Raw genomic sequence first — 143889 nt, 5'->3', positions numbered from 1 at the left:
CAAATCTGGTCTGTGGGAAAATGTCAAACAGTAGAGGTGAATTTACAGCTGCACACTCCCCTCCATGTTTTAGTACTTTTTGGACATTTTGTTGTGGTTTTAGACATGACGTTGTTGGATTTCGGGTATGGGCGGACTGGTCATCTAGCATTTCGGGCAAATGCCAGATGGTCTGGTCCATTTTTACTCTAGTGGGCACCTAATTATTATTATTTATATCATTTTTGCAAAACGATTGTTATCTGGCTTATACTTGGGGCCTCAAGGAAAAACATGGGCCGGTATGGTGTGTTAGAAATGCCAGGACTGATTTCTGGTCCCAGTCCGTGCCTGGTGTGGAGTGGGGTGACGGTGGTGGGTGTTGGGAGTGGGCCTGGAAGTGAGACTTTGTGAGAAAGTTTGTATTAAATTCCCATTTCCACCCATTGTGTGAGGAGCTGGCAGAATTCCATAAACACTGACCCACTCCTGCAAGCTCATGCGAGCCGGGATAGGGATGCAGTGTACACCTCTCTGGCCCCTTGAGACCCCCTACCCCCCTTCCCTCCTCCCCTGTCTGTGGAGGAACCACACCCATGGGACCCCAATCCAGACCCCTGGGGGCTCCAGGGAAACCAGTGATTACATTACAGAGGTGAGTGGAGTGGGTCAGAGGGCAATCAGTGTGATTATCTTATGTTAAACCCCAATATAATGTGTTAACTTCCCCAGAGTTAATGAGGTAAAAACTATGGAAACATGTGTCTGCTCTCAGAGTCAGAACGCTGTCTGTCATCTGTATGGCTGAACAACAAGCCAAGAAGACTTCTAGTGGGGTGTGTGTGTGTATGTGTGTGTGCGTGCATGCGTGCATATCTGTGTGTGTCCTGGTGCTTGGTGACAGCCAGGTCCAGACACTTGTCATCTTGCCCACCTTGTCACCATTCCCTACTCCAGGCGGTCAGTGGAATAAACCGCTCAGTAAATCCCACGCCTGCCACAGCTCTGTGTAATAATAAACAGCATCCACCCGGCCGTCGCCATCATCAGAGATGAAAATGGTGCTGTGTTTAGAGTTAGTCAGATGGGACCACACTGATTGAAGTGATGTGTGACAGTCAGCAGAGGGATATGAGGTCAGGTCAGCAAGTGCCGCTGGATTCTGGGAGGAGGATACAGGGTCATCATAAGAGGAAGTGCATAGTAGCTTGCTAGTATGTAGCACGTCAAGGCCTAAAATCATATGAATTAATTTATGTTGGCTACTATGAGCCCAGAAAACCCCACTTGCATGGATGTAAACACATGTACACACGCACGCACGCACGCACGCACGCACGCACGCACGCACGCACGCACGCACGCACGCACGCACGCACACACACACACACACACATACACACACACACACCATGATCCTGTCAGTGTGACTCTAATACCTTAAAATAAAGTGCAATGATAAAACAGTTAACATTCAATTGAAACACTCCTCATGAATCACACAGCCATTTTATATCTTGTATTGTAATTGGCACTGTACTATGTATAGGACCTAGATATTGTGTGTATGATGATATATAAGCTATGTGTGATGTTTTAAATTGATGTATTTCAGTCCTTGACTAGTAATGCTCTGTACTATGTAATATGTCATCAGAGTAGCTGATGCTTTTGCAGTGGCGGTTGGAGATGCTAATAAATACCAATAAATACCAGAATCAAGTGAAGTCCCCATGGAAAGAATGCTCTGCTGTGTTCCATCCTTCCCATTTCCTCTGTTCCTCAGCAGTGTTCCTGCAGATACAGTCTTCTTCTGGTACGGTCATGGCTAGAATGCATCCTTCCCATTTCCTCTGTTCCTCAGCAGTCTTCTTCTCGCCACACAAATGTATTGAGTCCTGCAGATACAGCTTGGCACACTATCCTATCTGGTACGGTCATGGCTAGAAGGGCTCCTCCAGCTTTCGGTCAAATTAACGTCAGATTTTACTTTTCGGAGCAGGCTAGGAGAATTAACGTAGCAGGTTAGGAGAATTAACATTGCAGGTTAGGAGAATTAGGTTAGGAAAGGGGTTAGGGTTAGCTAAAATGCCAAACAAAATGGACATTCATTTGACAAAAGCTGTATCCCTTCTATGGCCATCTGATACCCAAACCCAGTATTTCCCTGCTGTAGAAACACAAGATGTATTCGTGTTTTTCTTCCGCTTGATTTACTAGACAGCTTGTTAAACTTGTTTCAAATGCTTCCAATGAAGTAATTGGCAGTACATTTACTCCACAACCCATTGCCACCCACACATTAGTAATAATTGATATAATCAATCAATATGAAAGTGTATATCTTCAGTTCAGTGATCTCTAAAAGGACTGACACAGTGCAGTGGATTCATACTGGCTTCTCTCCATAATAAACCATTCTACACCCTCTCCATGTGTGTCAGTTGAGTGGAAATTGGCCCGACAATATTGGTCTATGTGTTTGGAACTGAGTGCCGTGTTTCCAGCCGTACCCTCATTCCCTGATCTGGAAAGACAACATGGTCCTCATAAAGCCTGTGGCAGCCCCCAGCTGCTGCCCCGGTTGAGGGTGAGGCAGAGGGGGAGAATGGTTTGAGGGTAGGTCAGGGGAGATGATTGGATGAGAGTGAGGATGAGGAAGGGGAAGATGGGTAGCCATTGGTCCTGCACCAGCTCTCGAACAGGGTTGACCCATAGTTCCAGGGAAAAAGAGCACCAAACAGGGGCTTCCCTGTGGAGCAGGGCACAGAGTTCGGTTGTTCCTGCTGTACATACCTGAATCTACACAGACCATACACTCATGTCTGCATTGACAACAAAAAAAACAGGAAAATACCAGGATAATAACCTCTCACTCAAACGTCAACAAAACAAAGGAGATTATCGTGGACTTCAGGAAACAGCAGAGGGAGCACCCCCCTATCCACATCGACGGGGACAGCAGTGGAGAAGGTGGAAAGCTTCAAGTTCCTCGGCGTACACATCACTGACAAACTGAAATGGTCCACCCACACAGACAGTGTGGTGAAGAAGGCACAACAGCGCCTCTTCAACCTCAGGAGGCTAATACACGCTCAAAAGCATGTACTTTCAGGAACACGCACAAACTTTCAAAAACATGCAGGCAAAAACACACACCACCCAAAACTCCCCTGTTGACATTATGGGAAATCAACAGATCAAACTATGAAAGTGGAGGTGCAAATAGAAACACAACATTCAACAGTTTCAAAGATTGTACTGAGTTACAGTTCATATAAGGCAATCAGTCAATTTAAATAAATGAATTAGGCCCTAATCTATGGATTTCACATGACTGGGCAGGGGTGCAGCCATTGGTGGGCCTGGGAGGGTAAAGGTCCACTCACGTGGAAGCCAGGCCCAGCCATTTAGAATGAGTTTTAACCTACAAAAGGGCTTTAGTAAAGAACGGAAATAGTCCTCAGCCGTCCCCTTCTGACGGTCCCGCAGGTGAAGAAGCCAGATGTGGAGGTCCTGGGTTGGCATGGTTACACGTGGTCTGCGGTTGTGAGGCCAGTTGGTCATACTGCCAAATTCTCTAAAACTATGTTGTAGGTGGCTTATGGTAGAGAAATCAACATTCAATTCTCTACCAACAGCTCTGGTGAACATTCCTGCAGTCAACATGCACAACATTTGAGAGAAATAAGCTTTTTGTGCGTGTGGAACATTTCTGGAATCTTTTATTTCACCTTACACGTTGCATCTACAGTTGAAGTCCGAAGTTTACATATATGCACTCAGTTCTTCACAATTATTCCTGACATTTAATCCTAGTAAAAATTCCAGGTCTTAGGTCAGTCAGGATCACCACTTTATTTTAAGAATGAGAAATGATATAATAGTAGAGAGAATGATTTATTTCAGATTTTCACATTCCCAGTGGGTCAGAAGTTTACATACATTCAATTAGTATTTGGTAGCATTGCCTTTAAATTGTTTAACTTGGGTCAAACGTTTCAGGTAGCCTTCCACAAGCTTCCCACAATAAGTTGGTTGAATTTTTGGCCCATTCATCCTGACAGAGATGGTGTAACTGAGTCAGGTTTGTAGGCCTCCTTGCTCGCACACGGTTTTTCCGTTCTGCCCACAAATTTTCTATAGGATTGAGGTCAGGGCTTTGTGATGGCCACTACAATACCTTGACTTTGTTGTCCTTAAGCCATTTTGCCACAACTTTGGAAGTATGCTTAGTGTCATTGTTCATTTGGAAGACCCATTTTTGACCAAATTTGAACATCCTGCCTGACTGATGTCTTCCGATGTTGCTTAAATATATCCACATAGAGTAGGTACAGTATATAAATATAGGAGAAGGTACAGTATATAAATATAGGAGGTACTGTATAGATATATAGGAGAAGCTATGGTATATACTGTACATTTAGGAGGAGGTACAGTATATACAATATAGGAGGTGGTAGGGTATATACAACAGCCCAGAGAATAAGACAAAGACAGAGCTTGATTCTTTGGAAGAAAACACAGATGTATTCAAATGGGAGAGAAAAGCATGTCTGATGTTCCCACGAGGGAGGTGAAATGAGCAGCAAGCAAGTGAGAGTGAGAGAGACAAAGCCATGAGCTCTGTTCGTCAGCTTGAGCACAGGAAGTAGTGCTGCTGGAGCTGATATGTGTTCAGGAAGTGGCTGGAGCGTGGGGCAGGAATCACCCAGCGTGCAGCCCAGTCAGGCAGAGGCAGCCTGGAGCAAAGGCATAGACAGGAAAGCCTATGTGTCTCCTGTCTGCCTTCGGGGTGTTTGCTCAGCCCTCTGCCCACGGCCCAGGGAGCAGGGACTATACTTCCCATCAGCCAGTGGGGAAAGCAGCTGGAGCAGGGACTATGTAGTTCTCATCAGCCAGTGGGGGAAAACAGCTGGAGCTGTGGACGGTCGCCACCGACCCAGCATGGAGTGCTTCCAACCAAGCCAGCGATCTAAGGAGAGTGTGCTGTATTAATAGTGATGCATACTGATGCACAGACAGTCCTTGCTCTGGTATCTAATCTAATGTGCAGTTTTCTGCAGAAGCCTGTTTGATGTCCTGATATGCCTTGTGTTTTACTGTTTGACAAGCTACCTAGATGTGTATCATCAGGATGTATGAGGTAGCCCAGGTTCGATTCCCACCGGTTCAAGGGCACACCCCTAAAGTATACCCTTCACCTTGTATATTTACAGTACATGAACACCTGCTGTGGGGTTTACTACAGGGATGCAGATACAGATCTCTTTTCCTATTGTGTAACTATGCAGAAGGGTGATTAAAGCGCTTTTATATCTGAGGGCCAACCAGTCCTATGAAGTGTGAGTCCACTCAATCCTATGTGTGGGTGATTCCCAGTGGGTTTCTACTCTGCATCAGACTATTGTTATAGCCTGCTAGTTCACACACTGGGTGAAGAACCCAAGCCAATCACCGAAGTGATAGAAATAATTTATTAACACATCACTTGGACAAATCACTTTCCTCACAGAGCCCACAGTTTCTGGCGGTTTCCACCTCAAAAAGAAAGTGAATGTTCTTGCAATTGAATACAAATGTCAAAGATCTAAATTTGTCTTTCCAAACTCCAGACTAGCTTTTGGATAATGAAATCAAGCAATTGAAATGTAACAAAACTAGCAGTTATGACCTTAGGTACCTAAAATAAAGAAAATAAAGAACATTATGTGTCTTCACCAATTGTGTAATATGTGGGAGCCAATGTAATATCCAGACAGCAAAACCTGGACGTAGCATGGTAAATTTAAATCAGTCTCACTCCGTTTTGTATGATATGTTACAAATTCAAATTTGTGTGTGAAAATTCAAATTCATTTCAGTGTCCCGGATTTACTTTTACTATGTTACATCTAGTCTATGAGACCAGGCTGAACAGTGAAAAACAGAAGTCCCTTAATGACATTCTAAGTGCCAAAAGAAAAACAGCCCAGACTGTCTGCTGGATTGTTTGTGTTCTAGCCTCTCCCTGTCCCCCTCTCCATTGTAATGTACTGTACTGTACACATGTGTTGTTATTTCCCCTGCTTTACAGAGGCAGTGAGGCCATCACTGCTGTCTTACAGAGGGAGCTTGACCACTGACCTCAACTGCCATACCACTGGGACAAACAGCAGGAGTCCCTGGAGGTACGGGTGGGAAACCCCACAACTCCTTCACTGCTGAGTGGCCAGTTTGCAGGGTCATGTTCCATAGGGCACACAGTAGCAAAAGCAAAAGCAAGCATTTCTTATTAGACCAGTTCAGGTAGTCCCTCCGTTTGGCGCCTAATGAATATGACCCTGCTGTCCTGCCATCTGCCTCCCCTAACGAGCCGAAGCCTCTTAGGAACGTGCTAGAAGCACAAGAGGATTGGAGGCCTGGAGTGCATAGTGCATAGTGCAGGTTCGGCGCAGAGAGCAGGACAGGATGTGGCCCTATTGTTTTCTGGATCCCCCCCTTTTCCTTCCAGGGTTGCAGAAGGCCGCTCTCTCTCCCTCAAGGCCCGAACATCTTAAGTAAACAAAAAACGCTTCACATGTATCTTGTCTGTTTCCCTCTCTCAGATCCAGACGTTTTGAGAGATAGGGTGGTTTTATGAGAACAAAGCAAAATGTGTCTGTGGGGTGCGCTTTGTCTGTGCTATATCATATCCTGACTGTGGATAGACTATGTTTGTGTAAAAGTAAGCTTATGTAATGTGTAAATGTGAATGTGTATTGACGTGTAAATAACATGGGTTCTCAGCTGTGAACCCAGATAACAGGAACAGTGTTCTGTGTGATACTGACTACTAATTGTGTATAAACATTCTGACATATGGGAGGACAAAGCATGTCATTTTATAGCAACCATGTTGTTATTGAATTGACTAGCGACTCTGATCAGGTCTGGTGTAGTACCATTGGATAAAGGCAAAGTAGGAGGGAGAGGCGAGCACACCTATGTAGTTACAAAGTTACTCATTAACTCAAGTCCTTCAGAACACGATTGAGGTGAACACACCCCTTTCAACCTTTGCACAACATGCCTCCATTTTATAGAAAAGGCGTAATACAAACTTACAGTGACAATGCTGCATTAATGTGAGCTATAAGGAAGAGGACATATTGTTACCTGGGTTTCAGGTACATACAGACCAGGCTGACCAGGTAGGACACTTCTAATGAGCGGACTTTCTTTAAATGTTAACCTTTGGGGCTGTTTCCATTTGTCAACACTGAGATCATATGACCTCCCGATTCTCTTATTGATCATTTAGTACTGTGGTTATGGTAATACAGTATGTTGGTATATTTCTATGACATACTAGTATAATAACCAAATGCAAACAACCTTTTGATCAATCTAAACTACAGTATATCAATAATTATGTTTTGACGGCTATTTACGAGATATAATACCATGAAAGTGGATGAATGAGAGAGAAATGGATATAAGGATGCATGTTGCTCAGCCAGGCAGTCGTGCCCACGTGTTGTTACCCAACATTCGCTGTTTTGATCAAATAAGGCTAAACCTTTGACAGCCAACGTCTTGAAACATTGTTCATTCGGGGAGGATGATGTGATGAGGTCTAGTTACATTAACAAGGAGACGCAGTAAGCTAAAGGTCTGTCCAATGCATTACTCTTTGATCCCACTGACCTCTAAAGCTGAAGATATTAGTTTCTGGTGTATTTGTTTCTAGAAGTTGCTTGGCTGTATTGCTGACACTGTGTAGGCTTTTAAACAAATGTTAGAAAGGATTGTGCCTATTGCCAGTTGCTTTGTTTATGACTTGCTGTGGGATTAACAGAGTTGCAGATGTGAAACTCATTAACCCACAACAGTCTAAGCCGGTGGAGGGTTCTACTAAGCTATATGGAATTGTTTTAAGAAGGTCACACCAAGGATCATTAGCTATTTGATTTTGAATTTTAAGACCCCTTGAAGTATAAAAAAATCAAATTAAAACATTATGTGATTAAAATTTTAATTTGGCCTTACTGGTATTAGCCCATACAAACAAATTGAATAACACATTCACCACATGGAAAAACAGATAGTCCCCCAAAGAATCTAAAGGAAGTTTGTTCTGAAGTATCGGTCCTATATCTCTCAGAAACATTTTATTACATTTGTACATGCATTTTAACCCCTTATTTTTTGTCATGAAACAGTCTCCACATATACACTACATGGCCCAAAGTATGTGGACACCTGCTCGTCGAACATTTAATTCCAAAATCATGGGTATAAATATGGAGTTGCTGCTATAACAGCTTTTCACTAGATGTTGGGACATTGCTGCTGGGACTTGCTTCCATTCAGCCACAAGAGCATTAGTAAGGTTGTGCACTGATGTTGGGCGATTAGGCCTGGCTCGCAGTCAGTGTTCCAATTCATCCCAAATGTGTTTGATGGGGTTGAGGTCAGGGCTCTGTGCTGGCCAGTCAAGTTCTTCCACACCAATCTCGATAAACCATTTATGTATGGACCTCGCTTTGTGCACAGGGGCATTGTCATGCTGAAACAGGAAAGGACCTTCCCCAAACTGTTGCCACAAAGTTGGAAGCACAGAATCATATAGAATGTCATTGTATGCTGTAGCGTTAAGATTTACCTTCACTTGAACTAAGGAGCCTAGCACCAACCATGAAAACAGCCCCAGACCATTATTCTTCTTCCACCAAACTTTACAGTAGGCACTACACATTGGGGCATGGTGAAGCGTGATTCATCACTCCAGAGAACGCGTTTCCACTGCTCCAGGGTCCAATGGCGGCAAGATTTACACCACTCCAGCCGACCCTAGGCATTGCGCATGGTGATCTTAGGCATGTGTCCGGCTACTCGGCCATGATTAACCCATTTCAGGAAGCTCCCGAAGAACAGCACTTGTGCTGACATTGCTTTCAGAGACAGTTTGAAACTCAGTAGTGAGTGTTGCAGCCGAGGACAGACAGTTTTTACGTGCTACGCGCTTCAGCACTCAGAGCTCCCGTTCTGTGAGCTGTGTGGCCTACCACTTCGCGGCTGAGCCGTTGTTGCTCCTAGAAGTTTCCATTCCACAGTAACAGCACTTACAGTTGACATGGGAGGCTCTAGCAGGGCAGAAATTTGATGAACTGACTTATTGGTAAGGTGGCATCCTATGACGGTGCCATGTTGAAAGTCCCTGAGCTCTTTAGTACGGGACAATATACTGTCAGTGTTTGTCTATGGAGATTGCATGGCTGTGTGCTCAATTTTATACACCTGTCAGCAACGGGTGGGGCTGACATGGCAGAATCCACTAATTTGAAAGAGTGTCCACATACTTTGTGTACATAGGTGTACTTCCATTAGTTTTTTCAGCTGGTACCGGGGTACCTTCAGCGGAGTCTTGTGAGGCCTGTGGGCGTCCTAGAGCAAAACAACTAACATCTACAGTTGAAGTCGGAAGTATACATACACTTAGGTTGGAGTCATTAAAACTCATTTTTCAACCACTCCACAAATGTCTTGTTAATCTTGTTAACAAACTATAGTTTTGGATAGTCAGTTAGGACATCTACTTCGTGCATGACACAAGTAATTTTTCCAACAATTGTTTACAGACAGATTATTTCAGTTATAATTCACTTATAATTCACTCACAATTCCAGTGGGTCAGAAGTTTACATACACTAAGTTGACTGTGCCTTTAAAAAGCTTGGAAGCCTCCCGGGTGGCGCAGTGGTCTAGGGCCATGCATCTGGGTTCGCGCCCAGGCTCTGTCGCAGCCGGCCAAGACCGGGAGGTCCGTGGGGTGACACACAATTGGCCTAGCGTCGTCCGGGTTAGGGAAGGCTTGGCCGGTAGGGATATCATTGTCTCATCGCGCACTAGTGACTCCTGTGGCGGGCGCAGTGCACGCTAACCAGGTCGCCAGGTGCACAGTGTTTCCTCGACACGTTGGTGCGGCTGGCTTCCGGGTTGGATGGCGCTGTGTTAAGAAGCAGTGCGGCTTGGTTGGGTTGTGTATCGGAGGACGCATGACCTTCAACCTTCGTCTCCCCTGAGCCCGTACGGGAGTTGTAGCGATGAGACAAGATAGTAACTACTAACAATTGGATACCACGAAATTGGGGAGAAAAGGGGGTAAAAAAAATTGTACTTTTTTTTATTTTTAAACAGCTTGGAAAATTCCAGAAAATGATGTCATGGCTTTAAAAGCTTCTGATAGGCTAATTGTGTCACGGTCGTCATATGGAGGAGACCAAGGCGCAGCGTGGTAAGCATAAATACTTATTTAATGAAAGACCCCAAGCATACTTCCAAAGTTGTGGCAAAATGCCTTAAGGACAACAAAGTCAAGGAATTAGAGTTGCCATCGCTAAGCCCTGACCTCAATCCTATAGAAAATTTGTGGGCAGAACTGAAAAAGTGTGTGCGAGCAAAGAGGCCTACAAACCTGACTCAGTTACACCAGCTCTGTCAGGAGGAATGGGCCAAACTTCACCCAACTTATTGTGGGAAGCTTGTGGAAGGCTACCGAAACGTTTGACACAAGTTAAACAATTTAAAGGCAATGCTACCAAATACTAATTGAGTGTATGTAAACTTCTGACCCACTGGGAATGTGATGAAGGAAATCAAATCTGAAATAAATCATCTCTCTACTATTGTATTGTCACATTCTTAAAATAAAGTGGTGATCCTAACTGACCCAAGACCTGGAATTTTTACTAGGATTAAATGTCAGGAATTGTGAAGAACTGAGTTTAAATGTATTTGGCTAAGGTGTATTTAAGCTTCCGACTTCAACTGTACATTTTCGCGAGAGTCTCGCCTTTCCACAGAGGGTGTGTAGCCCAAACCGTTCAGAAGCTACAGACAGAAGTCGGCAGATGGGCTGTACCGATTTCAGTAAAGACTTCCCCATCATGGTGGTGAGACTCTCATCTTCCCATCGAGGGGTCATACTAGTTTGTAGGCCACACCGTTCGGACGCTACAGACGATTTTATGAGAAGACCCATTTTCGGGATGTCTGAAGGCCTGACAAACGCCGCTCTAACTCTGTCACATCAACAGATGTGCTGGATTGAGACGCATCAAAAGCAACAAAACAGATATCTCTAGCTCAAACTGACGGATGTTTATGGTTTTTAAAATTATGATAATTAGATTTCCACGGGAGGCACGGACATCGACTCTAGAGGGTTTAAAAGTAAAGAGCAACTTAGAAAAAATATTTGTGTGTTTTCCACCCTATCCAGAGTAGCAGGTACCCATTGCATGTGTCTAAAACATCTCCCTCAAACAACCTCCATCTCTGCCAGCTGTTTTCAAATCCCTGTATGATCAAACCATATCCTTTATTCTTGACAATCAATGGCATCACTTAGCTCCCGCGCAAAATATTTGATGAAACCAATGGCAAAGATATCTATCTTGAACCATGGATGAGGACTGAGGAGGGGGAAGAAGGCTTGCTCACCTCACCGGCACCACAGGGTGTCACCAGGAGGTCAGATGAAGGACTGCTTTGTGTGTCACTTCCGTATCCAGAGAGGAGAACGAGGAGTGGGGAAGGAGAGGGAAAAGCGGGACAAGACCCGGCAACCCATTATGTGGCATTGGGCTGCAAGGACGGGAATGTGTGGAGGGCTGGTCAAGGAGCCCCTTTCAAAGTGTACCCTTAAACATAAAGTACACACACTCATACAGATGTACGCACGCACACACACATACACACACACACACACAGGGAAAAAAACTGGTTGAATCTACATTGTTTCTATGTAATTTCAACCAAAACATTCAATGTGATGACGTTGAATCAACATGGAAAACTGATTGGATTTGAAAAAGTCATCAACACAAGAGAATTTAGTGTTTTTAACCTAAATCCAATGACATTGTGAAATGTTTTGTTGATTTTATGTTGAATTCACGTTTGCTGACAACTCAACCAAATGTAAATTAAAACAAGACTTTGTACTGACGTCTGTGTCCAGTGGGCTACTACACACATAGTCTCTTGTGGGCTCCTGGACTTCCCATAGCTCCCAGGCGTGGTGTTGTTGTGCCTTTACTGTGCGAGGACAGGAAGAGATTAAGAGATCCCCACTCGAGTCTTTACAGCCAACCGTGCTGAGCTTAATAGCAGAAGGAGGAGAGGAGAAGAAGCCTAATGGCAGAGCGACCAGCCAGTAGGCCCTCTCTGTGAAAAATCTCTTTGGTGCCAGGAGGACTCTACAAACAGGCCGGGATCAGATTTAAAAACAAAGAGAAAAGAAAGATACACAGTCACAGATGTGAGAAGAACAACATAAAAGCAATCTGCAGAACAAAATCTATTGTTAAAGTGTGTGAAAGAGCTCTTCAGTCTTTAACTAAATGCTTTAAATCTACTTTTTATTGTATAGAAAATGTGTACACACCCCTGTATAGAAAATGTGTACACACCCCTGCATAGAAAATGTGGGAACACCCCTGCATAGAAAATGTGGGAACACCCCTGCATAGAAAATGTGGGAACACCCCTGCATAGAACATGTGTACACACCCCTGTATAGAAAATGTGTACACACCCCTGTATAGAAAATGTGTACACACCCCTGCATAGAAAATGTGTACACACCCCTGCATAGAAAATGTGGGAACACCCCTGCATAGAAAATGTGGGAACACCCCTGCATAGAAAATGTGGGAACACCCCTGCACAAATCATGTGGGAACACTAAACTGGTACTCTTGTCTTTGTGAGAACATGCCAATAGACAATCTTCAGAATGTGCAATGAGTCTGCGGATCTGTATATAACATAATGAGTCAACACTGCATGCAAACAAATGTACATTCAGCACATTTGCTTACAGAAGAGTATAAGAGGTCACTGGTTTTAGTTATGTCAAAAAACTGGTCATATTTCAACACGATTCTGGTGTATTTTAGGGCCAGCCATTTTTCCTGGGCAGGTCACATAACTTGTTGTGGGCCTATGTCAGTAAGGTCACAGGCCCTATGAGTCTGGGCACAGTGAATAAAATTGAATTTATTTGGGGTTATAAACATATAAAACAAGATGTAGAATGAATTCCCAGAGGATAAAGTATGAATTAAAACACTTGTCTCAATGCAGTTCTAGTTATCTAGTTATCATTTCTCAATTCAGTTCTGGTTATTATTTCTCAATTCAGTTCAGGTTATTATTTCTCAATTCAGTTCTGGTTATTATTTCTCAATTCAGTTCTGGTTATCTAGTTATTATTTCTCAATTCAGTTCTGGTTATTATTTCTCAATTCAGTTATTGTTATTATTTCTCAATTCAGTTCTGGTTATTATTTATCAATTAAGTTCTGGTTATCTAGTTATTATTTCTCAATTCAGTTCTGGTTATTATTTCTCATTTCAGTTCTGGTTATCTAGTTATTATTTCTCAATTCAGTTCTGGTTATTATTTCTCAATTCAGTTCTGGTTATCTAGTTATTATTTCTCAATTCAGTTATTGTTATTATTTCTCAATTCAGTTATTGTTATTATTTCTCAATTCAGTTCTGGTTATTATTTATCAATTAAGTTCTGGTTATCTAGTTATTATTTCTCAATTCAGTTCTGGTTATTATTTATCAATTAAGTTCTGGTTATCTAGTTATTATTTCTCAATTCAGTTCTGGTTATTATTTCTCACTTCAGTTCTGGTTATCTAGTTATTATTTCTCAATGCAGTTCTGGTTATTAATTTTCAATTCAGTTCTGGTTATTATTTCTCAATTCAGTTCTAGTTATCTGGTTATTATTTTTCAATGCAGTTTTAGTTGTGTCAGTCTGATTAATACTTAGTTGTGACTCATTTGTCAGCCTGATTAATACTTAGTTGTGACTCATTTGTCAGTCTGATTAATACTTAGTTGTGACTCATTTGTCAGTCTGATTAATACTTAGTTGTGACTCATTTGTCAGTCTGATTAATACTTAGTCTTTGTCTGTCCATCTGTGATTCCTACAGGAAGCGGGGGAACCATGGGGTCCTGGGGCCACGGCCTGTGTGTGGTTTTGTGTTTCTGGGGAACAGTTAGCGGGAGCATGCTTCAGAGTCGCACTGTTGGCCCGTGTACTGTCAATACTGGCACGGTAAGAAAGACACACAGCTTTCTTCTTCTCCTCTTTTTCTTCTCCTCTTTTTCTTGCCATTGTTCAGTTCCAAGCAGTCACGTGAGGAAAACACTATGGGGAATTTCCTGTTTGAGACAGTTTCCCTGTTGTTGATCATAAGATAATGTTACATCTGGGAGTGAAGTCTGATTCGTTACAGGATATCAACATAAGAATTATGTCAAGATTGGGGCTCTCTTTGAGCGAATTGATTTGTTGTTCACAACTTTATTTGTTATATATTAGATGTTTTTCTTTATCTTTCGTTTTAAAGTTACATGGAATATTTATTTATCAGCACCAGACAGTTGCAAAGACTCCTAATTAATTAATTAGCACCACATTTTTTTATTCACCCATATAATGGCTTTAGGGAGAAACTTCCAAAAATCATAAAGTTAATTTTACACTTCTTGATTCTTGCTAAATTGCAACCACAACATGGGAAGGGTTGGCTTGACCAATCTTGTCCATCTCTTCCCCAAGGCATCATTTAACTGCAGTTGGAGGAAACTGGCTCATATTCCAACAGAGATATGGGACAATGCAACCACACTGGACCTCTCCCAGAACCACCTCAACTTAACTAACCCTCAACATCTCAGACAACTACAGAGGTTGGATCAGCTGGTTACCCTCAATCTCTCAGGCAACTACCTCCCTCTGCTGGGGAAAGACGACCTCTGCAGCCTCCCCTCCCTGCATACACTAGACCTCAGTGGCTGCCAATTGACTTCCATAGAGGCTGGAGCTCTGCAGGGTTTACCCAGGTTAGGGAAGCTGTTTTTGGGGCACCACAGACTGCAAGTCCCCCTGTCTGTCTCCACTCAAGATATAGTAACTATATCCTTCCTGGATTTCCATGGGAACCAAGAGCTTGAGCGTGGCTCTGATGATTTGTCGACAGGAATTAGAAGACCATCTCATAGAAAACTGTTGGCAAATGACCGTGAACATCCCACCACAACTCCAACGAACACAATGACTACAGCTAATGGTAAGGATCTCATAACAACTTACTTCTGCCTCATATCATCTCATTTATATGTAGTTAAGTCATATCATATAATTATCAGCTGTCAGAGAATTCTTTGATGCTTACTCAATCGGTCTTGGTTGTTATAGCTGTGATGTAATTCATAATAATGATTTGAACAGTAAAACCTATTCCCCTCTTGCCTAACAGGCACAGAGTCGCCTGGTCAGAGCCGCCCCTCCCACAGTTGGCAATATTTGGTGGCAGTCCTTGTGATGGCAATCTCCCTCTCCCTCCTCATTGCCAGCCTGGCCAAATGCCAGCTGGTCCGCCGCTACCTAGCCAGCTATCGCCACACCCGTCTGACCGAGCAGGACACAGCCAGCCAGTGTGACCCCAACAGTCTGGAAGTGGGCTTCTCTATGTACAACCATGGGGGAGAGGCACAGAGCCCCCACCCTGCTGCTGTCCCCCAGGGAGAGATTGTGATAGAGGATGAGGAAGATGATGATGGCTTCATAGAGGATAACTACATACAAGCCAGCGAGAGGGAGAGGGCTAAGAGGGCACTTGAAGTGGAGGAAGAGGAGGAAGAGGATGGGATGGACTTTACCATTGGCTAGGAAGAAAGCGAGAAGGTGGAAAGAGAGGGGAGAGAATGAGAGAGGGAAGAGAGAGAGAGGTCACTAGTCTATTTGGACACTGATTGGGGCCAATGCAGATATTAAACATAAGCATGTCTATTTCCATCATCTTTAGAGGGAAAAAAACAGTCCAGAGACAGATGAATACAAAACTGATAATAGCAATAACTCAATTTAGCTCCGCAATAGGGCACCTTTGCCGGTGTCTTTCAATGGATTTCAAAATTGGACTGACTGTTGGTACAGACTTTGATAGAAATTTGTTCGAAAATTATTATTTAAAGTGGGTCAAATAATCAATCAATCTATTTGTTTTTGAGTTAGATTTTTTAAAGTTTTACCAATGCATTTGATGTTATTTGGGTGTGCCTGCACTCCATTTTGTTACATTTGTAGATAAAATAAAACGTTTTCAAATTCAATAGCGCATCTGTTTTTCTTTCTGTAGAAAAATACATACAATTATCTTGAAACAGTCAGGCATATGCGTCGATCTATGATAATGCAATGCTTTATATAGTACAATAGACAAACACGCCTGATAGTAGCCTATGCATAACTTAAGCAGAATAGAAGAGAATCGATACCATATGTAGACCTAATAATTGATGTAGGATTGGTTTTGCATGCTCTGTTGCGTTGAAAGCTGCTTGACAGGTCTGACGACGAAATACTACCCGGAAAGAGCAGTGGCGTGCATTAGACAACAGCGCGTGAGATGGGAGATGCACTGAATGAAATGTTGTAAGGGATATTCAACGTCAAATATTTATATTTTTTGTGCTATTAGTTTATTAGGATGTCGGCGTCTGCTATATTCATCCTGGACCTTAAAGGAAAGGTAAGTTGAGACTTGACTGTCTACGTGGCACTGGCGGATAAGTTTATAGTTTGACATCGATTAGTCTTGCGTTGCTGTTGCGGTTTTAAGGAAGACTAGTTCGCATCGATCAACAGCGCCTGCATCTGCCAGTGTAGCGCAGAAATCCATGCGTAAAAGCGCACATAAGAAAATGAAAGAGCGGTAGGGCAGGCTATTGTAAAATTACATATTTGTTTATCTTTTCATATTTACAACTAAATGTAATTTGTTTCTCAGAATTCGTCACTAGCTATGTTTCCAATAGCTTGTGCAGTGATTTTTTTGTTGTCGACATTTATGAAAGTTCGCATAGAAAATAGATTCTACAATTGTCTGCGAAGGTGTTTCCATTGAACTATCTTGTGTGGATGAAAACAGCTGGACGTAATGACGTCACACCTAAAAAAAGAAATCGACATAAAATGCAGTGGTTGATGTGTTTTGATTAACACATTTAGGCAAATTGCGCATTAATACATGGGCGACAGCCTGCATGCCCTGCCTATCCGTTTAATGTCTATTCATTCGCGAAAGCCAGAATGGATAGAATACAATAATGGACCATGGTGAAAGTTGCACTCTTTTAGATCTGAAATAATTGGATGGTGAAACTTGCCAACCAACCAGGAAATTGAGGCATAGCAATTCAGGCATTCTTGAAAGTCAGGCCAATCCTTATCCTGCAAATACATGTTTTTTGTTTAAACAAAATATTTAGCAAGCAGTAGAAATGTAGAATTAAATGTGGAGTGGAGCTTATATACTAAACAAAAATATATACACAACATGCAACAATTTCAAATATTTTACTGAGTTACAATTCATATAATGAAATCAGTCAATTGAAATAAATGAATTAGACCCTAATCTATGGATTTCACATGACTGGGAATACAGATATGCATCTGTTGGTCACAGATGCCTTTAAAAAAAAAGTAGGGGTGTGGATCAGAAAACCAGTCAGTGTCTGGTGTGACCACCATTTGCCTCATGCAGCGTGACTCGTCTCCTTTGCATAGAGTTGATCAGGCTGTTGATTGTGGCCTGTGGAATGTTGTCCCACTTCTCTTCAATGGCTGTGTGAAGTTGCTGGATATTGGTGGGAACTGGAACACGATGTCGTACATGTCGTTGTACACGTCAATCCAGAGCATCCCAAACATGCTCAATAGGTGACATGTCTGGTGAGAATGTAGGCCATGGAAGAACTGGGACATTTCATTTTCAGCTTCCAGGAATTGTGTACAGAACCTTGCGACATGGGGCTGTGCTGAAACATGAAGTGATGGCGGCGAATGAATGGCACGACAATGGGCCTCAGGATTTCATCACGGTTTCTCTGTGCATTCAAATTGCCATAGATAAAATGCAATTGTGTCCGTTGTCCATAGCTTATGCCTGCCCATACCATAACCCCACCACCACCATGGGACTCTCTGTTCACAACATTGACATCAGCAAACCGCTCACCCACACGACGCCATAAACACTAGCTGCCGTCTGCCTGGTACAGTTGAAACTGTGATGAATCCGTGAAGTACACTTCTACAGCGTGCCAGTGGCCATCGACGGTGACTATTTACCCACAGCAGTTGGTTACGACGCCGAAATGCAGTCAGGTCAAGTCCTTAGTGAGGACGATGAGCATGCAGACGAGCTTCCCAGAGAAGGTTTCTGACAATTTGTGCAGAAATTCTTTGGTTGTGGAAACCCAGTTTCATTAGCTGTCTGGGTGGCTGGTCTCAAACGATCCCGCAGGTGAAGAAGACAGATGTGGAGGTCCTGGGATGGTCTGCAGTGTGAGGCCAGTTAGACATACTGCCAAATTCTCTAAAACAACTTTATGGTAGGGAAATTAACATTCAATTCTCTGGCATATTCCTGCAGTCAGCATGCCAATTGTACGCACCCTCAAAACTTGAGACATCTGTGGAATTGTGCTGTGTGACAAAACTGCAGATTTTAGAGTTGCCCTTTATTGTCCCCAGCACAAGGTGCACTTACGTAATGACCATGCTTAGTAAGCCTCTTGATATGCCACAACTGTCAGATGGATGGATTATCATGGAGAAGGAGAAACGCTCACTAACAGGGATGTAAACAAATGTGTGCACAAACTTTCAGAGAAATACGTTTTTGTGTTTGTGGACAATTTCTGGGATATTTTATTTCAGCTCATGAAACATGCAACCAACACTTGACACTTTTATATTTTTGTTCAATGACCAAAATCCACCCCATTTCAAACCCAGTTGATCTTTAGAAACATTTTTTCGCGACCTTGCTTTTGTCGAATACACCTGGGAAACCTGCCCTCATACCACAGTAGGCATTGACCACATAGGCATTCCACTTTGTGATTGGATCAATTATATATTTCACGTTTGTTGCCAGAGAAATAGCAATCTACTCCAAGGATCTCTGAACCCCAGATGGTTTATATGTGCCTCTTCTAAAATTGGAAATAATTTATTGTCAAATTATAGCGCATTCACATACAACCATTCACAGAAGACGATGGACTGTTGTCGGGCAGGTTACAGTGTAGCAGCAGTGCAGTCAGTGGTCCGAAAATTTGAGTTTCTATTGGACAAATGTAGGTAGGTCCCTCCCCGTTTCGTTCCATTTGGATCTGTTTGGTTCGTAGTGAAGACATTGCTGAGGTGTATTCATTACGCCGAATTTGTTGCAAAACGTTTCAGTTGGACAAATTCCGGTAGGTAACCTCCTCTTTCGTTTGGAAGACCTAATGAATATGGCTCCGGTGTTGTGAATAGAAACATTCCTGGTCAAACTTGTTCTGCAACACCAAAGTGTACCATGCCTATTCAATATTAGGCTTTACCTGACAGACTGGTCAGGCAACCTTTTCTCTTGTTCTGTGCTCATATTTCTTATTAGACTTACAGAATGTTTACAAAGTTGCTAACTGTGTAATTTACTAACATATATATAATTAACATGCAATAATAGCCTACATTCATTTGTTTGCATACAAACAAACCATTAATAAAGTCTGGAGTACCTGGTCAAATCAAGCCGGCTCAGACAGCAAGGCTGCTTTCAGTACGTTTTTATGTTCTGGAACGTTCATCTGAACGTAAACGGTTGAGTTGTTGGACACAGTCAGCATGGCCACGGCCCTTTAAATAAGTCACTCATTGCTTCAAGCCACACTGCGCCACATCCACCAAATAGGAGAAAACATACCTCAAAGTCTGTTCAAACTTACAAGAATGTTTTGGAGAAACATGTCATTCAGTACAAACCATTCCATAGCGTAGCAAACGTTCAGGCGAACTGAACGCACCTCAGAGTATAGTGTAATCACACCAAACCTGACTTTCCTTATTTGGATGGTCATGTTAATAATTTTGTAGAGAAAGGACAAAAGGCCCCACCAGTGCCTGAAGGTGTCAGGGGGAAAGATTACCATCTCATAGGTCCTTGCCTGCATCCCTGATTGTGCTGATTAAAGCCTTTCTCTCCTTGCCCTGGGAGCAATCCAATACCTCTGACCCAGGCTGGGCTGTAGTGAAAGCCCCAGCTGCTCCCTGGCTGGAGGGCAAACAGACATGCTTCCAATGTAGCTGTTTCATTGGTTGTCCGTCTCTTGGAGACTAGAGTGGCTGTATACAGGCAGTGTATCAACACACTGGTTGTCTGTCTCTTGGAGACTAGAGTGGCTGTATACAGGCAGTGTATCAACACACTGGTTGTCTGTCTCTTGGAGACTAGAGTGGCTGTATACAGGCAGTGTATCACCACACTGGTTTGTAGTAGTGAGATGTTATGAATGTAGCTGTATGCTGTACTGTTCAAGTGAATGTTTCAAAATCTCTGTCTTTGAAATATATTGTTATGCTGATAAATGCCTGCTTTGTTTTGTACTCTGACTTCACTTGAAAGTTAAATGGCCACCAGCACACTGATGAATTCTCCCCAGCTCTTTAATTGAGCACATTTAAACAGCGGGAGCATTCATCAGGGTGCAGTGTCTATTCTTTACTTTGTGTACCCTGCACCTGCAATTCTGGATGAGTGTACACAACTTTTAAAGTGCACATTTTCTGTCTCAATATGTGTGAAACTACACGATGTATAGATACTGTAGATCTTTCAGGATTAAATATTGAGTTGCCATGTGTGCTCGATTGTCAAACCCTGTCCTTCTCAGAGGTAAAAGGCACGTTTTTTGGAGACCCTCTGGGAGCTTGATAGATACTCCATGATTATTACCTCCAAATGACTGAGCTAGTTTTCCCAAACGGCACCCTATTCCTTATGTAGACTCTGGTCAGAAGTAGTGAGTCACATAGGAAGAGTACCCTTTGAGACTGACCCGAAGCGATCGCTAGTCTGTTTATCTTAATTGAGATGTGCCGTCAGCCTCTGAAGAGCATACAGACAGTAGTTCATATCGATGCCTCATTAACAATGACCAGTATCCTGTTACCAAACAATCTTCCCCTGGTAGAATTGTCCTATAGTTAAGGGGATGAGTGTGTGAAGCAGGCCTAAGGGCCCTCATTACAGCCAGTCAGTGTGTTTTACCGTTTGTCAGCCAACAGTGGGACTGAAGGTGAACCAAGCTTGATTTCAGCTTCCCAGATATGTCTCTCGTTCAATCTCAAACGGTAACAGCATCACTGCAGCAGTCTCTCAGATCTGTTTCACTGTAGCAGGAGGCACTGCCTAACTCTTAAGAGTTGCTGTGTGTCTGTAGGTTCACATTTAAAGTTAGCAGAATAGTCTCACGCCACCAGACCAACATCCTATAATGGCTGGAGTCTAGGCTAGCATAACACAAATGTAATGTTTCAGAGAAACTGTGCAAAGGGGATTTTCAGGGGAATAAAAGAGGTCACATATATAGTCAATCTGGTTTAATTACAAGTTGCAACAGGGAGAATGATCTGTAAACACCAGCCCGAGAAGATAGGAAGACTACAGAATCATAGCTACATTAGTGTGGCGTCAAACTTTAACCACGTAAGTCAACACTGGCAGACATTTGATACTGGCAGTTAAACAGATACTGGCAGTAGAACATCAGTACTTAGTTACAGTAAATCAAATCTGAAAGGAAATGATCAAACAATTCCCCATTAAAGTGGTTTAATGAAAAACAAAAAGGTGTCTGGAGTGAGGTTTGCTAGTTCATGATGACTGCAGAAAGTGTCTGGAGTGAGGTTTGCTAGTTCATGATGACTGCAGAAAGTGTCTGGAGTGAGGTTTGCTAGCTCATGATGACTGCAGAAAGTGTCTGGAGTGAGGTTTGCTAGTTCATGATGACTGCAGAAAGTGACTGGAGTGAGGTTTGCTAGTTCATGATGACTGCAGAAAGTGTCTGGAGTGAGGTTTGCTAGTTCATGATGACTGCAGAAAGTGTCTGGAGTGAGGTTTGCTAGTTCATGATGACTGCAGAAAGTGTCTGGGGATTTAAACATGGAATGAGGAACTTGCCATGGCATGTTCTGGTACATGCGCTTGATTAACACAGAGGGGGAGGTGTTGATGAAGGGACAGTGACAATGGGTTTGAACAATATTTGTACTTTTTCATTTCCTTGAACCTTCATGGCAGTTTACTGTACATTTTAATCAGAAGCCAAACATGTTATTTTTAATTCTCAAAATGGTATTAGTTGAACACTGACATTTACCTCTACATTCTTAACAGTCAGGTAGCTTTGGAGTTTCCTTGCATGTGCGTCAAGACTCCTCTTTAAATGCAACAAGCTTTGAACTGTCTGTCGGTCTGTCTGGGATTCCACCATCCTTTTATAGCTAAAGAAAGAGGAAGAGCCTGTCCACATCCTTTCACTGTGTGAGGAGTATCCTGTGTGACAGAGGGCCCTCTTCAGTGCAAACCTGGGAAGAACATTGTATTTAATATGAAAATACCAACTTTTCAAATACTCAAGGAACTAAAAAGGCAACTATTTTCTTTGATATTCAAATACAGAAAAACATAATATTTGAAAAGGTATTTGAATATATGCAAGTTATTTGAAAACCCCAAAATATGTATTGATTGCTGCCAAATATTTGAAGAATCAAAAACTACACCTGTTGAGTTAGTTCAAATATATGATCATAAGCACATGGTTTGGAGGGCTCTTAGATATGAATCTTAATATAGCCCAGAATTTAATGAGGGTTATGTAATCACCTCAACATTAGAGTAGAACACTTTTGAAACTTCAAAACAGTAACAGAATACAGCTAATAAGTGTCAAAAGGAAACTAAATATCCCAAAACTGCCTTCTTGAAATCAACTACAGCCAAGGTAGATGGAAAATAATGGTTTATTCAGAATACAAACTATCCCTTTATAGATTGTATAGTGTTTGTTTGAAACAAGAACACTTACCCTCAGATCGACAAGGAGGTTTGAAGTTGTTTTTGCTAAGCATCCAACTTGCTATTTGCAAATTAATTTGTTCAAATATAAAATATCTGCAGTATTTTCAAGTATCATAAAATGAATTGCAGCTTTTTCTACCTTTCCAGTGGCATGTTGAAAGATTCATACAGTAGTTGAGCATCACAACTTGTTTGTAAAAAATATAATTGGTTTGAATTGATTATGTACACCTGGAGCAAAATGTTCAGATAGAAATGTATTGTGTAGATCAAATATGACTTTCAGATAGATTGGAATAGTATAGTAGATTGTGTGTGCTCTATTCATTCTGTTTCTATCTTCAACATGCAGTTCCAGAAACAGCCCTGCTAAAAATGGAAGGCAACCAATCCAATAGTTTCTGAAAAGTAGTCACTTCCTAACATCTGTATTCACATATTTGTTTCAAGTCCTTGCTTTCTCAGATCTGTATTCAAATAGTTTAAACGTATAAACTCAGAAAAAAAACAAAAGTCCTCTCACTGTCAACTGCGTTTATTTTCAGCAAATTTACGTGTAAATATTTGTATGAACATAACAAGATTCAACAACTGAGACATAAACTGAACAAGTTCCACAGACATGTGACTAACAGAAATGGAATAATGTGTCCCTGAACAAAGGGTTTGTCAAAATCAAGAGTAACAGTCAGTATCTGGTGTGGCCACCAGTTGCATTAAGTACTGCAGTGCATCTCCTCCTCATGGACTGCATCATATTTGCCAGTTCTTGCTGTGAGATGTTACCCCACTCTTCCACCAAGGCACCTGCAAGTTTCCAGACATTTCTGGGGGGAATGGCCCTAGCCCTCACCCTCCGATCCAACAGGTCCCAGACGTGCTCAATGGGATTGAGATCCGGGCTCTTCGCTGGCCATGGCAGAACACTGACATTCCTGTCTTGCAGGAAATCACGCACAGAATGAGCAGTATGGCTGGTGGCATTGTCATGATTTTTAAATATTTTTTATTTATTTGACCTTTATTTAACTAGGCAAGTCAGTTAAGAACAAATTCTTATTTTCAATGACGGCCTAGGAACAGTGTTCAGGGGCAGAACGACAGATTTGTACCTTGTCAGCTCGGGGGTTTAACCTTCCGGTTAGTCCAACGCTCTAACCACTAGGCTACCCTGCCGCCCCAAATGATGGAGGGTCATGTCAGGATGAGCCTGCAGGAAGGCTACCACATGAGGGAGGAGGATGTCTTCCCTGTAACACACAGCGTTGAGATTGCCTGCAATGACAACTATCTCAGTCCGATGATGCTGTGACACACCGCCCCAGAACATGACGGAGCCTCCACCTCCAACTCGATCCCGTTCCAGAGTACAGGCCTCAGTGTAACGCTTATTCCTTCGACGATAAACGTGAATCCGACCATCACCCCTGGTGAGACAAATCCGTGACTCGTCAGTGAAGAGCACTTTTTGCCAGTCCTATCTGATCCAGCGACGGTGGGTTTGTGCCCAAAGGGGACGTTGTTGCCGGTGATGTCTGGTGAGGACCTGCCTTACGACAGCCTACAAGCCCTCAGTCCAGCCTCTCTCAACCTATTGCGGATAATCTGAGCACTGATGGAGGGATTGTGCGTTCCTGGTGTAACTCGGGCAGTTGTTGTTACCATCCTGTACCTGTCCCGCAGGTGTGATGTTCGGATGTACCGATCCTGTGCAGGTGTTGTTACACGTGGTCTGCCACTGCGAGGACGATCAGCTGTCCGTCCTGTCTCCCTGTAGTGCTGTCTTAGGCGTCTCACAGTACGGACCTTGCAATTTATTGCCCTGGCCACATCTACAGTTCTCATGCCTCCTTGCAGCATGCCTAAGGCACGTTCACGCAGATGAGCAGGGACCCTGGGCATCTTTCTTTTGGTGTTTTTCAGAGTCAGTAGAAAGGCCTCTTTAGTGTCCTAAGTTTTCATAACTGTGACCTTAATTGCCTACCGTCTGTAAGCTGTTCCACAGGTGCATGTTCATTAATTGTTTATGGTTCATTGAACAAGCATGGGACATAGTGTTAAACCCTTTACAATGAAGATCTGTGAAGTTATTTGGATTTTTTACGAATGATCTTTGAAAGACAGGGTCCTGAAAAAGGGACATTTATTTTTTGCTGAGTTTAGTTGCTTTCTCCGATCTGTATTCAAATAGTTTTTTAAAATAAGTTGTTTCTTGGGATCTGTATTCAAATAGTTCTGGTCACATCTTTTGTTTCTCCAGAAAAGCATAGCTAAAACTAGTTTATCCCAGGTCTGCTTCAGTGTGTGAGATCCTTCAAGCATATGCTTTGATCTATCAGAGTGTGAGGGCTCCAGCCCAGCGACTCTCAATGCTGACTCATCTTGTTATTGGTGTTGAAATGAAAGGGTGTGTGCGAGTGTGTGAGTGAGAGTTCCCTCCGGTCACTCCAGTGTATCTTGTGGTGTGTGAGAGAGAGATATTTTTTTACACAATGCTGTCATTGGGCATTGTGATCCCAGATTAGTTGTCAGTTATTTTATGTTTCTAAACAGAGGCTGTTGCTCCTTACATTTACTGTACGTCTTCCACAGCTTACTGCTGAGCCTTCACAACAAGGGGAAGGGCATATGCTCCATGTTTGATCTTTTTGAATTTCTTCTGTTGCATAACTGCCTCTATGGACTCCCTGGATAACAGTGAGAATTGCTGCCGACAGTGCCGAGTGAACTATCCTATCTAAATAAAGATGAACCGAATTGAATTGAAAATGAATTTCATTAATGTGTTACAGTGCCCTCTGTGTCGTGTGGTTTCAGGTGTTGATATGCCATAACTATATGTGTGTGCAACACTTTACCCTATTTACACATCTTCACCCTGTTATGTGTTTTCCCTGTAGGTGTTGATCAGTCGTAACTACATGGGAAACATGGACATGAATGAGGTCGACCACTTCATGCCCATTATGATGAGGATGGAGGAGGACGCAGACTCATCGCCCCTGGTGACACACGGCTCCGCCCACTTCCTGTGGATCAAACACAGAAACCTCTACTGTATCCTGTCCACAGGAATTCCTGTTACTGCTCAGTCAGGCCTTCTTGGTTACCAAGCTTCTGTCTCTCTTACCATGCTCAGGACGACTGCTTGGTTACCAAGCTTCTGTCTCTCTTACCATGCTCAGGACGACTGCTTGGTTACCAAGCTTCTGTCTCTCTTACCATGCTCAGGACGACTGCTTGGCTTACCTTGGTTAAGCTTCTGTCTCTCTTACCATGCTCAGGACAACTGCTTGGTTACCAACCATGCTCAGGACGACTCTGTCTCTCTTACCATGCTCAGGACGACTGCTTGGTTACCAAGCTTCTGTCTCTCTTACCATGCTCAGGACGACTGCTTGGTTCTGTCTCTCTTACCATGCTCAGGACTGCTTGGTTACTGTCTGTCTCTCTTACCATGCTCAGGACGACTGCTTGGTTACCAAGCTTCTGTCTCTCTTACCATGCTCAGGACGACTGCTTGGTTACCAAGCTTCTGTCTCTCTTACCATGCTCAGGACGACTGCTTGGTTACCAAGCTTCTGTCTCTCTTACCATGCTCAGGACGACTGCTTGGTTACCAAGCTTCTGTCTCTCTTACCATGCTCAGGACGACTGCTTGGTTACCAAGCTTCTGTCTCTCTTACCATGCTCAGGACGACTGCTTGGTTACCAAGCTTCTGTCTCTCTTACCATGCTCAGGACGACTGCTTGGTTACCAAGCTCAGGACTTCTGTCTTCTCTTACCATGCTCAGGACGACTGCTTGGTTACCAAGCTTCTGTCTCTCTTACCATGCTCAGGACGACTGCTTGGTTACTAAGCTTCTGTCTCTCTTACCATGCTCAGGACGACTGCTTGGTTACCAAGCTTCTGTCTCTCTTACCATGCTCAGGACGACTGCTTGGTTACTAAGCTTCTGTCTCTCTTACCATGCTCAGGACGACTGCTTGGTTACTTCTGTCTCTCTTAAGCTGCTTGGTTACTGTCTCTCTTACCATGCTCAGGACGACTGCTTGGTTACCTTCTGTCTCTCTTACCATGCTCAGGACGACTGTCTCTCTTACCATGCTCAGGACGACTGCTTGGTTACTGCTTGGTTACAAGTCTTCTGTCAGGACGACTGCTTGGTTACTCTTACCATGCTCAGGACGTCTCTCTTACTGCTCAGGACGACTGCTTGGTTACTAAGCTTCTGTCTCTCTTACCATGCTCAGGACGACTGCTTGGTTACTAAGCTTCTGTCTCTCTTACCATGCTCAGGAACTGCTTGGTTACTAAGCTTGGTCTACCATGCTCAGGACGACTTCTGTCTCTCTTACCATGCTCAGGACGACTGCTTGGTTACCAAGCTTCTGTCTCTCCTACCATGCTCAGGACGACTGCTTGGTTACCAAGCTTCTGTCTCTCTTACCATGCTCAGGACGAATGCTTGGTTACCAAGCTTCTGTCTCTCTTACCATGCTCAGGACGCTTTGGACGACTTCTGTCTCTGCTTGCTGACACATCACCATGCTCAGGACGACTGCTTGTTCACACCTCACTGCATGTCATTTATCTTCTGTCTCTCTTACATCTCAGGACGACTGTTATTCTGAACTGGAGGGAAATGCTGTGAACAAATAATCTTATGAGTCAACCATCTCAGTGGTTGTAAAAGTTCCATGTGAAAAATATTTTAAAACAGCAGTGGCCCCGTTACTTTTCTGTTCAACAGTTTTAGTACATTCTTAAGTTATTCTTCAGTGGTGGCAATGACCAAGAAGAATGCCAATGCAGCCCTGGTCTACTCCTTCCTCTACAAAATGGTGGAGGTGAGTGTGTGCTTTACTGATATACAGTCGTGGCCAAAAGTTTTGAGAATGACACAAATATGAATTTTCACAAAGTGCTGCCTCAGTTTGTATGATGGCAATTTGCATATACTCCAGGATGTTATGAAGAGTGAACAGATTAATTGCAATTAATTGCAAAGTCCCTCTTTGCCATGCAAATGAACTGAATCCCCAAAAACACTTCCACTGCATTTCAGCCCTGCCACAAAAGCTGACATCATGTCAGTGAATCTCTCGTTAACACAGGTGTGAGTGTTGACGAGGACAAGGCTGGAGATCACTCTGTCATGCTGATTGAGTTTGAATAAAAGACTGAAAGCTTCAAAAGGAAGGTGGTGCTTGGAATCATTGTTCTTCCTCTGTCAATCATGGTTACCTGCAAGGAAACACGTGCCGTCATCATTGCTTTGCACAAAAAGGGCTTCACAGGCAAGGATATTGCTGCCAGTAAGATTGCACCTAAATCAAACTATTTATCGGATCATCAAGAACTTCAAGGAGAGCGGTTCAATTGTTGCGAAGAAGGTGTTGAAGATAAGTAGTTTCTTGGGATCTGTATTCAAATAGTTCACGACGCCCAAGAAAGTCCAGCAAGCGCCAGGACCGTATCCTAAAGTTGATTCAGCTGCGGGATCGGGAACCACCCGTACAGAGCTTGCTCAGGAATGGCAGCAGGCAGGTGTGAGTGCATCTGCACGCACAGTTAGGCGAAGACTTTTGGAGGATGGCCTGGTGTCAAGAAGGGCAGCAAAGAAGCCACTTCTCTCCAGGAAAAACATCAGGGACAGACTGATATTCTGCAAAAGGTACAGGGATTGGACTGCTGAGGACTGGGGTAAAGTCATTTTCTCTGATGAATCCCCTTTCCGATTGTTTGGGGCATCCGGAAAAAAGCTTGTCCGGAGAAGACAAGGTGAGCGCTACCATCAGTCCTGTGTCATGCCAACAGTAAAGCATCCTGAGACCATTCATGTGTGGGGTTGCTTCTCAGCCAAGGGAGTGGGCTCACTCACAATTTTGCCTAAGAACACAGCCATGAATAAAGAATGGTACCAACACATCCTCCGAGAGCAACTTCTCCCAACCATCCAGGAACAGTTTGGTGATAAAAATGGCCTTTTACAGCATGATGGAGCACCTTTCCGTAAGGCAAAAGGGATAACTAAGTGACTCGGGGAACAAAACATCAATATTTTGGGTCCATGGCCAGGAAACTCCCCAGGCCTTAATCCCATTGAGAACCTGTGGTCAATCCTCAAGAGGCGGGTGGACAAACAAAAACCCACAAATTTTGACAAACTCCAAGCATTGATTATGCAAGAATGGGCTGCCATCAGTCAAGATGTGGCCCAGAAGTTAATTGACAGCATGCCAGGGCGGATTGCAGAGGTCTTGAAAAAGAAGGGTCAACACTGCAAATATTGACTCCTCGTATCAACTTCATGTAATTGTCAATAAAAGCCTTTGACACTTATGAAAAGCTTGTAATTATACTTCAGTATTCCATAGTAACATCTGACAAAAATATCTAAAGACAATGAAGCAGCAAACTTTGTGGAAATTAATATTTGTGTAATTCTTAAAACTTTTGGCCACGACTGTACAGTACAGTTGAAGTCGGAAATTTACATACACTTAGGTTGGAGTCATTAAAGTAGTTTTTCAACCACTCCACAAATTTCTTGTTAACAAACTATAGTTTTGGCAAATCGGTTAGGACAACTACTTTGTGCATGACACCAAATAATTTTTCCAACAATTGTTAACAGACAGATTATTTTAATTAGAATTCACTGTATCACAATTCCAGTGTGTCAGAAGTGTACATACACTAAGTTGACTGTGCCTTTAAACAGCTTGGAAAATTCCAGAAAATTATGTCATGGCTTTAGAAACTTCTGATAGGCTAATTGACATCATTTGAGTCAATTGGAGGTGTACCTGTTGATGTATTTCAAGGCCTACCTTCAAACTCAGTGCCTCTTTGCTTGACATCATGGAAAATCTAAAGAAATCAGCCAAGACCTCAGAAAAAATATTGTAGACCTCCACAAGTCTGGTTCATCCTTGGGAGCAATTTCCAAACGCCTGAAGGTACCACGTTCATCTGTACAAACAATAGTACGCAAGTATGAACACCATGGGACCACACAGCCGTCATACCGCTCAGGAAAGAGACGCGTTCTGTCTCCTAGAGATGAACGTACTTTGGTGTGAAAAGTGCAAATCAATCCCAGAAAAACAGCAAAGGACCTTGTGAATATGCTGGAGGAAAAAGGTACAAACGTATCTATACCCACAGTAAAACGAGTCCTATATCGACATAACCTGAAAGGTCGCTCAGCAAGGAAGAAGCCACTGCTCCAAAACCGCCATAAAAAAGCCAGACTATGGTTTGCAACTGCACATGGGGACAAAGATCGTTATTTTTGGAGAAATGTCCTCTGGTCTCATGAAACAAAAATTGAACTGTTTGGCCATAATGACCATTATGTTTGCATGAAAGAGGGGGAGGCTTGCAAGCCGAAGAACACCATCCCAACCGTGAAGCACGAGGGTGGCAACATCATGTTGTGGGGGTGCTTTGCTGCAGGAGGGACTGGTGCACTTCACAAAATAGATGGCATCATGAGAGGGGAAAATTGTTTGGATATATTGAAGCAACATCTTAAGACATCAGTCAGGAAGTTAAAGCTTGGTCCAAATGGACAATGACCCCAAGCATACTTCCAAAGTTGTGGGAAATGGCTTAAGGGAAACAAAGTCAAGGTATTGGAGTGGCCCTCACAAAGCCCTGACCTCATCCTATAGAATATTTGTGGGCAGATCTGAAAAAGCGTGTGCAAGCAAGGAGGCTTACAAACCTGACTCAGTTACACCAGCTCTGTCAGGAGGAATGGGCCAAAATTCACCCAACTTATTGTGGGAAGCTTGTGGAAGGCTACCTGAAACGTTTGACCCAAGTTAAACAATTTGAAGGCAATTGAGTGTATGTAAACTTCTGACCCACTGGGAATAGGATGAAAGACACAAAAGCTGAAATAAATCGTTCTCTCTACTATTATTCTGACATTTCACATTCTTAAAATAAAGTGGTGATCCTTTAAACTGAGTTTAAATGTATTTGGCTAAGGTGTATGTAAACTTCCGACTTCAACTGTACCTACTGGAGTACACTGCTTGTATCCAACCAATTGAATGCAATCCTATTGTATTGATCCTGTATTAAGTTGTCTGTCTGTGTGCCCATCTGTAGGTGTTTAAGGAGTACTTTAAGGAGCTGGAGGAGGAGAGTATCCGTGACAACTTTGTGACGGTGTATGAGCTGATGGACGAGGTCATGGACTTTGGCTTCCCTCAGACCACAGACAGCAAGATCCTGCAAGAGTGAGTATTGGACTGAGTACCAGTCAATCAATACTGCAGTCTGTCTTGGAAGGCTTGGCTTGACATTTCAGACTGTAATACAGGGGCAGTACTAAAACATACTACCAAACTGACTGATATTCAACAGACTGATATCCTGCAGACTGATATCCAACAGACTGATATCCAACAGATTACCATACTTACTGGTATCCAACAGACTACCAAACTTACTGATATTCAACAGACTGATATCCAACATAGTACCAAACTGACTGATGTCCAGCTGACTGATATCCAACAGACTGATATACAACATACTACCAAACAGACTGATGTCCAACAGACTGATATCCAACATAGTACCAAACTGACTGATATCCAGCTGACTGATATCTAACAGACTACCACAGTGCTATGTAAACTACAGTATGTAGGATCCAAACGCTTTAGCTTGTTAACAATACTTTATTTTTGTGTTTTCTACAACATACTACCAAACTGACTGATTTCCAGCTGACTTATTTCTAGCTGACTGATTTCCAGCTGACTGATATCCAACAGACTGATATCCAACATAGTACCAAACTTACTGATATCCAACAGAATGATATGCAACAGACTGATATGCAACAGACTGATATCCAACAGACTGATATCCAACAGACTGATATCCAACAGAATGATATCCAACAGACTGATATCCAACAGACTGATATCCAACAGAATGATATGCAACAGAATGATATGCATCAGACTGATATCCAACAGAATGATATGCAACAGACTGATATCCAACAGACTGATATCCAACAGACTGATATCCAACAGAATGATATCCAACAGAAGGATATGCAACAGACTGATATCCAACAGAATGATATGCAACAGAATGATATGCAACAGACTGATATCCAACAGACTGATATCCAACAGAATGATATGCAACAGACTGATATCCAACAGACTGATATCCAACAGAATGATATGCAACAGAATGATATGCAACAGACTGATATCCAACTGAATGATATGCAACAGACTGATATCCAACAGACTGATATCCAACAGACTGATATCCAACAGAATGATATGCAACAGAATGATATGCAACAGACTGATATCCAACAGACTGATATCCAACAGCCTAATATGCAACAGAATGATATGCAACAGACTGATATCCAACAGACTGATATCCAACAGACTGATATCCAAATGATATGCAGAGACTGATATCCAACAGAATGATATGCAGAATGATATGCAACAGACTGATATCCAACAGACTGATATCCAACAGACTGATATCAACATAATGATATGATATATCCAACAGACTGATATCCAACAGAATGATATGCAACAGACTGATATCCAACAGACTGATATCCAACAGACTGATATCCAACAGACTGATATCCAACAGACTGATATCCAACATAATGATATGCAACAGACTGATATCCAACAGACTGATATCCAACAGACTGATATCCAACAGACTGATATCCAACAGAATGATATGCAACAGACTGATATGCAACAGACTGATATCCAACAGACTGATATCCAACAGACTGATATCCAACAGAATGATATGCAACAGAATGATATGCAACAGAATGATATGCAACAGACTACCGCAGTGCTATGTAAACTACAGAATATAGGGTCCACATGCTTTAGCTTGTTAAAAATACTTTATTTTGGGGTTTTCTTCTCTGCTAAAGAGTGAGGGAGTCAGTTAGTCCACCCCTCTGTCTGCACACCTTTGAACTAGATGGCTTGCCAGCATACTTGCATCCAGGCTAGTGACAGTATACAATAGCCTACAGGATTCAAAGGGTTTAGTTCTTTAAAAGGAATTTGTTTTCCTGTTTTGCTCCTGGGAAAGGTGCCATGTTCTGACAGAAGGTTCAGCATTCACTTAATTAGGGCCAGGCTACCACGGCAACGGGCTAAATATGTCTCCTTAATTACATCTTCTTACACTTACAATTGAAAGCCTGCTTGTAACATCATACTATACTTTAGTATTTTATAATTGCTCAAGCAAACTGTTTACTGTGATAACATGGTGACTGTCTGGTGTAGACATGTGAAGATTTTGCCCTGAGGTTTGATGAGGCCTTTATCAGTGTGATGTCTATGTTGTCTGTGTCCATGGGCCTGAATAGGGCTGATCATCGCTAGACTTTCTTCCATTGAGACACACACACACACACACACACACACACACACACACACACACACACAATACCGCCGTCAGCTGGCTGCACTCGACACTCCAGACAGACGAGCTCTGTTCCGATCATCGTTTTGCCAAGGAGACACCCCACCCCACCTCATCCCGGCGTACTTCCATCCTCACCCTCTTCTCCCCCAAATAGGCTTTTCCACCCCCCTTAAAACACTACCCACCTGACCTGCCAACCATTCCCTTGTCTTCCCCTGTGTGTGTATGTGAGACAATGAGTGTGTTTGTGTGTGTTGTTTCGTAGTATGACTGACATGACATTCTTATGCTAATCTGTCGATTTACCGCCAACTCTGCTCTCGGATAGACTCATTAGCATTTCTGAGAAGAATCAGGACCAAACCAAACAAGCCCGCTTGTCTTTCATCTCTTTCCACTCTCTGTGAGTCGTGATGAGGTGTTGAGATGAAATGATCTCCCTGCTTGAGGTGGGTTATCGTAAAACACAGTGCAGTGGTGAAATCAAACCAGTGTTTTGTCATTTCTTGGTCAATTTTGGGGGTCATCTTTCGGTGCCTGTGCAGTGTGCAGACACACATTTTGAGCCATGCTAGCGTCTTCTAATCTGAGTGATAGGGGGTTTCTCAGACGAGCCCGGGGAAGGTTTAGTAGAGGACGGGGTTTCTCAGACGAGCCCGGGGAAGGTTTAGTGGTGGACGGGGTTTCTCAGACGAGCCCAGAGAAGGTTTAGTGGAGGAGAGAAATTCGGCAAGCATCAGAAGGTTCCATGATGGAGAATGGATCAATCTGTCTCATTACCCCAGGGGGAGCTTGGAGAGATGCAGGCAGAAGAGATCTATCAGGGGGGATTACAGGTGTGTGTGTGTGTGTGTGTGTGTGTGTGTGTGTGTGTGTGTGTATTTGAGGAAGTAGATGGTGTTGCTGTCTGTCACCTGGTTGTTTGTCAGTGAGATATAAAGAGAGGCAAAGGCAGGTGTCCCACAGATGGTAACGTTTGCATACTGGAGGTACATCATCTCCCTCCTACCCACACCCCATCTCATCACATCATCCCTTCAGACACCCAGTCCTCCCTGGAGGACAACAAGCCTCTCTCAGAACAGTATATCTCTGCCTGTTGTACAACTCAGCACTGCAGCATACGTTACTGATAGTACAGCCAGTAGGAGACGATAGTCATACAAGGTCTGCTGTGTTTAAAGGCACAATGGGATCGGGCTAGTGACATGTAACCACTCTCGCGGAGCTATGGGTGCAAGGCCTGACAGTCTATGAGGTCAACTTGATTGTTTTTAGCAATTGTAGATTGTACCAATTTAATGAGCACACAAGATGTACTTCCGGTACAAAATAATGATTTGAGCTCAGAGTTTAGTTTAGCACAGTCTGAGTCTTTTCGTTACAATTACAATGTAAACCCCCTTGTTCCAATTACAACCATGGTTACCGAGCTCACAACCCAAGACTAATCCTTTCAATAATCTATCTACTCCAGTCAAGAGGTTTATTAAAAGTAACTTTCTATTCAGGGGTATCATAAGCTCTTTCATCAATAATGAATAAATACAAGGTATGAAATCACCTAGAAAACAAATATCTTCATAAAATAGCTTCCGCTGTCCTTCCAAGAGTTTCTTTTCATGTTGTGCTTGCTCCTCTGTTCTTGCACCTAAGTGGAAAGTGAGGTAGCGATGCCTGTATTAGTCCCCCTCTGAACAAGCCTAAATGGTATCTGTCCTCTCTCCAATCTCCTCTCTCCTATCTCCTCTCCCGCTCTCTTCTGTCCCCTCTCTCCTCTCTCCTCTCTCCTATCTCCTCTCCTGTCCCCTCTCTCCTCTCTCCTCTCCTCTCCCATCTCTCCTCTCCTGTCCTCTCTCTGCAGGTACATCACCCAACAGGGTCACAAACTGGATGTGGGCGCCCCTCGCCCCCCCGCCACCGTCACCAACGCTGTGTCCTGGAGGTCGGAGGGCATCAAGTACAGGAAGAACGAGGTGTTCATGGACGTCATCGAGTCCGTCAACCTACTGGTGAGAAGCCTCTTTAATGGGATCTCGTTTGGTTACTATTCTACCTGTTGACTGTGAAGATAAAGTCATGGCAACTCTAAAGTAAGAAACTGCTCAATAGAAAAACAGGGGACACCTCTAGTAAACAATAATTATTAAAGAACACTAGCCAAGCCATAAGATTCCACACATCTTTTAACCCTCTGAATGTGTGATGTATCTGTATAGAGTACAGACTGTACACTATACTGTATATGGCTTGTACTCAGCAATAACCTGCTGATGACGGGTGACAGTGACTAGTTGGGACAGTAGTATGATTATAAAACAGCTGGTCTGGCTTTGTGTGGCGTAACTGATTTGTGTGTAGGGTAAGACGAACAGACAATAGATTAAAGGCCCAGTGCAGTCAAAAACTAGAATTACCTGTGTTTTATATACACTACCGTTCAAAAGTTTGGGGTCACTTAGAAATGTCCTTGTTTTTGAAAGAAAAGCACTTTTTTTTTTGTCCATTAAAATAACATTGTATTAATCAGAAATACAGTGTAGACATTTAATGTTGTAGATGACTATTGCAGCTGTAAACGGCAGATTTTTTTAATGGAATATCTACATAGGTGTACAGGGCCCATTATCAGCAACCATCACTCCTGTATTCCAATGGCACGTTGTGTTAGCTAATCCAAGTTTATCATTTTAAGGCTAATTGATCATTAGAAAACCCTTTTGCAATTATGTTAGCACAGCTGAAAACTGTTGTCCTGATTTAAAGAAGCAATAAAACTGGCCTTTTTTAGACTAGATGAGTATCTGGAGCATCAGCATTTGTGGGTTCGATTACAGGCTCAAAATGGCCAGAAACAAATAACTTTCTTCTGAAACTCGTCAGTCTATTCTTGTTCTGAGAAATGAAAGCTATTCCATGTGAGAAATTGGCAAGAAACTGAAGATCTCGTACAATGCTGTGTACTACTCCCTTCACAGAACAGCGCAAACTGGCTCTAACCAGAATAGAAAGCGGAGTGGGAGGCCCCGGTGCACAACTGAGCAAGAGGACAAGTACATTAGAGTGTCTAGTTTGAGAAACAGATGCCTCACAAGTCCTTCTTTTAAAAACAAGGACATTTCTAAGTTACCCCAAACTTTTGAAAGGTAGTGTATATTTCCACACTATGAGGTTGGAATGAAAATGATGAGAATGTCCTTTAGTGGAAGAGCTCTTTGAAAAGACCGCCTTCATTTTCAGCCTGTTTTGGAGGGATGCAGCTTTGGCCTGCCTGGTGACATCACCAGGCGGTAAATTAGTAAATAGACTATTAACAAATAGTTCCAAAACTCTCTGCCAATAACAGCTAGTTTAGAGTTTAAAAATATATTATTGTCACGTACATCTGATAGGTGAATTGCCATAGTACGGCACCCCTGGAGCAAATTAGGGTTAAGTGCCTTGCTCAAGGGCACATCAACAGGTTATTCACCTTGTCGGACTCTGGTATTTGAATCAGCAACCTTTTGGTTACTGCCCCAATGCTCTAACGCAAGGCCACCTGTTGCGCTTCCCCCCTCCCCACTCACACCACTCGCAGACAGCCCTAGCATAAAATGTTGCTTGAGAAATTGCTCTTTGTTAAGAAGCACTTTTTTCTCTCGTTTTGACCATTTTAAATTAAAACAATCCCAGTAAGGTACTTAATTGTTACCCAGAAATTATATTCAGATCAAAATGGCTGCATTGGGCCTTTAACCTAAACCAGGAAATTGTTTGAGTAAAGGTAAACATTCCCAGGTAAAGAGTACATAGTCATACACTTTACTGTACACACCGTTTACTGTATACCAATGATAGGAAACTTTGGAGGTGGGGGCCACAAAGAAACGTATCTCATCATGAGGGGCCGCAGTGGGTCTGCGTACTCGGGATAGATACATTTTTGTTCAAATTTGATTTCTAATAGTTGGATATATTTAGAGTGATCATTATTTAGAATGGACAGGCCAAGAAACAAGGTCAGGTTTACAGTAAGCTGTATGAGAAGGTTCTTCCAGACACCGTTTCTCCACTTCCTTGAATCGAAAATGTGAGGGAATGATTTCCGATTTCCTGTCTTACAACAATCCTCCGTTTTTTGTGCTAACGTTGTTACACCGGGACACCCATGTGGCCACAACCTTTTGGTTTGGCACGTAACCAGCCCCCTGAGCCCCTGATGTATCCCAGGGGTCACAGACAGAGACATGGCTGATAACTGATTGTAAGGAAGAGCAGGTCTGATGGGCCTCTATTGCCACATTATCATTAAACTGGACAGCTAGATCTCTGAGCTCCCTTTTTGTGACAAGCCACTTTATCATCTTCAGTCTTCAAACACCTTCCTTAACCTCATATAAACCTGCCATCCTTGGTTCCTCCTTGTCAAAATCAGAGTTTTTGTGATTAATATTTTTTGCCCCTCCCTGTAGGTGAGTGCTACTGGCAGTGTCCTGCGTAGTGAGATCGTGGGCAGCATCAAGCTCAAGGTGGTCCTGTCTGGGATGCCTGAACTCAGACTGGGCCTCAACGACAAAGTGCTCTTTGAAATCACAGGACGTGAGTATAAACACCTACAGTATAATGTCTATACACCATAGCTGTGGGAAGTAGGGGTGCTGAGGTGCCCCCCCCACAATACATTTAAATAATGTTTCCAAAATTGAATAATTACTCCTGTCTGAACACTGACTGAATCTGGGCACACATTTATCTTGTATTTTATTTAACATTTATTTAACTAGGCAAGTCAGTTACCAAAAGACCAAAGGCCTCCTGTGGGGATGGGGCCTGGGATTAAAAATGTAAATAAATACAATATAAATATAGGACAAAACACATCACAACAAGAGAGACAACACTACATAAAGAGAGACATAAGACAACAACATAACAAGGCAGCAACACATGACAACACAGCATGGTAGCAACACAACATAACAACAACATGGTAGCAACACAGCATGGTAGTAGCACAAAACAGGGTACAAACATTATTGGGCACAGACAACAGCACAAAGGGCAAGAAGGTAGAGACAACAATACATCACGCAAAGCAGCCACAACTGTCAGTAAGAGTGTCCATGATTGAGTCTGATTCCAAATAAACAGTTTGTTGCATTTTCGCCATAGAAATAGAATCCATGGAACCCAGCTAGCACATAACGTTCTGAAAACGTTCTGTTTCTTACAGCTTGGTGAGAGCGTGGTTGTCCAATGGTTATTTTGCATACAACCTTCCCATAATGTTTCCTACAGGTTTCGTCATGGTTTGTTTTAAAGTAATATTCTCAAATTGTTCAGAGAACGTTAAGAAACAACGTTCTTCTGTTGGAATTTCAGTATTTCAGCATAACATTTTCTGCCCGGTTTCTTCACGATTCAATTTAAAGTCGTGTTCTCAGAACATTAAGAAAACGTTAGTCAAATTCAAAGAACCTTCTAAGAATGCTATTTAAAAACATATACAGTCCATTTCGTTCTCAGCATCAACAAAACTCTCTCTATCCTCAATCTTGTTACGTGTGTTCAGGTGTGTTGGCCACACCTGATCTTAATGAGTGCTTGTTTCCTTTGAAATGGGGTCTGTTTTGAATAGACAAAAATGAACAGCTATGTAATGAGTTCAGAAAACATGGCAGGCTAGCTCCATGCTAGTGGCACAGTGGACTAATTCCATGTATAGAGAGCAGAAGATAAAAAAAGAGATGTGTTTGCATAATTAATGTGTCCTATCTGTGCTTGGAGTTAAACAACGTTAAACTAAGCTAGCAGTGTTATCAAAAGTCTCATTGAAACATACTCAGAATGTTATTTAATTACCTTCAAATAACCTAGCCTTTTTGTTCTTGGGACTTTAATAAAACCACCAAAGAACATTTTAAGGGCACCATAGAATTGTTTTCTCAGAACCTCCCTGCAACCTAAAAATGTACATTCCCAAAACAGGCTACATTTTCACTTCTATTCAACGTTTAAGAAAAAGTTCAGTTTTAACTTACAGAAAACATATGGCTTCATTCCCAGAACCAATGGGAAACCAAAAATGTACATTCCCACTTCCAAGGAACCAAATGTGCTAGCTTGGAAGGGTTTTGGAATCTCACTCTGGTCATTTTTATTTATTTATTTATTTAATTAATTTTACCCCCTTTTTCTCCCCAAATTCGTGGTATCCAATTGTTAGTAGTTACTATCTTGTCTTATCGCTACAGCTCCTGTACGGGCTCGGGAGAGACGAAGGTTGAAAGTCATGCGTTCTCCGATACACAACCCAACCAAACCGCACTGCTTCTTAACACAGTGTGCATCCAACACGGAAGCCAGCCGCACCAATGTGTCGGAGGAAACACCGTGCACCTGGCAACCTTGGTTAGCGCGCACTGCACCCGGCCCGCCACAGGAGTCGCTGGTGCGCGATGAGACAAGGATATCCCTACCGGCCAAATCCTCCCTAACCCGGACGACGCTAGGCCAATTGTGCGTCGCCCCACGGACCTCCCGGTCGCGGCCAGTTACGGCACAGCTGGCGCTGCAGTACAGCACCCTTAACCACTGCGCCACCCAGGAGGCTCACTCTGGAAATTTGACTGGTAAACTCATGGGTATGCTCAAAATGGCTGTCAGTTCTAACTTGAATGGGCACTTCATGCATTCTATTTCTCTACTCCGTCAATGAATAGTTAAAGGACTTTCACAAATGTCTAAATACAATTGCAGGAAGTATGTTTAGAAAGCGAATGGCTACTGCTGAAAAGAGAAGATTAGTTTGTCAGTAGAAGCTACCAGTTTTTTTTCTTCTCAACAACTCAGACGAACAGCACTGTTTTTCAAAGTGGCTCTGGCCTCTCTTGAGACCATCACCGGTACGGTGAGAAGCCTAGGTTATGCACATTCATGCTATCTTCATCATTGGGTGAGTCTGTGCCACTGGACAGTTGATTCAGTAGCTTACTGTAGCCTATAATATTGATATATTGTTTCCCTTATTTTTATTGGCCCTGAGCCAGGTCAAGACCAAGGCCCGGTTTCTCAAAAGCATCTTAAAACTAAATTCATTTTAGAACCATAGAATCCCAGAATGACATGAAATGCGTTTATAAAAGACCATATTTTCCAGACCCTCCTAAAAATGCTTCTTCTTAACTAGGCAAATACGATAATAGAATACGTTATTATAAAGGGATTTTTATACACCCAACTCAATATCTTCCCGTGGCTATGCTGTACACAGTATACACACAGACTGACTCACAAGTACACAGACACACACCAAAAGGTAAGGACAATCATAGCCGGGACAAGATCCCCAACCCAAATAATTGGACTCTTCATCTCTGGAGAGATGTGGTCACAGATAATATGGACAATTACCTTCCATGCCCAAATCCTCACCCTTCAATATCTTAGTTTGTTCCCAATCCTGCCCAACTAACTCCATACCCCCTGCCTCCCATCCCTACCTACACCCCTCTGCCTCCACCGTCCCTGGTCTCCCCCCATGTGCCCTGGTTGTGGGGCATCTGGTGGATGACTCTTCCCTGGTCTAGCCCCGGTGCTAATCCCTCCCCCAGGCTACTGCTGCTGTCGGCAGATGAAAGATGGACGGCTCCTCACATGCAGCCTACGGCCTGGAAGTGAAGTGGCATGTCTGGAATAGAAAAAGAAAAGTACTCCTACAAATAATGGATAGATAAACAAGAGAATGCAAAATGGGCTTCTGCACTCTCCCTATTGGGGCGGCAGGTAGCGTAGTGGTTACAGCGTTGGAAAGTTGCAAGATCGAATCCCCGAGCTGACAAGGTACAAATCTGTCATTCTGCCCCTGAACAAGGCAGTTAACCCACTCTTCCTAGGCCGTCATTGAATATAATAATTTGTTCTTAACTGACTTGCCTAGTTAAATAAAGAAAAAATGTATCAAATTGCAGCAGGTAGCTTATGTTGTTGGGCCAGTAACCCGCAGGTTGCTGGATTGAATCCTCGAGCTGACAAGGTAAAACATCTGTCATTCTCCCCCTGAGGAAGGCAGTTAACCCACTGTTCCCCAGGCATCATAGGTGTGTTTTAAGGCTGCCCCCCCCCTGCACCTCTCTGATCCACAGGGGTTGGGTTAAATGCAGAAGACACATTTCAGTTGAATACATTCAGTTGGACAACTGACTAAGTATCCCCCTTTCTCTTTCCCATAATCAGAGAAAGAAGTGACATTAATTATTCTCCCAAAATGTATATTGCACTTTGTTTTTGCATAACATGCATATGTATGTATGCCCTCGAGGGATCCTACTAAAATCCTGAATTTGGGACGAGTAATTTTGAACCATAAAGGTGTGTTTTGATTACGAAGTCATCTTTATTAATGTCTGTCCTGGCTTGCTACATTGTAAACAGCCTTGTGTGGGTGAAACAGCACCCTCTTCTGGTCAAAGTATGTTAATGTCACTCCACATGAAGAAGATACTGTTGGAGAGTCAGGGCTGTCAAGTCTGGGTATAGGGAAATCATGCTAATGATACATACAGGAAAGAAAATCACATGAGCTTACAGGGAGAGTTTTGAAGTAGGCTTTGAGAGATATGAGAGCTGAAACAGATCAAATTGTGAAAACGAATAAAACACGGGATTCATTTCTGTGATATGGACACATGACCGTTCTGTTGCCTTGTTAGGGAGATAGTGAACCACAGGGGACAGTGTGATAACCTAAACCCTTCTACGTCTGGCATCTCTCTCTCCCTCCACCCCCTTAGAGCCTGAACATGACTGTGCCTCCTTTTTGACCGTTCCACAATCTCTCAGTAATGATGCTACTAGGGGGACCATACTTACAGTATATTGGGGAGAGTAGCTCTTCAAAGGGCTAACCTGCTGGGATGTCATGATCTGATAGGCCTGCTAGGTCTCTGATCTCCAAAGACTAGACGCTAGCTCTCCCTGGAGGATGGGGCTTTACATTGAAATGTCGCACACACACACACACACACACTCGGTCAAACTCAGTCACCTTGGTGTGGACAGGGTTCATTCTACCTGGGTTCATGTGGGGCCCAGAGTCATTAAGAACTTTTGACAGCAGCTCTGCTGGGCCTTTTTCTATGTGTTCAGGAAAGCAACGGGAACATTAGGCTTGCTCACCACAGTACACAGCCACATTGCCAGGTCATTGTTTTCTAACCCACTCCTGAAGTGGATGTTCTTCCAAAACTTTCTCTTACAACAGCTATGATCGATTGAACTCTTTATAAAGTACCCACGAAGAAGAACCCGTGGTGTGTTTTCTGATCAGGAAGGATGACAATGGAACCTACAGGATACTTTTTATTTAGTATCTGAGGCATATAAGACTGTACAGTATTTGAACTGAGCCTGGAAAACTTCTATGGACTCCTATGGATATTTCGCACTGATCCAATGTGCACCTGTCAGGCGCTGTGTATTAGGACATAGCCGTACAATAACCCCTCCCCCTTACCTGTCCTGTCAGGAGAGAAAAGTAAGACGGTAGAGCTGGAGGATGTCAAGTTCCATCAATGTGTCCGTCTGTCCCGTTTCGAGAACGACCGCACCATCTCCTTCATCCCCCCCGACGGAGAGTCCGAACTCATGTCCTACCGCCTCAACACCACGGTCAGCAGAACACACACACACACGTGCACACATCTCCTCCTTTGCTCCATGTTAACCTTCTCTCCTCTCCTCTGTCTGCCAGGTGAAGCCTCTGATATGGATTGAGAGTGTGATTGAGAAGTTCTCCCACAGCCGAGTGGAGATCAAGGTTAAGGTAAAGGATGTCCACCATCATCCGCTGTGTTTTAGCATGGCTCCAACATTGGCTTTCCTATGAACCCTGGCTGCAATGTGGGACAATGTTTGGGTTGGGACTGTTTCCTCAACCTTTAACTTTAGATGCTATGAATTAATCATTAAGCAAGGAAGTCTTCATACAATAACCTCTGTGTTTCTTCTTGATGACTGTATCCTTTCTTTCCATCACTAGCATTGCACGTCTCTGCTGGTAACCCTGTGACCGTTTGACCTTTCACCTCCACCCTACAGGCCAGGAGTCAGTTTAAGAGTCGCTCCACTGCCAACAATGTGGCCATCATGGTACCTGTGCCCAGCGATGCAGACTCGCCCAAATTCAAGACGAGCACAGGCAGCTGCAAGTATCTTCCCGAGAAGAGCGAGGTGCAGTGGAACATCAAGTCCTTCCCTGTAAGTAGCTAACGTCACTGAGATGAACTAAACATTACTACACTGAACAAAAATGTAAAGTGTTGGTCTCATGTTTCATGAGCTGAAGTAAAACATCCCAGAAATGTGTCATTCCCACAAAAAGCTAATTTCTCTCATATTTTGTGCACAAATTTGTTTACATCCCTGTTAGTGAGAATTTCTCCTTTGCCAAGATAATACATCCACCTGATATTTGTGGTATATCAAGAAGCTGATTAAACAGCATGATCATTACAGAGGTGCACCTTGTGCTGGGGACAATAAAAGGCCACTCTAAAAGGTGCAGTTTTGTCACACAACACAATGACATAGCTGTCTCAAGTTGTGAGGGAGGTGCAATTTGCATGGTGACTGCAGGAATGTCCACCAGAACTGTTGCCAGAGAATGTAATGTTCATTTCTCTACCATAAGCTGCCACCAACTGAGGCCCATTGTGAGGCCCATTTATTTTTTAAGGTATCTGTGACCAACCGATGCATATCTGTATTCCCAGTCATGTGAAATCCATAGATTATGGTCTAATGAATATATTTCAATTAACTGATTTCCTCATATGAACTGTAACTCAGTCAAAATCAATTGCTGCATGTTGCGTTTGTATATTTTTGTTCAGTATAATAATAACATATTGTAGATGGCAGTTAAGTCAATGCCTCCCTGTTAGTGGGTCATCTGCTACAGGATGGTAATATTACCATAGCATAGGTCCTGTGTGGCTTAGTCGGTAGAGCGTGGTGCTTGAAATACAAAGGGTTGTGGGTTCAATTCCTGCTGGGACCACCTATACATAGAATGTATGCATCTGCTATATTATTGTAACAGTAGCCATGTGTTTAAGATACTACTTTGTTCAATCCACCCTCACACAGTTGTACTCTTCAAAACCATACTATGGGTAATTATTGACCAGGGACAGCTGGTGGGAGGAGCTATTGGAGGACAGGCTCATTTGAATGGCTGGAATGGAGTGAATGGAACGAGTCAAACGCGGTTTCTATATGCCGTTCCATTGATTCCATTCCAGGCATTACAATGAGCCCGTCTTCCTCCTATAGCTCCTCACACCAGCCTTCTCTGTTATTGGCTAAATAGTAACTAAATGGTAAACATGCGGTCTTATCCATTAACAGATTCTGAAGGCTACAGTATTCTCACAGGAAGCAGCACATTTTCTAATAACATGTTTTTACACAGCCACCAGAAGAATCATGGGGAGGTTAGACAAGTTATGTCTGATAACAGCTAGAGGAAACACTTCACATTGATAAAGACTGACAAGGATACTTTACTCAACCCCATGGCCTAACTATTACATTCAGCATGACTCTGTCGACTCTCTCTGCTGCTGTAAACCCACATCCTTCCTGCCTCTGAGAAACAAGAGAGCCGCATGGACAGTTTAAACAAATAACTGTGTGTGGAGGTGGTATTGGTGATGTGTCGCAGGAGACTGTGTTTATTAAAAACAAAAAACAATGTTTTAAGTGAGAAGTAAGCATTGGTCTGAAGCTGAAAAAGAAAGGAAATTCACATGAGCACCACAATGACTATTCCACCCATGCTCTACCAAGGTTTTCCAGCACACAGCTTTGACCTAGTACAGTAGCTATGTTGGTATTGTACTTCAAACTATGTGTTGGCAGGTTGCTTGTGATTCAAACCTTCTCAAACAGCCTAATTCATACTCTTAGAGGAGGTGCTTCCACAATAGTGTGATTTGTACCGCCATCCAGGTCCTCTTGTAGTTGTTTACCTAACAAGGAAGTCCTGTGCACTGTTGATGTATCCTGCACCAGTACAGATGTGAGTGTTTTAATATGACTGCATGGCCTAGCTAGCTTCATTGTGATACGATCAGGTAGGGAGGGGTTTGGCTTCAACAGGCCATTTGTTTGGTTTACAGTGCTATAAAGTACACTATATATACAAAAGTATGTGGACACTCCTTCAAATTAGTGGACTCCGCTACTTCAGGCACACTTGTTGCTAACAGGTGTATAAAATCGAGCACACAGCCATGCAATTTCCACAGACAAACATTTGGCAGTAGAATGGCCTTACTGAAGAGCTCAGTGACTTTCAATGTGGCACCGTCATAGGATGAAACCTTTCCAACAAGTCAGTTTGTCAAATGTCTGCCCTGCTAGAGCTGCCCCGGTCAGTGCTGTTATTGTGAAGTGGAAATGTCTAGGAGCAACAACAGCTCAGACGCGAAGTGGTAGGCCTCACAAGCTCACAGAACGGGACCGCTGAAGCAACACTCGCTACCGAGTTCCAAACTGCCACCGGAAGTAACGTCAGCACAAGAACTGTTCGTCGGGAGCTTCATGAAATGGGTTTCCATGGCCGAGCAGCCGCACACAAGCCTAAAATCACCATGCGTCGGCTGGAGTGGTGCAAAGCTCGCCGCCATTGGACTCTGGAGTAGTGGAAATGCATTTTCTGGATTGTTGATTCACGCTTCCTCATCTGGCAGTCTGACAGTCGAATCTGGGTTTGGCGGATGCCAGGAGGACACTACCTGGCTGAATGCACAGTGCCAACTGTAATGTTTGGTGGAGGAAGAATAATGGTCTGGGTTGTTTATCATGGTTCGGGCCCCTTAGTTCCAGTGAAGGGAAATCTTAACGCTACAGCATACAGTAACATTCTACACGATTCTGTGCTTCCAACTTTGTGCAACAGTTTGGAGAAGGCCCGTTCCCGTTTCAGCATGACAATGCCCCCATGCACAAAGCGAGGTCCATATAGAAATGTTTTGTTGAGATCGGTGTGGAAGAACTTGACTGGCCTGCACAGAGCCCTGACCTCAACCCCATCAAATACCTTTGGGATGAATTGGAACGCCGACTGCGAGTCAGGCCTAATTGCCTGACCTCACTAATGCTCTTGTGGCTGAATGGAAACAAGTCCCCGCAGCAATGTTACAACATCTAGTGGAAAGCCTTCCCAGAAGAGTGGAGGCTGTTATAGCAGGAAAGTGGGGGACCAACTCCATATTAATGCCCATGATTTCGGAATGAGGTGTTAGATGAGCAGGTGTCCACATACTTTTGGTCATGTAGTGTAGATCACAACATAACAAAGAACCTTAACTTCTTATGGCTGCAGGGGCAGTATTGAGTAGCTTGGATGAAAGGTGCCCAGAGGTGCCCAGAGTAAACGGCCTGCTCCTCAGTCCCAGTTGCTAATATATGCATATTATTAGTAGTATTGGATAGAAAACACTCTGAAGTTTCTAAAACTGTTTGAATGATGTCTGTGAATATAACAGAACTCGTATGGCAGGCAAAAACCTGAGAAGAAATCCAAACAGGAAGTGAGAAATCTGAGGCTGGTCGATTTTCAACCCAGGCCCAATTGAATTCACAGTGGGATATGGCTGAAGTTGCACTTCCTAGGGCTTCCACTAGATGTCAACCGTCTTTAGAAACTTGAATGAGGCTTCTATTGTGTTGTGGGGCTGAATAAGAGCTGAGTCGGTTTACTGGCAGAGAGCCATCTCCTGGTCACGTGCATTTCGCATGATATCGACCTGCGTTCCATGGCTTCTCTAGACACAAAGGAATTCTCCTGTTGGAACTTTATTGAAGATTTATGATAACACCCTAAAGATTGATTCTATAATTAGTTTGAAATGTTTCTTCGACCTGTAATATAACTTTTTGCCCGAAGTTATGCTGGACCTGCACGAGCGTTTGGATATGTGTACCTAACGCCCTAACAAAAGTAGCTACTTGGACATAAATAATGGACATTATCGAACAAATCAAGCATTTATTGTTAAACTAGGATTCCTGGGAGTGCATTCTGATGAAGATCATCAGAGGTAAGGGAATATTTATCATGTGATTTCTGGTTTCTGTTGACTCCAACATGGCGGAAAATTGTATTTATTTTCAGAGCGCCATCTCAGATTATTGCATGGTTTGCTTTTTCCGTAAAGTTTTTTTGAAATCTGACACAGCGGTTGCATTAAGGAGAGGTATATCTATAATGCCATGTGTATAACTTGATGATGAGTATTTCTGTTTGATGTGGCTATGCAAAATCACCGGATGTTTTTGGAACTAGTGAAAGTAACGCACCAATGTAAACTCAGATTTTTTTTATATAAATATGAACTTTATCAAACAAAACATACATGTATTGTGTAACATGAAGTCCTATGAGTGTCATCTGATGAAGATCATCAAAGGTTAATGATTCATTTGATCTCTATTTGTGCTTTTTGTGACTCCTCTCTTTGGCTGGAAAAAGGGCTGTGTTTTTCTGTGGCTTGGTGGTGACCTAACATAATCGTTTGTGGTGCTTTCGCTGTAAAGCCTATTTGAAATCGGACACTGTGGTGGGATTAACAACAAGATTACCTTTAAAACAGTATAAGATACATGTATGTTTGAGGAATTTTAATTATGAGATTTCTGTTGTTTTGAATTTGGCGCCCTGCACTTTCTCTGGCTGTTGTCATATCATCCCGTTAACGGGATCGCAGCCCTAAGAAGTTTTAACGAAGAGAAATGCTCCAGTTTTCCAATAAACCTCATACCTGTGTGGTTCTATGTTTGAACAGGGGGGGAAAGAGTACATGATGAGGGCTCACTTTGGTCTGCCTAGTGTGGAGAGTACTGAGTTGGAGGGGAGAAGGCCCATCACTGTCAACTTTGAGATCCCCTATTTCACTGTATCTGGTATCCAGGTAAGCTAACAGATCCCTTAAATCTATGTTTATCAAAGTGGACCCTTGTAGAGCCAGGTATGAGTTCCATCATAGTGCATACAGGCTGGAAGGAGCTGACTCACGTGTGCGTGTGTGTGAGTGCGTGTGCCAGAGCGTGCCCCAGAACGAATCAGTTGGACGGGCCTTTGATTTCCATAGACAGGCATGTTTTTTTTTCACGGGAACCCCTGTGTGCGCGCACTTGCATTTCACAATTTTCTCAAGGGGTGTAATAGCAAATGCAATAGGCAGCTTGTGAGTTTAAAGTTTGGGGAAGCTTACAATTTATCCTAACATTTTTATGGGTGCCAGTTGTGATTATTTTTATATATGCACATTTTCATTTTCAAGAATAAAGTTATTGTTTCTTAATATCATACTCACGTGGTAAATCATAAAAATCTGAAGTAAAATGATTTCAAATTCAACTATGGCGAGAGCACTAGCCTCTGCCATATGGGCACATTTAATATACTGTGATCAATTGGCGGATAAAGAAATGAGAGCATAGAACTCAGAGATAGCTTATTGGCAAATGCAGCAGTAGGCCTTTAACGTCCATCGGCAACTTAGTAAAATGCATAGGCCTAAAGCTGACAAATAAAAACAGTAGAAAATATCCTGATGAAAGAACCTGAATTTTCAATCACGTTGATCTCTACCTCCCTTTCTATCTGTCTCGACTTGAGCTATTGCTAGTGAACTGAAACATGTTATCAAATTATCACTGGGTCCGGTAACTTGCAACATTGTATCAACTAGCCAATTCCAGGTCCTCAGTGTTTCCTGCCCCAGTGAGCTCGGGACCGACAGCTGTTGTTTTTATTTTTATTACATTTCCACTGGATATATGGCATCATCAGATCATGATAATTTGTTCTTTCACACCGAGTCTTGGCAATTATCGGTGTTGGAAAGATTTTTCAAATACTGAGGAACTATCATTGCAATGGATGTAAAAAATACAACTGACTTCGTTGACTGAGGCAAAGAAAAAATCACTTAGAACTCGGCTTGTTAGTGGTGTATTGTCACTTAAGACAATCAGAAAATCAACATAGCCAAATGTGCATTTTCCTACATATGCATGTATTATGGAGAGAGAAGCTCCATATCTTTGCCTCACATCCATCCACTTCTTTTACATTTGTTTAAGTTAACCTTTATTTAACTAGGCAAGTCAGTTAAGAACACATTCTTATTTACAATGAAGGCCTAACCCGGATGACGCTGGGCAAATTGTGCGCTGCCTTATGTGACTCCCAATCACAGCATGTTGTGATACAGCCTGGAATCGAACCAGGGTCTGTAGTGACGCCTCTAGCACTGAGATGCAGTGCCTTTGACCGCTGCGCCAATTGATGCAACATTTTTTATTATACTCAAGACACATTATTTTCACATATATATTTTAGACCCTTTTCACTGACAGCCGCAACTCAATCAGCTCAATCTATTGTTACGTTCACTACCCATATTGCGGGCTTCCCAAACACACTGGTGATTTTAAAACGATCCACAGCTATTTTTCTAAAATAAGCTAATGACCCTCTGTGACTAAGTCATGCTCCCCGGTGAAGTATTTTGGATGCTTTTATTTACAGGAGTAAATATATAATTTTGGCAAAACATCAATTTACTTTAGGACGATCCAGCATCCTAACAGGGCACTATGCACCCACCCAACTTTCCTTTCCAATTCACAAGAGGCTGAAACCTGAGATCTGTATATATTGAGGAGATGCTGATGTCTCCACCCTAACAATGGGAGTATTTGTCCTAAAAGCTTAGGTCTGCATCACAGGAGGTTGGTTGGGACCTTAATTAGGGAGAACGGGCTCGTGGTAATGGCTGGAGTATCAAATGAGACGTGAGAATGCCAACAGGTGTGGTTCCCGTGGTCGAAATATTCTATTGGGGAAAGGTTCCCGTGGGGGTTGCCATGGAAGCCAAGAAGGGATGTGTGTGTGTGTGCTCAAACACACATGCATGTGGGGGTCTGGGAGAGGAAGTGTGTCCATCTGATGAATGGGCATGTGCGTGAACTCAATTTTATACACTAATTGTAGTCTCACCAATTAATTTCTAATGACCGGTCATTTTTGACCGGGAACACCACAGGTATACAAAAGTTAAATAAAACACCCAAAATGTAATGAAAATCATCAAAATGTATTTTGTGTATCCAGATGCCCTGTGTGGACAAAGTCATGGAACCTTATGACAATTAGATTAAATTAACTAAAGAAAACTTTCTATTGGTGTGGGTCTCGTTCAAATAAATGATCAATATTTTATTTGGACAGGCAAGGCGGTACGGTAGGGCGGGCCAGGGCCCCTAAGGCCTGCCCATAACGTTGTCCCTGGTGTGTGTATGTGCTGAAACTGTTCTTTGCTCCTCCTCAGGTACGCTATCTGAAGATCATTGAGAAAAGTGGCTATGAGGCCTTACCATGGGTACGCTATATAACACAGAGTGGAGGTGAGACACACACACCATTCGGCCCGGCAGTGAACACAGCTATTACCTCTCTCCTGAAGCTGGGGCAAGAGGGATTTGAATGATGCCTTACTTCCATTAGGTTCTCTGTGACACTGCTCTGCATGCCAAGGTGGCTATCACCTTTTCATTGTGATCAGCAGAGGTAGGGTGAGAGGGGGATGGAGGGAGAGAACAAGAGAGAGTGAACAGAAGAGAAATAGAGAGTGAGAGAGCAGTGTTGACTTATTGATAAGGGAGTTGTAAGTAGTTATTGTAAGGCCATAATAACTACTACCCTGAACCCTTATGTGTATCTCAGTCACCCAGAGCCCCAATGCTAATTTGAATGTTAATGTGACGCCACAGTACAGGGGTAATGTGATGATGGTTAGAAGAGTGTTAATGTATTACTGTTACGTCTTCACTTCTTGGCAGATTATCAACTCCGGACAAACTAAGGGCGAGCCTGCTGCTAGACTAATAGATCGTCACTCTCTCCCTCTCTCTGGGAGTGAGGGACAACAGAGGACAAGGAAAGGGGAACAACTTTCACCACTGTCAATTCTCAAAGGACCATGTAGTCATCTTGCAGACATGAGGACCTTCAAGACTCAATTTCCCTTCAGAACTCGACTGTTGTCACCTTCGACCTTTGCTGTGTTACATCATCTGGAGAAACATGTTTTATCTTTTTAGAATAATGAACCTAGTGGTTTTCTTACTAGTCACATTGTAAACATTTGTATAGTTGTATTTTCTTCTTAAAGCTGGAAGAATTCAGGACATTTATGATCTCTGAAGTGTGAACGTTGAAACCTGTGTACAGCACTGATATGAAATGATATCTGGTTGGTGTGGATGCTAGCGGTTAATGTTATCTTGGGGCCAGCTGTAAGCATATAATCCCCACTGTGTCCAATGAGATAATGAATAGGCCTGCATAATATCAGCAGCTGTGTATTACCATATTGTCGTCACAGTTCCTAGACATGTGCTTGTACTCAGCTGACGACTACGAGGAAAAGGCTGAAGGAATTCTCTGTGTGCAAATTACAATTATGTAGTGTTTCTAACAGTCTTGTGATACAGACACATTTAACGCCTCGAGGAAAAGCCATGATCAAAATAAGTAAACCGATAATACAGGTGGTCCGATATGAAGAGAATGTTGTTTAGATAGATATGTTCACTTTGTTTCCTATGTCAATGTGTCCCCACCAAACATACACCCAACTTTTCCAAAGCAGGTATTGGTTGGTATGGTTACAGTAGTATGTTGTGCGTGCAATGCACCACCCCTCATATCAGTTCTGGTTCTCTATGCCAGGGAAATAGCTCTGATTCTCTCTACCAGGGGAATAGCTCTGGTTTGCTGTGTGTAGGCCTACTGTATGAAATCCAGACCTGGTTTCAAATACATGTTTATTTGAGTATTTGTTATTTAAATACTAATTTTCTGTATATTTGAGTATTTTCAAATGTGGTGAATCAACTTTTTTTCAAAATACTATTTTCAAATACCTGGGATAGATGCATGGGAGTATATTTGAGACAGTCTATTTGAATATTTTGAAATACTTTCCAAGTGTATTTCCAAATATATTCCAATATTCAACTACTTGTTTTTCCAAATAAAAAAGAAATACTTACTTCCAAATGTCTTTGAAAGTAATTGCCTAAATAGTATGTGAACCCAGGTCTGATAATCTCATATTAAACCATCCATATAAAATGGCTGATTATGAGGAACAGGACAAATATGACTACACTCGTCCAGATATTCTCTCCAGTGGGGTTTTAATGATTGAAAACCACAATCTATTAATATCTTATTTATTAACCTCTATGTCAAAGGGATCTAGAAATAAATCAATTACTTTGTACCTTACTATCTTTACTGGTTATCTCTCACTTCTCTCTCTCTCTATTCAATTCAATAGACTTTATTGACTTTGCAAGATTAATGACTTACATTGTCAAAGTATACATATAGCAAAAATTGTGGGACCAACAGCAATAATAGTAGTAGTAGTGGAAATGGGATTACCATTAACAGCAACTACAACAACAATATTAATGAGAATAACAATACATAAAAGCAATGGTAGTAGACCAGTGTCAACATGACTGAGAAGACACATGACCTGGTAGAAGACCAGTCTCAACATGACTGAGAAGACACATGACCTGGTAGTAGATCAGTCTCAACCTGACTGAGAAGACACATGACCTGGTAGTAGATCAGTCTCAACATGACTGAGAAGACACATGACCTGGTAGTAGATCAGTCTCAACATGACTGAGAAGACACATGACCTGGTAGAAGACCAGTCTCAACCTGACTGAGAAGACACATGACCTGGTAGTAGACCAGTCTCAACATGACTGAGAAGACACATGACCTGGTAGTAGACCAGTCTCAACATGACTGAGAAGACACATGACCTGGTAGTAGATCAGTCTCAACATGACTGAGAAGACACATGACCTGGTAGTAGATCAGTCTCAACATGACTGAGAAGCCACATGACATGGTATGAAAACCAAAACAAAACTAAATGGGAAATTACATTGCACTTTTCACTGGTTGTCCTTCAGGTTGTGGCAGGACACATATTTGGCTGCCAAAACTGCACATTTTGGCTTTTCACCCAATAAATATTAGATTTTTTCTTCATCTTTTACAGTTTCAAATTCTTTGTACTGAATGCTAATTTTGGGAAAGAAAAATTCTCTTAGGTCTGAGTATTTGTTAAAATAGTCTGCCTACCATGGAGCAGAGTGAGCACAGCATGTCCTCTCTGGGCAGTCCTGTTTAGCCAGACTGTGCTCAAGTCTGTATAGTCAATGTTTTCCTCAGTTTTCCGAAGTAGTTACCATTAGATTTTTTAGCATTGGTTTTTGTGTGTCTTTCCAATAGGTGATATATTTTTCTTTTTGCTTTGTGATGATTTGGTTGGGCCAGATTTTCTGAGTGATCTTCAGGCTCTATGGGGTTGGTTTGGGTTAGTGAACTGAGCCTCAGAACCAGCTGGCTGAGGGGACTCTTCTCTTGTTTCATCTCTTGACATTGTAGAGCTGTGTGATGGAATAGTTGTCAAATTTGATGGCTCTTTATCTATTTGAGCAAGGAGTTTTTTTTTTGCCCAATTCTGCTCTACATGTGTTATTTGGAGGTTTTCTTTACACTTGCGATACATTCTTGCAAAACTCAGCGTGCAGTATTTCGATTAGATGTTTGTCCCATTTAGTAAATTCATTATTAGACAGCAGAACCCATACTTCGCTGCCATATAGAATATACAATTGGTTCTATAACTGATTGGAACATTTTGAGCCAGATTCTAATTGGAATTTCGATTTTAATGTTTCTTTCAATGGCATAGGATGCTCTTCTTGCTTTGTCTCTCAGCTCATTCACAGCCATGTGAAAGCTACCTGTGTTGCTGATATTTAGTTCTAGATATGTGTAGTTTTTGGTGTGTTCTAATAGAACTGTGTCCAAATTGGATTTATATTTGTCATCCTGATTTCCAGATCTTTTTTGGAATATCATTATATTAGTTATTTTTTAGATTAACGGTCAGAGCCCAGGTCTGACAGAACCTGTGCATATGATCTAGATGCTGCTGTAACCCCTCTTTAGTGGGAGACAGTAGCACCAGGTCATCTGCGTACAGCAGACCCTCCTTAGTGGGAGACAGCAGCACCAGGTCATCTGCGTATAGCAGACCCTCCTTAGTGGGAGACAGTAGCACCAGGTCATCTGCGTATAGCAGACCCTCCTTAGTGGGAGACAGTAGCACCAGGTCATCTGCGTATAGCAGACCCTCTTTAGTGGGAGACAGTAGCACCAGGTCATCTGCGTACAGCAGACCCTCTTTAGTGGGAGACAGTAGCACCAGGTCATCTGCGTACAGCAGACCCTCTTTAGTGGGAGACAGTAGCACCAGGTCATCTGCGTACAGCAGACCCTCCTTAGTGGGAGACAGTAGCACCAGGTCATCTGCGTACAGCAGACCCTCCTTAGTGGGATACAGCAGCTCCAGGTCATCTGCGTATAGCAGACCCTCCTTAGTGGGAGACAGTAGCACCAGGTCATCTGCGTACAGCAGACCCTCCTTAGTGGGATACAGCAGCTCCAGGTCATCTGCGTATAGCAGACCCTCCTTAGTGGGAGACAGTAGCACCAGGTCATCTGCGTATAGCAGACCCTCTTTAGTGGGAGACAGTAGCACCAGGTCATCTGCGTACAGCAGACCCTCCTTAGTGGGAGACAGCAGCACCAGGTCATCTGCGTACAGCAGACCCTCCTTAGTGGGAGACAGCAGCACCAGGTCATCTGCGTACAGCAGACCCTCTTTAGTGGGAGACAGTAGCTCCAGGTCATCTGCGTACAACAGACCCTCCTTAGTGGGAGACAGCAGCACCAGGTCATCTGCGTACAGCAGACCCTCTTTAGTGGGAGACAGTAGCACCAGGTCATCTGCGTATAGCAGACCCTCCTTAGTGGGAGACAGTAGCACCAGGTCATCTGCGTACACCAGACCCTCTTTAGTGGGAGACAGTAGCACCAGGTCATCTGCGTACAGCAGACCCTCCTTAGTGGGAGACAGTAGCACCAGGTCATCTGCGTACAGCAGACCCTCTTTAGTGGGAGACAGTAGCACCAGGTCATCTGCGTACAGCAGACCCTCTTTAGTGGGAGACAGTAGCACCAGGTCATCTGCGTATAGCAGACCCTCTTTAGTGGGAGACAGTAGCACCAGGTCATCTGCGTACAGTAGACACTTGATTTCAGTGTTGTAGAGGGTGAGACCAGGTGCTGCCGATTCTTCTAATGTTTTTGCCAATTCATTAATGTAGATGTTAAATAGTGTTGGACTTATTGGGCAGCCCTGTTTCACTCCACGTCCATGAGATAAGAAGTCTGTTTGCTTATTGCCAATTTTTAACCGCACATTTGTTTTTAGTGTACATTGATTTAATAACATCATGTTTTCCCTCCAATAACACTTTCTATTAGTTTATAAAAAAGACCTTCCTGCCAAACTGAATCAAATGCTTTCTTGAAGTCTACAAAACAAGTAAATTTAGCCTTTGTTTAGGTTTACTTGTTTGTCTATTAGTGTGGAGGGTGTAAATGTGGTCTGTTGTACAATTGTACGAAATTATGTAGTCTGCTATTTATGATACTGCAGAAAATTTTCCCCAAGTTGCTGTTAACTCACTATAGGTATTTTCCCCGATATTTCAAACCAAGATCACACCAATCTATAAAAATTGAGACAAATTTGACCCAAATAATGAGTATAGCAATTTGAATTTGTGGTCTGTATTATTTGATCATTTCATTTAAATTACTGTCAACTCCACAGGCCTTTTGGGGTTGGAGAGTGCATCGTTTTCCCCAAAAATGTCTTCTGTCATTGGGGTATCCACAGGATTCTGATAGTCTGACTGCTGATTCAAGGATTTGTAATTTTTCTTGTATATATTTTGTTCTGGCCACATATCCCCATTTTGGCAGTTCCTCATGATGAGGTTTGTTTAATTTATTCCAATTCTCCCACAAGTAGTTTGATTCTATGGATTCCTCAATTACATCCAGCTGATTTCTAATGTGCTGTTCCTTTTTTGTTCTTAGGGTGCGTTTGTATTGGTTCAGTGTTTCCCCATATTGACGGCAAACATTTTTGTTGTCTGGTTCTCTGTGTTAAAAAAAAAAAAACTTTCTGAGATTTCTCCAATCATTATCAACCAATTTTCATAATCTGTTATTTCTGGTTTGCTCTTATGTTTCTTTAGATTAGCCAAGGAGGCTAATTCGTCAAATCTAAAGTTTATGTTCCAAACGGCCAAATGTACACCTTCATTGCTGTAGGAGAATGTTAAGGCTAAAAGATTGTCCAGGAGAGATTGTATTTTTTGGCTAATAATTGCTTTTTGGTAGATGTCTGTACTGTTTGCACTTCATCTATAGGCCTGTTTAGGACCATGTACTTTATTGCTTCATGGTTGGGTTCCGCTCTTCTCAGATACACTGTGATTTTACTGTGGTCTGAGAGAGGTGTTAGTGGGCTGACTGTGAAGGCTCTGAGAGGCTCTGGGTTTAGGTCGGTGAGGAAGTAGTCTACAGTGCTGTTGCCAAGGGATGAGCTGTAGGTGTACCTACCAAAAGAGTCCCCTCTCAGCCTACAATTGACTATGTACAGACCCAGTGTTCGACAGAGCTGTAGGTGTACCTACCAAAAGAGTCCCCTCTCAGCCTACCATTGACTATGTACAGACCCAGTGTTCGACAGAGCTGTAGGTGTACCTACCAAAAGAGTCCCCTCTCAGCCTACCATTGACTATGTACAGACCCAGTGTTCGACAGAGCTGTAGGTGTACCTACCAAAGAGTCCCCTCTCAGCCTACCATTGACTATGTACAGACCCAGTGTTCGACAGAGCTGTAGGTGTACCTACCAAAGAGCTAACTATGTACAGACCCAGTGTTCGACAGAGCTGTAGGTGTACCTACCAAAAGAGTCCCCTCTCAGCCTACCATTGACTATGTACAGACCCAGTGTTCGACAGAGCTTCAGGGGCTGTACTCCGTTTTTGTTTTTCACTTTGTCATAGTTGTTTCTGTGGGGGTATGTTGGGAGGGAAAGGTTGTTGCTTCCTGGTAGGTGTTTGTCCCCATGACTGTTAATAGTTCTTCTGCTGTTCTAGCATTCAGGTCTCCACAGACCAGTACGTTGCCTTGGGCCTGAAAGTGACTAGTCTCCCCCTCTAAAATGGAGAAACTCTCTTCATTGAAGTAAGGTGACTGAGGGGGAAATGTATGACGCACAGAGGAAGATGTTTTTATCTGTTAAGATAGCCTCTTTGTTGATTTTTAACCAGATAAGAATTCTCCTGTTTTGATTTATACCATATTAGCATTCCCCCTGAGTCTCTGCCCTGTCTGATTCCTTTTAAGTTGGTGGATGGTACAATTATCTCCCTATAACCTAGTGGACAGCCGGTGGAAACATCCCCTCTGCACCATGTTTGTGTAGTACTACAATATCAACATCATCAATTTATTTCAGGTAATCTGTGTTTCTGCTCTTTAGCCCAAAAGCAGAGGAATTCAAGCCTTGTAAATTCCAACATGCAACGTAAAAAGATTTCACAACTATTTTTTCTTTACCTTCAAAATGATATACACTCACAATCCAACAAGAACTATTAAAATAGGATTTTTCAATTAACGTAAACTCTTATTATGCAAATGTGATTTGTTTATAATTGAATTAAGATAGCATTTATGTCATGCGACTTGCGTGGATGTAGTGTGAGGATGGTGGAGTTCTTGTGCTCATCTTACCATGACCCTCGGTCTATCACATGTGAGCATCCATGACCCTCGGTCTATCACGTGAGCATAAAATACTCATTTGTTTAATGTCACTCATTTGATTGGTGGAGGCTGGGCCAGTTGCTCCTCTCACAGACTGTGCATAGCTCTGTCTGCAGGGTTTTGGCTCCTCCAGGTGTGGGTCTGCGGTGGGGGGTGGTAGGCCTCATCTGGTTGGGTCTGAAGCTGGTGTGGTCTGTGCCGCACCTGGCTGTGGTGGGCATTGAGGTTGGTGGTGCTGTGGCCGTGGCTGGGGGGGGTCCAGAGTTCTGGTCCGGGGTGTTATCTCAGTGGGGTGGAGATTGCTCCGCTGTTCCTGGTTTGAGAGATCGGGTTGCGGTTTAAAGCAACATCCTTGAGAGAGTCTTGGCAAGGATGGGGACTGTCTCCCTGTACAGGTGAACATGGTCATAGAGACAGTCCAGACCGAGGGTGGGATGATGGGCCAGGTGTACATTGGGTTGCAAGGCACAGTCCCGGGAGAGGCTGGCGTTTATTCTTTAGATTGTGGAAGGGTGGAAGTCCTTCCTCTGTGGAAGGGTTGACACCAAGATTCCTTGAGTTGGGGAAGATTGCTCCTCTGCTATGTGAGGGCAAGGTTGGGGAGGCCTGGCTGGTTGAGGTGGGCTCCTCTGCTGTGTGAGGGCAGGGTTGGGGAGGCCTGGCTGGTTGAGGTGGGCTCCTCTGCTGTGTGAGGGCAGGGTTGGGGAGGCCTGGCTGGTTGAGGTGGGCTCCTCTGCTGTGTGAGGGCAGGGTTGGGGAGGCCTGGCTGGTTGAGGTGGGCTCCTCTGCTGTGTGAGGGCAGGGTTGGGGAGGCCTGGCTGGTTGAGGTGGGCTCCTCTGCTGTGTGAGGGCAGGGTTGGGGAGGCCTGGCTGGTTGAGGTGGGCTCCTCTGCTGTGTGAGAGGCAGGGTTGGGGAGGCCTGGCTGGTTGAGGTGGGCTCCTCTGCTGTGTGAGGGCAGGGTTGGGGAGGCCTGGCTGGTTGAGGTGGGCTCCTCTGCTGTGTGAGGGCAGGGTTGGGGAGGCCTGGCTGGTTGAGGTGGGCTCCTCTGCTGTGTGAGGGCAGGGTTGGGGAGGCCTGGCTGGTTGAGGTGGGCTCCTCTGCTGTGTGAGGGCAGGGTTGGGGAGGCCTGGCTGGTTGAGGTGGGCTCCTCTGCTGTGTGAGGGCAGGGTTGGGGAGGCCTGGCTGGTTGAGGTGGGCTCCTCTGCTGTGTGAGGGCAGGGTTGGGGAGGCCTGGCTGGTTGAGGTGGGCTCCTCTGCTGTGTGAGGGCAGGGTTGGGGAGGCCTGGCTGGTTGAGGTGGGCTCCTCTGCTGTGTGAGGGCAGGGTTGGGGAGGCCTGGCTGGTTGAGGTGGGCTCCTCTGCTGTGTGAGGGCAGGGTTGGGGAGGCCTGGCTGGTTGAGGTGGGCTCCTCTGCTGTGTGGCTGGTTGAGGGCAGGGTTGGGGAGGCCTGGCTGGTTGAGGTGGGCTCCTCTGCTGTGTGAGGGCAGGGTTGGGGAGGCCTGGCTGGTTGAGGTGGGCTGGGCCTCTGCTGTGTGAGGGCAGGGTTGGGGAGGCCTGGCTGGTTGAGGTGGGCTCCTCTGCTGTGTGAGGGCAGGGTTGGGGAGGCCTGGCTGGTTGAGGTGGGCTCCTCTGCTGCTGTGTGAGGGCAGGGTTGGGTTGGGGAGGCCTGGCTGGTTGAGGTGGGCTCCTGCTCTGGGTTGGGGAGGCTGTGTGAGGGGCAGGGTTGGGGAGGCCTGGCTGGTTGAGGTGGGCTCCTCTGCTGTGTGAGGGCAGGGTTGGGGAGGCCTGGCTGGTTGAGGTGGGCTCCTCTGCTGTGTGAGGGCAGGGTTGGGGAGGCCTGGCTGGTTGAGGTGGGCTCCTCTGCTGTGTGAGGGCAGGGTTGGGGAGGCCTGGCTGGTTGAGGGCTCTCTGCTGTGTGAGGGGGGTTGGGGAGGCCTGGCTGGTTGAGGTGGGCTCCTCTGCTGTGTGAGGGCAGGGTTGGGGAGGCCTGGCTGGTTGAGGTGGGCTCCTGTGTGAGGGCAGGGTGGGGAGGCCTGGCTGGTTGAGGTGGGCTCCTCTGCTGTGTGAGGGCAGGGTTGGGGAGGCCTGGCTGGTTGAGGTGGGCTCCTCTGCTGTGTGAGGGCAGGGTTGGGGAGGCCTGGCTGGTTGAGGTGGGCTCCTCTGCTGTGTGAGGGCAGGGTTGGGGAGGCCTGGCTGGTTGAGGTGGGCTCCTCTGCTGTGTGAGGGCAGGGTTGGGGAGGCCTGGCTGGTTGAGGTGGGCTCCTCTGCTGTGTGAGGGCAGGGTTGGGGAGGCCTGGCTGGTTGAGGTGGGCTGGGCTGCTGTGTGAGGGCAGGGTTGGGGAGGCTGGCTGTGAGGTGGGCTCCTCTGCTGTGTGAGGGCAGGGTTGGGGAGGCCTGGCTGGTTGAGGTGGGCTCCTCTGCTGTGTGAGGGCAGGGTTGGGGAGGCCTGGCTGGTTGAGGTGGGCTCCTCTGCTGTGTGAGGGCAGGGTTGGGGAGGCCTGGCTGGTTGAGGTGGGCTCCTCTGCTGTGTGAGGGCAGGGTTGGGGAGGCCTGGCTGGTTGAGGTGGGCTCCTCTGCTGTGTGAGGGCAGGGTTGGGGAGGCCTGGCTGGTTGAGGGGGCTTGGGAGGGCCTGGGGAGGCCTGGCTGGTTGAGGTGGGCTCCTCTGCTGTGTGAGAGGCAGGGTTGGGGAGGCCTGGCTGGTTGAGGTGGGCTCCTCTGCTGTGTGAGGGCAGGGTTGGGGAGGCCTGGCTGGTTGAGGTGGGCTCCTCTGCTGTGTGAGAGGCAGGGTTGGGGAGGCCTGGCTGGTTGAGGTGGGCTCCTCTGCTGTGTGAGAGGCAGGGTTGGGGAGGCCTGGCTGGTTGAGTTGGGCTCCTCTGCTGTGTGAGGGCTGGTCATAGAGTGGTGATATAACTGCTCCTGCAGCCTGTCCTCCTGTCCTCTTTCTCTCCTGCAGCCTGTCCTCCTGTCCTCTTTCTCTCCTGCAGCCTGTCCTCTTTCTCTTCTGCAGCATGTCCTCTTTCTCTCCTGCAGCCTGTCCTCTTTCTCTCCTGCAGCCTGTCCTCTTTCTCTCCTGCAGCCTGTCCTCCTGTCCTCTTTCTCTCCTGCAGCCTGTCCTCTTTCTCTCCTGCAGCCTGTCCTCCTGTCCTCTTTCTCTCCTGCAGCCTGTCCTTTTTCTCTCCTGCAGCCTGTCCTCCTGTCCTCTTTCTCTCCTGCAGCCTGTCCTCTTTCTCTCCTGCAGCCTGTCCTCTTCTCTCCTGCAGCCTGTCCTCCTCTCCTCTTTCTCTCCTGCAGCCTGCCCTCCTGTCCTCTTTCTCTCCTGCAGCCTGTCCTCTTTCTCTCCTGCAGCCTGTCCTCTTTCTCTCCTGCAGCCTGCCCTCTTTCTCTTCTGCAGCCTGTCCTCTTGCTCTCTTGCAGCCTGTCCCCCTGTCCTCTTTCTCTCCTGCAGCCTGTCCTCTTTCTCTCCTGCAGCCTGTCCTCCTGTCCTCTTTCTCTCCTGCAGCCTGTCCTCTTTCTCTCCTGCAGCCTGTCCTCCTGTCCTCTTTCTCTCCTGCAGCCTGTCCTCTTTCTCTCCTGCAGCCTGTCCTCCTGTCCTCTTTCTCTCCTGCAGCCTGTCCTCTTTCTCTCCTGCAGCCTGTCCTCCTGTCCTCTTTCTCTCCTGCAGCCTGTCCTCTTTCTCTCCTGCAGCCTGTCCTCTTTCTCTCCTGCAGCCTGTCCTCTTTCTCTCCTGCAGCCTGTCCTCCTCTCCTCTTTCTCTCCTGCAGCCTGCCCTCTTTCTCTCCTGCAGCCTGCCCTCTTTCTCTCCTGCAGCCTGTCCTCTTTCTCTCCTTCAGCCTGTCCTCTTTCTCTCCTGCAGCCTGTCCTCTTTCTCTCCTGCAGCCTGTCCTCTTTCTCTCCTGCAGCCTGTTCTCTTTCTCTCCTGGAGCCTGTCCTCTTTCTCTCCTGCAGCCTGTCCTCTTTCTCTCCTGCAGCCTGTCCTCTTTCTCTCCTGCAGCCTGTCCTCTTTCTCTCCTGCAGCCTGTCCTCCTGTCCTCTTTCTCTCCTGCAGCCTGTCCTCTTTCTCTCCTGCAGCCTGTCCTCCTGTCCTCTTTCTCTCCTGCAGCCTGTCCTCTTTCTCTCCTGCAGCCTGTCCTCCTCTCCTCTTTCTCTCCTGCAGCCTGCCCTCTTTCTCTCCTGCAGCCTGCCCTCTTTCTCTTCTGCAGCCTGTCCTCTTTCTCTCCTGCAGCCTGTCCTCTTTCTCTCCTGCAGCCTGTCCTCTGTTCTCTTTCTCTCCTGCAGCCTGTCCTCTTTCTCTCCTGCAGCCTGTCCTCTTTCTCTCCTGCAGCCTGTCCTCTTTCTCTCCTGCAGCCTGTTCTCTTTCTCTCCTGCAGCCTGTCCTCTTTCTCTCCTGCAGCCTGTCCTCTTTCTCTCCTGCAGCCTGTCCTCTTTCTCTCCTGCAGCCTGTCCTCTTTCTCTCCTGCAGCCTGTCCTCTGTCCTCTTTCTCTCCTGCAGCCTGTCCTCTGTTCTCTTTCTCTCCTGCAGCCTGTCCTCTTTCTCTCCTGCAGCCTGTCCTCTGTTCTCTTTCTCTCCTGCAGCCTGTCCTCTTTCTCTCCTGCAGCTCCTCTCTTGGTGTGGTCAGATTGTACTGCTCTGCCTGTCTTTTTGGAGCTCTCTCACCTCCTTTGTTAGATCAGCCAGTTCTCTCTTGTGTCAGTCTCTCTCTTGCTGAACCTCTTTCAGCTGTCCTGCAAAGCTGCTGTCCTGCTCTGTCCTCACCTTGGTTAGGAGCTCTTCTAAGGTGTGGATGTCTGGCTACTGTTTGCTCACGCTCACCCTGAGCAGGACAACCTCCCCCTCCAGTTTGGTGAACTCACCCCTCATGGCAGCCATGGTGGTGAGGAGGGCCTGAGCCTGCTCTGCACTGAAGGGGTCGCTCTCCTCCTTGGGTGTGTCCTCCACTATGATGGGAAGAGAGTTGCTGGATGTGCCTTTTTGGGTGGGGAGAGTGGGGGTGATGGTGGTGGAGTTTCTCTCTCTGCTCTCTCCTTAATGGTCTGGAAGTTTGTTTCAAACAGCCTAAGGTTACTTTGCCCCAGTCTTGTAGAGGTTAATTGTTATCATGGCGCTGTCAGGGTCATCTGTCTATTTGACTTTCAGCTTCCACCCATTACAGATTCCTTCTTTCTTTATGGATGGGTAGTGAGAGCAGACTGCTGACTGCCATGCATTTGGTTGGTCAGGGAGAAATATGACATTACTCACATTATTGTTTTTGTAGAGGTCTGTGAAAAAGATTTCTGGCCTCCCCTTTAGTAGTTTAAAAAAAAGCTTTCATCCTTGTGTCAATTTTGGCCTCTGGAGAGTAGAGAATGGGGGGGAGTGGGGACATGGTGCTTGTGGGCTCTGCTACTACTGCTGCACCGTTGCCTTGGCAACCGGTTTTGTTTGTCTGCTGCTGTTGCTAGCTAGCTCTAATTTAGCTCAGAAACCGGAAAAAAAGTGAAAAATCTTCACACCAAAAAAACAGAATATGTTTAAAGTTAGAGTCCGCGCTCCTTTTTGTTTGATCGTTTGATGTAGTTGTATTAACTCCCCTTGCTAGGTTTGTTCTAGCTAAATATTTCTGGCTAGCATGTTAGCCTGCTGGCTAGGTTTTTGTGGTGTAGCTAGCTAGCGAGTCAAGACTTCTTCATTTGAGGCACAAAGTGACTTTTTTCTATTCTGATTGAATATTGAGTTGTTGTTCATCACTTCTTGTCTTGAATTATTTTTTAGATTTGTGTGTCTCATTCTAAAAACAAAAAAAATGAAATAAATCAGGAGCTCACGTTGAACATCTCTGTAGCACTTTCTCATCACTGTTTGTGGCTGTCGTCTCTCGATCATACGTACACAAACATACCTGGCACCACCTAGAAGGCATGTCCATAGCAGTGCACAGCAGAGACCAAGAACAGTCCCTTGTCAATTAGGGATTGCACGCTGTACTGGCTCACTGCACAGTCACTGCCGATGCTGTGTGTGTGTGAGAGAGAGAGGGTGGTAAGGGTGAGCCGTACTGGGCGATGCTGTGTGTGTGTGAGAGAGAGGTGGTAAGGGTGAGCCGTACTGGGCGATGCTGTGTGTGTGAGAGAGAGGGTGGTAAGGGTGAGCCGTACTGGGCGATGCTGTGTGTGTGTGAGAGAGAGAGGGTGGTAAGGGTGAGCCGTACTGAGAGAGCTGTGGTGAGAGAGAGGGGGTGGTAAGGGTGAGCCGTACTGGGCGATGCTGTGTGTGTGTGAGAGAGAGGGTGGAGAGAGGGTGGTAAGGGTGAGCCGTACTGGGCGATGCTGTGTGTGTGTGAGAGAGAGAGGGTGGTAAGGGTGAGCCGTACTGGGCGATGCTGTGTGTGTGTGAGAGAGAGAGGGTGGTAAGGGTGAGCCGTACTGGGCGATGCTGTGTGTGTGGTGGTAGAGAGAGCTGTGTGTGTGAGAGAGGGGGTGGTAAGGGTGAGCCGTACTGGGCGATGCTGTGTGTGTGAGAGAGAGAGGGTGGTAAGGGTGAGCCGTACTGGGCGATGCTGTGTGTGTGTGTGAGAGAGGGTGGTAAGGGTGAGCCGTACTGGGCGATGCTGTGTGTGTGTGTGAGAGAGAGGGTGGTAAGGGTGAGCCGTACTGGGCGATGCTGTGTGTGTGTGAGAGAGAGAGGGTGGTAAGGGTGAGCCGTACTGGGCGATGCTGTGTGTGTGTGAGAGAGAGAGGGTGGTAAGGGTGAGCCGTACTGGGCGATGCTGTGTGTGTGTGTGAGAGAGAGAGGGTGGTAAGGGTGAGCCGTACTGGGCGATGCTGTGTGTGAGAGAGAGAGGGTGGTAAGGGTGAGCCGAGTGTGTGAGAGAGAGGGTGGTAAGGGTGAGCCGTACTGGGCGATGCTGTGTGTGAGAGAGAGAGGGTGGTAAGGGTGAGCCGTACTGGGCGATGCTGTGTGTGAGAGAGAGAGGGTGGTAAGGGTGAGCCGTACTGGGCGATGCTGTGTGTGTGTGAGAGAGAGAGGGTGGTAAGGGTGAGCCGTACTGGGCGATACTGTGTGTGTGTGAGAGAGAGAGGGTGGTAAGGGTGAGCCGTACTGGGCGATGCCAGCCCTTTTACGATCCACAGTCTGTCCATTGTCCGAGTGCCCAACCATCAGTACAACAACAATGGCCGCCTCAGTGACCCCTATTGTCTCTGAGCAACAGGCCGCTCACATGCACTGCCTGATAAGGAGGTGCGAGGGCCAGACACACACAGCAACTTAAATCCAAGAACAGCATCCAAGCACATAGACGCTTTGTTTAATGAAACCACATTGTACCCTTTAACCATGGCAACAATGCAGGACGTTCTCCTTAGATTCTTGGTAAGCGTTGCAAAGCAAAGTGAGTGATGACACAGCTTGCTTATGGAGGTCTTTGCCCACCCAACACTGCTGTAAACCTGTGACATGAAAAGGTGACTAAATGTGTCATTGATCACTTTGATTAAGTTTGGAGATGCTGGGTACATTATTCTATAATATGATTATTCCTTACAGCAGCTTTTTCACCTGCTGCTTTGTAGTGGGTGATATTATTATTATTACATTGGACACATTCTGAATCATTATCTCTGCACCGTGTTCAGTGTCCGGTGTCTGTGCAGTGTCACTGGGATTCTCTTCATTCCACATCATAGAAAGGTGCTCTGCTGGGCTCATAAAATGGCCCATGCTTGAACCGTAAAAATATAATGTGTTGACACAGCTCTGTATTCCTCATGGTATTTCATGTTCCTGCAACATTCCATTGTTTTAAGAACCACAGGGGTGCTGTGGTAATCAACAACTCAATGAACATATAGTATCTTTCCAAGATGGCCATTATGCTAAAATGCCATTTTCAAATGTGATGTCCATTGGTCCCTCCCTGACAGCAAGGTGGATGTGGCCCACATTCAGAACAAACGTGGCCCAGAAACTACAAGGCCACATACCTCAAACCAGAGCTGGCCAATAAGCTCCAACCCTCCCCCAGTGCGCATCTCCCACAGATCAGATCTGGTCCATATGAGTGTCGCAGTCATCTCCTGTCTGGGCTACCTGTCCCATCCCATGTCTCTGGTGGTCAGATGAGGTTAGCCAGGCTAGAGGTGGTCTCCCTCCTACCCTGGTCCATGTGTCGTCCAGAGATAGTGAACAGCCCCACAGCCCTGTCCCTAAACCTCCGGCCCGGCCTGGTCCTCTCCAGCAGCATCACCACCCCTGTGTACACCCCTACCCCCACTACCGCTGCCCCCCTCCAGCTAACAACACCACCCCAGAGATGTACATATCATTCAGGGCCACGCCCGGCTGGGGCATGTGGTGCTCCAAAGCCAGCTTCAGCAGCACAGCCCCACAGACCACCAGACACAGCCCCGTGATGAGCACTACTAACAGATCCGACAGCCCTCCGCTCTTAAGGATATCGATCCGCCTGCGACTGCGCACACAGTTCATGTCCTGCACGGCCGAGCTCAGGAGCTGTTTGAGGAGGACGGCCAGGGCTAAGAGACACAGGGCCATGCCCGCTCCCATGCGCCAGTCACTGGAGAAACTGGTGGTGGTGGAGAGGAGAAGCACGCCACCCAGGCCGCAGCCCAGGATGAGGAGGACCGCCACACAGTAGCACAGCAGAGACTTGGCCGGGTCCCGGAACCACCACAGCTCCACCTGTTCATCCAGAACACTGCGCTGGATCTGAGCAGGGTCGGGGCCGGCCGGCTGGCCACCCCGCGACGGAGGGAAGTCCTCCAGCTCTGGCATCCTGATCCTCCCAGCCTGACAGACACGCTCACCAGAGAACTCTACCTACCTAGAACTCTCTAACTCTACAAGCTGGATCACTGGAACTCTCAGTGGAACACCGTTCTTTCTCTCTGGAAATATTGAGTGGATCTCAATAGAGTCCTCAGTGAATCACAGCAGATGGATCACTGGACACCTCACCGGATCACAGTTCCTTCTCACTTGATTACAGGTCCTCTTGGTGGATCAGAGGGTCCATCAGGTAGTCCACTGCACTCTGAGAGGATGTCCTGTCACTGAACCCTCAGAGCTCAGGGACCAAATGCAACCTGATGGATACCTGGGGAGAGGAGAGACAAGGGACATTAGAGCCACCTGACATGCACGCACGCACACACACACACACACACGTTTCTGAATATGCAATCTTTAAAGCAGGGCTCTAAACATTAGAGATCCTGCCATATAACAGAGGTATCCTGCAGAGAGAGGTGTTTGAACGGACTGAAAACATAATGCTGAATATGCAACCTGAAAACCCCTCTCCCTTCTTAGACGTGTGTGTGTGTGTTGTTTATTAGATTAGCAGCTGATAGAGGCCTAGCATCTTTATGGTGTACTCCTGTATGTAGATCAGCACCCCATAGGCTAGTTTAGCCACCCCGTAGGCTAGTTTAGCCACCCCGTAGGCTAGTTTAGCCACCCCTCGTAGGCTAGTTTAGCCACCCCTCGTAGGCTAGTTTAGCCACCCCTCGTAGGCTAGTTTAGCCACCCCTCGTCGGCTAGTTTAGCCACCCCTCGTCGGCTAGTTTAGTAGTTTAGCCACCCCTCGTCGGCTAGTTTAGCCACCCCCGTCGGCTAGTTTAGCCACCCCGTAGGCTAGTTTAGCCACCAACTAGCCACCCCGTAGGCTAGTTTAGCCACCCCGTAGGCTAGTTTAGCCACCCCTCGTAGGCTAGTTTAGCCACCCCTCGTAGGCTAGTTTAGCCACCCCTCGTAGGCTAGTTTAGCCACCCCGTAGGCTAGTTTAGCCACCCCGTAGGCTAGTTTAGCCACCCCTCGTCGGCTAGTTTAGCCACCCCCGTAGGCTAGTTTAGCCACCCCCGTAGGCTAGTTTAGCCACCCCCGTAGGCTAGTTTGCCACCTCGTAGGCTAGTTTAGCCACCCCGTAGGCTAGTTTAGCCACCCCTCGTAGGCTAGTTTAACCACCCCTCGTAGGCTAGTTTAACCACCCCTCGTAGGCTAGTTTAACCACCCCTCGTAGGCTAGTTTAACCACCCCTCGTAGGCTAGTTTAACCACCCCTCGTAGGCTAGTTTAACCACCCCTCGTAGGCTAGTTTAGCCACCCCTCGTAGGCTAGTTTAGCCACCCCTCGTAGGCTAGTTTAGCCACTCCTCGTAGGCTAGTTTAGCCACCCCTCGTAGGCTAGTTTAGCCACCCCTCGTAGGCTAGTTTAGCCACCCCTCTAAGGCTAGTTTAGCCACCCCGTAGGCTAGTTTAGCCACCTCGTAGGCTAGTTTAACCATCCCGTAGGCTAGTTTAACCACCCCGTAGGCTAGTTTAACCACCCCGTAGGCTAGTTTAGCCACCCCGTAGGCTAGTTTAGCCACCCAGCTCTCGTCCGGTGTTGTGTCCCACCTCCTGTTTATTCCCCTGCGAGGTGATATTTCTAAGATGGCAGCGCAACGCTGACTACAGCACCCCTCACAACAGGGCTCAAGTATGACTCCTTTTATCAATGGTCTGTCCCTATAGTCCCAGCGATTCTCAAGGTCAGGGCACAGACAGCTTGTCTTTAAAAGTCTGACAGCCCCTTTCCTATCAAAGTCAATAGCGCGAGCCGAGGCACTGAGCGAGGCGAGCACAGAGCAGCAGCAGCTCTCTGACAGGAATTACAACTGTCCTCTAACAGACCTGGTCTAGTCTGCTGACACAAACAGAACACTACTAGTCTGTCTGAGCCTCCAAGCAGCAGGTTGAGCTGAGTCCTCATCAACACACAGGGATCATCACACTGAGATATGACACACAGTACAGCTGAGTCACAAGGTGTTCACATTAGGTGTGAAGTGAAGGGATACTAAATAACAGAGCGCATTGCGTTTCTTGGACTCCCGCTTCTCCACGCCATTTCAGTTCATAATTATGAGGTGGATGTGTATACGAGGTGTACAGTGTGTGTATGTGGGGGGTACAGTGTGTGTGTTGTTGAGTCACTAATTAAATCCCAGCAGGTTTGGACCTGATGCCACTGACAGGTATAACAGGAATAGAAGGCAGTAATTGAGGTGACATATGAGCTGGATGAAAACAATAAAAACACACACACATATATAATTGGCTTTTCTCTCTCATACCAAAACACACATTTTCTCTCTCACACACACACACACACACACTGAGCGATTAACAAAAACATTTTCTGATTATTAAACAACTATTTGATTGACGTTGGTTCAATTACTTGAATTCCCCAACGTAATCCAAACCAAGTCCACTTAGTTTGGTTTTCTTGTGAGCTCAACGTGCCATTTCTCTAGTGAGAAATCCTATCAAGCACGAGAGACATCAAAATCAAGAACGAACTGTGAGATGCTGTAGGGAGTTTTCGAAGGCAAATATCCAAACTAGTTCAGCGCAGAAAACGTGGTAATTACCTACCGGAGTTGGGGAAGCTACTCTGAAAATATAGTTTGCCAAGCTACCAATTACTTCACACTGAAAGACATTAAGCTACACTTAAGAAAAATATAGTTCACTTAACTAGAGTTACTTTTAAAAAGTAGTTCACTACATCCAAACTACACTACATGGCTAAAAGTATGTGGACACCCCTTCAAATTAGTGGATTTGGCTATTTCAGCCACACCCGCTGCTGACAGGTGTATACAATTGAGCACACAGCCATGCAATCTCCATAGACAAACACTGGCAGTAAAATTGCCCATACTGAAGAGCTTAGTGACTTTCAATGTGGCACCGTCATAGGATGCCACCTTTCCAACAAGTCAGTTCGTCAAATTTCTGCCCTGCTAAAAGCTGCCCCTGTCAACTGTAAGTGCTGTTATTGTGAAGTGGAAACTTCTAGGAGCAACAACAACCAGCGAAGTGGTAGGCCACACAAGCTCACAGAACAAGACCGGCAGGTGCTGAAGCGAGCAGAGTGTAAAAATAATTTTGTCCTCGGTTGCAACACTCACTACCGAGTTCCAAACTGCTTCTAGAAACAACGTTAGCACAATAACTTTTAGTCGGAAGCTTCATGAAATGGATTTCCATGGCCGAGCAGCCGCACACAAGCCTAAGATCACCATGCGCAATGCCAAGCAACGGCTGGAGTGGTGTAAAGCTTGCCGCCATTGGACTCTGGAGTAGTGGAAACGTGTTCTCTGGAGTGATGAATCACCCTTCACCATCTGGCAGTGTGATGGATGAATCTGGGTTTGGTTGATGCCAGGAGAACGATACCTGCCCCAATGCTGTAAAGTTTGGTGGAGGAGGAATAATGGTCTGGGGCTGTTTTTCATGGTTCGGGCTAGGCCCCTTAGTTCCAGTGAAGGGAAATCTCAATGCTACAGCATACAATGACATTCTACACGATTCTGTGCTTCCAACTTTGTGCAACAGTTTGGGGAAGGCCCTTTCCTGTTCAGTATGACAATGACCCTGTGCACAAAGCGAGGTCCATACGAAATGGTTTGTCGAGATAGGTGTGGAATAACTTGACTGGCCTGCACAGAGCTCTGACCTCAACCCCATCGAATGCCTTTGGGATGAATTGGAATGCCGACTGCGAGCCAAGCCAAATCGCCCAACATCAGTGCCCAACCTCACTAACGCTCTCATTGATGAATGGTAGCAAGTCCCCACAGCAATGTTCCAACATCTAGCGGAAAGCCTTCAGAGAAGAGTGGAGGCTGTTATAGCAGGAAAAGGGGGACCAACTCCATATTAATGTCCATCATTTTGGAATGAGACGTTCAACGAGTAGGTGTCCACATACTTTTGGTCATGTAGTATATACAGCTCTGGGAAAAAATGAAGAGACCACTGCAAAAGTATCAGTTCTCTGGTTTTACTATTTATAGATGTGTTTGGGTAAAATGAACATTTTGTTTTCAATGAACTACCTACAACATTTCTTCCAAATTCCAAATAAAAATAGTCATTTAGAGCATATATTTGCAAAAAATTGCAACTGGTTAAAATAACAAAAAATATGCAGTGTTGTCAGACCTCGAATAACGCAAAGAAAATATGTTTTATATTAATTTATAAACAACACAATACTAATTGTTTTAACTTAGGAAGAGTTCAGAAATCAATATTTGGTAGAATAACCCTGATTTTCAATCACAGCTTTTATGTGTCTTGGCATGCTCTCCACCAGTCTTTCACATTGATGTTGGGTGACTTTATGCCACTCCTGGTGCAGAAATTCAAGCAGCTCTGCTTTGTTAAATGGCTTGTGACCATCCATCTTCCTCCTGATCACATTCCAGAGGCTTTCAATGGGGTTCAGGTCTGGAGATTGGGCTGGCCATGACAGGGTCTTGATCTGGTGGTCCTTCATCCACACCTTGATTGACCTGGCTGTGTGGCATGGAGCATTGTCCTGCTGGAAAAACCAATCCTCAGAGTTGGGGAACATTGTCAGAGCAGAAGGAAGCAAGTTCTTCCAGGACAACCATGTATGTGGCTTGATGCCAAAGGTGATTCAACAAAGAACAGAGTAAACGGTCTGAATACTTATGTAGATGTTATATTTCTGTTTTTTTATTTTTTATTTATTTATTTATTTAAATTAAAAAATGTGAAAAAATAAAATAATAATTGCTTTGTCATTATGGGGTATTGTGTGTAGATTGAGGGGAAAAAAACAATTTAATCAATTTTAGAATAAGGTTGTAACATAAAAAAATTAGAAAAAGTCAAGGGGTCTGAATACTTTCTGAATGCTCTGTGTATATAAATAAATAAATTGCATCTATGATTGTTGAAGATGTATTCAATGATCACACCAATGATATAAATTGTGGAAATGTAATTCAGTACATTTTGATGGGTAGTGCAAGTGTATAGCCCACAACAGTGTAATGTACTGTAAATTACAAGCTTCTGTTTTTCTAGTCCTTCCGGTTCTGACCTTTTGCCTGCCCTGACACTGAGCCCTTCTGCCTGCCTGACCATTCTGCCTGCCCTGACACTGAGCCCGCCTGCCTGACCATTCTGCCTGCCCTGACACTGAGCCCGCCTGCCTGACCATTCTGCCTGCCTGACCATTCTGCCTGCCCTGACCATTCTGCCTGCCCTGACACTGAGCCATTCTGCCTGCCCTGACCATTCTGCCTGCCCTGACACTGAGCCCGCCTGCCTGACCATTCTGCCTGCCCTGACACTGAGCCCGCCTGCCTGACCATTCTGCCTGCCTTGACACTGAGCCCGCCTGCCTGACCATTCTGCCTGCCCCCGACCTCGAGCCTGCCAGCCGCCCTATACCGTTTGAACCTGATTATGAACTCTTGCCTGTCCTCACCCTGCCTCTTGCCTTTCCCTCGCTATTAAATAAATATCAGAGACTCTAATCTTCCACCTGTGTCTGCATCTGAATCTCGCCTTGTGTCATTATATACTCATTATATTTCACAGTAACCTTATATTCGGGATCAATGGTTGTGTGGTGAAAGATGTCTACAAACAAAATGAATGCACAAAGTTACAACTGTGACTAATTTGGCATTTTGTACAAAAAATGTATCAAATTCACCACAAGCTTGTGAAAATAGTACCAAAGCGATTAAAACAAACTGTAACCGAATGTGCAATTTAGCTATTAAACACAACTATATTTCAAGTGAGAATTAGGCAGGTCTGATGACAAAAATTAAAAGAAATTCTTGCTTAGTTCACTCATATTTTATTTTTGCATAAAAAGAAGGGTGTAGTTTGTTGTTAGCGACACCGCAAAAACATTTATTAACTACTCAAAACACTACCAAGATTTTGAATTTAGCTCAACCACCACCAGGCTACTGCAAAATTACTAATTGAACTAAATGTAGTTCACTACTCCCCAACCCTGTTAACCACAATGACCAGAATCTATTTAGCCTATTCTTCCTGGAGCTGCACACAGACCGCATGAGAGAGGAATGTACAACACAGCAACAACAGAGATAGACAGACAGTTTGGGACATATAGCTTTACTAACCGATTGACAGTTGTAGCAGACAGCTCTGCAGCATGGGCAGCTGTGGCAACCCAATGATCAGGGGCTACCCTTTTTCGCTAGCTAAGACTGGGGAGCTTAGCTCGTTGGGGAGCACAGGGATAATGCTAGATGGTTGTCTGGCTGCTACTGCCTGAGCAGAGATGAGATGACGACATAAAGAAATGAAAAAATTAGATCATTAAATAAAAAATGTAGTAATATATTAAAGAAATGTGAATTCATTATTGTTAATAAGTGCTAAGCAGTAATTGGCAGTCACATCATGGGGCTCATTCATTGCTTTATTCTGTGTTAGAGACAATTGAATGTTCTAAATATATTTGGCTTTGGAATTTAAATTCAAAAGCTCTAAAATTATTTCAAGCTCATATTTCATAATTAATTTAAAAAACGAATATTTTATATTTATCGAAACCAAAATTGAAAAACGTGATTATTTGTTTTAAACCAAACCGACCTCAAAAAGCACTAATCGCTCAGCACTAACCCACACACACTCTCTCTCTCCTCATTCTCCTCTCTTGTTTAGAGGCTTTCTGCCTGCTCTCTTATCAGAGCTGATAGGACCTCTCCTTCACATCACAGATACCAGAGGCCTCATCATAAAAACCTTCATCATCTGCTCCTCTGTGTGAGCTATTCTCTAGTCTGTCTCTTCTGTATTTCGCACAGGCACAGAGGCAGACAATGACTTCCCTCAAACGTCTGCAGCACCTAGCAAGGTTGATGACGGTTATATGCAGAGCAGCATATTTCAGTTAATGCAAATTTGCTCTGTGATAATGATGATGAAAACCCTCAGATAATCGTAAAACCTTGAGAATCAGTTAGTAAGACCTCTTTTCGGTTCAGTTTTTTAAAAGGTCTGAAGGTTGGTCTGTTGGTCAACTCGACAGAGGAGCTATGCTTTATGGACACTGTATTCCCTATGTTATTTGGCCCTGCTGAATTCATCCCACCAAGTCATTAGTGTCTCATTTTATGTTGAAGTTCTGTTCTTTTAAAATAGGAATTTGCCATTATAATCAATCTGTAGATCAATTATTCATGGGTTCACATAAGAACAAAATAAACAAAATGGTAGTTGTTTTACTTCTGACAGGAGGAGATGAGAGCCAAGGGAGCCAGACAGTTGCAGAAGCTTTGCTTTGATCTGCAGTCAAACGGCTGAAACTGCTTGTCCCTACTTCCTCTCTGCAGGGTTTGAACCGACACACCACTCCCGCCGATCAGCAGGTGTTTAAAGAGGCCTTTAGAGCTACCAGCAGTACTGAGGGGTCCCTTTAATAATTAATCCAGGCCTGAGAGCCCAGGCCAGCCAGCAGGGAAAGAGGAGCAGTCCCCGACAGGATGGAGTTTCATTGGCTTTCAGTAAACTGATGTCACGTTCCTGCACTGGTCCTGGTCCATCAGCACATTCTCATACAGTCCAAGCAGGCATGGAATTGGACGCCTACAGAAAAAAAGTCTGGTCGTGTTGAAGTCTCACAGGCAATGAGTTGGCTGACTATGACACAAACGGGGTCCTCGCCTTGGTCCTGTTGTGTGAATGTGTTTACCTGAGGCCCTTGGAGAGGATGTGTGGCCAGGAGTTGCCGTGGCAACAGTGCCTCCTCCTCTTCCTGTTCCTGTCCATCGGTGACGAGAGGGGTCAGGATTGGCACCATCTGTTTTTGCGCTGGGCATCAGTGCCAAGCTCCATGGGGGCCGGGAGCCTGGAGCTGCTTGGGGCTGGAGGCAGGCAGGCGTCTGGGGATGAGGCTAGGCAGGGCTGGATGGAGGAGTGGCGGGTGGAGAGAGAGAGGTTCTGAATGGTTCATTATTCAGGCGGTGTCTATGTTCCTGTCACAGTCCAGCCAGTCAGGGGCCTCGGGACCCTCTCTGTGGCCAGGCACGGTGAGGGGACAATTGGCAGACACACCAACTCAGTTGGGCTTAATGCTATTTTAATTGTGGACTGTGTGCTTGATAGCAAATACTAATACAACTAACAGCACAAGGAAACACTTGTCTCCCCCGCTGTTCTCCCCCCTGGTCCTGTACCTGATGTTGTTTTCAATCTCTCTTCAGCAGGACCTAGTGATGTTACTACCCCTCTCAGCTTGCACTGACTCCCTGCCGAGACCTCAGCCACCTGGCTCTACAGTAGCTTGCCTGCATCAGTCACAAACTGGATGGAAAGAAGAATAGAATATAGATAAGAACAGAATTGGGAAAAAAACAGAACACCAACACAACATAATCTAAAGCGAGTCTGACATTTTTTTGCACTTGACTTTTCATTTGCATACAGTATTTTCCTCCCTTGAATGCAGACTGTTTCCTGTCCTTGATGTGGTTTTGCTGATAGTTTCTCCTATAGCTGCCCACTCGGATGTACACTCTCCTCTCTGTAGTGGCCAGCCTGAGCCTGCCTGCCTTCATTGAGCACAGCTCCAATATTAAAACCCTAATCAAATCACCAATTAACATGCACTCGCGTCCCCCTTGCCTCGCTCCATTCTGCTGACGACAATAAACATGTTTACCTTTTGTTGTCCGCCATTATTTTTTTTTTATTGTATGGGTTCGGAGGCGGCCTTCAACATATTCAAACATCCCTGCTCTATGAGAAACAGGAGCCTGGGTTCCAGATAGAACCTGATCCTCACGGGGCTGGATTCCAGATAGAACCTGATCCTCACGGGGCTGGGTTCCACACTCTCGCTCTCTCACCTTCTGTCTCTCTCTCACACTCACCCTCTCTCCTGCACTCTCTCAAATACATCAAACACATGGTTTCCTGGCATTATTATGAGCCATCCTCCCCTCACCAGCCTCCGCTGGCACACACATGCATGCGCTTAGTCACACACTCACTCCATCCCTCGTTCCCTCACTCGCCTTTTAGTTTATTGGTGAGACTATGTTATGTATATTGATCATGAGATAGCAGGGAACGACAATGGAGAGGTCACTCCTAGGTATAGTTATTTACTGTTACACAAGTATATGCTAGATGGATTTTTCACAACATCACTGACTTGTGTTTTGTATGGTATATACAAGTGGAAATAGCTACAACAGTGTTTAGAGGCCAACACTAACACTTGGGTTCAAAACTTAAGGTGTGATATTGGCAGGAACTAGTTACAGTATAGGAAATCCTGGTTGGCCTGAATAAATAAATAAAACTGGACAGTTCAGTCCTCCACAAAAGCTGTTACACCCATTCTGTCTGGCAATAAAAGGTTCATATTTATTCAGCTATTTCAGTCTTTACAGCTTCACAAAAATGTGTCTGAAAATAGATTCAACTATAATTGTGTTATTTGCATGATGGTTGTAAGAATAGTCAGGAGTATGTTTTGGTTTTTAAATACATTACTGGTTTTTTTTATGCAATGTTTAATATCTCTTATGGTCAAGGGTCAAGTCAGGCTCGAAAATATGAATGAAAACTTCAGTCAAACAGCCAATAACCATGATCAAACTTCTGGAAATGAATTCCTTCATGGGGGGGTGGACCAAGTATGTGACCAATTTCCCACTAAATGTTGACAAATTCTAAAATTACGAGCTTCACTGTCCTTTCATGGGAGATATCTATCAGAAAATATGCTTAGAGGCTTTAAGAAAATACAAAAGGGCTATTTGTATTCAATGTGGCAACTGCAGTGAGCTAAACTCTCCAATGTAGCCTACTCTGGCTCTATGGGATGATTGTCTCAACAGTATGGTGACATGGTTACAACAAACATACAGCAACACATTACCTATGGCTGTCATACGTAACACTGTCATAATGCTATATGACACTGTCATATGATGACAGATGACAGATCACGACACGTTATGACAGTAAACTAGGCTATTTATATTCAGCTCAAATGATCTTGCTTGATAATTCAAATAAGTAGCTAGCCTAGAACCGAACTATAAAAGGTGGAACAATGTCAAGAAAGTTATTTAGCCTAGTCACCTTCAGGTGGCTCGGCTTCATCATATCGAGTGTGTGATCCATGCACTGTCTAGCATTTGTATTCTGTCTATATGCTGTTTACCTGTGCGTGGTGCTGGCACATTCCCAGTCGCTATTCATCCTCGAAACGGAACGACTCCACAAATCTCCGTTCCTGCGCCGGGAGGTATTTCCAAATCTAAACCATATGCCGCGCGTTTGGTGCGTGAAAGGACGGTTTGAAACAGTATAGTCTCAATAATCAACATAATTCTGACTAGACTGACTACCTTTCTCCGATGTGGAGCCTCCGATGGTGATTGTGTGTGCCTCTCGCGCTCACTGAACCGTGCGCAGGTCTAGCGGACTTTCCCGGTTGCAGGTGTGGTCACCGCACGCAGAGGCGACGCTGGTAGGGAGGGGAAAGCGCATCAGTAGGCTACAGAGCAGCGCGCGACCTTTCGCTGGCGTCCCATGGGGAAAGCCCGCGCGCCAGCCTTAAATTATAAACACTTCTCATGAAGGGGATGTGCGCCGTTGGGATAGCACCTAGCAGACAGACAAAATAGATTTGCCCAGTACTTTTTAAAAAGTCTAGAGAATGATAGGCTTACCGTTTTTGCCACTTCCTATTATTATGGTGATAATACGAAGGAATATCCTAGCAGTTGACAAACAGGTCCCGTAAAAACGCACGCACACGCATTAATAAAACACAAATATGCTAGCCTACTGACAAGCCATTAGGAGTAGACTGTTTAGCATGCACAACAATGTCAATTGTTCTTGTTAATTAATAGTTTGTCATAAAAAAATAATAATTTCCAGTCTGACAATGCTTTGATTTGACCCTGCCAATAACACCCTCCATTCACTTTTGGAAATCCCAATCTCATTTAAAATATATATATATTTTATGTTATATTAACCCTCAAATATGAATTGTTTTCCTTTTTATTTACAAGTCCCTTCAATTGATTTGGATGGAGGGGTTGGGGGGGTTATAAATTGGTTTGGATGGAGGGGTTGGGGGGGGTTATAAATTGGTTTGGATGGAGGGGTTGGGGGAGGTTATAAATTGATTTGGATGGAGGGGTTGGGGGGTTATAAATTGATTTGGATAGAGGGGATGGTTATAAATTGATTTGGATGGAGGGGTTGGGGGGGTTATAAATAGATTTGGATGGAGGGGTTGGGGGGTTATAAATGTATTTGGATGGAGGGGTTGGGGGTTATAAATGTATTTGGATGGAGGGGTTGGGGGGGTTATAAATTGATTTGGATGGAGGGGTTGGGGGTTATAAATAGATTTGGATGGAGGGGTTGGGGGTTATAAATTGGTTTGGATGGAGGGGTTGGGGGGTTATAAATTGGTTTGGATGGAGGGGTTGGGGGGGGGGTATAAATTGATTTGGATGGAGGGGTTGGGGGGGTTATAAATTGATTTGGATGGAGGGGTTGGGGGGTTATAAATTGGTTTGGATGGAGGGGTTGGGGGGTTATAAATAGATTTGGATGGAGGGGTTGGGGGGGTTATAAATTGGTTTGGATGGAGGGGTTGGGGGGTTATAAATTGATTTGGATGGAGGGGTTGGGGGGTTATAAATTGATTTGGATGGAGGGGTTGGGGGTTATAAATGTATTTGGATGGAGGGGTTGGGGGGTTATAAATTGATTTGGATGGAGGGGTTGGGGGGTTATAAATAGATTTGGATGGAGGGGTTGGGCGGGGTTATAAATTGGTTTGGATGGAGGGGTTGGGGGGGGTTATAAATTGATTTGGATGGAGGGGTTGGGGGGTTATAAATTGATTTGGATGGAGGGGTTGGGGGGTTATAAATTGATTTGGATGGAGGGGTTGGGGGGTTATAAATTGATTTGGATGGAGGGGTTGGGGGGTTATAAATTGGTTTGGATGGAGGGGTTGGGGTGGGGGTTATAAATAGATTTGGGGGGTTATAAATGTATTTGGATGGAGGGGTTGGGGGGTTATAAATGTATTTGGATGGAGGGGTTGGGGGTTATAAATTGGTTTGGATGGAGGGGTTGGGGGGTTATAAATAGATTTGGATGGAGGGGTTGGGGGGGGGTTATAAATTGATTTGGAGGAGGGGTTGGGGGTGGTTATAAATTGGATTGGATGGAGGGGTTGAGGGGGTTATAAATTGGTTTGGATGGAGGGGTTGGGGGGTTATAAATTGATTTGTAGGGAGGGGTTGGGGGTGGTTATAAATTGATTTGGATGGAGGGGATGGGGGTGGTTATAAATTGATTTGGATGGAGGGGTTGGGGGTGGTTATAAATTGATTTGGAGGGAGGGGTTGGGGATGGTTATAAATTGATTTGGATGGAGGGGTTGGGGGTGGTTATAAATTGATTTGGATGGAGGGGGTGGTTATAAATTGGTTTGGAGGGAGGGGTTGGGGGGGTTATAAATTGGTTTGGATGGAGGGGTTGGGGGTTATAAAATGATTTGGATGGAGGGGATGGTTATAAATTGATTTGGATGGAGGGGTTGGGGGTGGTTATAAATTGATTTGGATGGAGGGGTTGGGGGTGGTTATAAATTGATTTGGATGGAGGGGTTGGGGGGTTATAAATTGATTTGGATGGAGGGGTTGGGGGTTATAAATTGGTTTGGATGGAGGGGTTGGGGGGGTTATAAATTGATTTGGAGGGAGGGGTTGGGGGTGGTTATAAATTGGTTTGGATGGAGGGGTTGGGGGAGGATTATAAATTGGTTTGGATGGAGGGGTTGGGGGTTATAAATTGATTTGGAGGGAGGGGTTGGGGGTGGTTATGAATTGATTTGGATGGAGGGGATGGTTATACATTGATTTGGATGGAGGGGATGGTTATAAATTGGTTTGGATGGAGGGGTTGGGGGGGTTATAAATTGATTTGGATGGAGGGGTTGGGGGTGGTTATAAATTGATTTGGATGGAGGGGATGGTTATAAATTGATTTGGACGGAGGGGATGGTTATAAATTGGTTTGGATGGAGGGGATGGGGGTTATAAATTGATTTGGATGGAGGGGTTGGGGGTGGTTATAAATTGATTTGGATGGAGGGGTTGGGGGGTTATAAATTGATTTGGAGGGAGGGGTTGGGGGTGGTTATAAATTGGATTGGATGGAGGGGTTGAGGGGGTTATAAATTGGTTTGGATGGAGGGGTTGGGGGGTTATAAATTGATTTGGATGGAGGGTTGGGGGGTTATAAATTGATTTGGAGGGAGGGTTGGGGGTGGTTATAAATTGGATTGGATGGAGGGGTTGAGGGGTTATAAATTGGTTTGGATGGAGGGGTGGTTATAAATTGGTTTGGAGGGAGGGGTTGGGGGGGTTATAAATTGGTTTGGATGGAGGGGTTGGGGGTTATAAAATGATTTGGATGGAGGGGATGGTTATAAATTGATTTGGATGGAGGGGTTTGGGGGTATAAATTGATTTGGATGGAGGGGTTGGGGGTGGTTATAAATTGATTTGGATGGAGGGGTTGGGGGTTATAAATTGATTTGTAGGGAGGGGTTGGGGGTGGTTATAAATTGATTTGGATGGAGGGGATGGGGTGGTTATAAATTGATTTGGATGGAGGGGTTGGGGGTGGTTATAAATTGATTTGGAGGGAGGGGTTGGGGATGGTTATAAATTGATTTGGATGGAGGGGTTGGGGGTGGTTATAAATTGATTTGGATGGAGGGGGTGGTTATAAATTGGTTTGGAGGGAGGGGTTGGGGGGTTATAAATTGGTTTGGATGGAGGGGTTGGGGGTTATAAAATGATTTGGATGGAGGGGATGGTTATAAATTGATTTGGATGGAGGGGTTTGGGGGGTATAAATTGATTTGGATGGAGGGGTTGGGGGTGGTTATAAATTGATTTGGATGGAGGGGTTGGGGGGTTATAAATTGATTTGGATGGAGGGGTTGGGGGTTATAAATTGGTTTGGATGGAGGGGTTGGGGGGTTATAAATTGATTTGGAGGGAGGGGTTGGGGGTGGTTATAAATTGGTTTGGATGGAGGGGTTGGGGGAGGATTATAAATTGGTTTGGATGGAGGGGTTGGGGGTTATAAATTGATTTGGATGGAGGGGTTGATGGTTATAAATTGGTTTGGATGGAAGGGATGGTTATAATTGATTTGGATGGAGGGGATGGTTATAAATTGGTTTGGATGGAGGGGTTGGATGGTTATAAATTGATTTGGATGGAGGGGTTGGGGGTGGTTATAAATTGATTTGGATGGAAGGGATGGTTATAAATTGATTTGGATGGAGGGGTTGGTTATAAATTGGTTTGGATGGAGGGGATGGGGGGTTATAAATTGATTTGGATGGAGGGGTTGGGGTGGTTATAAATTGATTTGGATGGAGGGGATGGTTATAAATTGGTTTGGATGGAGGGGATGGTTATAAATTGGTTTGGATGGAAGGGATGGTTATAAATTGATTTGGATGGAGGGGATGGTTATAAATTGGTTTGGATGGAGGGGATGGTTATAAATTGATTTGGATGGATGGTTATAAATTGGTTTGGATGGAAGGGATGGTTATAAATTGGTTTGGATGGAGGGGTTGGGGGTTATAAATTGATTTGGATAGAGGGGATGGTTTATAAATTGGTTTGGATGGAGGGGTTGGGGTGGTTATAAATTGGTTTGGATGGAGGGATGGGATGGAGGGGATGGTTATAAATGGATTTGGATGGAGGGGATGGTTATAAATTGATTTGGATGGAGGGGATGGTTATAAATTCATTTGGATGGAGGGGTTGGGGTGGTTATAAATTGATTTGGATGGAGGGTGGTTATAAATTGGTTTGGAGGGAGGGGTTGGGGGGTTATACATTGGTTTGGATGGAGGGGTTGGGGGTTATAAAATGATTTGGATGGAGGGGATGGTTATAAATTGATTTGGATGGAGGGGTTGGGGGTGGTTATAAATTGATTTGGATGGAGGGGTTGGGGGTTATAAATTGATTTGGATGGAGGGGTTGGGGGGGTTATAAATTGGTTTGGATGGAGGGGTTGGGGGGGGTTATAAATTGATTTGGAGGAGGGTTGGGGGGTTATAAATTGGTTTGGATGGAGGGGTTGGGGGAGGATTATAAATTGGTTTGGATGGAGGGGTTGGGGGGTTATAAATTGATTTGGAGGGAGGGGTTGGGGGTGGTTATGAATTGATTTGGATGGAGGGGATGGTTATACATTGATTTGGATGGAGGGGATGGTTATAAATTGGTTTGGATGGAGGGGTTGGGGGGTTATAAATTGATTTGGATGGAGGGGTTGGGGGTGGTTATAAATTGATTTGGATGGAGGGGATGGTTATAAATTGATTTGGATGGAGGGATGGTTATAAATTGGTTTGGATGGAGGGGATGGGGGTTATAAATTGATTTGGATGGAGGGGTTGGGGGTGGTTATAAATTGATTTGGATGGAGGGGATGGTTATAAATTGGTTTGGATGGAGGGGATGGTTATAAATTGGTTTGGATGGAAGGGATGGTTATAAATTGATTTGGATGGAGGGGTTGGGGGTGGTTATAAATTGGTTTGGATGGAGGGGTTGGGGTGGTTATAAATTGGTTTGGATGGAGTGGATGGTTATAAATTAATTTGGATGGAGGGGTTGGGGGGGTTATAAATTGATTTGGATGGAAGGGATGGTTATAAATTGATTTGGATGGAGGGGTTGGGGTGGTTATAAATTGATTTGGATGGAGGGGATGGTTATAAATTGGTTTGGATGGAGGGGTTGGGGGGGGGTTATAAATGGATTTGGATGGAGGGGATGGTTATAAATTGATTTGGATGGAGGGGATGGTTATAAATTGGTTTGGATGGAGGGGATGGTTATAAATTGGTTTGGATGGTTATAAATTGGTTTGGATGGAAGGGATGGTTATAAATTGATTTGGATGGAGGGGTTGGGGGTGGTTATAAATTGGTTTGAATAGATTGGAGGATGGTTATAAATTGGTTTGGATGGGGGTTGGGGGGTTATAAATTGGTTTGGATGGAGGGGATGGTAATACATTGATTTGGATGGAGGGGATGGTTATAAATTAATTTGGATGGAGGGGATGGTTATAAATTGATTTGGATGGAGGGGATGGTTATAAATTGATTTGGATGGAGGGGATGGTTATAAATTGATTTGGATGGAGGGGATGGGGGTTATAAATTGATTTGGATGGAGGGGTTGGGGGTGGTTATAAATTGATTTGGATGGAGGGGATGGTTATAAATTGATTTGGACGGAGGGGATGGTTATAAATTGGTTTGGATGGAGGGGATGGGGGGGTTATAAATTGATTTGGATGGAGGGGTTGGGGGTGGTTATAAATTGATTTGGATGGAGGGGATGGTTATAAATTGATTTGGATGGAGGGATGGTTATAAATTGGTTTGGATGGAGGGGATGGGGGTTATAAATTGATTTGGATGGAGGGGTTGGGGGTGGTTATAAATTGATTTGGATGGAGGGGATGGTTATAAATTGGTTTGGATGGAGGGGATGGTTATAAATTGGTTTGGATGGAAGGGATGGTTATAAATTGATTTGGATGGAGGGGTTGGGGGTGGTTATAAATTGGTTTGGATGGAGGGGTTGGGGTGGTTATAAATTGGTTTGGATGGAGTGGATGGTTATAAATTAATTTGGATGGAGGGGTTGGTTATAAATTGATTTGGATGGAAGGGATGGTTATAAATTGGTTTGGATGGAGGGGGTTATAAATTGATTTGGATAGAGGGGATGGTTATAAATTGATTTGGATGGAGGGGTTGGGGGGTTATAAATGGATTTGGATGGAGGGATGGTTATAAATTTATTTGGATGGAGGGATGGTTATAAATTGGTTTGGATGGAGGATGGTTATAAATTGGTTTGGATGGAGGGGATGGTTATAAATTGGTTTGGATGGAGGGGATGGTTATAAATTGGTTTGGATGGTTATAAATTGGTTTGGATGGAAGGGATGGTTATAAATTGATTTGGATGGAGGGGTTGGGGGTGGTTATAAATTGGTTTGAATAGAGGGTTGGGGTGGTTATAAATTGGTTTGGATAGAGGGGTTGGGGTGGTTATAAATTGGTTTGGATGGAGGGGATGGTAATAAATTGATTTGGATGGAGGGGATGGTTATAAATTAATTTGGATGGAGGGATGGTTATAAATTGATTTGGATGGAGGGGTGGGGGTGGTTATAAATTGATTTGGATGGAGGGGTGGTTATAAATTGGTTTGGAGGAGGGGTTGGGGGTTATAAATTGGTTTGGATAGAGGGGTTGGGGTGGTTATAAATTGGTTTGGATGGAGGGGATGGTAATACATTGATTTGGATGGAGGGGATGGTTATAAATTAATTTGGATGGAGGGGATGGGGAGGGTTATAAATGGATTTGGATGGAGGGGATGGTTATAAATTGATTTGGATGGAGGGGTGGGGGTTTATAAATTGATTTGGATGGAGGGGATGGTTATAAATTGATTTGGATGGAGGGGATGGTTATAAATTGATTTGGATGGAGGGGATGGTTATAAATTAATTTGGATGGAGGGGATGGGGGGGTTATAAATTGATTTGGATGGAGGGGATGGTTATAAATTGATTTGGATGGAGGGGTGGGGGTGGTTATAAATTGATTTGGATGGAGGGGATGGTTATAAATTGATTTGGATGGAGGGGATGGTTATAAATTGATTTGGATGGAGGGGGTGGGGGTGGTTATAAATTGATTTGGATGGAGGGGTGGTTATAAATTGGTTTGGAGGAGGGGTTGGGGGGTTATAAATTGGTTTGGATGGAGGGGTTGGGGGTTATAAAATGATTTGGATGGAGGGGATGGTTATAAATTGATTTGGATGGAGGGGTTTGGGGGTATAAATTGATTTGGATGGAGGGTTGGGGTGGTTATAAATTGATTTGGATGGAGGGGTTGGGGGGTTATAAATTGATTTGGATGGAGGGGTTGGGGGGTTATAAATTGGTTTGGATGGAGGGGTTGGGGGGTTATAAATTGATTTGGATGGAGGGGGTTGGGGTATAAATTGGTTTGGATGGAGGGGTTGGGGGAGGATTATAAATTGGTTTGGATGGAGGGGTTGGGGGGTTATAAATTGATTTGGAGGGAGGGGTTGGGGTGGTTATGAATTGATTTGGATGGAGGGGATGGTTATACATTGATTTGGATGGAGGGGATGGTTATAAATTGGTTTGGATGGAGGGGTTGGGGGGGGGGTTATAAATTGATTTGGATGGAGGGGTTGGGGGTGGTTATAAATTGATTTGGATGGAGGGGATGGTTATACATTGATTTGGATGGAGGGGATGGTTATAAATTGGTTTGGATGGAGGGGTTGGGGGGTTATAAATTGATTTGGATGGAGGGGTTGGGGTGGTTATAAATTGATTTGGATGGAGGGGATGGTTATAAATTGATTTGGATGGAGGATGGTTATAAATTGGTTTGGATGGAGGGGATGGTTATAAATTGATTTGGATGGAGGGGTTGGGGGTGGTTATAAATTGATTTGGATGGAGGGGATTTATAAATTGGTTTGGATGGAGGATGGTTATAAATTGGTTTGGATGGAAGGGATGGTTATAAATTGATTTGGATGGAGGGGTTGGGGGTGGTTATAAATTGGTTTGGATGGAAGGGATGGTTATAAATTGGTTTGGATGGAGGGGTTGGGGGGTTATAAATTGGTTTGGATGGGGGGGTTGGGGGGGTTATAAATTGGTTTGGATGGGGGGTTGGGGGGTTATAAATTGGTTTGGATGGAAGGATGGTTATAAATTGGTTTGGATGGGGGGTTGGGGGGGTTATAAATTGGTTTGGATGGGGGGGGGGTTATAAATTGGTTTGGATGGAGGGTTGGGGGGTTATAAATTGGTTTGGATGGGGGGTTGGGGGGTTATAAATTGGTTTGGATGGGGGTTGGGGGGATTATAAATGGATTTGGATGGAGGGGATGGTTATAAATTGATTTGGATGGAGGGGATGGTTATAAATTGATTTGGATGGAGGGGATGGTTATAAATTGATTTGGATGGAAGGGATGGTTATAAATTGGTTTGGATGGAGGGGTTGGGGGGTTATAAATTGATTTGGATGGAGGGGATGGTTATAAATTGATTTGGATGGAGGGTTGGGGGTGGTTATAAATTGATTTGGATGGAGGGGATGGTTATAAATTAATTTGGATGGAGGGGTGGGGGTGGTTATAAATTGATTTGGATGGAGGGGATGGTTATAAATTGATTTGGAGGGAGGGGTTGGGGGTTATAAATTGGTTTGGATAGAGGGGTTGGGGTGGTTATAAATGGTTTGGATGGAGGGGATGGTTATAAATTGGTTTGGATAGAGGGTTGGGGGTTATAAATTGGTTTGGATAGAGGGGTTGGGGGGTTATAAATTGGTTTGGATGGAGGGGTTGGGGTGGTTATAAATTGATTTGGATGGAGGGGTTGGGGTGGTTATAAATTGGTTTGGATGGAGGGGATGGTAATAAATTGATTTGGATGGAGGGGATGGTTATAAATTAATTTGGATGGAGGGGATGGGGGAGGGTTATAAATGGATTTGGATGGAGGGGATGGTTATAAATTGATTTGGATGGAGGGGATGGTTATAAATTGATTTGGATGGAGGGGGTGGGGGTGGTTATAAATTGATTTGGATGGAGGGGATGGTTATAAATTGATTTGGATGGAGGGGATGGTTATAAATTGATTTGGATGGAGGGGGTGGGGGTGGTTATAAATTGATTTGGATGGAGGGGTGGTTATAAATTGGTTTGGAGGGAGGGGTTGGGGGGTTATAAATTGGTTTGGATGGAGGGGTTGGGGGTTATAAAATGATTTGGATGGAGGGGATGGTTATAAATTGATTTGGATGGAGGGGTTTGGGGGTATAAATTGATTTGGATGGAGGGGTTGGGGGTGGTTATAAATTGATTTGGATGGAGGGGTTGGGGGGTTATAAATTGATTTGGATGGAGGGGTTGGGGGGTTATAAATTGGTTTGGATGGAGGGGTTGGGGGGGGTTATAAATTGATTTGGAGGGAGGGGTTGGGGGTGGTTATAAATTGGTTTGGATGGAGGGGTTGGGGGAGGATTATAAATTGGTTTGGATGGAGGGGTTGGGGGGTTATAAATTGATTTGGAGGAGGGGTTGGGGTGGTTATGAATTGATTTGGATGGAGGGGATGGTTATACATTGATTTGGATGGAGGGGATGGTTATAAATTGGTTTGGATGGAGGGGTTGGGGGGGTTATAAATTGATTTGGATGGAGGGGTTGGGGGTGGTTATAAATTGATTTGGATGGAGGGGATGGTTATAAATTGATTTGGATGGAGGGGATGGTTATAAATTGGTTTGGATGGAGGGGTTGGGGGTTATAAATTGATTTGGATGGAGGGGTTGGGGGTGGTTATAAATTGATTTGGATGGAGGGGATGGTTATAAATTGATTTGGATGGAGGGGATGGTTATAAATTGGTTTGGATGGAGGGGATGGTTATAAATTGATTTGGATGGAGGGGTTTATAAATTGGGGATGGAGGGATGGTTATAAATTGGATTTGGATGGAGGGTTGGTTATAAATTGATTTGGATGGAGGATGGTTATAAATTGGTTTGGATGGAGGATGGTTATAAATTGGTTTGGATGGGTTTGGATGGAAGGGATGGTTATAAATTGATTTGGATGGAGGGGTTGGGGGTGGTTATAAATTGGTTTGGATGGGGGGTTGGGGGGGATTTATAAATTGGTTTGGATGGAGGGGTTGGGGGGTTTATAAATTGGTTTGGATGGGGGGTTGGGGGGTTATAAATTGGTTTGGATGGGGGGTTGGGGGGTTATAAATGGTTTGGATGGGGGGTTGGGGGTTATAAATTGGTTTGGATGGGGGTTGGGGGGTTATAAATTGGTTTGGATGGGGGGTTGGGGGGTTATAAATTGGTTTGGATGGGGGTTGGGGGGTTATAAATTGGTTTGGATGGGGGGTTGGGGGGTTATAAATTGGTTTGGATGGGGGGTTGGGGGGTTATAAATTGGTTTGGATGGGGGGTTGGGGGGATTATAAATGGATTTGGATGGAGGGGATGGTTATAAATTGATTTGGAGGAGGGGATGGTTATAAATTGATTTGGATGGAGGATGGTTATAAATTGATTTGGATGGAAGGGATGGTTATAAATTGGTTTGGATGGAGGGGTTGGGGGGTTATAAATTGATTTGGATAGAGGGGATGGTTATAAATTGATTTGGATGGAGGGGTTGGGGGTGGTTATAAATTGATTTGGATGGAGGGGATGGTTATAAATTAATTTGGATGGAGGGGGTGGGGTGGTTATAAATTGATTTGGATGGAGGGGATGGTTATAAATTGATTTGGAGGGAGGGGTTGGGGGGTTATAAATTGGTTTGGATAGAGGGGTTGGGGTGGTTATAAATTGATTTGGATAGAGGGGTTGGGGTGGTTATAAATTGGTTTGGATAGAGGGTTGGGGGTTATAAATTGGTTTGGATAGAGGGGTTGGGGGGTTATAAATTGGTTTGGATAGGGGGTTGGGGTGGTTATAAATTGGTTTGGATAGAGGGTTGGGGTGGTTATAAATTGGTTTGGATGGAGGGGATGGTAATACATTGATTTGGATGGAGGGGATGGTTATAAATTAATTTGGATGGAGGGGATGGGGAGGGTTATAAATGGATTTGGATGGAGGGGATGGTTATAAATTGATTTGGATGGAGGGGATGGTTATAAATTGATTTGGATGGAGGGGTGGGGGTGGTTATAAATTGATTTGGATGGAGGATGGTTATAAATTGATTTGGATGGAGGATGGTTATAAATTGATTTGGATGGAGGGGGTGGGGGTGGTTATAAATTGATTTGGATGGAGGGTGGTTATAAATTGGTTTGGAGGGAGGGGTTGGGGGTTATAAATTGGTTTGGATGGAGGGGTTGGGGGTTATAAAATGATTTGGATGGAGGATGGTTATAAATTGATTTGGATGGAGGGGGTTTGGGGGTATAAATTGATTTGGATGGAGGGGTTGGGGGTGGTTATAAATTGATTTGGATGGAGGGGTTGGGGGGTTATAAATTGATTTGGATGGAGGGGTTGGGGGTTATAAATTGGTTTGGATGGAGGGGTTGGGGGGTTATAAATTGATTTGGAGGGAGGGGTTGGGGGTGGTTATAAATTGGTTTGGATGGAGGGGTTGGGGGAGGATTATAAATTGGTTTGGATGGAGGGGTTGGGGGTTATAAATTGATTTGGAGGGAGGGGTTGGGGGTGGTTATGGATTTGGATGGAGGGGATGGTTATACATTGATTTGGATGGAGGATGGTTATAAATTGGTTTGGATGGAGGGGTTGGGGGGTTATAAATTGATTTGGATGGAGGGGTTGGGGGTGGTTATAAATTGATTTGGATGGAGGGGATGGTTATAAATTGATTTGGACGGAGGGGATGGTTATAAATTGGTTTGGATGGAGGGGATGGGGGTTATAAATTGATTTGGATGGAGGGGTTGGGGGTGGTTATAAATTGATTTGGATGGAGGGATGGTTATAAATTGGTTTGGATGGAGGGGATGGTTATAAATTGGTTTGGATGGAAGGGATGGTTATAAATTGATTTGGATGGAGGGGTTGGGGGTGGTTATAAATTGGTTTGGATGGGGGTTGGGGGGATTATAAATGGATTTGGATGGAGGGGATGGTTATAAATTGATTTGGATGGAGGGGATGGTTATAAATTGATTTGGATGGAAGGGATGGTTATAAATTGGTTTGGATGGAGGGGTTGGGGGTTATAAATTGATTTGGATGGAGGGGATGGTTATAAATTGATTTGGATGGAGGGGTTGGGGGTGGTTATAAATTGATTTGGATGGAGGGGATGGTTATAAATTAATTTGGATGGAGGGGATGGGGGTGGTTATAAATTGATTTGGATGGAGGGATGGTTATAAATTGATTTGGATGGAGGGGATGGTTATAAATTGATTTGGATGGAGGGGGGGGTGGTTATAAATTGATTTGGATGGAGGGGGTGGTTATAAATTGGTTTGGAGGGAGGGGTTGGGGGTGGTTATAAATTGATTTGGATGGAGGGGATGGTTATGAATTGATTTGGATGGAGGGGATGGTTATAAATTGATTTGGATGGAGGGGTGGGGGTGGTTATAAATTGATTTGGATGGAGGGGGTGGTTATAAATTGGTTTGGAGGGAGGGGTTGGGGGGTTATAAATTGGTTTGGATGGAGGGGTTGGGGGTTATAAAATGATTTGGATGGAGGGGATGGTTATAAATTGATTTGGATGGAGGGGTTTGGGGGTATAAATTGATTTGGATGGAGGGGTTGGGGGTGGTTATAAATTGATTTGGATGGAGGGGTTGGGGGGTTATAAATTGATTTGGATGGAGGGGTTGGGGGGTTATAAATTGGTTTGGATGGAGGGGTTGGGGGGTTATAAATTGATTTGGAGGAGGGGTTGGGGTGGTTATAAATTGGTTTGGATGGAGGGGTTGGGGGAGGATTATAAATTGGTTTGGATGGAGGAGTTGGGGGGTTATAAATTGATTTGGAGGGAGGGGTTGGGGGTGGTTATGAATTGATTTGGATGGAGGGGATGGTTATACATTGATTTGGATGGAGGGGATGGTTATAAATTGGTTTGGATGGAGGGGTTGGGGGGTTATAAATTGATTTGGATGGAGGGGTTGGGGGTGGTTATAAATTGATTTGGATGGAGGGGATGGTTATAAATTGATTTGGACGGAGGGGATGGTTATAAATTGGTTTGGATGGAGGGGATGGGGGTTATAAATTGATTTGGATGGAGGGGTTGGGGGTGGTTATAAATTGATTTGGATGGAGGGGATGGTTATAAATTGGTTTGGATGGAGGGGATGGTTATAAATTGGTTTGGATGGAAGGATGGTTATAAATTGATTTGGATGGAGGGGTTGGGGGTGGTTATAAATTGGTTTGGATGGGGGTTGGGGGTTATAAATTGATTTGGATGGAGGGATGGTTATAAATGGATTTGGATGGAGGGGATGGTTATAAATTGATTTGGATGGAAGGGATGGTTATAAATTGGTTTGGATGGAGGGGTTGGGGGGTTATAAATTGATTTGGATAGAGGGGATGGTTATAAATTGATTTGGATGGAGGGGTTGGGGGATGGAGGGGATATAAATTAATTTGGATGGAGGGGTTGGGGGTTATAAATGGATTTGGATGGAGGGGATGGTTATAAATTTATTTGGATGGAGGGGATGGTTATAAATTGGTTTGGATGGTTATAAATTGGTTTGGATGGAAGGGATGGTTATAAATTGATTTGGATGGAGGGGTTGGGGTGGTTATAAATTGGTTTGAATAGAGGGGTTGGGGGTGGTTATAAATTGGTTTGGATAGAGGGTTGGGGTGGTTATAAATTGGTTTGGATGGAGGGATGGTAATACATTGATTTGGATGGAGGGATGGTTATAAATTAATTTGGATGGAGGGGTTGGGGGAGGGTTATAAATGGATTTGGATGGAGGGGATGGTTATAAATTGATTTGGATGGAGGGGATGGTTATAAATTGATTTGGATGGAGGGGTTGGGGGGGTTATAAATTGATTTGGATGGAGGGGATGGTTATAAATTGGTTTGGATGGAAGGGATGGTTATAAATTGATTTGGATGGAAGGGATGGTTATAAATTGATTTGGATGGAGGGGATGGTTATAAATTAATTTGGATGGAGGGGATGGTTATAAATTGATTTGGATGGAGGGGATGGTTATACATTGATTTGGATGGAAGGGATGGTTATAAATTGGTTTGGATGGAGGGGTTGGGGGGGTTATAAATTGATTTGGATGGAGGGGATGGTTATAAATTAATTTGGATGGAGGGGATGGTTATAAATTGATTTGGATGGAGGATGGTTATTGATTTTTGGATGGAAGGGATGGTTATAAATTGGTTTGGATGGAGGGGTTGGGGGTTATAAATTGATTTGGATGGAGGGGTTGGGGGTGGTTATAAATTGGTTTGGATGGAGGGGATGGTTATAAATTGGTTTGGATGGAAGAGATGGTTATAAATTGATTTGGATGGAGGGGTTGGGGGTGGTTATAAATTGGTTTGAATAGAGGGGTTGGGGTGGTTATAAATTGATTTGGATGGAGGGGATGGTTATAAATTGGTTTGGATGGAGGGGATGGTTATACATTGATTTGGATGGAGGGGTTGGGGGTTATAAATTGATTTGGATGGAGGGGTTGGGGGTGGTTATAAATTGATTTGGATGGAGGGGATGGTTATAAATTGGTTTGGATGGAGGGATGGTTCTAAATTGGTTTGGATGGAAGAGATGGTTATAAATTGATTTGGAGGGAGGGGTTGGGGGGTTATAAATTGATTTGGAGGGAGGGGTTGGGTGGTTATAAATTGGTTTGGATGGAGGGGTTGGGGGGTTATAAATTGATTTGGAGGAGGGGTTGAGGGTGGTTATAAATTGGTTTGGATGGAGGGGTTGGGGGTTATAAATTGGTTTGGATGGAGGGGTTGGGGGTTATAAATTGATTTGGATGGAGGGGTTGGGGATGGTTATAAATTGGTTTGGATGGAGGGGATGGTTATAAATTGGTTTGGATGGAAGAGATGGTTATAAATTGATTTGGAGGGAGGGGTTGCGGGGGTTATAAATTGATTTGGAGGGAGGGGTTGGGTGGTTATAAATTGGTTTGGATGGAGGGGTTGGGGGGTTATAAATTGATTTGGAGGTAGGGGTTGGGGGTGGTTATAAATTGGTTTGGATGGAGGGTAGCTTGGCGGTGGAAGGGGGTCTGAAAGGGGTTATAAATTGATTTGGATAGAGGGTTGGGGTGGTTATAAATTGGTTTGGATGGAGGGGTTGGGGGGTTATAAATTGTTTTGGATGGAGGGGTTGGGGGGTTATAAATTGGTTTAGAGGAGGGTTGGGGGGTTATACATTGGTTTGGAGGGAGGGGTTGGGGGTTATAAATTGGTTTGGAGGGTGGGGTTGGGGGGTTATAAATTGATTTGGATGGAGGGGTTGGGGGTGGTTATAAATTGATTTGGATGGAGGGGATGGTTATACATTGGTTTGGATGGAGGGGATGGTTATAAATTGGTTTGGATGGAAGAGATGGTTATAAATTGATTTGGATGGAGGGGTTGGGGGTGGTTATAAATTGGTTTGAATAGAGGGGTTGGGGGTGGGTATAAATTGGTTTGGATGGAGGGGTTGGGTTGGTTATAAATTGGTTTGGATGGAGGGGATGGTTATAAATTGATTTGGATGGAGGGGATGGTTATAAATTGATTTGGATGGAGGGGATGGTTATAAATTGATTTGGATGGAGGGGATGGTTATAAATTGATTTGGATGGAAGGGATGGTTATAAATTGGTTTGGATGGAGGGGTTGGGGGGGGTATAAATTGATTTGGATGGAGGGGATGGTTATAAATTGATTTGGATGGAGGGGGATGGTTATAAATTGGTTTGGATGGAGGGGATGGTTATACATTGATTTGGATGGAGGGGTTGGGGGGTTATAAATTGATTTGGATGGAGGGGTTTATAAATTGGTTTGGGTGGTTATAAATTGATTTGGATGGATGGGATGGTTTATAAATTGATTTGGATGGAGGGATGGTTATAAATTGATTTGGATGGAGGGGATGGTTATAAATTGATTTGGATGGATTTATGGATGGAGGGGGGGGGTTATAAATTGATTTGGATGGTGGTTATAAATTGTTTGGATGGAGGGGATGGTTATAAATTAATTTGGATGGAGGGGATGGTTATAAATTGATTTGGATAGAGGGGATGGTTATAAATTGATTTGGATGGAGTGGATGGTTATAAATTGGTTTGGATGGAGGGGATGGTTATAAATTGGTTTGGATGGAAGGGATGGTTATAAATTGGTTTGGATGGAAGGGATGGTTATAAATTGATTTGGATGGAGGGGTTGGGGGTGGTTATAAATTGGTTTGGATAGAGGGGTTGGGGTGGTTATAAATTGGTTTGGATGGAGGGGATGGTAATACATTGATTTGGATGGAGGGGATGGTTATAAATTAATTTGGATGGAGGGGTTGGGGGAGGGTTATAAATGGATTTGGATGGAGGGGATGGTTATAAATTGATTTGGATGGAAGGGATGGTTATAAATTGGTTTGGATGGAAGGGATGGTTATAAATTGATTTGGATGGAAGGGATGGTTATAAATTGGTTTGGATGGAGGGGTTGGGGGGGGTTATAAATTGATTTGGATAGAGGGGATGGTTATAAATTGATTTGGATGGAGGGGATGGTTATAAATTGGTTTGGATGGAGGGGATGGTTATAAATTGATTTGGATGGAGGGGTTGGGGGGGGGTTATAAATTGATTTGGATGGAGGGGTTGGGGGTGGTTATAAATTGATTTGGATGGAGGGGATGGTTATAAATTGGTTTGGATGGAGGGGATGGTTATAAATTGGTTTGGATGGAAGAGATGGTTATAAATTGATTTGGATGGAGGGGATGGTTATAAAGTGGTTTGGATGGAGGGGATGGTTATAAATTGGTTTGGATGGAAGGGTTGGGGGTGGTTATAAATTGGTTTGAATAGAGGGGTTGGGGGTGGGTATAAATTGGTTTGGATGGAGGGGTTGGGTTGGTTATAAATTGGTTTGGATGGAGGGGATGGTAATAAATTGATTTGGATGGAGGGGATGGTTATAAATTGATTTGGATGGAGGGGATGGTTATAAATTGATTTGGATGGAAGGGATGGTTATAAATTGATTTGGATGGAGGGGATGGTTATAAATTGATTTGGATGGAAGGGATGGTTATAAATTGGTTTGGATGGAGGGGATGGTTATAAATTGATTTGGATGGAGGGGATGGTTATAAATTGATTTGGATGGAAGGGATGGTTATAAATTGGTTTGGATGGAGGGGTTGGGGGTATAAATTGATTTGGGGGGTTATAAATTGATTTGGATGGATGGGATAAATTAATTTGGATAAATTGATTTGGATGGATTTGGATGGGATGGTTATAAATTAATTTGGATGGAGGGGTTATAAATTGGTTTGGATGGAGGGGATGGTTATAAATTGATTTGGATGGAGGGGATGGTTATAAATTGATTTGGATGGAGGGGATGGTTATAAATTGGTTTGGATGGAGGATGGTTATAATTGATTTGGATGGAGGGGTTGGTTATAAATTGGTTTGGATGGAGGGTTGGGGATGGAGGTTATAAATTGATTTGGATGGAGGGGGGGGTGGTTATAAATTGATTTGGATGGATGGGATGGTTATAAATTGATTTGGATGGAGGGGATGGTTATAAATTGATTTGGATGGAGGGGATGGTTATAAATTGGTTTGGATGGAGGGGATGGGGGGGTTATAAATTGATTTGGATGGAGGGGATGGTTATAAATTGATTTGGATGGTTATAAATTGATTTGGGATGGAGGGGGTTGGGATTTATAAATTGGTTTGGATGGAGGGGATGGTTATAAATTGTTTGGATGGAAGGGATGGTTATAAATTGATTTGGATGGAGGGGTTGGGGGGGTTATAAATTGGTTTTGGGTTATAAATTGGAGGAGGGATGGTTATAAATTGATTTGGATGGAGGGGATGGTTATAAATTGGTTGGTTTGGATGGAGGGGATGGTTATAAATTGATTTGGATGGAGGGATGGTTATAAATTGGTTTGGATGGAAGGGATGGTTATAAATTGATTTGGATGGAAGGGATGGTTATAAATTGGTTTGGATGGAGGGGTTGGGGGGTTATAAATTGATTTGGATGGAGGGGATGGTTATAAATTGATTTGGATGGAGGGGATGGTTATAAATTGGTTTGGATGGAGGGGATGGTTATAAATTGATTTGGATGGAGGGGATGGTTATAAATTGATTTGGATGGAATAAATTGGGATGGTTATAAATTGGTTTGGATGGAGGGGATGGGTTTGGATGGAAGAGGGGTTTGGGGAGGATGGTTATAAAGTGGTTTGGATTATAAATTGATTTGGATGGAAGGGTTGGGGGTGGATAGAGGGGTTTGGATGGTGGTTATAAATTGGTTTGGATGGAGGGGATGGTTATAAATTGGTTTGGATGGAGGGGATGGTTATAAATTGATTTGGATGGAGGGGATGGTTATAAATTGGGGGATTGGGATGGGGATTTATAAATTGATTTGGATGGAGGGGATGGTTATAAATTGATTTGGATGGAGGGGATGGTTATAAATTGATTTGGATGGAGGGATGGTTATAAATTGGTTTGGATGGAGGGTGGTATAAATTGGATTTGGATGGAGGGGATGGTTATAAATTGGTTTGGATGGAGGGGATGGTTATAAATTGATTTGGATGGAGGGGTTATAAATTGGGATGGTGGTTATAAATTGGTTTGGATGGAGGGGTTGGGGGAGGGTTATAAATGGATTTGGATGGAGGGGTTATGGTTATAAATTGATTTGGATGGAGGGGGATGGTTATAAATTGGTTTGGATGGAGGGGATGGTTTAAATTGATTTGGATGGAGGGGGTTATAAATTGTGGATGGATGGGGGTTATAAATTGATTTGGATGGAGGGGATGGTTATAAATTGATTTGGATGGAGGGGATGGTTATAAATTGATTTGGATGGAAGGGATGGTTATAAATTGATTTGGATGGAAGGGATGGTTATAAATTGGTTTGGATGGAAGGGGGGTTATAAATTGGTTTGGATGGAGGGTTGGGATGGTTATAAATTGATTTGGATGGAGGGGATGGTTATAAATTGATTTGGATGGAGGGATGGTTATAAATTGGTTTGGATGGAGGGGATGGTTATAATTTTGGATGGAAGGGATGGATTTGGATGGAAGGGATGGTTATAAATTGGTTTGGATGGAGGGGTTGGGGGGTTATAAATTGATTTGGATGGAGGGATGGTTATAAATTGATTTGGATGGAGGATGGTTATAAATTGGTTTGGATGGAGGGGGTTTATAAATTTTGTTTGGATGGAGGGGATGGGGGTTATAAATTGATTTGGATGGAGGGGTTGGGGGTGGTTATAAATTGGTTTGGATAGGGGAGGGTTGGGGTGGTTATAAATTGGTTTGGATGGAGGGGATGGTTATAAATTGATTTGGATGGATGGTTATACATTGGATGGAGGGTTGGGGGGTTATAAATTGGTTTGGATGGAGGGGATTTGGTTATAAATTTTGGATTTTATAAATTGGATGGAGGGATGGTTTGGATTTGGATAAATAAATGATTTGGATGGAGGGGTTATAAATTGGGGATGGAGGGGATGGTTATAAATTGATTTGGATGGAGGGGATATAAATTGATTTGGATGGAGGGGTTATAAATTGGTTTGGATGGTTATAAATTGATTTGGATGGAGGGGATGGTTATAAATTGATTTGGATGGAAGAGATGGTTATAAATTGATTTGGATGGAGGATGGTTATAAAGTGGTTTGGATGGAGGGGATGGTTATAAATTGGTTTGGATGGAAGGGTTGGGGTGGTTATAAATTGGTTTGAATAGAGGGGTTGGGGGTGGTTATAAATTGGTTTGGATGGAGGGGTTGGGGTGGTTATAAATTGATTTGGATGGAGGGGTTGGGGTGGTAATAAATTGATTTGGATGGAGGGGATGGTTATAAATTGGTTTGGATGGAGGGGATGGTTATAAATTGGTTTGGATGGAGGGGATGGTTATAAATTAATTTGGATGGAGGGGTTGGGGGGGGTTATAAATGGATTTGGATGGAGGGGATGGTTATAAATTGATTTGGATGGAAGGGATAGGGGGTTATAAATTGGTTTGGATGGAGGGTAGCTTGGCGGTGGAAGGGGGTCTGAAAGGGGGTTATAAATTGATTTGGATAGAGGGGTTGGGGTGGTTATAAATTGGTTTGGATGGAGGGGTTGGGGGGTTATAAATTGGTTTGGATGGAGGGGTTGGGGGGTTTATAAATTGATTTGGATGGAGGGGTTGGGGGGTTATAAATTGGTTTGGAGGGAGGGGTTGGGGGGTTATACATTGGTTTGGAGGAGGGGTTGGGGGTTATAAATTGGTTTGGAGGGTGGGGTTGGGCGGTTATAAATTGGTTTGGATGGAGGGGTTATAAATTGGTTTGGAGGGAGGGGTTGGGGGTGGTTATAAATTGGTTTGGAGGGAGGGGTTGGGGGTTATAAATTGATTTGGATGGAGGGGTTGGGGGGGTTATAAATTGGTTTGGAGAGAGGGGTTGGGGGGTTATAAATTGGTTTGGAGGGAGGGGTTGGGGGTTATAAATTGATTTGGATGGAGGGGTTGGGGGTTATAAATTGATTTGGAGGGAGGGGTTGGGGGTTATAAATTGATTTGGAGGGAGGGGTTGGGGGGTTATAAAATGATTTGGAGGAGGGGTTGGGGGGATTATAAATTGATTTGGAGGGAGGGGTTGGGGGTTATAAATTGATTTGGAGGAGGGGTTGGGGGTTATAAATTGATTTGGAGGGAGGGGTTGGGGGGTTATAAATTGATTTGGAGGGAGGGGTTGGGGGGATTATAAATTGATTTGGAGGGAGGGGTTGGGGGTTATAAATTGATTTGGAGGGAGGGGTTGGGGGTTATAAATTGATTTGGAGGGAGGGGTTGGGGGTTATAAATTGGTTTGGATGGAGGGGTTGGGGGGTTATAAATTGGTTTGGATGGAGGGGTTGGGGGGTTATAAATTGATTTGGAGGGAGAGGTTGGGGGTGGTTATAAATTGGTTTGGATGGAGGGGTTGGGGGTTATAAATTGGTTTGGATGGAGGGGTTGGGGGGTTATAAATTGATTTGGAGGTAGGGGTTGGGGTGGTTATAAATTGGTTTGGATGGAGGGTAGCTTGGCGGTGGAAGGGGGTCTGAAAGGGGTTATAAATTGATTTGGAGGGAGGGTAGCTTGGCGGTGGAGGGGGTCTGAAGGGGTTATGAGTTGATTTGGAGGAGGGTAGCTTGGCAGTGGAGGGGGTCTGAAGGGGTTATAAATTGATTTGGAGGGAGGGTAGCTTGGCAGTGGAGGGGGTCTGAAGGGGGTTATAAATTGATTTGGAGGGAGGGTAGCTTGGCGGTGGAGGGGGTCTGAAGGGGTTATAAGTTGATTTGGAGGGAGGGTAGCTTGGCGGTGGAGGGGGTCTGAAGGGGGTTATAAGTTGATTTGGAGGGAGGGTAGCTTGGCGGTGGAGGGGGTCTGAAGGGGTTATAAGTTGATTTGGAGGGAGGGTAGCTTGGCGGTGGAGGGGGTCTGAAGGGGTTATAAATTGATTTGGAGGGAGAGGTTGGGGGTGGTTATAAATTGGTTTGGATGGAGGGGTTGGGGGTTATAAATTGGTTTGGATGGAGGGGTTGGGGGGTTATAAATTGATTTGGAGGTAGGGGTTGGGGTGGTTATAAATTGGTTTGGATGGAGGGTAGCTTAAGGTGGAAGGGGGTCTGAAAGGGGGTTATAAATTGATTTGGAGGGAGGGTAGCTTGGCGGTGGAGGGGGTCTGAAGGGGGTTATGAGTTGATTTGGAGGGAGGGTAGCTTGGCAGTGGAGGGGGTCTGAAGGGGTTATAAATTGATTTGGAGGGAGGGTAGCTTGGCAGTGGAGGGGGTCTGAAGGGGGTTATAAATTGATTTGGAGGGAGGGTAGCTTGGCGGTGGAGGGGGGTCTGAAGGGGGTTATAAGTTGATTTGGAGGGAGGGTAGCTTGGCGGTGGAGGGGGGTCTGAAGGGGGTTATAAGTTGATTTGGAGGGAGGGTAGCTTGGCGGTGGAGGGGGGTCTGAAGGGGGTTATAAGTTGATTTGGAGGGAGGGTAGCTTGGCAGTGGAGGGGGTTCTATAAGGGTATATCTTCATCAGGACCTGGATCTCCTCCCTGAGCCTGTGAATCTCCAGGCGCTGCAGCTGAACGATACGGTCCCCCTCCTGGTTCAGACGGACCACCATGTTACTGGGGTTGGCCCTGGGAGACAGCAGCAGAGACAAAAAGTCAGCTCACTGAGCAGCTACTTTAGATGTGGATAACTTAAAAATAGGATTTTTTCAAGTGACTTAACTAGGAAAAAAACAACTTAGCGATGAAACAGAGAACCTCAAGCACCTCTATGAATATAAACTCCAGGAAGTGAGGTGGTTTCCCCACATGGTAAAAGTTATCCTGCAGACTCTTTCCAATGAAAGCTGCAATCAGTCGTCTTTACTGTAAATCAGTCCAGATAAGAGAGAAACAGGTCACCTTTGAGAGTGTTGGTCTGCTTCTTGCCCTGTTTTCTCATCAGACTCTTGTAGTCGTGGACCTGGGAACGCACCAGACGCAACTCCTTTCTCAGGTCGTTGATCTCTCTGATCAGAGTTGCATTCTCCTGTAGCAATCAATGAATGAATCAACCAATCAGTTAGTCAAAGAATAGTACAGAACAAACAGCCTATAGATTTGGGGTGTATAATAAAGTTGTGGTCACTAATTTTATGACTATTGTGTGCGGCACTCCAACAGTCCTTTATGAAAAGTCTTGTCTCTGTCACCTGCATGATCTTGACGTTGTCTGCATGGTGGACCACGCCGTCTTTGGCCAGTTTCCTCTTCAGGGACGCCACGTTCCTCTCCAGGTGCTCTCTGTGCCGGGCGTACTCCCTCTGGACTTCTGCGTCCACGCCAACTATATCCACCTGAGAGACATGAAGAGCAGCCATCTTTGATTACAATGAATACACAGTAGCCAACTTACTTATCCATGACGAGTTGCATTCTTTAACTTCTGGGTACATTTTTGCTCAGGGAGAAATTTTAGACCAGCACTGTAGCCATTACAAGGTTACAACCCAATTCACTCTACCAGCTTGCATGAAAGAGGATAAAAGCAGCACAAACAGGCAGAGTGAGCTCTAGTGAGCCTATAACAATGCTGCTCTTGCTCTCTGTCAATTCAATTCAAGGGGCTTTATTGGCATGGGAAACATATGTTTACATTGCCAAAGCAAGTGAAGTAGATATACAAAAGTAAAATAAATAATACAAATGAACTCTCTCTCTCTCTCCGTCTCCCTCTTTCATCCTGTTTCTCTCACCACATCACTCTTCTGTACATAGCGGTCGTAAAGGTCTGTGATGCTGTCCTTTAACCTCTTAGGCTCCTGGGTGAATCCCACACAGTTATGGAGGTCCGTCTTGAACCTACGTACCAGGGCCTCCACATCCCTTACCTGGGGAAGAGGGGTTGGTCATATGCAAAGATAAAAACCCAAATATAAACACCTGCCATGCACTCAAGGTAAAATGGTATCCCTCTCCCTCACACACTACATACCTTCTGCAGTCCCTTGTGCATCTCCTTGTCGGTGGTGGTGAGTTCAGCTCAGCGATGTCCAGTTCCTGTTGAGCGTTCTTCTTGTGGAAGGTATCCAGCTCCTGCTCCATCTACAGAGTACAGGAAGCCCATAGCATGGATCTCTATATACTCCCTCATACAGCTGATCTATAGCACTCATCTAAACCCTGATCCACTCTTATCTATATGGACACAGTCATCATTTCCATCTACATGAAGAGAGGGCTAAAAGTTGGCAGGCGGTTTAAATAAGTATCAATGATGAAAAAACTAAGAACTAAAGTAGGAAAAGCCTCCCCATTTTTCCTCCAAACATAACGATGGTCATTATGGCCACAGTTCTATTCTTGTTTCATCAGACCAGAGGACATTTCTCCAAAAAGTACGATCTTTGTCCCCATGTGCAGTTGCAAACTGTAGTCTGGCTTTTTTATGGAGGTTTTGGAGCAGTAGCTTCCTCCTTGCTGAGCGGCCTTTCAGGTTATGTCGATATAGTGGGGAGAACAAGTATATGATACACTGCCGATTTTGCAGGTTTTCCTACTTAAAAAGCATGTAGAGGTGTGTAATTTTTTATCATAGGTACACTACAACTGTGAGAGACGGAATCTAAAACAAAAATCCAGAAAATCACATATGATTTTTAAGTAATTCATTTGCATTTTATTGCATGACATAAGTATTTGATACATCAGAAAAGCAGAACTTAATATCTGGTACAGAAACCTTTGTTTGCAATTACAGAGATCATATGTTTCCTGTAGTTCTTGACCAGGTTTGCACACACTGCAGCAGGGATTTTGGCCCACTCCTCCATACAAACCCTCTCCAGATCCTTCAGGTTTCAGGGTTGTCGCTGGGCAATACGGACTTTCAGCTCCCTCCAAAGATTTTCTATTGGGTTCAGGTCTGGAGACTGGCTAGGCCACTCCAGGACCTTGAGATGCTTCTTACGGAGCCACTCCTTAGTTGCCCTGGCTGTGTGTTTCGGGTCGTTGTCATGCTGGAAGACCCAGCCACGACCCATCTTCAATGCTCTTACTGAGGGAAGGAGGTTGTTGGCCAAGATCTCACGATACATGGCCCCATCCATCCTCCCCTCAATCAAAATCAAAACAAATCAAATTTATTTATATAGCCCTTCGTACATCAGCTGATATCTCAAAGTGCTGTACAGAAACCCAGCCTAAAACCCCAAACAGCAAGCAATGCAGGTGTAGAAGCACGGTGCAGTTGTCCTGTCCCCTTTGCAGAAAAGCATCCCCAAAGAATGATGTTTCCACCTCCATGCTTCACGGTTGGGATGGTGTTCTTGGGGTTGTACTCATCCTTCTTCTTCCTCCAAACACGGCGGGTGGAGTTTAGACCAAAAAGCTCTATTTTTGTCTCATCAGACCACATTACCTTCTCCCATTCCTCCTCTGGATCATCCAGATGGTCATTGGCAAACTTCGGACGGGCCTGGACATACGCTTGCTTGAGCAGGGGGACCTTGCGTGCGCTGCAGGATTTTAATCCATGACGGCGTAGTGTGTTACTAATGGTTTTCTTTGAGACTGTGGTCCCAGCTCTCTTCAGGTCAGGTTAGAGTCTGTTTGATTGAGTGTGTGGACAGGTGTCTTTTATACAGCTAACGAGTTCAAACAGGTGCAGTTAATACAGGTAATGAGTGGAGAACAGGAGGGCTTCTTAAGAAAAACTAACAGGTCTGTGAGAGCTGGAATTCTTACTGGTTGGTAGGTGATCAAATACTTATGTCATGCAATAAAATGCAAATTAATAACTTAAAAATCATACAATGCGATACTTTTGAACCCGTTTCCTCCAGCATCTTCACAAGGTCCTTTGCTGTTGTTCCGGGATTGACTAAAGTGCGTTCATCTCTAGGAGACAGAAAACATCTCCTTCCTGAGCGGTATGACGGCTACGTGGTCCCATGGTGTTTATACTTGTGTACTATTGTTTGTACAGATGAACGCAGTACCTTCAGGCATTTGGAAATTGCTCCCAAGGATGAACCAGACTTATGGAGGTCTACAATTCTTTTTCTGAGGTCTTGGCTGATTTCTTTTGATTTTCCCATAATGTCAAGCATAGAGGCACTGAGTTTGAAGGTAGGCCGTGAAATACATGTAACGGCTCTCGTTGGTGGTAGGAAGAGTAGACCAAAGCGCAGCGTGGAAAGTGTTGATGATTATTTTATTCAAAAAACACTCAAACAAAATAACAAAAGCACACCATTCTGTCAGGCTAAGACACTAAACAGAAAACAAGATCCCACAACCTAATGTTGGAAAAAAGGGCTGCCTAAGTATGATCCCCAATCAGAGACAACGATAGACAGCTGCCTCTGATTGGGAACCACACTCAGCCAAAAACAAAGAAACAGAAGACATAGAATTTCCCACCCGAGTCACACCCTGACCTAACCAAACATAGAGAATAAGGATCTCTAAGGTCAGGGCTTGACAACACATCCACAGGTACACCTCCAACTGACCCAAATAATGTAAATTAACCTATCAGAAGCTTCTAAAGCCATGACATAATTTTCGGGAATTTTCTAAGCTGTTTAAAGGCACAGTCAACTTAGTGTATGTAAACTTCTGACCCACTGGAACTGTGATACAGTGAATTATAAGTGAAATAATCTGTCTGTAAACAATTGTTGGAAAAATGACTTCTGTCATGCACAAAGTAGATGTCCTAACCGACTTGCCAAAACTGCAGTTTGTTAACAAGAAATTTGTGGAGTGGTTGAAAAACGAGTTTTACTGACTCCAACCTAAGTGTATGTAAACTTCCGACTTCAACTGTACCTACTCAAGAGACATTTCAGCAATGGTTAACGAATTCAACAATGACAGTTAACCAGTTAAAGAACTGATACAGGAGGAGGAAGTTATACCTCATGGGTCTGCTCTTTCATCTCCTTGATGTCGTTCTCTCTGGGCTCAATCTGTTTCTTCAGTTCTTTGATCTTGTAGTCCAGAACAAACTTAAATTTCCCCAGCTCCTGGTTCTTCTTTTTCAGGTCATATATGCATTTCTCCTACACAGGGATAAAGGACAAGACAAGACAAACAGGCCTCAGATCAGATCATGGATGTATTTCTCTTACAAAGGATCAGGGACAAGACCCTAGCCTGCTGATCACAGATATGTTGTGCTGTCTTGCCAACCCATGTGGTCTTTGTCACGCAACAACCATAGGAGTTGGCAAGACAAGACAAACAGGCCTCAGATCAAAAAATCCGATCATATTTTATTAGTCACATACGCCGAATACAACACCTTACAGTGAAATGCTTACTTAGAGCCCCTAACCAACAATGCAGATGAAAAAAATAGGGATAAGAATAAGAAATAAAAGTACCAAGTAATTAAAGAGCAGCAGTAAAATAACAATAGTGAGACTATATACAGGGTACAGGTACAGAGTCAATGTGCGGGGGCACCGGTTAGTTGAGGTAATTGAGGTAATATGTACATGTAGGTGGAGTTATTAAAGTGACTATGCATAGGTGATAACAACAGAGAGTAGCAGTGGTGTAAAAGAGGGGGGAGGCAATGCATATAGTCTGGGTAGCCATCTGATTAGGTGTTCAGGAGTCTTATGACTTGGGGCTAGGAACCGTTTAGAAGCCTCTTGGACCTAGACTTGGTGCTCCGGTACCGCTTGCCGTGCAGTAGCAGAGAGAACAGTCTATGACTGGGGTGGCTGGAGTCTTTGACACTTTTTAGGGCCTTCCTCTGACACCGCCTGGTGTAGAGGTCCTGGATGGCAGGAAGCTTTGCCCCACTTCACACTAACTGACTAGACAATCATTTAACTGCCATGTAATTGTAACGGATGTGAAACAGCTAGCTTAGTTAGCGGTGCTGCGCGCTAAATAGCGTTTCAATCGGTGACGTCACTTGCTCTGAGACCTTGAAGTAGTGGTTGCCCCTGCAAGGGCCGCGGGTTTTGTGGAGCGATGACTGTTGTTGATGTGTGCAGAGGGTCCCTGGTTCGTGCCCGGGTATGGGCGAGGGGACAGTCTAAAGTTATACTGTTACATAATAACTCATAGAATATAACATGGCATGATGCAATGTTGCCATGTAACAGGTTTGTTAGGTGTTTAAATAAGCCATGAAATCAACCCATTCTCTTTATAGTCTTTGACTTGAGTTATTTGTCCAGTTCAATTACATTCATAATCCTCTTCCAACATTAATATCCCATGAAATTGAATATAAAATGTCACTTCCATAGTTCAACAATACAAGCTAGTTAGTGAACCAAATCTAATGTTCAAGCGTAACTTCTGGGAGGCATCTTTAATGTTCAAATGTATCATCGTTAGTGACGACGAGTGTTAGAACAACAGTTGCCACGGCTACTCTGCTGAGTGTGAATCTTTATTCATGAAGAGAAAGGATAGGAGGATGGATCTGTGTTTGAACTGAACTGGGGCCTCCTCTTTTAATGCAGGGCCATTTTGTTATAATTTACTCTCTGTCCAATTAGCTATTTGAAAGCGTTTCATCTTGAGGGCAGGTGGTGTGTGTGAGTGTAGAGGAAGGGGGGGGGGGGGTGTAATCTTTTCATAGACAGCATCTGTGACATTTACACATTAAAGACAGTTATCAATTATTGTCTCTATTCAGTCTGTGTCGCTGAAGCGTTACAGAGAGCAGGGTAGAAATGTAAAGGTCATTTCCTATTGAGACGACATCTGCAGCGTTACAGAGAGCAGGGTAGAAATGTAAAGGTCATTTCCTATTGAGACGACATCTGCAGCGTTACAGAGAGCAGGGTAGAAATGTAAAGGTCATTTCCTATTGAGACGACATCTGAAGCGTTACAGAGAGCAGGGTAGAAATGTAAAGGTCATTTCCTATTGAGACGACATCTGCAGCGTTACAGAGAGCAGGGTAGAAATGTAAAGCACATTTCCTATTGAGACGACATCTGAAGCGTTACAGAGAGCAGGGTAGAAATGTAAAGGTCATTTCCTATTGAGACGACATCTGCAGTGTTACAGAGAGCAGGGTAGAAATGTAAAGGTCATTTCCTATTGAGACGACATCTGAAGCGTTACAGAGAGCAGGGTAGAAATGTAAAGGTCATTTCCTATTGAGACGACATCTGCAGCGTTACAGAGAGCAGGGTAGAAATGTAAAGGTCATTTCCTATTGAGACGACATCTTAAGCGTTACAGGGAGCAGGGTAGAAATGTAAAGGTCATTTCCTATTGAGACGACATCTGCAGCGTTACAGAGAGCAGGGTAGAAATGTAAAGGTCATTTCCTATTGAGACGACATCTGCAGCGTTACAGAGAGCAGGGTAGAAATGTAAAGGTCATTTCCTATTGAGACGACATCTGAAGCGTTACAGAGAGCAGGGTAGAAATGTAAAGGTCATTTCCTATTGAGACGACATCTGCAGCGTTACAGAGAGCAGGGTAGAAATGTAAAGGTCATTTCCTATTGAGACGACATCTGAAGCGTTACAGAGAGCAGGGTAGAAATGTAAAGGTCATTTCCTATTGAGACGACATCTGCAGCGTTACAGAGAGCAGGGTAGAAATGTAAAGGTAATTTCCTATTGAGACGACATCTGAAGCGTTACAGAGAGCAGGGTAGAAATGTAAAGGTCATTTCCTATTGAGACGACATCTGCAGCGTTACAGAGAGCAGGGTAGAAATGTAAGGTCATTTCCTATTGAGACGACATCTTAAAGCGTTACAGGGAGCAGGGTAGAAATGTAAAGGTCATTTCCTATTGAGACGACATCTGCAGCGTTACAGAGAGCAGGGTAGAAATGTAAAGGTCATTTCCTATTGAGACGACATCTGCAGCGTTACAGAGAGCAGGGTAGAAATGTAAAGGTCATTTCCTATTGAGACGACATCTGAAGCGTTACAGGGAGCAGGGTAGAAATGTAAAGGTCATTTCCTATTGAGACGACATCTGCAGCGTTACAGAGAGCAGGGTAGAAATGTAAAGGTCATTTCCTATTGAGACGACATCTGCAGCTTTTACCATGAAGTAGTCTCTGCTGACGTGGGAACATTGCCTTTACATTTCAATAACGCTGTAGCGCTGAGTTTCCACGATCCGGATTGAATAGTTCCCCAAGTGTCCCTCTGCACACTAAGGCTGTGGCCCAAACACTTTATTTAATTGTATTTATTTCACCTTTGTTTAACCAGGTAGGCCAGTTGAGAACAAGTTCTCATTTACAACTGCGTCCTGGCCAAGATAAAGCAAAGCAGTGCAACACAAACAACAACACAGAGTTACACATGGAATAAACAAACGTAGTCAATAACTCAATAGAAAAAGTCTATATACAGTGTGTGCACAGTTTCATTTAAAAGACACATCACATCCCCTCAGCCCTCAAATTAAGTGGACACTTCTGATGGCGTATCATGATGTCTGACGAGTTTACACTTGCAGGGCGAGGGAGGAAGGATGGAATGATTTTTAAATGGACCACCTTCCCCGGAAATTCGTCGATAGTTCATCCCGCGATGATTGTGTTTTCAGCCACCGGTAGCTTGTGGTTGCTTTATATATACTAGTCAATTATGAGTGCATGTCTACTTATATTAAATATATAATTATTCATATACGCCTACTGTATGATAGCTAGCAAATGAATTATCTAACTAACATTACCCTGCCTAGCTGGAACTTCTGAAGAAGGAAAATGTTTTATTTCTACAATTTCCAAAAGATGACCAAACAAAAACATAATTACTTTTTATAGGACGTGTTTGTGCTTATGTACATTCGTTTTTACTTACACTTTGTATGTTGACTTCTCCATTAATGTTGTTTTAAGTTTTTGCTGACTTTTCTTAGTGGATGTACAATCGTCGCGAATTGAATTATGGGGAGTTTCAGGCCTCGGAGTGAACATAATTGTACACTCACAAAGCCGACAAACACGAGGGCTGAGGGGCTTACGTCACAAACTTCCCTCGCTTGGCTAATCATTTGGACCGCCCTCCAAGATGGCGACAGGGATTCCTCCAAGGGCATAAGTGGATGAGGGTGTGTCTTTTAAGTGTTTGGACCGCACATAAGAGACAGAGTTAGAAGAGGAAGAAAATGGTTGTCTCCTCCCTCAGAACACTGATGTTAAAATATGGACATGCTCTTTGGAGGGGTATAACATCGCAAATCAATTACGCTAACAGCCCCATTCTTTGTTCATGCTTTGTTTACGCAGGGACACAACATGTCAACATGTAACCTTATGCGAAAAAAGAGAGGGGGATAGTTTATTTAAAAAATATATTTGACCCTTATTTTACCAGGTAAGTTGACTGAGAACACATTCTCATTTACAGCAACGACCAGATTGGACATTTTTACCAGGACACCGGGGTTAATACCCCTACTCTAAAGAGAGGACTTTTTTGCCATGGGATCTTTAGTGACCACAGAGAGTCGCAATGAGATATATAAAAAAATTGTTTAGACCAGAGGAAAGAGTGCCTCCTACTGGCCCTCCAACACCACTTCCAGCAGCATCTGGTCTCTCATCCAGGACCAACCCTGATTAGCTTCAGAGACAAGTCAGCAGTGGGATGCAGGGTGGTATGCGTACGTGAGTTTGTGTTCGCAGAGCAAGTGTCTGAGTCGGTGCCTGAAACGGTGGCCTGCTCCACCACATGCTGATGCAGTGGGATTATTCATTATTGGACCTTCACACTCTGGTTCAGTGCTGTGAGAAGGGGAGGAGTCTCACAGTCTCAAAGTCACCTTGTCTGGTGTGATGCATGGGACTGGGACTGGGACTCAGGATAATAGATGTATGGGACTGGGACTGGGACTCAGGATAATAGATGTATGGGACTGGGACTGGGACTCAGGATAATAGATGCATGGGACTGGGACTGGGACTCAGGATAATAGATGTATGGGACTGGGACTGGGACTCAGGATAATAGATGTATGGGACTGGGACTGGGACTCAGGATAATAGATGCATGGGACTGGGACTCAGGATAATAGATGTATGGGACTGGGACTGGGACTCAGGATAATAGATGCATGGGACTGGGACTGGGACTCAGGATAATAGATGTATGGGACTGGGACTGGGACTCAGGATAATAGATGTATGGGACTGGGACTGGGACTCAGGATAATAGATGTATGGGACTGGGACTGGGACTCAGGATAATAGATGTATGGGACTGGGACTGGGACTCAGGATAATAGATGTATGGGACTGGGACTGGGACTCAGGATAATAGATGTATGGGACTGGGACTCAGGATAATAGATGTATGGGACTGGGACTCAGGATAATAGATGTATGGGACTGGGACTGGGACTCAGGATAATAGATACATGGGACTGGGACTGGGACTCAGGATAATAGATGCATGGGACTGGGACTGGGACTCAGGATAATAGATGTATGGGACTGGGACTGGGACTCAGGATAATAGATGTATGGGACTGGGACTGGGACTCAGGATAATAGATGTATGGGACTGGGACTGGGACTCAGGATAATAGATGCATGGGACTGGGACTCAGGATAATAGATGTATGGGACTGGGACTGGGACTCAGGATAATAGATGTATGGGACTGGGACTGGGACTCAGGATAATAGATGTATGGGACTGGGACTGGGACTCAGGATAATAGATGCATGGGACTGGGACTGGGACTCAGGATAATAGATGTATGGGGGAGAACAACTTTTATGGACAATATATAATAGCGCATAAGTTGATTGTGTTCGATTATGAGAGAAGAACATTTGAACAAAGTCAACTACAATCATAAACAGTAGAGGTCCATCAATAAAACTGATTATTTTCCTTCCTCTTTCCTTCCGTTTCAATGGCATCCAGTCAAGGAACCGTCCATGTTTATGCATACCTTGGAGGCAAACCTAACCCTCTCCATGCCATGGCACCTGTCTGTACCCCCTCAGCCCAGCAGCAGCCCTCTCACCTTATCCTGGATGGTGTCATCCCTCTCCTGGATCTCTTTCTTCAGGGCCAGGATGTCTCTCTCCAGACACTTCTGATGTGCCAGTAGCTTCTGTTGCTCTGTCTTCATCTTCTCTTTCTCCATGCTCCTGTCATCTATATTCTTCTGTAGGCTGCTGAACTGCAGTGTGTGTGCGTGGGTGTGTGTGTGAGGGAGGGAGGGGAGGACAGGGGGGGCAGGGGGTAGACGTGGCAGGGAGAGGAGGAAAATGTCATCAGTCACCGTTGTCATAACTCATTGGGACTTACACAATGGTCATATTCTTTATAGCTTCCCATAACCAACAATAAAGCCTCCACATGCAGTTCCATATTGGATAGTAAAAACAGCCTAACCTTATATAGGGAGAAAGGCAAGAACAGACAGCAGACAGACAGAATGGGGCCATAGGACTGCAGAATCTACACACAGGATCTGACTTAACATTCTCCCTGTGATATTGAGTGAGCAAGCGGAGGGAGCACATTAGAGCCTAACTATGGACACATGGACAGGCCCTGCTCGCCATCAGCAGGCCGTATGCTGCGTCTGATTGGCTGTAATTATGATGTACCACTGTGATGAGAGGGCAGGCAGGGTCTAGGTGGGAGAGGGTTGGGGAGGGAGTGTGTGAAGGATGGGAGTTGGAGGGAGACTAGTGGGGAATCTTGCATCCTCTCCTCTGTCCTCTCCTACCAGTCCTCTCCTCTCCCCCCGTCCCTCTCCCCCCGTCCTCTCCCTCCCGTCCTCTCTCCCCCGTCCTCTCTCCCCCGTCCTCTCCCCCGTCCCTCCCCCCGTCCTCTCTCCCCCGTCCTCTCCCTCCCGTCCTCTCCCTCCCGTCCTCTCCCCCCGTCCCTCTCCCCCGTCCTCTCTCCCCCATCCTCTCCCTCCCGTCCCACTCCCCCCGTCCCTCTCCCCCCGTCCTCTCCCTCCCGTCCTCTCTCCCCGTCCTCTCCCCCCCTCTCCCTCCCGTCCTCTCCCTCCCGTCCCTCTCCCCCCTCTCTCTCCCATCCTCTCTCCCCCATCCTCTCTCCCCCATCCTCTCCCTCCCGTCCTCTCCCCTGTCCTCTCCCTCCCGTCCTCTTCTCTCCATCCTCTTCACACTTCCATATCAAAATGTCTGAGGAAAATGAGGAGAGCATTGGAGAAGATCTGAGGAGAGGAACCTCTGATCTTCTCCTCGTATCCCTCTTATGTTCTGAGAAGAAGGCAGGGAGAGGACAAAAGGAATCAAGGAAACTTTTGAGAGCTTGTGATGGTGGAGGGAGGTGTGGGGGTGAGAAGATGATGTCTCTACCTTCTTCTTCATGATGCCGGTGTCTCCCTTCATGCGCATGTTGGTCTCCCTCTCGTCCTTCAACCACCTCTCATAGCGGATCCTGATGTCCTGGATCTCCCTGTCTCCATCTGCTTCCTGCTCTCCTCAAACTCCCTCCCCTTGATACGAGACTCCTCCTGACACAGAGGGGGGTGTGGGGGGTTGTCAAGACAGAGTTTAAAGTTGGAGAGATACAGAAAGAAGGAGGGAGAGGGGGAGGAGAAGAGAAGAGATACAGAAAGAAGGAGGGAGAGAGGAGGAGAAGAGGGGAGGAGGGAGAGAGGAGGAGAAGAGATACAGAAAGAAGGAGGGAGAGGGGGAGGAGAAGAGATACAGAAAGTAGGAGGGAGAGGGGAGGAGAAGAGACAAAAAGAAGGAGGGAGAGGGGGAGGAGAAGAGACACAGAAAGTAGGAGGGAGAGGGGAGGAGAAGAGACAAAAAGAAGGAGGGAGAGGGGGAGGAGAAGAGATACAGAAAGTTGGAGGGATCGGGGAGGAGAAGAGACAAAAAGAAGGAGGGAGAGGGGAGGAGAAGAGACAGAAAGAAGGAGGGAGATGGGAGGAGAAGAGACAGAAAGAAGGAGGGAGAGGGTAGGAGAAGAGACAGAAAGAAGGAGGGAGAGGGGGAGGAGAAGACACAGAAAGAAGGAGGGAGAGGGGGAGGAGAAGAGACACAGAAAGAAGGAGGGAGAGGGGAGGAGAAGAGACAAAAAGAAGGAGGGAGAGGGGGAGGAGAAGAGACACAGAAAGTAGGAGGGAGAGGGGAGGAGAAGAGACAAAAAGAAGGAGGGAGAGGGGGAGGAGAAGAGATACAGAAAGTTAGAGGGATCGGGGAGGAGAAGAGACAAAAAGAAGGAGGGAGAGGGGAGGAGAAGAGACAGAAAGAAGGAGGGAGAGAGGAGGAGAAGAGACAGAAAGAAGGAGGGAGAGGGTAGGAGAAGAGACAGAAAGAAGGAGGGAGAGGGGAGGAGAAGACACAGAAAGAAGGAGGGAGAGGGGGAGGAGAAGAGACACAGAAAGAAGGAGGGAGAGGGGAGGAGAAGAGACAGAAAGAAGGAGGGAGAGGGGGAGGAGAAGAGACAGAAAGAAGGAGGGAGAGGGGAGGAGAAGAGACAGAAAGAAGGAGGGAGAGGGGGAGGAGAAGACACAGAAAGAAGGAGGGAGAGGGGGAGGAGAAGAGACACAGAAAGAAGGAGGGAGAGGGGAGGAGAAGAGACAGAAAGAAGGAGGGAGAGGGGGAGGAGAAGAGACAGAAAGAAGGAGGGAGAGGGGAGGAGAAGAGACAGAAAGAAGGAGGGAGAGGGGAGGAGAAGAGACACAGAAAGAAGGAGGGAGAGGGTAGGAGAAGAGACAGAAAGAAGGAGGGAGAGGGGGAGGAGAAGAGACAGAAAGAAGGAGGGAGAGGGTAGGAGAAGAGACAGAAAGAAGGAGGGAGAGGGGAGGAGAAGAGGTGAAGAGGGGGACGCAGGCCCTGCGTTGCCCCTGCGTTGCCCCTGCGTTGTCCCTGCGTTGCCCCTGCGTTGTCCCTGCGTTGTTGCCCCTGCGTTGTCCCTGCGTTGCCCCTGCGTTGCCCATGCGTTGCCCCTGCGTTGTCCCTGCGTTGTTGCCCCTGCGTTGCCCCTGCGTTGTCCCTGCGTTGTTGCCCCTGCGTTGTCCCTGCGTTGCCCCTGCTTTGCCCCTGCGTTGTTGCCCCTGCGTTGTCCCTGCGTTGCCCCTGCGTTGTCCCTGCGTTGTCCCTGCGTTGCCCCTGCGTTGTCCCTGCGTTGCCCCTGCGTTGCCCCTGCGTTGTCCCTGCGTTGTCCCTGCGTTGTTGCCCCTGCGTTGTCCCTGCGTTGCCCCTGCGTTGCCCCTGCGTTGTCCCTGCGTTGCCCCTGCGTTGTCCCTGCGTTGCCCCTGCGTTGTCCCTGCGTTGTCCCTGCGTTGTTGCCCCTGCGTTGCCCCTGCGTTGTCCCTGCGTTGCCCCTGCGTTGTTGCCCCTGCGTTGTTGCCCCTGCGTTGCCCCTGCGTTGTTGCCCCTGCGTTGTTGCCCCTGCGTTGCCCCTGCGTTGTCCCTGCGTTGTTGCCCCTGCGTTGCCCCTGCGTTGTCCCTGCGTTGTCCCTGCGTTGTTGCCCCTGCGTTGCCCCTGCGTTGTCCCTGCGTTGTTGCCCCTGCGTTGTCCCTGCGTTGCCCCTGCGTTGTCCCTGCGTTGCCCCTGCGTTGTTGCCCCTGCGTTGCCCCTGCGTTGCCCCTGCGTTGTCCCTGCGTTGTCCCTGCGTTGCCCCTGCGTTGTTGCCCCTGCGTTGTCCCTGCGTTGTCCCTGCGTTGCCCCTGCGTTTCCCCTGCGTTGTCCCTGCGTTGTCCCTGCGTTGCCCCTGCGTTGTCCCTGCGTTGCCCCTGCGTTGCCCCTGCGTTGTCCCTGCGTTGCCCCTGCGTTGTCCCTGCGTTTCCCCTGCGTTGTCCCTGCGTTGTCCCTGCGTTGCCCCTGCGTTGTCCCTGCGTTGCCCCTGCGTTGTCCCTGCGTTGCCCCTGCGTTGTCCCTGCGTTGTCCCTGCGTTGCCCCTGCGTTGTCCCTGCGTTGCCCCTGCGTTGCCCCTGCGTTGCCCCTGCGTTGTCCCTGCGTTGCCCCTGCGTTGCCCCGCGTCTCACACCTCCTTTAGCGGTGATGGGAGTTGACGTCACATTTCCTTAAAGATTCTGCGGAAGTCCGCCACGGAGCACCTGCCACTCCCAGATTAATTTGCCCCTTCACTTCCAATCAGTGTCACAGCAGGGAGGGAGGGAGAGGAGAGGAGAGAGGAGAGGAGAGAGGGAGGCAAGAGGATAGGGAGGAGAGAGGATAGGGAGGAGAGAGGGGAGGAGGATAGAGGAGAGAGGAGAGGAGAGGGGAGAGGAGAGAGGGAGGCAAGAGGATAGGGAGGAGAGAGGGGAGGAGGATAGAGGAGAGAGGAGAGAGGGGAGAGGAGAGGATAGGGAGGAGAGAAGAGCGGGAGTTGAGGAGAGAGGGAGGGAAAGAGAGGAAAGAGGCAGGTAAGGAAGGGAGGTGAGTGTGAATGGAGAGAGGGAGAGAGAGAAGGGAGGAAGGGGGGAGAAGGGAGGAAGGGGAGTGTGAAGGGAGGGAGGCCAGGAGTTGTTCCTGACCACATGCCCTGACTAGGGAAAACTCAGGGTCCTAACACAAAGAACTGGTCAGGGAAAACTCAGGGTCCCAACACGAAGAAGTGGTCAGGGGAAAACTCAGGGTCCTAACAGAAAGAACTGGTCAGGGGAAAACTCAGGGTCCTAAGGAAGGTTTTCGTGGGGAAAAAACAGGACCCTAGCTGTAAGGACTCTCTATATAAAGCCCCAAATCCCACGTAAAAACAGCCCCTAACAAGCCCTTTGACGTTATATCTCCTACCTGCTCCAACACCAGCAGCCTCTCATGCAGCTTCCCCTCATAGTGGAGGGTGAGATCCTCCAGGGCAGCAGCCTTGCTCTCTTCCATCCGCTGCAGCTGTTCCTCGTAGTCCTGCTGCATCTGCTGAGACTTGAGCTGCAGCTCCTGGTACTTCTCATACTCCAGCATCAGCTTCTGCCTGTTGGCTGACTCTGGGGGGGGGAGCAGCAAAAGTTAGAGAGGATATGAGGAGGACTCTGGATCTCAATAATATCAGATGCTGCTGTCAATGTACACACTGAAATGGGAGTCATTCAAGTCTCATAGCTCTAAACTTAGAGGCAACTTTTCCGATAGATGGACAAGAAGTGAGAATAGAATAAACAGAATAGAATGGAATAGATAAAATAGAACAGAATATAATCGATCAAAATAGAATAGAACAGAATAAAACAGAATAGAACAGAACTCACCCAGATCCTGCAGCTCTTTGGAGTGTTTCTCCATCACCTCGAACATGGCTTCCTGATTGGCTGACACCATCTTGCCTCGTTCCGTCTTCAAGATCTGACAGGAGAGATGAAGAGAGGTGAAGCGAGAGGGGTGTATCTACATATGATCCTCATTGAGGTGTTCACCTTAAGACAGCCCAGCCAGTGCCACTTTCAATTTTCATTTCCATGTATCGATCTAGCAGTGGCTCTTATCAAGGCCGGCTTTTACAAGGCAAAGTAAGTCAGTGCATACCATTATGAGAGCTAAACAAAAAGTTAAAACGTGTTAAAAGTATTACAGCGTACATACTGAACAAAAATATAAAACGTAACATGCAACAATTTCAAAGATTTTACTGAGTTACTGAGTTATAAGGAAATCAGTCAATTGAAATAAATTCATTAGACCCTAATCACATGACTGAGAATACAGATATGCATCTGTTGGTCACAGATACCGTAAAGGAAAGACTTCCGCCGAGGTCGGTCCCTCTCCTTGTTCGGGCGGCGTTCGGTGGTCGACGTCACCAGCCATCGTCGATCCACCTTTCATTTTCCATTTGTTTTGTCTTGTTTTCCCGCACACCTGGTTTGCATTCCCTCATTACTCATCTTGCATATAACCCCCCATGTCTGTGTGTGGAATTGTTATATGTAAATGTATGTGTACTCCAGGCTGGTTTGCATTCCCTCATTACTCGTCTTGCATATAACCCCCCCATGTCTGTGTGTGGAATTGTTATATGTAAATGTATGTGTACTCCAGGCTGGTTTGCGCCGGGTTATTGTAACCCGTGTGTGTTTAGTTTTCTGAGTGCTGTGTTTTGTTCGCCTCAATAAAGGGCTCCGTTTGCTCCCCATTTCTGCTCTCCTGCGCCTGACTTCTCTGCAGCCAGTTATGCACTCCTTTACACTAGTGTGGATCAGACCACCAGTCCGTATCTGGTGTGACCACCATTTGTCCTTCGAATAGAGTTGATCAGGCTGTTGATTGATCAGGTTTTTGAATGTTGTCCCACTACTCTCCAATGGAAGGTGCGAAGTTGCTGGATATTGGCGGGAACTGGAACACGCCGTTTTACACATCGATCCAGAGCATCCCAAACATGTTCAATGGGTGACATGTCTGGTGAGTATGCAGGCCATGGATGAACTGGGACATGTTCAGCTTCCAGGAATTGTGTACAGATCTTTGCAACATGGGGTTGGGCTTTATCATGCTGAAACATGAGGTGATAAAATGGAATTGTGTTCGTTGTCCGTAGTTAATGCCTTCCAATACCATAACCCCCACCGCCACTATGGGGCACTCTGTTTACAACATTGATATCAGCAAACCACTCGCCCACAAGACGCCATACATGCTGTCTGCCATCTGCCCGGTACAGTTGAAGAGAACACTTTCCAGCGTTCCAGAGGCCATCGAAGGTAAGCATTTGCCCATTGAAGTTGGTTACGAGCCGGAACTGCAGTCAGGTCAAGACTTCGGTGAGGACGACGAGCATGCAGATGAGCTTCCCTGAGACGGTTTCTGACAGTTTGTGCAGAAATTCTTCTGTTGTGCAAACCCACAGTTTCATCAGTTGTCCGGGTGGATGGTCTCAGACGATCCCTGCATGTTAGGCTGCTGTTGTTCCATGCGTATTATGGGCAGTGTGCATCACGGCTGGATAGGCTGCGTTTCCGCTGTCAATATTCATGCCATAACCAACTATGTTACCACTGAAACAAGCTTTTGGTTGGTCTTAAGTATCCCTACCAACGCTGCCTGAAATTAACACTTTGGATCATGTTTTTAAGGACACGCAAATATTTATAACCCTCCCATCAGAGAGCAAGTGAGATGATATAAGACAGGAATATTCCCGAACCTGGCGTTAGGGCTGGAAAATGACAACGTGCGTTTGACACTAGCACCGCCCTTAACGCCAGCCAAAAATATAGTCCTCTGAGTTATTTGGGACAAGGGAAACATAAGTATTTCATCAGATTAATAATTTTTTATAATTTACTGTTTTAATCTGTTTATCTCAGAGCCTATTTACCATCTAAATGTATCTTCATTGCTCTGATTCACTCAGGTAATTATATCATATGTACTTGTACTTTCTTTAGTTAACTTAATTAAGGTGGGTAACTGATTATGTTTGAAGCCTCGTCTGACCTGTCTCCTGGTCTTGAGCGACTCTATCTGCTCGACAAACTTAGCCGACATCTCTTTGATGTCCTCGTTGTAGTTCATGTCCTTCAGACGGAGCTGGTACTCATTCTCCATCTTCAGCTCCTCCACACGCATCTTCAGCTCCAGCATAACCTAGTTCTGTTATGGAGGAAAGGAGGGATGGGGAGGGAGAGAAAGAGAGATGGTAGAGAGAGAGAGAAGAAGAGGAGAGTATCTTAAGTGAAGAGAGTGGGAGAAGAGAGAAAGGGAGGCATAAGGAGAGGAAGAGAAAGGACAGGGAGAATGTGAATAATCAGGTTTCAGGATGAGCAACTGCATGGCCCTTGCAAACCTACCACAGGAGGCTACTGAGGGGAGAACGGCTCATAATAATGTCCGGAACGGAGCTAATGGAATGGCAGTAAACACCTGGAAACCATGGAAACCATGTGTTTAATGTATTTGATACCGTTCCATTGATTCCGCTCCAGTCATTACCATGAGCCTGTTCTCCCCAATTAAGGTGCCACCAACCTCCTGTGCAACCTACAATAAGGTAACCACCCCCACCCCATGTATCAAGTCAGTGTAACGCTACAACAGTTCCCATGGGGGTCCTACAGATGTAGGATCTTCATTTGATCACGGTGTTGAAGGAAAACTTAACTGCAACGAAGGACATTTTTTATTTGAGGTTTAAAAGGGTTCTGAATTTAGTCATTTCCACTTTGAAATTTCAGACTTGATTTTCCCCTATGAAAAATGTATCAACCCCTACAAAAATGTACATTTATTATATCCACGTAATAACTCACATTTTCTGTTCATTATTTTCCTGCTATAGCAAACTGGCTCAAATGAAGATCCTACATCTCTGTACCTTCTCCTCCAGGTCTGACTTGGTGATGAGGATCTCCTCAGCGTAGGTGATGTCTTTGTCTCTCTTCAGGCCGCAGCCCTCCTTGTCTATGATCTTCCAGATGAGCAGGCAGCAGTCCTCAGACACCGTCAGCAGGAACTAGTCATCAAATGTGATCACCATCTGAACACAGAAAGGACATAGTTTACGCACCTCTGTTCAGGATACATCCACTCAAATCAATGGCCTTTGCACTGATTTGTGTGTGGTCCATTACACTGCAATGGCTCAAACTTTGCTGCGTTGTATTGCGTTGCAATGCATAGTATGTTCCTGTTTTGTGGAGGCATTGCATTGTCGTACGTACTTTGGTGACAGGTGAAGAGTGGGCCTGATACTCGATCCAGTCCTTCTGGATAGACAGGGGGTACTTGATGGCCCTGATGGTCCAGATTAAGGTCCCGGTGAAGAGCGTGCGTCCGGACCGGGACATGGTGATGGTGGTGTATGCCACGTTTTCAGAAGGCACCTCACGCAGGATCTGACAAAGAGAGGGAATTGATGTGAATATAAAGGCTACTATCAAGGGATGGCAAGAAACAATTGCAGCAGAGGTAAAGTGTTGTTGTCATTCATGCATAACATTAAAGCTAATGTGCCAGCCTCATCCAGGGACTCATTTATTGAAGTGGATATTAAAGATCTTAATTTGATCACTCTTTTCTTACTGAGAATTGTCCAGTGAATTTTCCAGAAAATGCAGATAGCCTTTGTGATTTACATAAATTTACTGAAAATCCAAACTAACACACAGTTATATTAACAGTATTCCACTTTTCATGTAGCCTCATGTTGACCAGCCTAACCACCGACCCAGCAACATTATGGACTAAACGTTCAAATCCTATTGCTGCAGGATTATTTTGCTGAGACGATACTGGTCAAATGAAGATCCTACATCTGTGTGTCAGTGAAAGTTTTGTTAAAATGTGTGATTGTTAGAGTTTCTTTCAAAGCTCCAGCATCTGACAATAACTCAAGGGGCCTTTATCGTCTCTCCTGACTGGTTTCACAGACTGTCAGAAAGATGACCGTCACTCAGGATGAGGAGAACTAACAGCAGAGTGTGAATTTAATGGGCTCTGGTCATTATGACAGAGATGGGAAACTCTATTTACACTGAACATAAATATAAACGTAACATGTAAAGTGTTGGTCCCATGTTTCATGAGCTGAAATAAAACATCCCAGAAATGTTACAGATGTACAAAAAGCTTATTTCTCTCAAATTTTGTGCACAAATTTGTTTATATCCCTGTTAGTGAGCATTTCTCCTTTGCCAAGATAATACATCCACCTAACAGGTGTGGCATATTAAGAAGCTGATGAAACAGCATGATCATTACAGTGGTGCACCTTCTGCTGGGGACAATAAAAGGCCACTCTAAAATGTGCAGTTTTGTCACACAACACAATGCCACAGATGTCTCAGGTTTTGAAGGAGCGTTCAATTGACTGCAGGAATGTCCACCAGAGCCGTTGCCAGATAATTGAATGTTCATTTATCTACCCTAAGCCTCCTCCAACATGGTGTTACAAAATTTGGCAGTACGTCCAACCGGCCTCACAACCATAGACCATGTGTAACCACGCCAGCCCAGGACCTCCACATCTGGCGGGATCGTCTGAGATCAACCACCTAGACAGCTGATGAAACTGTGGGTTTGCACAACCGAAGAATTTCTGCACAAACTGTCAGAAACCTTCTCAGGGAAGCTTATCTGCATGCTCCTCATGATGTCCTCCTCACCAGGGTCTTGACCTGACTACAATTTGACATTGTAACAGACTTTAGTGGGCAAATGCTCACCTTCTATGGCCACTGGCACGCTGGAAAAGTGTGCTCTTCACGGATTAATTCAGTTTTCAACTATACCGGGCAGATGGGCGAGCGGTTTGCTGATGTCAATGTTGTGAACAGAGAGTCCCATGGTGGTGGTGGTGGGGTTATGGTATGGGCAGGCATAAGCTACAGACAATGAACACAATTGCATTTTATCAATGGCAATTTGAATGCACAGAGATATCGTGACGAGATCCTGAGGCCCATTGTCGTGCCATTCATCCGCCTCCATCACCCGTGCATGATAATGCACGGCCTCATGTTGCAAGAATCTGCACACAATTCCTGGAAGCTGAAAATGTCCCAGTTCTTCCATGGCCTGCATACTCACTAGACATGTCCCAGTTCATCCATGGCCTGCATACTCACTAGACATGTCCCAGTTCATCCATGGCCTGCATACTCACTAGACATGTCCCAGTTCATCCATGGCCTGCATACTCACTAGACATGTCCCAGTTCATCCATAGCCTGCATACTCACTAGACATGTCACCCATTGAACATGTTTGGGATGCTCTTGATCGACGTGTACGACAGCGTGTTCCAGTTCCCGTCAATATCCAGCAACTTCGCACAGCCATTGAGGAGAAGTGGGACAACATTCTACATATCACTATCAACAGCCTGATCAATCAACAGCCTGATCAATCAACAGCCTGATCAACTCTATGCGAAGGAGATGTGACGACCATTTGCCTCATGCAGCGCGACACACCAGATACTGACTGGTTTTCTGATCAACGCACCTACCTTATTTTTAAAGGTATCTATCACCAACAGATGCATATCTGTATTCCCAGTCATGTGAAATCCATAGATTAGGGCCTAATGAATTTATTGTAATTGACTGATTTCCTTACATGACCTGCAACTCAGTAAAATCTTTGAAATTGTTCCATTCTTATTTTTGTTCAGTGTACTTTCCCTTTCAGAACTTCATATAACACAGCTGGAAACTGACTCCAGCAAAAAAATATGAAATGAAGATTTTTTAAATAAAATATTCCCTCAAAACCATCAGCACCACTTTCAAGGAAAACGTATGCATAGTGAGAATAAGGAAAGCTGGCAAATAAGATCTAACTGCTCCCCTCAATTATTAAAACTATATTATCGCTATCAGGAAGAAAGTCCTCATAGAAGTTTATACCAACATTTAACTGACTATATTTCAAAACTAATACACAGTTGTCAGAGCATGTAACATTTCAAACAAATGTTTAATATTTTTCAAACAAATGTTAATACTTTTTGTACATCAGCAATTAACCAAAAAGACCAAGCAGAAACAGAAGAACATTGGCCAGAAACATCTTTCTAAAAGGAAGAATCATTTCTTATGCTACTGTTTTCAGGTCTCACTTGACAGTCCTAAGACTGATAGTCTTGGCGTCGGGGGAGATGGGGACACCGGTGTAGCTGCAGGACTTGAGGACGCTCTCCGACTCCCGCTTGCCGGTCAGGGTGTTCCACTCGTACACAGCCCCCTCCATCCCGCACGACACCAGCCTGCTGTCGTCACCACTCCAGACTATGGAGTGCACCTGTAGATGGAGACACATAACGTAGGACTCTAACATACAACCCCCGCAGTCACCTCTGTTATCTCTGCCACCTTGACTTTTTCGAGATAGGTAAATTAACAACAGAATGAACAAGGAAAAAGCTATAACTATGGCCAAAGGTTTTCCTGGCCAGCTCACATGGCCTAGAACTGTTGGCCTGAGGCGAGGCTTACTGGAAGTGTTGGCAGTCAATATGAATAGCCTGACTCTGATGATAAATCATGCAGTAAACCATCAGCGCCCCTCACCTTCCCATTGTGTCCCTTGAGGTTGAGGACGTTCTCGAAGGTGGTGCTGGAGTAGATATGAATGACATTTCCATTCACTGCAGCAAACAGGTTTCCTCCGTGACTGAAAGCACACTGAAAGGCAAAGCATACAGTACACTGTGGGAGCAGGAATAGCTAGAAATGAATGTTTGAATGCCAGTGATGATCAGCTATCTACAATGAGCTATCTACAATTCTTAATTCTGACCTCTCTACAGCATCGGACATTGAACTCCTTGAAGGTCCTGACGTCGTCTATGAGCAGGTTCATGAGCCTCAGCTTGTCAGAGAATCCCACCAGGACAAACAGGCCAGAGGGGTGCAGGGCAATGCTGAACGCCTCCTCCTGGAACTCCTTATACAGCTCCAGGGTGCTGATGGGAAGGGAGAGAGAGATGGCCTGATAAAAGGCTAGGGGGGAAGGGAGAGAGAGATAGACCTGATAAAAGGCTAAAGGGGAAGGGAGAGGGAGATAGACCTGATAGAAGGCTAAAGGGGAAGGGAGAGGGAGACAGATCTGATAAAAGGCCAAGGGGGAAGGGAGAGGGAGATAGACCTGATAAAAGGCTAAAGGGGAAGGGAGAGGGAGACAGATCTGATAAAAGGCTAAAGGGGAAGGGAGAGGGAGACAGATCTGATAAAAGGCTAAAGGGGAAGGGAGAGGGAGACAGATCTGATAAAAGGCTAAAGGGGAAGGGAGAGGGAGACAGATCTGATAAAAGGCTAAAGGGGAAGGGAGAGGGAGACAGATCTGATAAAAGGCTAAAGGGGAAGGGAGAGGGAGACAGATCTGATAAAAGGCCAAGGGGGAAGGGAGAGGGAGACGGACCTGATAAAAGGCTAAGGGGGAAGGGAGAGGGAGATGGACCTGATTAAAGGCTAAGGGGGAAGGGAGAGGGAAACGGACCTGATAAAAGGCTAAAGGGGAAGGGAGGGAGACAGATCTGATAAAAGGCTAAGGGGGAAGGGAGAGGGAGATGGACCTGATAAAAGGCTAAGGGGGAAGGGAGAGGGAGATGGACCTGATAAAAGGCTAAAGGGGAAGGGAGAGGGAGACAGATCTGATAAAATGCTAAGGGGGAAGGGAGAGGGAGATGGACCTGATAAAAGGCTAAGGGGGAAGGGAGAGAGAGATGGACCTGATAAAAGGCTAAGGGGGAAGGGAGAGAGAGATGGACCTGATAAAAGGCTAAGGGGGAAGGGAGCGGGAGATGGACCTAATAAAAGGCTAAAGGGGAAGGGAAAGAGAGATGGACCTGATAAAAGGCTAAAGGGGAAGGGAGAGGGAGACAGATCTGATAAAAGGCTAGGGGGGAAGGGAGAGGGAGACAGATCTGATAAAAGGCTAAAGGGGAAGGGAGCGGGAGATGGACCTGATAAAAGGCTAAAGGGGAAGGGAGAGGGAGACAGATCTGATAAAAGGCTAAAGGGGAATGGAGAGGGAGACAGATCTGATAAAAGGCTAAAGGGGAAGGGAGCGGGAGATGGACCTGATAAAAGGCTAAAGGGGAAGGGAGAGAGAGATGGACCTGATAAAAGGCTAAAGGTCCATCTCCCGCTCTCTTCCCCTTTGGCCTTTTATCAGATCTGTCTCCCTCTCCCTTCCCCTTTAGCCTTTTATCAGGTCCATATCCCGCTCCCTTCCCCTTTAGCCTTTTATCAGATCTGTCTCCCTCTCCCTTGGTCAAGGGAACAGGTAGCGATGAAGGGCTTACGGATACATATGGACAGACCAGTGATAGACAAGGAGTGGAAGGAATAGGACAGGAACTCAAACTGAGCCTGCTCCCCCTTGCTCATCTCAGCAGAGGACAGGGTGATAATGTAGAGCTGACCCCAGTCTGTACTGGTCACTACAGTCTCCTCTGATGGACTGATGACCAGAGAGACAATCTGCTGCTGCTCTGCCTGGCTGGGCTCGTGGCTGCACTGGTCGGGGGGGATCTGGATGGGACCGTTTATTTCCAAAATGCTATGTCCATCAATTTTCCCCATTTCAAATCAAATCAAATCAAATGTATTTATATAGCCCTTCGTACATCAGCTGATATCTCAAAGTGCTGTACAGAAACCCAGCCTAAAACCCCAAACAGCAATCAATGCAGGTGTAGAAGCACGGTGGCTAGGAAAAACTCCCTAGAAAGGCCAAAACCTAGGAAGAAACCTAGAGAGGAACCAGGCTATGTGGGGTGGCCAGTCCTCTTCTGGCTGTGCCGGGTGGAGATTATAACAGAACATGGCCAAGATGTTAAAATGTTCATAAATGACCAGCATGGTCGAATAATAATAAGGCAGAACAGTTGAAACTGGAGCAGCAGCACGGCCAGGTGGACTGGGGACAGCAAGGAGTCATCATGTCAGGTAGTCCTGGGGCATGGTCCTAGGGCTCAGGTCCTCCGAGAGAGAGAAAGAAAGAGAGAATTAGAGAGAGCATATGTGGGGTGGCCAGTCCTCGTCTGGCTGTGCCGGGTGGAGATTATAACAGAACATGGCCAAGATGTTCAAATGTTCATAAATGACCAGCATGGTCGAATAATAATAAGGCAGAACAGTTGAAACTGGAGCAGCAGCACGGCCAGGTGGACTGGGGACAGCAAGGAGTCATCATGTCAGGTAGTCCTGGGGCATGGTCCTAGGGCTCAGGTCCTCCGAGAGAGAGAAAGAAAGAGAGAAGGAGAGAATTAGAGAACGCACACTTAGATTCACACAGGACACCGAATAGGACAGGAGAAGTACTCCAGATATAACAAACTGACCCCATTTGTGTTTCTTCATCAGAAACGCTTGCTTATGGGTAACTTAATGTGTGTGTAAAGTATTACTGTTCTCAGAATTTTAATTCCAAGATTTTAGATGTGTATGAATTTTGTTTTTGTTTTTGCTAAACACTATGTAGCCACTGTTTAGCTGGAATGGAATGTTCGTATCCTGTATATTTAACTGTGATATGTGGTCGTCTCACCTAGCTATCTTAAGATGAATGCACTTACTGTAAGTCGCTCTGGATAAGAGCATCTGCTAAAATGCCAAATATAATATAAATGTATTAATAAGAAATATGGTTATTTGTTACATTTGACTGTGTAAAACCTAACAGTACTACTTATTTCTCTGAGAGTGTGACGAATATGAAGCATTTAGCAAAAAACATGATTATTTGTCTCTCTGAAGTGAAACCCTACACCATTATAGATTTAAACAAATACATGTCCGTCATTGAACAACCCCATGCCATGAATAGATAGTGAAAAAACACATCAATCTCTTTCATCATTTCTTTAAACAATAAAAGCAAATTTACCAACATTTTTGAAAATGGATATATAGTGTTTTGGAATAAAACTCTTAAAATAAAATAAAAACACACACACACACACAAATAATGAGCTTAGTTCTATTCAACATATTCCTGGAAATAGTGATAGAAACGAAGCAAGGTGAAATCTTTCTTACCCTTTATCTCCCTGGTCTTCCTGTAGTTGTCCTTATCGTCGGTTCTCTCAAACAGACACACAGTCCCAGGACCGGCCGAGTAGGCAAAGCCTTTGGAGTACGCTGTGATGACTGTAACCCGAGGCAACTGAGGAAGGGACTCTTCATCATTTCCCTTTGCACTGTAAAAAGTATTTTTTTAAATTGAAAACTGTACAACATCGTCACTCTTACAATGTGTTGGTGACATCTGTTTGGAGTTCTTTCAACCCCAGCTTGTCTTTTTCTCCCTATGCCCACCTCTCTGGGTCTTGTGACATGGTGGTCTTGGTGGACACACACATATCCCATCGCAGGTCTCCAAACACCATCAGCCTGCCTGCCTCTGTCCCGGCTATCACCCTGTCTTCAGACACCCAGGTGTGGGACAACAAGTTATGGGTCTCCAGCTTCTGGAAGGTGGACTGCTTCAGAGCCCCCTCTGCATAGCGGAACAGCTTGAAGACCCCATTCCCACTCACACAGATCTGGGTGTTGTCATATGGGTTCAAACTGACCTGGAAACATATAGTGTGAGACAGTACTATTGAAATATAGCTTGTGTAAGTAAATTAGTATGTGTCTGATCAGCTACAGAGTTGATACTACAACAGAGTAAGGAGCAAGGACCAGTAAGGTTATTTAATGCCTTTTAAATGGAAAAATAACACTGCTATTTTGAATGAACATGCTGACTATTCCACACCACCATTTCATTGCCAAGGATGCTTCCCTGGCCCCACTAACAAGCAGTGGTGGGAAAAGTAACCAATTGTCATACTTGAGTAAAAGTATCAGTAAAATACCTTAATAGAAAATGAAAAAGTGAAAGTCACCCTGTAAAATACTTGAGTAAAAGTCTAAAAGTATTTGGTTTGAAATATAATTAAGTATCAAAAGTAAATTCCTTATATTAAGCAAACCAGACAGCACCATTTTCTTGTTTTTTTCAGACATAATTTACAAATGAAGCATGTGTGTCTAGTGAGTCCACCAGATCAGAAGCAGTAGGTAAAACCAAGGATGTTCTCTTGATAAGCGTGTGAATTTCATATTTTTCCTGTCCTGCTAAGCATTCAAAATGTAACGAGTACTTTTAGGTGTCAGGGAAAATGTATGGCGTAAAAAGTACATCATTTTCTTTAGGAATGTACTGAAGTAAAAAATAAAAAATTGTCAAAAATATAAATAGTAAAGTGAAGCGACTTTGGCGATGTCATTTACAAAATAGCCTCCAATACCCTACTCAACAAATTGGATGCAGTCTATCACAGTGCAATCCGTTTTGTCACCAAAGCCCCATATACTACCCACCATTGCGACCTGTACGCTCTCGTTGGCTGGCCCTCGCTTCATACTCGTCGCCAAACCCACTGGCTCCATGTCATCTACAAGACCCTGCTAGGTAAAGTCCCCCCTTATCTCAGCTCGCTGGTCACCATAGCATCTCCCACCTGTAGCACACGCTCCAGCAGGTATATCTCTCTAGTCACCCCCAAAACCAATTCTTTCTTTGGCCGCCTCTCCTTCCAGTTCTCTGCTGCCAATGACTGGAACGAACTACAAAAATCTCTTAAATTGGAAACACTTATCTCCCTCACTAGCTTTAAGCACCAACTGTCAGAGCATCTTACAGATTACTGCACCTGTACATAGCCCACCTATAATTTAGCCCAAACAACTACCTCTTTCCCAACTGTATTTAATTTATTTATTTATTTTGCTCCTTTGCACCCCATTATTTTTATTTCTACTTTGCACATTCTTCCATTGCAAAACTACCATTCCAGTGTTTTACTTGCTATATTGTATTTACTTTGCCACCATGGCCTTTTTGCCTTTACCTCCCTTCTCACCTAATTTGCTCACATTGTATATAGACTTTTTTTTTTTTTACTGTATTATTGACTGTATGTTTGTTTTACTCCATGTGTAACTCTGTGTCGTTGTATGTGTCGAACTGCTTTGCTTTATCTTGGCCAGGTCGCAATTGTAAATGAGAACTTGTTCTCAACTTGCTTACCTGGTTAAATAAAGGTGAAATAAAATAAATAAATAAAAAGTACAGATACCCCAAAAAACCACTTCAGTAGTACTTTAAAGTATGTTTACTGAAGTACTTTACACCACTGCTAACAAGAGAGCAGTCCGACCTCACCTGGTTGACTGGGTTTGCGGCCACAGTGGTCTTCACCATGGCCATGATCTTCTGCTTCTCCCACATCCAATAGAAGAGGATGTAGTCCGGCGCCCCTGATTGGCCGATGTACTTGGAGTCCGTGGAGAACGCCATTGAGACAAACTCATGGACAAGGATGTCCCCTCCGCTCAGCACCTTCCTCTTTCGGCTCTGCTCGTGCTGCAGGTCATACACGGTAATGGTGGCCCTCTCGCCACGCTCCAATACTGCCAGGTAGCGGCGGTTTGAGCTGATGGCCAGGGCGTACATCCCCTGACTCCTCTCCAAACCTGAGAAGCAAAATCAAGGATGAATCACAAAGAAAACATAACTAGAAGTTGGATGAATTGAACAGGTTGTTAACAGCTAATTCTGTTTTGAATACCAGGTTTATGTTTGGCGATGAAAAGATTTCAGAGAGTGCTGTAGTGTCAGAAACACTAAACATCTATAAAACACCCTGACCCTAGACATTTGTTGTAATCCTGAGAAGTGAGCGTGGCAAATACCTGGGATGAACCTCTGCCATTTCTGATCTATGTTGTAATGAACACAGTTGTTCCCAGATGGGAAGATGACAGTCTGCTCATCAAAGTAGCACAAGTTATTTGCCACGCCAGTCCGCAGACCAAAGCTGTAATGACACTGGGCCACCACTCCAGACATCACACAGTCCTGTCACGTCAAAACTGCAGACTAAAATCTCCCAGTAAAAGGGAAAGAAGAAAAATAATTTAGGGTTTTTATCTTTATGTAGCAGGAAAAAGTCGAAAGGATACTAATTCAATTCTGTATGGCCATATTAATCATTTTCACCTTAATCTGAAATTGCCTCCTGTCCCTTGAAGCTTACATCTACAACTCCTGATCTTCAATACTTTTTATAGAGTTACTGGAACCGTAAAGCTCAACTTGGAAAAGAAATGATCGTCTTATTTTACTAGGCTAGCTACTTATCTGTATTGAAAATACAAATTAATAAATAATTGTGTTTATTCCGCAAAACTCCTTATTAATTACTTAATTTGAATACAGTGAGACTTCCTGAGATTGACATGCTATTTTTGCCGAAGCGTGGAAAATAATACGAATAGAATGTTATCGTTAAATTCTATCACTATGGAGAAGCTTTCATACAATGCATAATTACATAATAAGTAACGAATATAACTAATTAAAGCATAAACCTATATCATTATAAACCGAATATATGTCGGAAATTCACACGAAGGTTTTATTGTCCTCTGTTCCTTTTTTCACGAGTTATACATGAGAGCTGTAGACAGCTGCAAAAGAAAACTTCAGATAGGAACATTTGATTACTTCGGGGCGGGTGTTTCACCGGAAGACATTTTCGGTGTACCCTTTACAGACGCCAATTCCTTCTCAAGTGAACTGCTCCATGTGAGCACGGATTTTATGGTATTTGGTCCACGAAATCACTGTTTGTATCCAATCATTCTCGTTAACAATACCATGGATATTATTGAAGATGACGAGCAGTTAGGTGAGACGTCTGAGCAGGACAGCGAATTATCTGACGGAGAGGTAACCGGGTATTTTATAGCGTGCTAGCGAACATTAGCCAATTTAGCTAGCTATGTATCCGTTAACATTGTGTAGGTGCTTTACAAGGCGTAACTGTGGTGTGTTTTTCGTTTTCATTAGCTTCAAGGTGCATTCGCAAAGGGATTGTTAAAGCCTGGGTTGAACTTTACAACACAAGAACCGAAGAAGATTGTCAACAATGTGGTGAGTGTTGACATGCGCACGTGTTTGCGACCAGAAAGCCACCATTGTCTCTCATTCATGCTTTATTCGACTCATAAGTCACAAATTATTAGCTGTTCTAATATGATCCGTATTTGATTCATGGTTGTGGACAGGAGGGTTTGAAACAATGCCTCGCTGACTTTCGTAAGAACACACTACCCTGGATAGAGAGGCTGGACATGGTCAATCTCCCCGCTGATGACATCGTTGCCAAGTCCGAGGGCAGACTCGACAACAAGGCCAGCGAAGACATCAACCCAGATGACGACTTCCAGAGAGAGATGTTCTTGTGAGTGTCTAATGTCCATACAGTCTATCAGTGGACAGATAATTTGTTGTAATGTCATGATGCTGTCCTAGTCATAGCAATTGTAAACCATATCCTCTCTTTCATTGATCTCTTCCAGTTACCGTCAAGCCCAAGAAGCTGTTCTGGAAGCGATGCCCCGGCTACTGAAGCTGAAGATAGCCACCAAGAGACCTGAGGACTACTTTGCAGAGATGGCCAAGTCAGACCAGCAAATGCAGAAGGTAGGATGTCCTGATCTGGCCTTACTCCCAGATAGATCTTGCCATCTGTCTTTATATGTATGTGACTGAATTGCATCAGGTTTGCATTAATCTCTCTGACCCAAACTGTTGAAAAGTTATGTTGTCCAGCTATTCCTTTAGCCATTAATTCAAATCACATTTTATTTGTCACTTTTATTTGCTGAGTACAACAACCTTACAATGAAAGGCTTTTTTTTGTGTGTGTGTGTGTAAACCTTTATTTAATTAGGCACGTCAGATGGCCTAGGAACTGACTTGTTCAAGGGCAGAATGACAGATTTTTACCTTGTCAGCTCGGGGATTCGGTCTTACAACCTTTCGGTTTGTGCCCCAGGTAGCTGCTACCTGCATACTTACAATGCAGTTCAAGAAATAGTTAAGAAAATATTTACTCAATTAGCTGAAGTAAAAAATGTAAACTAAACCAACAAAAATAACAATAACCACGCTATGTACAGGTTTAGTCGAGGTCATTTGTACATGTAGGTAAAGTGACCATAGATAATAAACAGCGAGTGTTAAAACAAAGGGGGTGGTCAATGTTTTTACAGGGTTTTGGTAGATAAATGCATGCAAACAAATAAACATTGATTTGCAAAAGGTATCGTGATGAAAATAAATATCCTCTGTAAATCACATTGGCTATGTGTTGGAGGTTGGTTCAGACAGATTATGCAATTAGAAGACACCCTATCTTGCACTTGTGCTCTCTAAGGACCTTGCAACATTGTATCATGGTAGTGGTGTTGTAATACTGGTGGATTCTCAGAACAGATAGATTTTAAGGTTGTGGCTAGATGGAGTACAGCTGCAGTATTTTAGCTAAGCATAACCCTTTCCCTAACCTTAACCTAATTCTCCTAACCTACTACTTAAAGTCGCTACTATTCCCGTAGTTGTACTTTGTAGCCACAACCGTAGAAGCAATCAGTCCCGAAAAACCATCAGGATCACCACAATGTTGGCGGACACAACTGTATGCACACAGGGGAGAAGTGTTTTGGTATTTTATGACGTTTTGCTAGATTACTCTTCATAAAAGATAACTTTTTTACCTAGTCCACCAAGGAGTATTCCACTGATCTAATGCCTGGTTGAGTAGTTAGCTTAAAAATGCTAAAAACGGCAATGCTTGCTTGATAGCTAACTAGCTACTTTACCAAGGATGGAGGCAAGACAAGTGTAAAAATAAATTGACTCCACAGCAGAGGTTTTGGCAAGCTAAATGGATGGAGGGAGACATGCTTTGTGCAAGGCACCAACGTACACTTGGTAGGCTATCATTTCTTGTATTATAATTGCAGTAATTTCCATGATGGTCACAATGAATTGGCAGTGGGCTCTCCTAAAAAGCATTACGAATTTAACATAGTCCAAATTGTGTATGCATACGCACAGCAGTGTTGAAGAATATTGGACTGTTGGCTTTCATACTTTTCTAATTCTTAGAGCAGTTCAAGCAATTTGTCCAACTGTCAATGCATTCAAATTAATAAAGGGTGCGTACCGGAGACTCATTTGGTGGGAATTGTAGGGAGGTGCACATTCGGGCTGTTAGTCTCAGAGCCGTGTAGCTAAGTATGTCACAATGGGGCGTTGGACTATCGACTCCTGGTGTCTGTGGACCGTGATTTACACTTTACCTGACAAGTGGCTGGCATCCACCTGAGATTCTATTTGATATGCACATTTGTCCAGCAATTTCAAATCTGGTCGACCGTCACGGAAACACTGGTGTGGTCATGAATAATGCGATCCTTTATCTTTTCCTACAGATCAGGAAGAAACTCATCACGAAGCAGATCATGATGGAAAAGTCGGAAAAGGCCAAGAAACTAAGAGAACAGAGGAAGTATGGCAAGAAGGTCAGTCTCCTTTCATCTTACATGACAGCAGTGGGGGTCTCACTGGAATTGTACTTTTTTATTATATCCTCTTGGTGAATGTGATCTTATGAAATTGGTGTTGTAGGTACAAGTAGAGGTTATTCAGAAGAGACAGAGGGAGAAGAAGGCCATGATGTCTTCAGTGAAGAGGTATCAAAAAGGTGGGTCCTCAGTTCTGCATGTTTTGTTTACCACCCAAGTCACCCATCTTGTTTGCACTATTTTGGTTGGTAAGTTGCTTTGGGTGACATCTGCTAAATGTGATTCATAACGGTAAACACCCTCCTCTCTTGCAGGCATGACTGACAAACTGGACTTCCTGGAAGGAGATCAGAAGAATGCTAAAGGAGGCGCACCAGCTAAAGGAGGTGCAGGGAAAGGGGCCGGTGGCCAAACACCTGATAAAAAGGCCATGAACAAGAAAGGGTAAGATGCTGCACAGACATGGGAATGTTGTTCACAATGCTTCTTCAACTACCTACCTATATTCATTGTATTCAGTGCTTTTTTATCAAATCTATATGTACTTGGACTAAAACTGAAGTCTCTGACTTGACAGGCCCAATGCTAAGAGGAAGTATAAAGACCAGAGGTTTGGCTTTGGCGGGAAGAAAAGTGGAACCAAGTGGAACACCAAGGACAGCCACAACGATGTGTCAGGGTTCCGAGCCAAGGTGGCTCATGGGAAAGGAGGAAAGGGAGGGAAAGGAGGCAAAGCAGGACCAGGCGGAAGGGGCCCCGCCAAAGGAGGGGCTGTAAGTCACTGACAGGAAACCATGATTGGGTCATGCAATATCACATTTTGAATTAAAATATTGTGTTTATAGTGTTGGTACATTTGGTTTGTTATTGAAAAAAGTTTGTTATTTTGTCATTTTGATCCCTTTTTCTTCTTCAATTCCTTCAGAAACGACCGGGCAAGAATGCACGCAAGAAGATGAAGGGTCGCTCCTAAAGAGGTGTGTGTGTTGTCTTCGGTCTTTGCCACACTGCATCCCAACTTCTGGAAGGAGGTAATATTAGAGAGAAGTCCTCTCTTTCTCTTCTTGATCACACACACCACCCTTCATGGAGCCCTTGGGGCAGTGGACTGATGTGGAGGCCTTTTGTGTGATGATTTCCCAAGATGTCCTTCCTAGAGTATCACCAAGACTACAAGATGTCCTTCCTAGAGTATCACCAAGACTACAAGATGTCCTTCCTAGAGTATCACCAAGACTACAAGATGTCCTTCCTAGAGTATCACCAAGACGACAAGATGTCCTTCCTAGAGTATCACCAAGACGACAAGCTTTAGAATGTATCCATATGAAAACCAGACAGAGCGGTACTAAACATGCCAAATTCAATGTTTTTTTAAATGGTTTAAACCTCTAACATGAATATGGACATCAACGGTACAATGACATTTTATTATCGGCAGTAAAATAAATCCATGTATCTTTTAAAGGAGATCTTTATACTTTGTTGTAAGGCATCTACGTTTGTGAAACTATTTGCTGAAAGTGAAAACAATGATGAAGCCACTTCCACAAATGTATGTCATCTAGTTTGAGTAAATACTTGATAGATTTTTGTAAAATGCACACTTTGCAAGTCTGCTTATTGACCCCCTGATTCACTACCTTTAGGGATGTGACATTTTCTAATATTGAACAGCTGTCGTGTTTGGCCTTTTCCATGTATCAATATTATTCATGTGTAGTGGGCCAATGTATTACTTTCTATAGATCTGGGTCAATGTATTACTTTCTATAGATCTGGGTCAATGTATTACTTTCTATAGATCTGGGCCAATGTATTACTTTCTATAGATCTGGGTCAATGTTTCTTCTGCAAACAGGTTGCCGGTATGACAATAGTTGGTACATTTTGGGCAAGAATAACCCCTTCTCTAGCCTGAGTGCCAGTCTGTGCTATTATACCAACTAATTTCATGCTGAGTTTTGCTTGACAATGACTGATGGAGATGGCAAGAGCACAAACAGGGACCAGGCTACACCTGCATCTGTTTAACTTGAATGAATGATTAGTATGCTGCTTCATGTTTCTCTGGTGGTGTTTGTTATAAACTGGGTGTTTCAAGCCTTGGATGCTGATTGACTGAAAGCCGTGGTATACGGTCTGATATACCACAAGTGTGACTATTTATTTTCACTCTTCTAATTAGGTTGGGAACCAGTTTATAATAGCATTAAGGCACCTTGGGGGTTTGTGGTACATGGTCAATATACCATGGCTACAGGTTTTATCCAGGCACTGCGTTGCACACAAGAACAGCCCTTAGCTGTGGTATATTGGCCATATACCACACCCCCTTGGGCCTTATTGCTTAATTACAGTAGGTCTGCTTGATACCAGTTACATTGTATTTCCTTTGGACAGTAAAGTATTATTCTTCATAGCTGTGTTTCCACTCAATTTTTATCCAGTAAAGAGACCAATGACCCAGGTTATCATAATGAAGTCTGGTAGGCTGTAGATCTAACCCAGGTTATCATAATGAAGTCTGGTAGGCTGTAGATCTAACCCAGGTTCTGTGTCTGTTCTTTGAGACGCCATGCTGCATCCATGTACTTGGTGATCTCAGAGTTCTGCCGTGACCAGTTCAGTCTTCTATCGCTGCGATCTGAAACCATCTCAGGGCAGAAAAGCTATTTTAGAGGGCGGTGAAAACAGGCTTAGGACACTCAGACAGGGGACATGACAACAAATACCTGGAAGTAAAGGGGACACAGCTTGTCAAACCATTTTGAAAAGTAGCTATTTTCCTGCTCATCACTCACAAAGGGGTTTCTTACCAGAGGTCTGGATATCCAGCCTATCTCCTGGCTCTCAGTTTGGGGGTGAGTGTATTTCTTGGTTGGCTCCAAACAAGCCCTGTGGATGGCCCTTAGGAAAGCAGCTGGGGGATAAAACAATCAGACAGGGATTCCCAAACGGTCCTGGGTGCACGTTTTGGGTTTTGCCCCCGCACCACACAGCTGTTTCAAATAATGGAGTTGGTTATTTTAATCAGCTGTATAGTCCTTGGGTAACGATCAAAACGTGAACACGGAGGGCCCCATGACCGTTTGAGAAACCCTGATCTAACAGACTGGCCAACATCTCATAACATTGAAGAGCTATTAGGCATACTTACGGTCCTCCTGCACTTTGTCGTGTGTCTTGTTGCCAGCCATAGGTTTGTCAGTCAAAATGTGAACTGAGAAGTGAAAGAAGATGAGAAAAAGTGGTTATTCATCATGTAATTCCTCCTCGTTCACATTAGTCCACATCTTTCTACTGAGGTGGAATGTGCTTACGTCTTTTGTACGGGTTAATGCTAAATAGCGTGTACACTTTTTGGCTCCTATTCTCTTTCTTTATGGTCTCGATGTGAATTGCGTTCTGATTAACAATATCCGCAGGATCCTTTTCTTTTGACTGCTTAGCCGAAGCCATCCTTTTTGTATAAATTCGGATACAATACAGAAAAAAAGACGAGAGACGATACGTAGTGTGCAACTTTATAGCAAACCAGCCCACGACACGAAATTCAAAGTATCATTCGCAAAAATGATTTTGTTCTCTCGTTGCCTAGCAACCATAAACACACGAGGGCGCAAGAGGCCACACGAGGGCGCACAGTACTCATTTATTATCAGTCAGCCAATGGATGAAATTAAATTGCCTTTATATCTGTGCAGAGCTACCGGGGCTGTTGTACTGTGCTCTTGCTCTATTAGCGGAGAGTGCATTATTTCTGTCTTGTGGGAGAAAAAATAGTAAATTACGTAATTTCTCAAAATGTTGTCCTCCAATTGTAACGTCTGTCTAAGCCCACACATATTGTTTCAAGAAAATTATATATTTTGAATAACCTCAAACACCAAGTTAGGCGGACCTCATTTCAAAATAGGCCATCATCACTGTCAATCGTGAATGATAGGTCTTCACGTTTTACCGGTGAAATGTGCCTTTGAACGGGGGTAGTCCTTACCAGCGCACCAGTTTGTGTCAAGAACTGCAACGCTGCTGTTTTTTTTCTTCCTCTAAACAGTTTCCCGTGTGTATCAAGAATGACATCCAGCCAACTTAACACAACTGTGGGAAGCATTGGGGTCTACATCGGCCAGCATCCCAGTGGAACGCTTTCGACAGCTTGTTGCAACTCAATATTTGGAAGGTGTTCTTAATATTTTGTACACTCGGTGTATATGCTGCCGAGAGGCGCGACCGGTTGTTGAGTTGTGGCTGCATGAGAAAAGAAATGCGACTATTCAGCTTCAGCTAACCATCCTAAAATCTCACTAGAAACGATGTGTTTTTGTTGTAACAGTAACGTTATAGGCCTACTATGATATGCTATTATATTCGGTTCTGTTATGTAAAATACCAATTCTTCATTATGTGATCTTGCGGGACATTGATTCAGCTTCAGAAATAATTTTCCAGAAATATTTTTACCAGCTACTTTTATTCTCAAAATATAAAATGTGAGGCGCTCCCTTGCATTCTAGCAGAACAACACCATTGTTTGTTGGCCTCCATTAAACCAATTTACTTCACCGTTGGCAATTGAAAAACATCAAAGAACATGTTTTCAGATCAATTTAAACCAAGTATGCTTGTTTGATATCTAGCTAGAGGTACTATATCAAACGCTATTGTGCTTTAAATTTTTACATGATCCGCTCAATTCAGTAGACCTAGGGGGGTTTAATGGTTGAGCAAGTCTCCATTCAGTAGGCCTATGTGGGGTTTAATGGTTGAGCAAGGCTCCGTTCAGTAGGCCTATGTGGGGTTTAATGGTTGAGCAAGGCTCTGTTCAGTAGGCCTATGTGGGTTTAATGGTTGAGCAAGGCTCTGTTCAGTAGGCCTATGTGGGTTTAATGGTTGAGCAAGGCTCCGATCAGTAGGCCTATGTGGGTTTCATGGTTGAGCAAGTCTCCGATCAGTAGACCTAGGGGGGTTTAATGCTTGAGCAAGGCTCCGTTCAGTAGGCCTATGTGGGGTTTAATGGTTGAGCAAGGCTCCGTTCAGTAGGCCTATGTGGGTTTAATGGTTGAGCAAGGCTCCGTTCAGTAGGCCTATGTGGGTTTAATGGTTGAGCAAGGCTCCGTTCAGGTAGGCCTTCATGTATGGGGTTTAATGGTTGAGCAAGCCTCCGTTTAATGTAGGCCTATGTGGGGGTTTCTCCATTCAGTAGGTTTAATGAGCAAGGCTCCATTCAGTAGGCCTATGTGGGGTTTAATGGTTGAGCAAGGCTCCGTTCAGTAGGCCTATGTGGGTTTAATGGTTGAGCAAGGCTCCGTTCAGTAGGCCTAGGGGGGTTTAATGGTTGAGCAAGTCTCCATTCAGTAGGCCTATGTGGGTTTAATGGTTGAGCAAGTCTCCATTCAGTAGGCCTATGTGGGGTTTAATGGTTGAGCAAGGCTCTGTTCAGTAGGCCTATGTGGGTTTAATGGTTGAGCAAGGCTCCATTCAGTAGACCTAGGGGGGTTTAATGGTTGAGCAAGGCTCCTATGTGGGTTCAGCAAGGCTAGGCCTATGGGGTTTAATGTTGAGGCCTATGTGGGTTTAATGGTTGAGCAAGGCTCCGTTCAGTAGACCTATGTGGGTTTAATGGTTGAGCCTGGCTGTATGAGAATTAGTAGAATATGGTGACAAGTTCATGGGCGGCAGGTAGCCTAGAGGTTAGAGCGTTGGGCTAGTAACCGAAAGGTCGCTGGTTTGAATACCCGAGCTGACAGGTGTCCTTGAGCAAGGTACTTAACCCTAATTTGCCAGGGTGGCAGGTAGCCTAGTGGTTAGAGCGTTGGGCCAGCAACCGTAAAGGTTGCTAGATTGAATCCCTGAGCATTCTAGCATCTTGTCCTGACAAAATCGCCTCCCTACCACTGAGGAAGTACAGTTCCCGCTCAGCCCAGTCAAAACTGTTCGCTGCTCTGGCCCCCCAATGGTGGAACAAACTCCCTCACGACGCCAGGACAGCGGAGTCAATCACCACCTTCCGGAGACACCTGAAACCCCACCTCTTTAAGGAATACCTAGGATAGGATAAAGTAATCCTTCTCACCCCCCTTAAAAGATTTAGATGCACTATTGTAAAGTGGCTGTTCCACTGGATGTCATAAGGTGAACGCACCAATTTGTAAGTCGCTCTGGATAAGAGCGTCTGCTAAATGACTTAAATGTAAATGTAAATGTAAAATAGCCCGTTTACATTGGGAATGTTATTTTTCCAAAAATGAAAATGCTGCCCCCTAGTTACAATAAGTTTTTTGCCATTTTGCCACAATGTTGGAAGTGTGCTTGGGGTCGTTGTCCATTTGGAAGACCCATTTGTGACCAAGCTTTAACTTCTTGACTGATGTCTTCAGATGTTGCTTCAATATATCCACATAATTTTCCTGCCTCATGAAGCCATCTATTTTGTGAAGTGCACCAGTCCCTCCTGCAGCAAAGCACCGCCACAACGTGATGCTGCCACCCCCGTACTTCACAGTTGGGATGGTGTTCTTCGGCTTGCTAGCCTCCTCCTTTTTCCTCCAAGTATAACGATGATCATTATGGCCAAACAGTTCTATTTTTCTATCAAACCAGAGGACATTTCTCAAAAAAGTACAATCTTTGTCTCCATGTGCAGTTGCAAACTGTAGTCTGGCTTTTTTATGGCGGTTTTGGAGCAGTGGCTTCTTTCTTGCTGAGCGGCCTTTCAGGTTATGTCGATATAGGACTCGTTTTACTGTGGATATAGATACTTTTGTACCTGTTTCCACCAGCATCTTCACAAGGGCCTTTGCTGTTTTTCTGGGATTGATTTGCACTTTTCGCACCAAAGTACGTTAATCTCCAGGAGACAGAACGTGTCTCCTTCCTGAGGGGTATGACGGCTGCGTGGTCGCATGGTGTTTATACTCGCACACTATTGTTTGTTCAGATGAACGTGGTACCTTCAGGTTGTTTGGAAATTGCTCCCAAGGATGAACCAGATTTGTGGAGGTCTACAATTTGGAGGTCTACAATTTTTTTTCTGTGGTCTTAGCAGATTTCTTTTGATTTTCCCATAATGTCAAGCAAAGAGGCACTGAGTTTGAAGGTAGGCCTTGAAATACTTTCACAGGTACACCTCCAATTGACTGAAATGATGTCAATTAGCCTATCTTTTGCACACCAGTATTTCTACTTGCACATCATCATCTGCACATCTATCACTCCAGTGTTAATTTGCTAAATTGTAATGACTTTGCTACTATTGTTGTAACTTTAATGTGTTACAGAGTTAATGTTTAAGTTTATTCTTTGAGCTGTATCTAAAGATATTTCTTTAGATTTATTTGCATATGTAATTGTATTGGGTTGTGTTGAATTACGCTTTTTGACCGCAAGTTCCAGAATGCTTTGCGAGAGGAATGAGAGAGATAACACGCCAATTATGTGCAGGTGCAGTGATTGTGGCTGACTTTCCGATAGCATCTTACCTGCATTGCTCTGTACCAAAACAAAGTTGTTAAATGTAACGTGAACAAGTATTATTACTAAAAGAAGCTTTCGTATCAAACCCGACGTCCCGAGTCATTACTTTGAAGTTAGTTAATCTAAAAACTATTGCCTATTTATTGCCTTACCTCCTCACGCCATTTGCAAAAGCACACACTGGGTGCATCACTTGAGTGGGTTGAGTCCCTGATGTGATCTTCCTGTCTGGATTGGCACCCCACCTTGCGTTGTGCCGTGGCTGAGATCTTTGTGGGCTATACTCGGCCTTGTTTCAGGATGGTAAGTTGGTGGTTGAAGATATCCCTCTAGTGCTGTGGGGGCTGTGCTTTGGCAAAGTGGGTGGGGTTATATCCTTCCTGTTTGTCCCTGTCCGGGGGTATCATCGGATGGGGCCACAGTGTCTCCTGACCCCTCCTTTCTCAGCCTCCAGTATTTATGCTGCAGTAGTTTATATGTCAGGGGACTAGGGTCAGTCTGTTATATCTGGAGTACTTCTCCTGTCTTATCCGGTGTCCTGTGTGAATTTAAGTATGCTCTCTCTAATTCTCTCTTTCTCTCTCTCGGAGGACCTGAGCCCTAGGACCATGCCCCAGAACTATCTGGCATGATGACTCCTTGCTGTCCCCAGTCCACCTGGCCGTGCTGCTGCTCCAGTTTCAACTGTTCTGCCTGCGGCTATGGAACCCTGACCTGTTCACCAGACGTGCTACCTGTCCTAGACCTGCTGTTTTCAACTCTCTAGAGTAGAGGTCGACCGATTATGATTTTTCAACACCGATACCAATACCAATTATTGGAGGACCAAAAAAAGCCGATACCGATTAATTGGATTATTTTTTTAAATTTAGTTGTAATAATGACAATTACATCAATACTGAATGAACACTTATTTTAACTTAATATAATACATCAATAAAATCTATCTAGCCTCAAATAAATAATGAAACATGTTCAATTTGGCTTAAATAATGCAAAAACAAAGTGTTGGAGAAGAAAGTAAAAGTGCAACATGTGCCATGTAAGAAAGCTAACGTTTCAGTTCCTTGCTCAGAACATGAGAACATATGAAAGCTGGTGGTTCCTTTTAACATGAGTCTTCAATATTCCCAGGTAAGAAGTTTTAGGTTGTTATAGGACTATTTCTCTATACAATTTGTATAGAGAGACATGACTATTGGATGTTCTTATAGGCACTTTAGTATTGCCAGTGTAACAGTATTGCTTCCGCCCCTCTCCTCGCCCCTACCTGGGCTCGAACCAGGAACACATCGACAACAGCCATTCTCGAAGCATCGTTACCCATGCAGAGAAAGGGGAACAACTACTCCAAGTCTCAGAGCGAGTGACGTTTGAAACGCTATTAGCGCGCACCCTGCTAACTAGCTAGCCATTTCACATCGGTTACACCAGCCTCATCTCGGGAGTTGATAGGCTTGAAGTCATAAACAGCGCAATGCTTGAAGCACAATGAAGAGCTGCTGGCAAAACACACAAAAGTGGTGTTTGAATGAATGCTTACTAGCCTGCTGCTGCCTACCATCGCTCAGTCAGACTGTTCTATCAAATATCAAATCATAGACTTAATTATAACATAATAACACACAGAAATACGAGCCTTAGGTCATTAATATGGTCGAATCCGGAAACTATAATCTCGGAAACAAGACATTTATTCTTTCAGTGAAATACGGAACCATTCCGTATTTTATCTAACGGGTGGCATCCATAAGTCTAAATATTCCTGTTACATTGCACAACCTTCAATGTTATGTCATAATTACGTAAAATTCTGGCAAATTAGGCAGCCCAAACTGTTGCATATACCCTGACTCTGCGTGCAATGAACGCAAGAGAAGTGACACAATTTCACCTGGTTAATATTGCCTGCTAACCTTTCTTTTAGCTAAATATGCAGGATTAAAAATATATACTTCTGTGTATTGATTTTAAGAAAGGCATTAATGTTTATGGTTAGGTACACATTGGAGCAAGGACAGTCCTTTTTCGCGAATGGGCACCGCATCGATTATATGCAACAACGCAGGACACGCTAGATAAACTAGTAATATCATCAACCATATGTAGTTAACTAGTGATTATGATTGATTGATTGTTTTTTATAAGATAAGTGATAAGTTTAATGCTAGCTAGCAACTTACCTTGGCTTACTGCATTCGCGTAACAGGCAGGCTCCTCGTGGAGTGCAATGAGAGGCAGGTGGTTAGACTAGTTAACTATAAGGTTGCAAGATTGAATCCCCGAGCTGACAATGTAAAAATCTGTTGTTCTGCCCCTGAACAAGGCAGTTAACCCACTGTTCCTAGGCCGTCATTGAAAATAAGAATGTGTTCTTAACTGACTTGCCTAGTTAAATAAAGATTAAATAAAGGTGTGTAAAAAAGAAAAATCGGCCAAATCGGTGTCCATAAATACCCCAATTAATCGGCCATTCCAATTAATCGGTGGACCTCTACTCTAGAGACAGAAGGAGCGGTAGAGATGCTATGAAAAGCCAACTGACATTTACTCCTGAGGTGCTGACTTGCTGCACCCTCGACAACTACTGTGATTATTATTATTTGACCATGCTGGTCATTTATGAACATTTGAACATCTTGGCCATGTTCTGTTATAATCTCCACCCGGCACAACCAGAAGAGGACTGGCCACCCCTCATAGCCTGGTTCCTCTCTAGGTTTCTTCCTAGGTTTTGGCCTTTCTAGGGAGTTTTTCCTAGCCACCGTGCTTCTACACCTGCATTGCTTGCTGTTTGGGGTTTTAGGCAGGGTTTCTGTAGAGCACTTTGAGATATCAGCTGATGTAAGAAGGGCTATATAAATACATTTGATTTGATTTGTACATATACTTTTTTCTATTGTGTTATTGACTTCGTTTGTTAATTCCATGTGTAACTCTGTGTTGTTGTTTGTGTCGCACTGCTTTGCGTTTTCTTGACCAAGTTGCAGTTGTAAATGAGAACTTGTTCTCAACTGGCCTACCTGGTTAAATAAAAGTGAAATAAAATAAAAAAAATCAGAAGCTTCTAAAGCCATGACATTTTCCAAGCTGTTTAAAGGCACAGTCAACTTAGTGTTTGTAAACTTCTGACCCACTGGAATTGTGATACAGTGAATTATAAGTGAAATAATCTGTCTGTAAACAATTGTTGGAAAATGTACTTGTCATGCACAAAGTAGATGGCCTAACTGACTTGCCAAAACTATAGTTTGTTCACAAGAAATTTGTGGAGTGGTTGAAAAACCAGTTTTAATGACTCCAACCTAAGTGTATGTAAACTTCAACTGTATATTTGGCCAACCTGGACTCGGGTAAATGTAACACGTTTTGTATGGTATGTATTAATTTGTGTATGTCCATCAGCCATTTCATATGATATGTTACGAATTACAATTTGCGAAGTTGCTAATTAGCTAAATGCTAAAGTTGTCTGTGATAAGATTCAAGCTCAACCTTTGGATTACTGGATGTTTGTGTTTTACTCCCCCCCCATCCACCCCGACTAACCATCTTACTTTCATTTTTGCCTGAAGTAACCTTCTGTCTTATGTAACCATATCAAACATAACATATCATACTAATTTGAATGTCCCGCATTTACATTTACTATGTTGCGTCTAGTCTATGAGACCAGGCTGTAATAGCTTGAAATTATTGCTTGGTCAATAATTATTTGTGTCTTTGAGTTTTTTTTCTCATTTTTGGGACTGCTGTTGATTTAATTTTGAGGCTGTTGGAGTGTTATATATTGATTTAGAGTTTTCATATGGAGCCATTTGTCTTGTTTTGGGTTTATGTTATAGGCCTAATAGGTTTTGAGGGCGGTTATCAATCTTTCTTTTTCAGAATGTTCTTACATTTGTCAGGCAGACATAGGCAGATGATACTTGGAGTACTTTAGTGTTCTCCATCTGTTGAAGGGAGCGTCTTTGTGTTGCTGATGGC

At 44.4% G+C, this 143889-nt stretch overlaps 6 protein-coding genes and 1 pseudogene across 8 annotated transcripts; 3 read left to right on the top strand and 4 right to left on the bottom strand.

The window, feature by feature from the left end:
- Window positions 1-7029: 7029 nt before the first annotated feature.
- Window positions 7030-16152, top strand: lg24h1orf210 (linkage group 24 C1orf210 homolog). The gene is made up of 4 exons (XM_029633258.2): window positions 7030-7154; window positions 13965-14089; window positions 14597-15107; window positions 15297-16152. Exons 2-4 carry the CDS (start codon window positions 13979-13981, stop codon window positions 15707-15709), a joined length of 1035 nt encoding a protein of 344 aa, XP_029489118.1. The 5' UTR covers window positions 7030-7154; window positions 13965-13978; the 3' UTR covers window positions 15710-16152.
- A 262-nt stretch (window positions 16153-16414) lies between these two features.
- On the top strand, window positions 16415-53579 carry ap1m3 (adaptor related protein complex 1 subunit mu 3). 2 transcript variants are annotated; one of them, XM_029633256.2, is made up of 12 exons: window positions 16415-16571; window positions 25862-26018; window positions 27746-27813; window positions 31091-31221; window positions 35304-35451; window positions 37894-38020; window positions 42948-43090; window positions 43173-43244; window positions 43520-43678; window positions 48274-48399; window positions 50827-50902; window positions 51338-53579. In XM_029633256.2, exons 1-12 carry the CDS (start codon window positions 16530-16532, stop codon window positions 51358-51360), a joined length of 1272 nt encoding a protein of 423 aa, XP_029489116.1. In that variant the 5' UTR covers window positions 16415-16529; the 3' UTR covers window positions 51361-53579. The 2 variants fall into 2 exon arrangements, with proteins under 2 accessions (XP_029489116.1, XP_064865294.1); XM_065009222.1 differs by lacking the exon at window positions 48274-48399.
- Window positions 53580-58874: 5295 nt separating this feature from the next.
- LOC135564258 (proteoglycan 4-like) lies at window positions 58875-61190 on the bottom strand. Its single transcript, XM_065008521.1, has one exon. The coding sequence runs from the start codon at window positions 61188-61190 to the stop codon at window positions 58875-58877; it is 2316 nt and encodes a 771-aa protein (XP_064864593.1).
- Window positions 61191-65546: 4356 nt separating this feature from the next.
- Window positions 65547-78187, bottom strand: LOC115108667 (transmembrane protein 125). The gene is given in 3 exon segments (XM_029633254.2): window positions 65547-66555; window positions 66558-67390; window positions 77328-78187. Coding segments are annotated over 2 exon segments (678 nt in total). The 5' UTR covers window positions 67069-67390; window positions 77328-78187; the 3' UTR covers window positions 65547-66388.
- LOC115108777 (cilia- and flagella-associated protein 57-like) lies at window positions 72380-128896 on the bottom strand (annotated as a pseudogene).
- A 672-nt stretch (window positions 128897-129568) lies between these two features.
- LOC115108666 (probable rRNA-processing protein EBP2) lies at window positions 129569-134845 on the top strand. 2 transcript variants are annotated; one of them, XR_003860376.2, is made up of 10 exons: window positions 129569-129778; window positions 129899-129982; window positions 130117-130292; window positions 130411-130534; window positions 132331-132420; window positions 132527-132602; window positions 132738-132867; window positions 133001-133196; window positions 133349-133454; window positions 133568-134845. XR_003860376.2 is itself a non-coding variant. In XM_029633252.2 (9 exons), the coding sequence occupies exons 1-9, from the start codon at window positions 129650-129652 to the stop codon at window positions 133394-133396; spliced, it is 1053 nt and encodes a 350-aa protein (XP_029489112.1). In that variant the 5' UTR covers window positions 129569-129649; the 3' UTR covers window positions 133397-134845. The 2 variants fall into 2 exon arrangements, 1 of the variants encoding a protein (XP_029489112.1); XM_029633252.2 differs by having other exon boundaries at window positions 133349-134845.
- Window positions 134027-136010, bottom strand: cfap144 (cilia and flagella associated protein 144). The gene is made up of 4 exons (XM_029633255.2): window positions 135747-136010; window positions 135584-135646; window positions 135243-135346; window positions 134027-135080 (listed from the first exon to the last, which is right to left on the bottom strand). The coding sequence occupies exons 1-4, from the start codon at window positions 135883-135885 to the stop codon at window positions 134967-134969; spliced, it is 420 nt and encodes a 139-aa protein (XP_029489115.1). The 5' UTR covers window positions 135886-136010; the 3' UTR covers window positions 134027-134966.
- Window positions 136011-143889: the final 7879 nt, after the last annotated feature.

This window comes from Oncorhynchus nerka, linkage group LG24 (genome assembly GCF_034236695.1).
Source record: "Oncorhynchus nerka isolate Pitt River linkage group LG24, Oner_Uvic_2.0, whole genome shotgun sequence".
Classification (NCBI taxonomy): domain Eukaryota; kingdom Metazoa; phylum Chordata; class Actinopteri; order Salmoniformes; family Salmonidae; genus Oncorhynchus; species Oncorhynchus nerka.
The sequence above is the reverse complement of the archived record's forward strand: the minus strand, read 5'-3'. Positions and strand labels throughout refer to the sequence as shown.

Coding starts and splice junctions, on each gene's coding strand:
- ap1m3 (XM_029633256.2), top strand. CDS start 16,530: ATGTCGGCGTCTGCTATATTCATCCTGGACCTTAAAGGAAAG. Junction 16,572..25,861: donor TCCTGGACCTTAAAGGAAAG/GTAAGTTGAGAC, acceptor TTTTCCCTGTAG/GTGTTGATCAGTCGTAACTA. Junction 50,903..51,337: donor CTATATAACACAGAGTGGAG/GTGAGACACACA, acceptor ACTTCTTGGCAG/ATTATCAACTCCGGACAAAC.
- LOC135564258 (XM_065008521.1), bottom strand. CDS start 61,190: ATGACCAGCCCTCACACAGCAGAGGAGCCCAACTCAACCAGCCAGGCC.
- LOC115108666 (XM_029633252.2), top strand. CDS start 129,650: ATGGTATTTGGTCCACGAAATCACTGTTTGTATCCAATCATTCTCGTT. Junction 129,983..130,116: donor AGAAGATTGTCAACAATGTG/GTGAGTGTTGAC, acceptor GGTTGTGGACAG/GAGGGTTTGAAACAATGCCT. Junction 130,293..130,410: donor TTCCAGAGAGAGATGTTCTT/GTGAGTGTCTAA, acceptor GATCTCTTCCAG/TTACCGTCAAGCCCAAGAAG.
- lg24h1orf210 (XM_029633258.2), top strand. CDS start 13,979: ATGGGGTCCTGGGGCCACGGCCTGTGTGTGGTTTTGTGTTTCTGGGGA. Junction 14,090..14,596: donor GTACTGTCAATACTGGCACG/GTAAGAAAGACA, acceptor CTCTTCCCCAAG/GCATCATTTAACTGCAGTTG. Junction 15,108..15,296: donor CACAATGACTACAGCTAATG/GTAAGGATCTCA, acceptor CTTGCCTAACAG/GCACAGAGTCGCCTGGTCAG.
- cfap144 (XM_029633255.2), bottom strand. CDS start 135,885: ATGGCTTCGGCTAAGCAGTCAAAAGAAAAGGATCCTGCGGATATTGTT. Junction 135,647..135,746: donor CATTAACCCGTACAAAAGAC/GTAAGCACATTC, acceptor TTCACTTCTCAG/TTCACATTTTGACTGACAAA. Junction 135,347..135,583: donor CGACAAAGTGCAGGAGGACC/GTAAGTATGCCT, acceptor TTTATCCCCCAG/CTGCTTTCCTAAGGGCCATC.